Source organism: Apteryx rowi, unplaced genomic scaffold (genome assembly GCF_003343035.1).
Source record: "Apteryx rowi isolate R43461 unplaced genomic scaffold, aptRow1 scaffold_96, whole genome shotgun sequence".
Lineage (NCBI taxonomy): Eukaryota > Metazoa > Chordata > Aves > Apterygiformes > Apterygidae > Apteryx > Apteryx rowi.
In genome coordinates this window covers 1,492,479-1,607,855 of record NW_020451271.1, presented here as the reverse complement: position 1 = coordinate 1,607,855, position 115,377 = coordinate 1,492,479, and the positions used below count along the sequence as shown (strand labels likewise).

Sequence of the window (115,377 nt, the reverse complement as noted above, 5' to 3'; positions counted from 1 at the left end):
GTAACACTGAAGTGATTCTACTCTGTGCTTACCTGTCAAGGAGCTGACAGCATATTTTTCTGTTAGATACAGTTATTGGTTTAGCTATATACATAGTGAGGATATGTAGCAAACTACATTTCCATAAGTGGTATATCATTTTAGGTATTTCTGTTTGTCAACCAGTGTTCCATCCTGAAAAAGTCTTTCAACATTGGAAATGCCAATGGAAGAAATGAATGAAAATGTTTTTTTTAAATGGATAACAATCTTAATTTAAATACTATGTTCTTCAGATTTATTTACAGTAGGCAACTGCCAGATAAGGGCAATATAGTCTCCTATTTGTAAGGTAGTACTTACTAGTCAAGATTAGGAGTTGGACTCCTTCCTGCCTGTACTCCTTCCTTTGTGCTTGCAAGCACAAATTCTATATAAGATTCTGCGATTAAGTAAAGATATACAAGGTATCATATTCACATCTCCGTTAAAACTTTAACTAATTCTAATCCTTTTTGAGATTTACCCTCAAGGATTAGATCTCAGTGACGTTCAGACTGTTTGCACATAACTCCCACTTGAATAAACAGTGGCTGTTACAGGTAGTCACAAAGATTCCCATTTAAGATTGTGTTAAGATTGTTTATCTCTTACTTGTGGTTACAAAATCTTGGACCAGTATTCTTGTGAGAGCACCATTCCAATGGCAGTAGAGGTAAGTGTATTAACAGAGAAAATTGCAAACCAAAGTGTCTCTTCATCAATGCTGCAGTATAGTATGCAATATCTGTCTTTTTTTTTTTTTTCCTCTCTTTAAGCAAGTTCTCTGGGGCAAATCTTTATTTCTATGAGACTTCATGAGCCTAGGGAAGGAAAGGGAGTTGAGTCCTGTTACCAGGAGTGGACATCCTAGTTTTCTGCAATAGGTGCTGATGCTAGGAGAAGGGGAATGGAAGAAACCCCAAAGATAAATGGGCTCAGTTGTCTTATTTGTTCAATGTTTCTGCAAGCTTCTGAGTGTCTGCCTCTTTTACTGACTTCTGTATTTCCCTGCTGGGAACATCCACTGTCTTAAGGACTTGCTCTGTATCATGGAGGCCAGGTTTTGTATCAATAACATACTGCTGTGTAAGAAGCTGATCCTGAATTAGGTTATTCTGTACGAATACTAGCAGGTAAATCCCATATGTGTTAAATGGGATGTGGCAGAATGTCCTTTCTGCTCAGTGTAAGCATAAAATGTTGTGGTAGACAGAGGGAACATTTTGTTACCCCATTCATTAGGGCTGACCATGTCCAATTGAACTCTATCATCACGTCAGTGTCTCACTTAGAAATTCAGTGGGTGTTGTAGAGGCAAGTTAAAAACCATTGTGGTGTCCATCTCATTTTATATATATATAGTTTATGCTACTTCCTTTGACATGCTGGTGCCAACCACTTGCTCTAACTATTGCCAATGTATGACAATTAAATTGAAGACAAAAGGTGTGTACAGCATTTGTAACTGTTTTAGAAATAAAGTCACTGCACATGCAATTTGATAATGGTTTTTCTTTTATTTCTTTAATCTGGTTTCGATTTCAATGAAGAGATGGGACTCCCTTTGCAAGTAGAGCAAACAGAGAAATAACAAACTGATCTTTGGCATTTCAGTTCTTCCGTTCTGTTCTTTCGTATTTCCTTCTAGCAGAAGCTTATACTAAATAATTAATTCTAAGTTTTCCTTTTCCATTTTAACCACAGCCCACATTTGCAATCAGCATACCCCTCTGGCTACACCTTCCACTGACTGCAGGAGAGAAGAGGGTTAAATGGCTCTGCAGAGCTTTCATTTGCAGTTGTGACCTAAATGAAACAATCTGGATTGAACTATTAATCACTGATGAATGTGTCCAATGAAGTCTCCCTACCACCCCTCTACACACACACATGCACACGCACACACACAGCGCTTGCGCACGCACGCACACACACACATCTTACTAACAGGCTGCAGAATTGCCTGTGGAAAAACACATCGTTAAAATTAAATAATTGCATTTCAAATTATGTGTGTCTGCTGCTGACACAGCTCATTACATTTAGCTGACAGTTTTATAAGGGCTTCAAAAGTTAAGAATAATTTTTGCTGGATACTGAAATAAGTGACCCCTATATGCAGTGTGGATGATGCAATCAGAAAGTGTTGTGTTGAATGGCATTATGTTGTCATTGTTTTTTTGGTTTTTGTTTTTAATTAAAAAAGGAAGCACAAATCCTTCCATAAAACTAAAGCACACTGGAGATGCTGTTATTTCTGCCCTCTGAATTACATTAAACTGCTAATTACAGTGCACAGTTTAAATTTGAGATTTTTTTTTAATACATTTAACCTTAGCTTCTGTAAAACTAAGCATCCCTGTTGGAGGTTTCAGGAAAACTTTTACTGACACACCCCGGTTTCTTTAAACAAAAAATGCCGTTCCATCATTTCCGATATTTTAATGCCATAAATCAAAAAAAATGAAGAAACGAATTCTTTGTTTATGGATAGACTTCTGCTTTGTCTTCCTTTGTATCCTGTGTCAATAGAAATTTCTCTGTTTTTGTTCAGCTTTGGCCGCATGGACAGATGACTGATGACAGTTGTTACTTGGTCTAGAAAAATGAAGGAGGACCTGTTTTCAAGCAAGATGTGTGTGTGCCTGTGTGTGCGCCTGTGTGTGCGCAAAGTGTGTCAAGTGCTCTGTGAGTTTCTGGTACTGTGGAAGTCTGTTAATGTAGTTGTGGGTGTTCAGTGAATCGGAACTCAATCCAGAGCCAACAGCGGCTGGGTGTTCTCGTTTTCACCCTGGTCTTCATGTTTCAGCGTGCCGGCTTCCACTACAGACTGAGACCTGAAAGCAAGAACATGCACATGCTCACAAACACTGCTGCAGAAATAGCAACCTTCTTGGAATCCCTTTGCCTTATTTTAAGATCTTTGCTTTTGCCTATTTTCACATTTAAAATAAATGTTTAGGTATTGCATTTTATTTATTTTATTTATTTATATTTCAGATTGTTCCAAAATATTTGGTGCTTAGCTACTATCCATAATACTGAATGTACTCAACAACTTAAAGGCCTGATCCTGAGAGACCATGAGATCTGTCAGTGTTTAATGTCTTCCTTGGGAAAATTGCTTGTGCCTAATGGATTAGTGGCATAAGCAGAGTTATTTGCACAAGTGTTTGTAGGAGTGAGGCTCAGTTCAGGCTTGTAACAAATCTTGAGACTGGCAAATAGATAAATCACAGTTTACTGATGCAGGGGTCTAAGAGGCAGAACTTCCATGAGTGACCCAAGATCAATGAAGAAGCCAGAATTAGTATGACAACTACGGCATTTTGGGTATACAGTCCTGCAATTTATCTCTTTGTCTACGCCCTTGAATTAGAACCTTATTCAGGGATAGTCCATTTAAATTCATTTCTGTCTTCAAGGTGAGAAACATAGTTTATCCTTTGCTGCTAATGGACAAAAACAGCAGAGCAAATGAATAAGTGCTAGAGCAAGGGGAGTGTCAGGATTTCTTGCAGTAACAAAAGCTGAAGGAGTTTAAACTTAAAATTCAAGACAGATTCATTTTCAGAGGTGTACTCTGGTGTCTGCTTAGCAAGCCATAGAAGGAAGAACTGATGCATTTATTGTTACAGAGATTCATTATCCTCCTTTTTAGCCTTTTGGGCTAGGATTTTTCTCCCAGTTTGGAGTGGGCAATGAGTTTTAGGGTAAAATCATTGTTTGTGAATCAGGAACTTTTAAAAGGGGAACTTCAAAAATTAAAAAAAGATAGCAGTAGAATCATCCATCCCAGGCATTTGCATATTGCATAGTACAGTTTTAGAGARGCAATTTTCTCACAGATAGCTTTTAGAATTAGGGTAATTCATTTACCTATATGTGTTTGTAGTTCTCAGTTCTTCATTATGGTAACCTCCATTTAAGCCTTAGCTATTTTGTAAGATTATATATCATTTTTCTTTTGATAAGAATAATTAATAAATTGCATCCTTTGGTACTGCAAAACTTGATCAGGACTCAATACCATGACTGTGAATAACCTTTAGGAGTTTTTTTTTTTCTTCTTCTTATGCCTGAAACTTTCATTGAAAGTGAATAAATGGGAGGGAGTAAAGACAACAGAGCCAAACTCTTCTCATTAGTGTCCAGTCAAAGCACAAAAGGCATTAGGCACTGACGGGTGAGTGAAGAGTTAACAGGACTGAAGTTTGTCAGTTGATATGCAAAAGAACTGATACGCACATCTTGTGTGCAAAGCTGTTGAACAGAGGAGTCAACAGGACTAAAGAAGTCTACCAACCGATATGCGCAAGGATTGATATGTGCAAAGCTGCAGAATGATTAACAAGACTGAAGAAGTCTGCCACCTGGAATCTGCACAGACCCCCGGGAGGGAAGAAGCAATAGGGAGGTGTTGTGGTCTTGCCTCGCTAGCAGGGTCCTCCCGAGCAGACAAACAGACAGTCCTGTGATTGTGAAACTTGCTAAAAGTCAGCAAAAGCAGTGTTTGCCCAGAGCCCCAGCCATATAAAAAGAGACTTGGGAGCTAGGAGAGTTTGAGCAGGGATGGGAACGTGACCTTGATCATCCTCTCTGGCTGGACCGTGAGTATCCCCCTCCCCTTTTCCTGGGACGCTGGGTTAAGGTAACTCCTCGAGGTTGAGAGCCCTCTCACTAAGAGAGTGAATAAGAAAGCTTTCAAGTAGGGATAAGCAGACCTTCCAATTAATAGTGCAGTAATCAACGGTTTCAGGTTATCCTTTCTAAATTAGTAACTGATGGTTTTGTGTTATCCTTTCTAAATTAGTAATCGCATTATTTTAATGGATGTTACTAATCCAAGAACTTGTGTGAGGAAATAAACATCTTTTTTATTATTATTATATTACTGTCTCAGTCGTTGCTATCGAACCTTCATAGCGTGACAGTGCAACAGGCACAAATTGAAATACAGGAAATTCCATTTAAACATAAAAAAAAAAACAAACACATTTTTACTCTAGGGGTGGTCAAAGACTGGGAGAGGTTGCCCAGAGAGGTTGTGGAATCTCTGTCCTTGGAGATATTCAAAACCCAACTGGAGACATGGTCCTGGGCAGCCTGCTCTCGGAGACGCGGCTTGAGCAGGGAGCTGGACCAGACGATCCCCAGAGGTCCCTGCCAACCTCTGCAGTTCTGCAACCAGTCAGGACTCCTGTCTTTCACAGAAATACCAGCTGCTCTGCACTATCCCACTTAGTGTTTCTCTCTCCTGAAGGGGAAAATTATTTTTTTTCCACACTCATTACGCCTGTGGCCTGTCCAGTGTAACTATAATTAAGGTTGCCAACTTTAACAGTGTAGATGAGATTCAGTTGCTACGTGTAGATATTTACTGCCCTTGGGGCACAAGTATCCAGGACATCCTTCCATGGCTGACAGTTACGACCCAGGACTTCACAGAAGGATTAGCAGGCAGAGGTCAAGAGGACATCACAGTGCCTAAAATAACATGAGGTGCCTGTATTTAGGCAACAGAACCTCACCCTGTGCCTTTGTTTCTGCAGGACAAATGTAACTAGTTCACCGTGTTCAAGTCATGTTCAGGTGACCTGGGCCAGAGATGAACTAGTCACCTAAATAGGAAACACTAATTGCATTAGCCTTCTCAGATCACTGTCTGAGGAGACCTCAGTCTCTTGTGTTGCGATTCATCTCACCATCAGACATCGATGGTCACCATATGTTCCCTTTTTAACTGACAGAGAAAAATAAGCATTCTTAGGGTGCCATTCATTTGACTTGTTTTAAATGCCCGCATTAGGTTAGATGGGTCACATCCTACAAGTAACTCTTTCTCTCTTTTGACTATTAAGGGAGCACAGAAAATTAGCTCTCCTGCAGATGTCTAAGTTTGGTCAGAGGAATCCTATCAGGGTGCTGGCTTCCCTTCAAAGTTTACCAAATAGATATTCCTCTAGCCTTATAAACAGTGTTTTTCATCACTATGTTTTGTCATACTGCAATTCACAATTCACTGCGTGAGCTGTAAATCTCAGCTTTGCACTAGCAGCCCAACTCAGAGTTTTGGATCACATACCTTCATCACTGCTCTAGGCTCTAAGGAAAGGCTGAAGATGGAAAGAAAATTCAAGCTGTCTGAGCATTCACATTGAATTGTACAGATGCTTTGCCCTTGCCCTCCCTCAGTAAAGGACTGTACCTATTTTTGAAAGTGTTTCTGGGAAAAATTGGTCAAGATAAGGATGTCCTGACTAACTGTTGTCTTGAACACTTTAATCGTGTTCCCTGCCTCCCGCTGCACCCACACTGGGATGTGGGAATTGTACATTACTTCAAAATCAATACCTGGTAAAACTGACTGGTCCTGCATGCATTTCAGATCATGTTGGTACCTGTTCATGTTATATACATCTAGCATGAGTCAGAGTCAGAAACTTGAACCATGTTCCATGTAAAAATTACCTGAAATTGTTGCTAAACTGAGAAAGAAAGTAAAAGTATGAAGCTGGCCAAAGCAGAACACTGCACCGGGTCCTTACAGTCAACTGATCAAACCAGATTCTCATTCACTCTCAAGCTGAGATCTGCATAGAAACAGGAGCAGTTTATGAAGATCTTTTTTTTTGTTCACAGGGATAAAATCTGCTTTCTCCAAAAGGAGAAAGCATTCTCCATCCCTGGAGACTTTACCTCTCTTAAGGTTAGTCTGTAATGTTCACTGATTGTTCATATAATAGTACAACTTCAGATGCTCTTTGCCCTACTGGTATGGTAAATCATGCATTTTCAGTGTAATACAAAATCAATTTTGGTATCTAATGTATATTTTTTTTCTTAGAATGCCATCAGAAGTATTTATTCTTCTGTCAGAGAATCACACTTGGTGCTGGCTAAAGAGCAGTCTATTTAAGTAAGTTCTTAATAAGTTTTTTTTTTTTTTTCTTCAGTGCTGTATTATCCTATTACATGTCAAGGAAAATGCTACAGGGGCTGCTTTGCTGGAGTCTAACCTGTGACCTTGCACAAGGTCTTTCAGTCTGTGTCTATTTTATTAGGCCAGTGGATACTATATTTTAGACTTAGACAGAAGTTAAGAAGGTATTAAAGATCAGGAGCTGTGTTTTGAACCAGATGGATGGTGTTCGGACTTGTTTTTTGTTTTTTTTTCTAATGGATTTAGATGCAGTGAAAATTGCAGACAGAATTTGCTGGCATTTTTGAAGTGGGTACCTGCAATAAGCCTGTGTACCAGAATATGACAGGTAAAGTCATACAGCAAGTGTCAAGTGTAGCATATAATGAAGTCAGCAGTCAAGTAGTCTACCTGAGATGCCAAACTGGTAATTTAGCAGCTTTATGATTTTTCCATTTGACTCTAAGTGTATCTTTTGAGTAGTACTGCAGTAAAACCAGCTCAAAACTTAAAGACGTTTAAAGCATAGAATCCAGTGACTTACAGCCCTCATATTGTTCATGGGTTACTTATATTCTAGTCCTTGTTCTGATGAATATTTAACTATTAACACCAAGTGGAACATGTTCCACAATTTAAGAGGCAATATTTCCTACATAACGTAGCCACAACTGCCTCACATATATTTTACGTTGCTTACTCACCTGAAATGTGGCACATTCTGCACGTGCCTGAGCTTTGGAATTATTAGTGAATATTCCTGAATTCAGACCTTGTGGCTTTCTCCCTTTATCAACTAAAGCTGCCCAATAGCTGGTTTTGGAAGATGTTTGGGTGTGGGGGAGCTGACTGAGTCAAATTTTAACACAAGTAAACAGTTGCTTGTATCACATGGATAAAGTTACTGTGTAAGGCCTTGCCCTGGCAGACCCTGTATTTGTATTTAACACCATGTGTGCAGGAGACTTAGCTCCTGTAAAAATACGTCATGAGCACTGTGAGCCAGGGTGCTAAGTAAGTAGCAGATAAGTCAATGACTTATCTAAAGCCTAATTTCCCAGGCTAGTTAACCTTGCTTAGGAGAACAAAACCCAAATGGAAAGAGAAATGAATTCTCACTCTCACTCCTGAAGCATGGGTACCATGTGAATGTGCTCCATTTAAAGTATCAATCAAAACCTCCATAGTGGTTTTACTGTTCAGCAAGAATATTTGGAAATCTGGAAAATCAACAAAACACAGCTGTTTCTCTGGTAGGTCAACCATATTTTTCAAATGACAACACTGCATGTTTATGTATGTACATCAATATCTAGGACAGCAGATGGCTTTATGTGTGTGTGGTCATTTCAATGCAACTACCTAAAATTCAGTCAAAAACCATACAAAAAGACAGGATGAAGGCCTTTTAGCTGCACTGATTTCAGAAAGTTCCTGTCAGACTGCAGCTGAAGTGAATCAGCTCACAGGAATTGACATCTGTTGGGTATCACTTTTGTGTCCTATAAAAAACAAAATACTAAAACCCAGCACTGAGCTAACAGTAATTGTCAGTCCATCATGACGTGCTTGCCTTAAAGGCTGACTTGCAGTTCTCTGATCCCTTATTTTATGCTTCTTTTCACTACAGCAATGCTGATGTGCTGTAGCTCACAGGAGCAAAGATATATTACATATGTGCTGGACTTCATTTGAACAGTTTTGTGCAGGAAAGAGAAGGGTAGCATTTTCTTTCCAAGTGCAAGAGGCTTCAAGCCTCTCAAAGTGACACACTGTAACCAATCAATCAGATCACATTGTGTGATTCCGTTCATCTACCTCTCACCTCCCATCTGCTCATTTCCCTCTAATTCCCTTCCCTTTTCACCAGCACCTCAGGGCTGTTCATCTTCCAATCATTCACCCCTTTTACAGAGCATAATAAGTAGAGAAAACATTTTTTTTAAATCAAACCCATGAATTTTTTTATTAACAAAGTCTGAGGGACACTTCTTTCTCCCCCTCCATCAGACTGCATGATAGGGTGCAGCATCCAAGAGTGTGCAGTGCAACACACCTCAAGAGCATGTGCTTATCAGGTGGGAGAAAAAAGTACCTCTCACACCCTGCAATTACAGAATCAGTGAACATGCACAGACTTGAAGTCTTTGTGATAAAAGATACTCTTTTAGCAATGAAAACACTTGAAAATGAAATGCATGGGTAATACATTTTGAAAGATTGGTATGTTCCCACAGGTGGTGCAGACAGATGCAGGCAAGCTCTGCTCAATAGGGCATCAACTTCAGTGCAGAAGCCATGAAGTGTGGCTCTCTGCCCAGGCTAATAAGCCCTGCTGAAATCTCTTGCTAATTCAACCCTGCAGCTTCTCCACTTGTGCTGGCTCATAGCTCTGCATTAACAGTGCAGCATTGTGCCATGGAGACCTGCTGACAGGGACGACTTTGATACACCAACCACAGCATTTCAAAGAGATGAACTAGCCTCAGCCTCTAGGGGTGTAGAGCTGAGCCGGTTAAGTGATCCACCTACACAGGGGATGACACAGGACTAAAACACAGGCCTCATAACTCCCAATCCAGTGCTTTGTCCTACAGGACAACAGTGATGGTGACAAGCTGCTGCGCTTCCCAAACAGGATCTGTTTTTTTAGCCGATGTGACAGCCGTGACCATCTTTCTCCACAGTGGTTAGGACACCTAGGGGTGCACACGTAGGGAGAGGTCTTTGAGTAGTACCTCAGCATGTCAAAACTGGGGGTGGTGATGGCTGCAAAACTATGCTTAGCTGCATGCATGAAGAGGTAACTATGAGTATGTTCTACACCGCTAAAGAGGCGAGTGCCAGAGAGTGTACCCCAGCACAAGATGCCTCATCCTCCAGACTGCTTACCTGCTAGTTCACTCCCTGCTCTCTCCTGACAGCGAGCTCCAGCTACTTCTCCCCATAGCAAACCCTAGGAACAGGTCAATGGGCATTTCACTGCAGGGCCTGCACCCAAAAACCAGTATGAATGACACTACACCACATTTGGCTCTAACCCTGTCCCAGCTGGCTGTGCATCCTTAAGAGTCACCCCCCACACACACTCCAGTCCTCTATCCCACACCGCAGGGAATGCAGTATATATCCTTTGGTGTTTGCTATAAAAACAATTCTCTGGTGGGTTATGACACAGCTCTCAGCTCACTGCAGATGTGTTGAAGCGGAGAAATGCACAAAAGTGCTCAATCATTTGGCATAAGACATACAGTCTTGTGTCTTACAGCCACTGAGGCTCAGAGGAGAAAAAGATCCAGGTGCTATGCAGTGCAAATGCAGACTCCTCCCGTAGAGGTGCTGCCTGAGCAACACAGACAAGAATCGGTCTGTGCCACTGATCTTGGAATAAAGGTTCACTCCCTTGGTTTTTTTCATTTATCAGTACAGATGTGCCTGAAAGACCCTGCTCCCAAGTGCTTTAGAGTTCCTGTGTCAAGGTCTTGCCTTGGTCACATCCTAAGTCCATGGTAGAGAAAAGTGTGGGTGGGTGCTTATTCTCTCCATTTCCTTTTCCTGTAGACTGCCTCCTCCACACTCTCTTTTTCACATAAAGGAAATCAGCACACCTGCTTCAGTCAGGAGCTCCTGGAAGACCCTTAGGCCCCTGGGGTGCAATATGTCATGCATCAAAAGGTAGGCCTATCATGAGGCTGAATAAAGACAACAAAGCAACAGCAGTCAGCACCAATTCACAGCAGATTCAGGAACAGCTGCTAAAAAATACCCAGAGCATGATATCCAAGTAAAGGAAATTCAGGCCAAATACTGAAGACAATTTGCTTCTCCCACTTTATGAATAGTGCTCACACACATGGACACAGACAATTCTCATCACCATTCCCACTTCTACTCATCCCCATTTTTTTGTCCACCAAGTGTACTTTCTAGCCCAGCTGCTTCCAGTCCCTTTGCTCAGTCACTCCAGTCCTTTACTACTGCCTCATCTATCAGTCTGCCTTGTCTGCTCCCATCCCTGTGACCCCAGTTCCCAGTATCCCAGACGGTTCTTCCCTGAATCTTAGTCTCCTCAACATGGCATGCCAAGAGCAGGGAGAATGTAGCCCTGAGAGCCAAGGGGGTCAGTCTTCCTGCTCCCAGGTCCTACATCACAAGTTTCCTTTTCTTAGTGGGAACAGCACCGCAAAAGGAAAGCAACCCTGCAGATGTACTATTTAGGTTGGAAAGTCAAGCACTGAAAGAGCAGGAAAAGCTGAAATGTAGGTTGTTAGAGTAGCATTCACTCAGCCCCCATGTGTGGGGGCGTTATGACCTTTGCATTACGACCCAGTTCCAGGAGCACGTACTATTTTTTCTCAAAGGACTCTTGCCTCTCTCAGTGCTCAGGGTAGACAGTGCTGAGTTAATAAGTGGCTATTTATTTTACTTTCTCTTAGCGGTTCAGTGTGTGGCTCTGTGACACATTTGCTGCATATTATTCAAACCCTGCTCTGAGGATAGCCTTTGTTAATTCCCTCCTGAGCTTTTCTGTGGAGTTCATCAACACAGTACTTGTGTGCCTCTTAAATACTAATTCATTTACCTCCATAGCATTACTGCAAGGATTTTTTATTTCCATTTTGCATGTGGAAAGCTGAGACTCTGAGAGATTAAGGTCCAAATATTCCTCCAATGCAAGGTACCCAATTCCTAGTTCCTAGGGTCTGATTTTGCAGAGAGCTCAGCATTTATATATAATATATACATATATATACATAATATATATGTTTGTGTGTTCAAAGCACATATCCCATTGATTTCAGTTGCAGGTGAGTGCTGAGCATTTCTGGAAATTAGACCCCAGAGTCTATAGCTTGGCAGACTGAAAATAAGCAACACGCAGTCTCACCATCTGGAAGAAGTTGTGTTTAAGTGACTTGCCTGGCCTATGCAGGAGCTTGAGCACAGGGGGAGAACAGGATCCCCAGGGACGCATCCAACAGGCTTAACCAAAATATCATTCCTGGTTTCCGGCAAACCTCCCTTTACTATCCCCATTTCTTCGTCCACCAAGTGTGCTTCCTAGACCAGCTGCTTCTAGTCTTTTACTCCTACCCCATCTTTCAGTCTGCCTTATTGCTCCCATCCCAGTGAACCCCCTTCCCAGTATCCTAGGCGATTCTTCACTGAACTTTAGTTTCCTCAGTTCAGCATGCCAACAACAGGGAGGATGCAGCCCTGAGAGCCAAGGGGGTCAGTCTTCCTGTTCCCAGGTCCCATGTCTTGCCACAGGCTTGTCTGGAGAAGGGTAAAGTTGTGGTTACAAGTAAAAGGTATAGTTATAAAAAAGTCCTCTGCACCTCATGGCCTAGGCAGGAGATGGACATCATGGTCATTGATCCGTGAAGCAGAACTGAAAAAACTTATTCTGGGAGACCAAGCTTAAGTGTGAGGGAATCTCTGGGGACATTAAATGCTAAAATTAAATATGTTTCTAGAGAACATGTGTGAATGGCCTTTTCAAACACTTGTAACATGGACAGATTTAGGTGGATTTTCACAGGGCAGCAAAAGACATGCTTTGCAAAAGCCGTTTGTTTTATTAAGTGTCATGGCTCTAGTCTAAACTACTACACTTCTGGTGAATTTATAGCCAACTAAAGGCATAATTTACAACGCAACGTTTTAGGCAGCCTGAACAGAACCAGTTCTGCCATTCCCACCTCTAGTCTACTGCCTGCGTATGTGCACCTTCGTACTGCCCTGATCACTGGTGCAGGAAACAGATGAAAACCATGTTATCAACACCCTCAGAGAGTGATGGGTTTCCTGCCCTGTCCCAGGGGATTCCCAGCACCAAACTACTCATCTCTTCTGTGCTTGGTTTAGTCGCAGCTCTGAACTCCTTCCTGACTTCTCTCACTTCTGGTTCATCAGAGAGTTCTCATGCAGCTTCCTAGAGACCAGCTAATGTGGCAAATCCTTTTCATTTCTTTCTGATGCATTAGCAGAATTCCAGTCTAAAGCTGTAAAACTGTTCCACAGCTAATAATATATGTTCCTACACAGTGCAGACATTACCATGAAATGCATGTCCCCGGGACACCTGCTTTACTATTAAGACCCGTCTCATTCATAATCTGCATATGGGGAAAGCATTTTCACAGAGTCATTAAGAAATTCTCTGTCATTTGAACTAATTCATAATATAATAATGAATATAATTCTTGCATCTTATGTCTTACATGTTACAAGTAGAGCTACTTTACCTGAATGCCTGCATGCAATATTTCACTTCTCCTCCAGGAGAAGTGGAATAGACCATCCCAGCTATGAGGAGAGCAATCCAGGTGGTGTCCATGGGCAGTGAGAAGTTTTCACACGTTTTCATACTGATTTTTATTTTCTGGCATTTTACTACTTCTGCAGTAAATTGGTGCTGACTGTGAACCAGCGTAAAACATGACCCATAAAAGCAGAAACATATGGCGACAGAATGTTAAGGTCACACCAAGGATAACAACTAGAAAGGTCTGCCTTGCACAGCCCAGCTGGGCATATGGAGGAACCAGTCTGAATAAATAAAAGCCTTTCATAAGTCACACCCACAAATGGTCCCTTTTGAGTCTGAAAATGTTCCAACTGGCATTTGTGTGTACCAGCTGTGGCACCCTCTTTCTGAGAGCAGGATCTTGTTTCTGAAAAACAACAATTAGCAAAAAGTTCATCTGAAAATCAGTCCTTTTGAAAATCCACACATCAGGAAGTAATAGTGGCAAACCTAATATGTATTTTAAAGTCATTTCACTCTAAACTAGGGACATAAAAATCTGCATGCTCTGGTCTCAACAACATCAGGTTAAACCTTCCAACAGTTTTTTAGCTGTATTTTCAAAATGGTTAAGCAGGCCAAATGCCTAATAAGGGGGCTTCTGATGATCCACTAGGCAGGTCACTGTATCTTTAGGGGCTTAAGTTTCTGCTTCATGGAAGGAAAAGCTGATGGTGTCTTGATGCATAAATTGCACATTTTCACAGTTAGTGTGCTTGGTTCTACTCTAAAGGTTTCACCCTAACTCTGATTTTCCTGCATCTCTAAGGAGCATGACTTGGGGATAAGAATGTTCCTGCAATCCATATTTTTCTAAGAATAATTTTAATTCCAACTTTGATTAAAATTATGTTTAATTAAACTTTGATTAAATAGATTTGATTAAACAACACTGGTTGTTTGGCCAGGAATATATATGTAGCTGTTACATAAAATTTTCTTTCCCTGCAGGGAAATTGCAAATTGCACTAGGTTTCCAGACCTGTTTGCACTGGTTGCAAGAGAGCACTGCTTTGATATGTGGGAGAGCAGAGACAGCACAGTCAGCTCAGACTGTGCTTGGTTACTAGAACTGGGAACAAGCAAAGGCAGAGAAGAGTCTTGGTCACTTGGACCAAAGATGAAGTTCAGAGATGAAGAGGCTATTCAGATGCAGCTGCAGAAAAGCAGGGCTTGTAAAGAAAAGAGAGTCACAGGGAAGTAACATGCTGCTGCAAGTTTCTTGCTGCCACTGGACCCAAATGTCAGAGCTGGGTGACGCTTGGGAAAAGGGAAACTCTTCAAAGAACTGAGCTCCTTAACATCTTCCCCGGTCACTAAATCAGTCTTTCCAATTGGGGATGCTCACTCACTGCGCTTTGGTGCCCAAAGGCACACTTTTCACACTGTGGCTGCCCAAAAGGCCATGCCCTATTGGAGCAGTGATTTGATGAGAGCAGGCTCCAACTCTTCAACTGCTAGGCTTAACTGTTTGCTATAACTATCCATTACATCGCATACCCAGATAAAACCTCCAGCTGTTACAAAAAACAGCAGCTCATCAACAAAAGCCAGCATGAACGCCTCAGACAAATGCTTTGCTTTTTGTGTTAGCTCTCTGTTGATTAAACCAACTCAAGGCCCCTTCAGACCGTCAGGGCTCCCAGAAAGTTTGGCCACAGCTACCAGAGGTGATTTTTTTTTGTCTCTGTGCTCTGAATTTTCACACCATTTACACAGCTTTCAAATCCCAAAGCTAGCAAGTGAGAAGCTCCCTGCGTGGATGCAGACTATTCAGAAGAGATGGCCCACAACAGGGTAAGTCTCTCCTCAGAGACATAACAGTGGCTATTGCCTTTGCTGCTTTAATGATTATAAAACCAATGTGACCACGTTTTCGGTTTGAACTGACTGTGCTTTTACTGTATTAATGCTAGTTTGCATGTTTATCACCTTGCCCATTTCAAACTTCACTGAGCTGAATCTTAATAAACAGATATATTCTGAATAGATTTTGTTATTGTTGCTTTTTTTTCTTGACCATTAAGGCTCATTATCTGGAGTCATCAGCTGTTTTGCTTTGTTTTCCATCTGCTCATACAGTAGTAGGATTCTGGGATTTTTTCCCAGGGTGTAAGATAATTTCTGCAGATGGGAGTGCAGTTTCCACTGCTTTGATTTTTTCCCCATGGGGTTTCATGTGGCCACTGGTGGGTCAAAAGAGAATTGCAAACGGCCTTGATTAAAGATATTTCCATATTTCAGAAATTTTTCAAATCTCAAGATTTTCAAGATCATGTTACAAGCTAGAGTCAGTGGTAGTTTTTTTCTAAGAGGATTTTCAATGCTTTCCCCCTTGACAAAGACTCTGTTCTCTGAAGTAAACAAGGAGTCTTGTTCAAGAACAAATCTTGTGCAATTTCAAGTCACAGAGAAAAAACAGCCTTGCCTGTGGTTGGGAAGAAAATAGCATTCTAGTCTCATTGCTGTTAAGAGCTGCAGAAATTGGAACTTAATGAGACTCTGAGGGCCAAGTCTGGTCTCCTGTGACCTCTGGTAACCACCTCATATAAAACCTTTAACTCATGTTTCAGTTAGTTTGTCATACTGAAAAGCTGTTTCAGTAACTCACTCCTCTGATTGCTAGCAAAACTCTGCTAATTTCCAGCCTAAGTATACTTTGGTGAGTTTACTCCCATTTGTTCTCATACCTATGTTGTCCATTTGCTTAAATAGCTCTTCATTCACCCCAGATTTTATTCCCTCCTGTATTTATAGAGAGCAATCATATCCATTTCAGCCTTTGCTCTGTGAGGCTTAACAAACCACTCTCTTGTACAATTTCTTGCTGTAAAAATATGCTATCCATTCTCCTGACCCTGCTCGCAGCTCTCACCTGAACTTGTTTCGATTTATACACGTCTTCCCTGGCTATGTGAGCCAATACACTGCTTTCAGTCCTGAAGCTGAAGCACAAACATGCACCTGTTTCACTTCCATTCCCTGCCACCTTGGTGCAGTATTTTCTCTTGGTCTACATTTTGATAGACTTAGTTTTCAGGTAATAACTTGAGGTTGGTATCACTCAGAACTAGAAAATGCCCTCCTCCTTTTTTTCTTCTATGAACATTTCATTCACTTTTGAATATAAATTAAGTGGCTACAAAATTATTTTGGTCAGTTGTTTTCTGATTCCATTTCCTGGTGTTTTTCCTCTGGATCTGTAATCCTTATATTGATTGCTCAGTATCTCTGATACTAAAATTGCCACAGAAAATGGCTTAATTTTGACATCATCATTGCATTTGGAGTAAGCAGTTTGTGCTCAGGGTGAGCCTCTTTCTCTGGGTGTAGGGTGCACTCTACAGCTTCCTCTCCCAATTTTGCCCATATATATCACCAGGTACCACAGTTAACTACTCTCTGTTTCCAATTTGCTATGATTTGGACTAGATTTCACAGACTCATTTCTCTGTGTTCACAGAGCAAAACTGCAGGCTCTTCTTGAAGTACTGAGGCTCCAGCACTAAGAAAACACCCCAGGCCTTGCTCCAGGGGGATAAAGCTGGATTTACCACCCCTGGGTAAATCCACCTTGGAGAAACGCTGTCGTCTCGTGCAGCCATTACCTGGCTCTTTGGAGAGGTTACTCAGAGGAAACCTCTGCAGCGATAGAAGTTCAACAGGAAAAGACCCGTAATTGTTCAGCAAGGCTTTTCGTCCTTCAAATACAGAAACCTGAGAAGGCTCAATCTTCATTACTTCTCCCTTTCAGAGGAATATATGGGCTAAGGAAAGGGGCAGCCACATTTTTGGTTAAAAGCAACGTCTCAGCATAGAATCATTTCTTGTTTGCCTATGATTTTAAAAGTTTTCATGATGTGTGTGGAGGAGGAGGGGAAAAATTTTTAATGGAAGGGCAAAATTGCTTTAACAAAGGCAAAACTGCTAGGACTRTTAAAAACGAATTATATTTAAGATGAAGACTAATGCTAGGAGATTGCCTATGCCTAGCATGAACCTCCCAGGAGTATCAGGGAACCCCAGTCATGGCCTGAGGCTCTCAGATGCTGTATAAACCTAAAGAACCGGTAGAAAGTGTATATTAAGAAAGTTAATATTGGTAGAAATCTGTAGACCTTTTAATAGGCCTTAGACCTACATAAAGCATGTAATTATGCTTCCTAAGTGTAGTCTTTTACCTTAGTTAGGTTAGGTTGAAAAGTAATTTCAGAGGAGGAAGAATTAAAGGAGATACTCATAGGTGAAAATCTGTAGAAGCAGTGAACTTTTCACCTCTAACAGCTAGAAATGACCACAGGGTAGAAGATCAGATGGTTCACTTAACAGCCGAGTAACAAAATTAGGCTAAAAGTTAGATCTGGTCTGCCAGAGGCAACATGACAAATTAGATTTGTCCATTTGCCATATTGGCATTAATGCACTTTTATATTAGTGAACAGATTACAAAAGAAGACTTTGCCTTGAGGCAGGGTTTTCTGGCACTGAACTCATTTTCAAGCGGAGGTTCTCCCCTGAAGGCACAATGAGACCTCACTTCTTTGCAGCTGAAGACCTGATCCTCTGCTAAGATTTACCACTAACCTGTGAACAGCTCTTAACACTTCAGAACTAAAAAAGATGTAGATTTCTTTCTATGAAGCTGTATAAATTGTACACTCTCTGTATCTTTGCAACAAAGAAATATTTAGTTTACATCCTAAAGCTAAAATCATTCAATGTGCTCCTTGCTAATATTGTCAAAAAAGTTCTTTTAAAGCCAATTCTTTGGAGTGCTTCTTCGGGACAAACTTTGTAAACCCATCCTGGCCCCCAGTCCTGGCTGGGAGTCAGTGGTGAGAACTGCTGAATATGCAGACAGCCACCTCTCTTCATGCTAAGGCCATGTTCCTGGTAGGATCATACACCCACAGTCTCATGGCCCTAATGTTGGTTGTGAGTGCGAGTGTTTTCAGCATGAGACTTTCCTTTGCAGCTGAAACAGCACGGAGTTGCGCTAACCTGGGAGGGAACTGCAACGCAGGAACGTCTTCCTTCTTCCTCGGAAGATGAAAGACTCTTACAATTAATTGCATGACATTACGGCTCATCTGTCTTGTCAGGTTTGATTTTGCTGTGACAAAGTGACGGCGACTCTCTGTCACACCAAGTGACACCGTGTCTCCGAGCGCTGCGGTCCTCAAGTGGCGGCAGCAAGCCGAGGCATAGCTGCGCTCTGCACGGAAAGCAGTTTGGCGGAGTGCAGCGCGGAGGGTGAGGCTCGCAAAGGTGCTGGGTTAGTGCAGGGCAGCCGGCCTGGCCATCGCTCCTTGGCTTTCCCACTGGCTCTGCTGTCAGCTGGCGTTGGCCCTGCTGTGCCTCGCAGAAAGCCACAAACCTCAGAAATCTGCATTGGATGTCATCCCCTCCTCATTCCCTTCCCCACAATTAGTGCAAATTACTGAGGGTTGTATAGAGCCATACAAGAGCTGTAATTTTAAGCATTCAGAGCAGAATGCACAATCACTAAACCAGAGATCTTGCTTGCAAGAGTAGCTTTACTGGGCTCGCAGGAAGAAAGAGGGAGAAAGTGGCTGCAGAAGTACCTGAATGAGACTAATCCATTTCTCCTTTAGAGGGCAGTGGTGTTCGTCGTACAAAAGCTGGATTCACAGCCATTCACATGGTAAAACCATCATCGTTAACAACTGGGGTCAGCAGGCACCAAAGCAAGAGCAGCTAATAGAAAACAGGACTGAAGTGATGCTGCACCACTCTATGTCATACAGAAGAGCATTTCACTGTGATATACTTTATGTAATACTCTGTGCGGGGGCTCATTAATTTCCCTTGTTTTTGTTCACAGTCATCAGTAATCAGACAAGTAATTAGGGCTCCTCAGAGAGGCCTTCCTTTCTCCTGCCACATTGTGATGGCAGTTCGGGTTGAAGCACTCCTTACTAGCAGTGTTTGCCAAATTAGCTACTGCTTCTTTCAGAGCCAGATGAGCCCTTCCTGTTAGATTTATTCCAAACCTGTCAGCAACGCCAAACGAGAGATGATTTCAAAAGCAGAACTCACCTTTTCATGGGCTTGGGTGAGGCCTCCTGCTCCAGGTTGGAGGACGCGTGCTTCACATGCATTGCATTGTAGGAGGTGTGAGTGTATTCATTCTCATCACTGTAGTCGGGTCCAAGTAATGTTCGAGCCCACGTCCCCATGTCATAAGGAGGAAGCGTCCCCCCAAATTCAGAGGGCAGGCATTCAGGGTGTATTAGCTGGTGAAGGCTGTTTAGATTGTTACCATGGAGGAAGATCTTTAAAAAAAATAATAAAAAGAGAGTTCAAAGTCATCATCAGTTCCTTACTTCAGTAAGTACGATAATAATGACGCTAATGATGTGTGCAGTGTCATTAATTGAAACTGCAGTTTCAGGTGGGAAATTCAAAAGCACTTAGCGTGTGTTCAGGCAGGGGAGAGGAGAAGGATTAGCTTTGGTGTGTATAGGTGAAGAATTAGGCTGGCACTCTAAACACTTCTTAAATTCCTGATTCACTTACTTTTGGTGCATGACACTCACTTTCTTAAGTACCAGATCAGGGAATGTGGAAGTCAGGGATAATAACCGATTATCACTACTGTAAGAGGATAGAGACTTGTACAAAGAGTGGCAAGAAGAAAAGGGAGGTAGTGGAGCCTACAGAAAGAAAATGAGAAGAATATGTTCTCAGCTTCTGAGAATGTAGCCCAGCTCGGCACCCAGTGACTGACACTTCCCAGTGGTGTGCCATTCTGCTGAACCACTTCACACTGCTTCGGTTGTCATCTGTCTCTCTAATCCCTCTTTGCTCTCAGACTGGTACTGTCCTTAGCCTGCATGATTTTCATCAGACATACCCCAGTGCAGGTTCTGGGGCCTTCTGAGAAATAATCTTGTGTTTGTTTCATAGACTTGAGAGTACAAATAGATAAGAAGACTGCAGGACAACAAGTCACATGCTTTTTGGTGGGGAAGGCCTACTTCTTCTGCAGTGTGAGCAAAGGGGCTCAAGGCATGGACATTCTTGTGGAAACCAGTGAGTTAGCACTATGTGGTCAAAGTCAACTTGCTGAAGAAGCAAAAAAGGAAATTTCACTCCCACTAAAACAGTTTCCATTGAACAGAAGTTTCACCCTCTGCTGGTGACTTCAGCCATGCTTGGTAATGCCTCCAGTGTGCCAATTTTCTCTACCCATGAGCATTTCCCATTAAATGGATCTTCTGTTGGTGATTGCAGTTCTCCTGTGCCTGGCTCACATTCTGAAAATAACCCACCTCTGCCGAGTTATTGAGTCAACAGACCATTGCAAATTCTAACTAAAGTTTTAGTCATAGCTGCAATTCTCAGAAGCCACTTGAAAAACATCAGAGAGAAAAAGAAGAAAGCAAAGAAAGTAGGCAGTATTCAGTCATTCCGGATCTTAGCATCCTACCCCCCACACCCACCCCACCCCTCTAATTACCCTTTTTCTTGTCTTGTCTTTGAGGAATGGTTTGATTAGTGTGTACAAGGCATGAATGTACCAGGGCTGGTTGACAAAATGGACTCCTCCAAAACGAGCAGGAAAGCTGTCCTACAGGAAGAAAGAAATGGAAGCCAGTTAATAGATGCAGTGTTTTAGTCAGGCAGTCAATAGGATGAAAGTCAGGGGAAGAAGTCTGCCTCTTACCATCTGCAACAGCTAATGAGGACTGGGCTTGGCTGGGAGGGGGCAGGAGGGAGATAGAAAGAGGAAGAAGCCAAGAAATGCTTGCATCGCTTTTTTTCTGTTAGAAGACACAGTCCCTTCTCCCCTCCATGCACTAGCACATCAATTGCTGATGATTTAAAGTAGATTCTCCAGACACTCTGCCTGAACATTTTTTAACTCCATCAGGGCATCTGACTTTGCCAAGATGGGAAGTGAGACAGGGCTGATGAACACGGCTCCCTTGAGGGGAAGCTTTCTAATTTCTCATTGTGTTGCATAACAAAAGTCCCCAGTTCCCACGAACGTTGCTACACACCGCTCACCTTTTCACCCTTCTGCCTCCCTGCCTCCCTCCTGCTAAAATCATCATTACAATGGCTGACCTTTCAGGGTGAGCGAGCAGCATATTATGGGGAGGAGGATGGGTGGGAAATGCTGATAAGTGAAGGTGTTGCGAGAGAGCACCATGACGGCACCATGGAAACTGGCAGAGCTTGCTACGAGGTTTTGTACAAACACCCCCTGCATTAACATTCAGGTAGCGTCGTCCTGGGGAGGTGTATGCAAAAGCATCCTACGCCGCTCAGGCAGCGTGGCACAGTTAATAAAAGAGGAGGTTGCTGGCATGTTTTAAAGGTTACTGTATATTGTGACGGGCATTTTGTACCTACACTCTCATCTAACAAATGTCAGACAGTCAGGGCTGAGCCTAGCATCTTCTCACTTGCATAAATAGTGGGATGGCCACTGTTCCCCTGTGCAAATACACATCCAGAGAGAGGAGAATTGCCTGCCTCTCCCTGACGAAGGGTGATCCTGACCGAGCCTGCATCAGCCTCCGAGTGCTGATAACCCTTGTCACTCACCATTTAAAGAAAGATTATAATCAGATCTCTTCCTTCAGAGCTTTGGCTTCAGGACTCAGGCAGCATTCATTCCCCCCACAAAATTAGCGTAGTGTATTACAGGGCTTTCTTTTGCTKTCCTCTGAAGAATCAGAGATTGAGCATGGCTGGTGAGGATATGGGGTGGATTTGTGAGGTGATATGCAAAATCCCCTTACCCGCCAGCCTGGTATAGCTTCTGCACAGCTTCAAGGTCAAATTATTCCCCAGATTTAGCACCGTGTTTGTGTTAGACCGCCTCTGACGACCATCCTCACCGAAGTGAGATTGGCAGGGCCCTTTACACTCCTTTATAGCACAGGCCATGCATTACCACAGTGGTCATCTCAAAATACACTCAGTGTTTGTGAGGGGCCACAGGCATTAAGTGATACCTTTGACTCTAGCAAGAGTTGTGTAAGGCATTTATACCTGTAACATGTCAACTTAACTGAAGTCATTACAAATATCATTCTTTGATTCTCTGTTGCAAAACTGTGGCTGCTAAGTCAGTATGCAGGAGGCCAGGCTGGATAATATAACAGGTGGTCCCATTTTATATTCCAGAAAACTATAAACTGGGCCTTTTAAGGAAGACACATGCTCTGTTAAGTTGTGTTATTGCTCATTCACTCTAAAGAAAGATGATTATTTTCATTGTTACTGGGATATTAGTCAGAATTTAGGGACATGGCTTTGGCTGATATAAATTACTGTAGTTGCAGTGGCTTCAACAGAACTGTCATGAGAAACACCAGCTAAGAATCTGGCCTTTATTCTAAGTTCACCTAGAAAAATCATTGACAATAAAAAATGTGAGACAAAGCCAAAAGTGACTTCCTACCCTGTGATGACCTAAAACTGGGTTTTAGACCAGACCAGAGCCAAGAATGCCCATTTCATGGGAAATTCATATATATGAGCAGCTGCTTTCCTCCCACATGGGAATGAAAATTAAAGATTTGAAGCTTTTCAGGAAACAGCAGGAAAAAAAAAAAAAACAGAAAGCCAAAAACAAATAACAGAAAAAAAATAATTAGGAGATATCAGAATGTTTCAGCCACTTTATTCTCCATATTTGTCTAAGCAGGTGCCATCCCACAAGCTGTAGGTCTAGGGTTGAAGTTCTGGAACTTTTTGCATTTTGGTTCATTTTTTGCACTGTAACAGTATATGTCAGTGTAGGAGATACAGTCTGTATGTGAAGCAAGACAGGAAAGACATGAGAAATGGGAAGCACAGGAATAACTTGAAGATACAGAGATTTACACAGACCTGAAAAAGAAGAATTGTTTTGCCTTCTCACTGGAAAATACAGATGACATTAATCACAGTCTTCAAAGAGAAATGTCAGTCAGACTTCATTTGCAAGGTGAAACTGTTTGGCTTAGAATATGTTTGCCAGCCTTAATGATACCACCTTACCCAAAATGGACTGAATGACGACAAGCGTAAGGACCAGTCAGAGGTTTAAATTGGCAGACTGCCTCTGGAAAGGGTTTATTAAGGAAAAGTAATTACTTTTTTATACATAAAATGAAATTTGTGTCTATCCAACATAGATTGTTGAGTCCATAAACTAGATTCAGTCTGGTATATCAGTGGATGAAGTGTTACAGGATAACTGTTCATGTAACAATTTTTTTTAAAGGCAACTGCTTTATTTTCATTCTGAAGATACACCTAAAATGCACAAAGAAGCTTGAAAAGGCTGTGTGATGATCAGAAAAAAAACCAAAGAACATCTCTGTGTGTGTAGCTTTCTGCTAATTTTTATTCCTTGCCCTACTAAGCACAATAAGCTCAGTTTGACTTTCATTCTTCAGTCCACCTGCGTTTGTAAGGCTGTCAATTAGAGCAAGGACAAAAGTATAATTTTTTTTTAACTAAATAAATTTGATATGGGAATCATCAAGACACTGTTTGGAACTCCAACATGCCAATTTTGCAGAAGTCCCTAATTAGAGCAGAGTTGCCTTGGAAAGGAAAGCTCTCGTCTGGAGGTATGTGTTGCACAGTTCCAGTAAGATGTATGAGACCTTTCCCACACTCCACTTAGTGTATCTGCTGCTTTCCCTGGGGCAAGGTGAAAGAAACTGAAATTGATTTTCTGCTGGAGAGCTTTTGCTTTTAGGAATTCTCTTTTGATTTCTCATGTCTTGTGATTCCTTGGGAAGGTGTATTTTATAATGAGGTACATTTTTTGGAGCCTATTGTGAAAAGGACCCTGGGATCATGGAGCCTTTTCTTAACCTGATTACTTGTTAAAACTCTACCCAATCATGAGAATGTATTTACATTTCATTCCAATGGCATAAATGAACTAGTGAGGAAACTATGGCAGCCGGGGATTGGTCTAATTATTTGTGAGTACTATTGTCATCTTATCTGAAAATCAAACTGGGCATATTTGTATGTCACTCAGAGATGCAACTGCAGCATGAATAAATACTTCCAAACCAGTGTTAACCTAGCTAACTTGCCGCTGAGCAATAGGAGGGGAGAAACAGCAAAAGGATGCATGATATCTCCTTTGGCGGTTAGCTCACCCCAGAATGGGACCAGGTCTTCTTCACTGGGACCTGAAGCAAACTAAAATAAAGAAAACACCTACCTGTGCTGCAGTTGCACCTTTCCTAAATGGTGTAGCCAAAAGAGAGACAAAATTGTCAAGACACAGGGTGTTGGTTGTTACTATTGATTGACTGAAACTGATGCTAGAGATGGGCCTTTTCTTTTGCCTGATTTGTCTTTTTGACTTGGTATGTGTTTCTTCTACTCTTTTCATTGATTCCCCTCCACAGCATCCCCAAAGAAGAAACAGAAATGAACACTTGAGTGCCATAGTGAAGCTGCCACAGGTCTCAATACATCTGTCATTTCAGATTGTAGAATTTTTTCCAAGCTTGCAGATCAGAAGAAGATATTACGGAGATCATTGATTCCTTCTCCTCCAAAACCTCCTGGTCTATGAACTCTCTGAACTGAAATGAATCTGGGACTCAGAAATCTCCTATACATAAYGTTCCATTAAATAGCTTGGGAGGAAAAGCTATGAGGTGAATGAGAGACAATTTTTCACTATTTCTGCTTCATCCTGCCTCCATGACATCTATTTCTTTTGGCATGAGTATGCATCAGAAACCTTTTACTGTTTTGTTTTTCTGAACTCCTTCATTCTGAAAGCTAAAAATGAAAATGATTTTCCAACACTCAAGATGTACATCTCCTCACACTGAAGTGCAGCAGAAAAATAAAAAAGTCTTTGGAATATGAAAATTAGAAACAAGTCTAGCTTGAGACCACAGCTAATGTTTTCACATCTAATGAACTGGCTTAACAGAGGAATGATCTGAGCTCAAAAACCTAGTTAGAGTATATTTCTAGATTTGGGACATCTGGATTTTGGACACCAACATCTCTAAAATGCTTTCGTAAGTTCTACTCTTTGCAGTCAGGAAAGCAAATACACATCTTGCCATCCAAATGCACTTTAATCTGGATCATACTGCCTGGTTTAATGCAAATCAAAGTAGAATTCCCTTTGAATGAAAATAATTTCCCTTAGATTCTGGAAGATTTCAATCATAAACAAAACTGTTTAAACCGAAAGATCATTTAAACTGAGGATAAAAACAACATCTTCATGCCTCCGAGCTTACATAATCAGTCCCTGTGGTGGATTAAAGCTCCCACAGACAGTATTAATAGCTTAGTAAGATTTTATTAATAGTTCAGTGATAGTTTCTCCACAGAGAATTTCCGAGAGTGGGTGATTTTAACGGATTGGTACAATTAGGGCAGGAGGCTTTCAGCTCTTAATCTCTGGATTCAAATTTGGCCTCTGAAATTTGAAAGTTGTTGTCCTCTGACTGTATGGCTTTGCCAGATTTTGGATAAGTTGTGTCTGTTAAAGACATGTCCCTGAGCACACTGAAACGAAGGCATTTTAACACCCTTGGCGTGGGCAGAGCAGATTATCTTATAATAGGTGTTAAGAGAGAAGGTGAGATGTCACTCCCACCACTATAGTTTCAGTTTCTAATTTTAAAGCAGCTCCTAAGAGATGAATGTTTAATTCGGAAAACCCTGAGGCCAGGAGGCAGCAAGATGCAGCGGCATGACCCAGGAATGGAGGGACCGGAGGCTGGGCTGTTCCCACACCACCCCAAGCAGTCCCCAAGCTCCCATGGCAAGCACTGCCGTTGCTCCCAAGCCTGCTCTGAGATGAGGCACATTGCTCCCAAGCCTGCTCTGAGATGAGGCACGTTCAGATCCCCATCCGGACAAGTTTCTCTTGCTTCTGTTATCTCATTTTGGTCCCCTGTGTTTTTGAAGAGACGGGGATGCAAAATTAATGTTGCCAGTGGCAATAGTAGCAAACTCGTTTGCTTCTATCTTGGAATGCCCTCAGAGTACACAGATCTTGGAAATAGCTGCAGAGTAGGGGGAAAACCTTTCTTAAAAAAAGGCATTAGTGCTAAAAATATGGCAGTCTTGACCTGCTCAAGCTACAACCGTAAAAAGAATTCTTGCAATCAGGAAGAACTCATTAATTTTGCTAAGCTGTGAATGTAACTGTTCACACCAAAATGCTCTCTTTTCTTTGATGTATAGCGTAGCAAAGGACTGGAGCAAAATCAGAAAAATACGAGCGTTTGGTTTATTTTTACACTGCATACCCACATATGTAGATTAGTATGCTCTGAAGTACTGCCGTCAGGAAAACGGAACTGAAAAATGAACACTGGGATGCATTCTCCTAGAATTTTTTCATTATGTTTGTTATCTCTCCTGCTACACTCAATAACTTTTAAAATTCAGTCATTTGCAGTGGGTTTCTCCCAGTCATTATTGCACATTAATGAGGTCCTCCAGAGCATCTGTTCATGGGTGTTGACAGATGGCACCAATAAATCAGGTTATAGAACACAGATTTGTTCAGTAAACTTTGATTTGTCCTGACAGAATCATGCTGTCATATCATCTGGTCTAACAAAATAACTTGTAACCTTGGGGCAGAAGGAGGATTTCTTCACTGCTTCTCTACAAGCAATCCTTTGCTGAACCAGCTTAGAATAATTTAAGAACAGAAAATCTGCCCAAAGCAGTGACTCCTCCAGGTTGACACTGTAGCCCAGTGCTGATTTTGCTTGGCATGTACCTCTGTTGATCTCAAAGTATTTCAAACACTTGAGATACAGACAGAGGCTCCCTCATGAAGAAAGACAAGTCAAGTAATTGCAAAAGGAGCAGCAGGTTCATTTAGGGGCTTGGTTCAGGAGGTACACAGAGAAATGAGGAATTCAAAAGGTGATTCAGAAACAGCTGTAAGGAGGTAATGCTCTGACACACTGATTTGTAAGAAGTAGCACATGCATTTGCGCAAGTAGGGTGCCAGCTGCAGCCACGTGTGCTGCCAGATTCATAACACCTTGCTCTAGATTAGGCCACATAAATAATAAATTTATGTCACACACCAAGCTAAGGACAGGCAGTTTGGGTCACAGAAAGAGGAGGCAGTGTGGAAAGGGACACAGATTCCCCAGAGGCTGTTTTTCAAAGTCAGTTTAGGAACTAGCTATAATTTTAGCAGCCAGCTCTAGCAAACTGGGCTAAATTCTCTCCAACATTGTCCTGATTTTTGGTGTAAACTGCGACTCGGAAACACTTTCATATCCAGCTGTCTTAAATGAGGGTGACTGCAAGCTGAGTTGCTTCTATTCCTGAATCTCACTGAACATGAAAGCCTGAAATTAGTTGTGGGGGAAGGGAAAAGCAGTAGGAAGATCGTCAAAGCTAAAAGTAGTCTAGGGTTTAATTAGAAACTGTAAAATGCACTGGGTACAGTGAAACCCTGTCCTCGAGGCTTGCTAAATAAATGCATGTGCTGCTTCCTGAGGTGTGTAACCACAAGTAGGCTGTAGCATTTCACAACCCCGCCCCCCGCCCCAGGCTATTAAGGCAAGGGATGACTGTGACCGACCAGCCTCAGTTCTGCATTTGAAACCATCAGAATAGCAAAGGCTCCACACAAACGCCAGGTTTCCTAGAGGAGTGATGTTTCTCTGATCCTTTCCCTGATGCCAGGAGTAAAAGTAATGCTGCTTGTGCCTGTGTGAGCCATTGGGCTGGCCCAGGGTTCCTCTGGCAAACCGCTGCTCAAAGGTCAACACTAGCTTTACCCTGACAACATCTTTCACTGAAAACTGTAAATGATTTATTACTTGTTTAAAAGATCTGGTTTTCCTTCCTGAAGACACTCACAGGACTTACACTGCTGCCCAGTACTAGCCAAATACGGAGGCCCTGTTTCATATTAATGTTTCTTTTCTTGTCATCCTATAGTTATTATGATTGCACTCACTTTCCTCTCCCTACTTTCCTAAACCCTGCCCTACCTGACTGCAGCAAAACCTTCTTGACCTGAGACGAATTGCTCGAAGAAGTGCTTTGCTTGTAGCCAGCTTTTGCTACAAGACCTTCCAAAGTAAAATGGCCACAAAAAGAATGAGCATGTCCAGCAGTGAAAGTAAAAGTCCACATTCAAATATCTTTAAGGAAGACTGCCCTAATTTCCTTAAACATGGGGGAAAAAAAAAAAAAAACAACACCCAGAGAGCACTGAGATTAAAAAGGTTGCAATGGAAAACTCAACCTGAAAAATGTTCTGTTTTTAACATGCATTTTTGGAAAAAGAATGACTTAAGGATTATTTTTAATTGGAAGCAATTGTTAAAAGTTAGCTCTAAACAAAATTAATTAGTGCTATTAACGACTGTAGCCAGAATCTGCAATTTTCTCTAGCTGATCTGATTTAAACCTCTCTCTCCCTGGCTATTTCTGTTTCCATAGAAAGGCCTTGCATCCATCCTGAAGGCAATAGATCCATGGGACGCTGTAGTTTGAAGTACAGGGTGTGGAGGATTTAGCACAGAGAAGATGACACAGAGGCAAATCCACCAGGATTTAGAAGACTGATGAAAGGAGAGAGTCAAGTGCATTCAAAAAGCAAGACATAAAAAGGATAAACTACAGCAGCTCATTTCTTGTCCAACAGACAGTGTAGGAGTTTTGAAAGAAAAACCCTCTCTGGAGTCTATCTCTTTAGATATGCATTGTTCTGCTGAGGCGTATTGCTGGAGAATCTGCACCATGTGCATAAAACACTTCTTCTAAATTTTCTTCACATTGTCACTTGCTATATCTGTTTCATCTGTTCTCTGCCAAAAAAAGCCCTGCATCTGAGTGAAGTGGGCAATGAAGGCCAAAATGTCATAGTGAGGACAAATCCCACAGCAATGCCCACAGCATTAGTTAAAGTCAGCCAAAGAAAAGCAATTAAAAAAGGTCTTGTGGCACTTGCCTTTCATCCCAGGAGACCTATTGACTTTGCAGCAAAACTTTCTGTTTTGCCCGTGAAAGTGCCAAGGTATTATATAGAGATCATACAATAGTATTAAACTTGTGCTGTGATAGAAACTTGATGATGGAGGAAAGAAGATTCTGTTATTTATAGTGCTGGGTAGCTTATTTTGAGTTGAGCAGGACTCTGCTGTAACTTGGCTTGAATGAAACCTATAATCTTCCTAAAGCTTTTGTATGTGCATTCATATAGAGAGAGGCATGTAAAGGGAGTATAAACTATTATTGTGAAGAGATTATAAACGAGCACAGGTCATAAAAATTTTGATGAAACAGTTTTTTTGTTGGCATTTTTGGACTGACTGAAATGTAACATTTGGCAGAGATTATTTCCTTTCCAGTAAATTTCTCTCATCTAGCAAGAAGTTACAAAACCCCTTTTTTTGTGTTGACTTCTCTGTACAGCTGCTTGAAGGGATATTCTAGGCTTCTAGCACCCATTTTCTCAAGGTTATTTAATAAACTGAATCGGGATTTACATCTTATTTTATGGAGAATTTCAAAATTTACTTTTTTGTTTCAGATTAGAACCTCATTTTAAAATGGAACATTTTCCTCCACCTAACCTTGCACAAACCCATTTTTAACAATTTCTGTGGTCTCTGTTGTCCTTGATGAATATACCCTTGGTGAAGACATCTTGCAATTCTTTTTTCTCCTTCAACAGGAGTGTGTGTGTATGTCAGGGTGGGTGAGGAAAACTCTACGACCTACTTTTTTTTAAAGGGAGGCACAGTGCTAAATGCCTGTGCAATGCTTGAAACCCAGTGCTGGGGGGATTCAATAAAAGGCAACTAATGCTGCATTAGATAAGCACCTGGCTGCAGCAAGCACCTTTGATTGTGCTTCATGTACAACCTCTTATTCTTCAGAGCAATAGGAGCCTAGGAAAAAATTAAAGATTGGTTTGTATTATTTGCATCATTCAATCTCTATACTTGTTCTAATATGGTAGTAAGATTGCTTTACTTTCTTATCCGTCCATGCTGAAGTGAAATTTGTTTCATGTATTTGTGTTTCACAAAGTCCAAGATAGTCACACGGCTGAACTGACAGGAGCAGACCAATGTCTTGGCTCTGCAATAAAATATAATCTCTTTGTGTCTGCCCTTTTGTGATCTCTCACTCTCTCTCTCTCTTTTTTTTTTTTTTAATAATGCAGCAGTGCTCTGGTAATAAGAAACCTGACTGTAATTGAATGTCCTTGAAATTTGTTTTGAGAACAAAAAAATATATAATTAATACTAAAGATACATAGCTTTCCATTGTGGAAAACATTTTATCTAGGAAAGCTGTTTTTATGTGACAGAGAGCATTTTAAGCTTCATGACATTTTCAACACCCTGCATTTAAGAAACAAGTATGGAAGCCATTTTGCACTGAGGAACCTTGTGCTATACAACACAGAGAGCACTGATACCTTTCCACCATGGTGGATTACTTCATAGTAGTAAGTATTGCTGGGAGCATCATCAACATTTAAGACTGTTTGATGCTCCACTTGCAATTCACTTCATAAGAGTTTTACAATTTGGGCTCAAATGTTTTGACAAGGATCTAGCCAAATTTTTGTGGGAGCAGGGTTTTTTGTGTCAGGGGAAGGAAATTGAATGTTTCTCCAGGGGGGTTGGGGAAAAAGTACTATTTTCTGCACTTCAGTAACATTTCTATGACTACCTTGTGGCGGAGGTTTAATGCCCAAAGTCTTTGGGAAAGAGATAAGGGTTTTGACATGAGGTTTTCCTAGTGCACATGGTTTTGCTGCCCAGTGAGAATTTGCCCAGATTATGAGACTTTCTGTGTGTGCGAATGCCAGAATTCAGACACGGAAGTTCTGAGCTTGAGATGTTTCATAAACTGGACTAGGTATAGTGATACCTTCTTGCCTTAAAAGCTATGATCAATCAAACCCATTAAAGTTTATTGGCTACGTTTGCCCAAGAGACTGTCTGAGCTCAGCATGCCACAGCCCAGACCTACAAGTGATAGGTAAATCTATCCCTACCGTGGTTGCTCCTAGAGGTATTGTAAAACACAGATGGAGTCAAGGTCCCAGTGAAGCTGTACAGGGTACTTTGATATTGGGATTTCTCTTTTTCTGAGAGCTTGACTTTGCCCTTTTAATGTTCTTTTTGTGTTGCATGCACCACATAAAGCTGTGCTAGCAAACAGCTGATGCTGCTCATCACATAATTGCTAAAAAGCTAAGCTTTTATCAGTCTGGCAGCATTGACTGTTACGTAAACTTTGTACTCTTTGCTACGACAACACCTGTTTATACTCTCTGCAACAACTCTCTCATTCCCACAGTACAACTTCCCTTCAGTCCACATTTCTTATTCCTCATTTCCTTGCTTTAGTCCAGCCTTAACTCTAACTTCAAAACAACTTGATAAGATAGCACGAGGAAAATGATTTCTGCTCTCTGGGCAGGTGGAAGGAAAGCAGGGCACAAGCTTCCCAGCCTTTTCATTATCATCAGCCAATATCAGCCATATCAGAGTAGAGGGATAATTCTAGTACAATGTTTTAGCACTTTGGGCTTTTCTATGTTATCACCTTCTCCCACTGCAGTTCCTGAAAAAAAGGAGTCTGAGGAATACTAGTAAGTTTACTGTCTGAGTAGCCTCTGCACTGCCTGTCCAAAGAGGCTATCCTTAGCTGTATTTTTAGGCAGTGCAGTGTCAGTCTGCATGCTAAGAATTCCTCCATTGTACTGTTTTACTCTTAAAAATTTTTCTAAGGACATGAGGAGAAAAATGACTTCTCTGAGTTTTCTAAAACTTATGGCTTATCAGGAAGGTGTGATCTCGTTTCTCATCCACCTCAGATCCAAAAACCACACATCTCCTCCTCCTCCTCTTTCTTTTTATATTGGAGTAAAGTCACACACTAAGCACTGTTTTATGACATCTTAAAAACATTAGGCTTTTTCCACCTGGAGGCTGAGAGTATGCTGTGGCATATCCCTTGAGGTCATTGAGTTTGATAGGTAGATACAGAGCAATCTGTAACTTCTATGAAGGATTCCTATGAAGAACTCTTTCCGCCTGAAGGCATGCAGCACTGTATCCTCCATGTTTAACTCCAAGAATTTTGTTACTGCTCACTGCTTGAGTATTGAGTCATTTTCAAAGCATTGGTTGTCATTTACCTTGACTTTAACAAGGCTTTTGGCATGGTCTCCCATATTGTCCTTGTAGTAAATTAGAGAGATTTCTTTGGAGAGGTAGAATACAGTGTGGGCAAAAAATTGGTTGTACTGCTGAGATCAAAGTGTTAAGATGAGAAGTTCAAGGTCTGTCTTGTGGTCATTTACTAATGCTTTTTCTCTGAGGTTGATCCAGTACATTTTAATGTCTTTATAAATGACCTGGGCAATGGTAGGGAGTCACTAACCTTCAGCAACTTTCAGATGGTATCAGGCTGTGGGGTGCAGCTGATATGCTGGAGGGTAAAGGGACCTTGATGGGCTGGAGAAATGGGTTGCCAGGAACCACATTGACGAATGCAAAGTGTTTCATCTTAAACAAATCACCCCAAACAACAGTACAGGCCAGGCACTGAGTGACTAAAAAGTGGCTTTGCAGAAAAGGATGTAGGGGTCCTGGTGGACAGGTTGAATGTGAGTCAGCAGTGTGGTTGTGTTGCAAAGAAAGCCAGCCATGTCCTGGACTGCATTAACAAGAACATTACCAGGAGTTAGGGAAGTGAGCCTTCCCATTCAGCACTTGTGAGACCTCATCTGGAATGCTGTATCCAGTTTTGGGCTCCCCAATACAAGAAAGACACTGTCATACTGGAGTGAGTCCAGTGGAGGCTACCAAGATGGTCACAGTGCTGGAGCACGCAGTGTGTGAGGAGAGGCTGAGGCAACAGGGCTTGTTCAGCCTGGAGAAGAGAAGACAAAGGCAGGGATCTCACTGCAGCTCACAACTACCTAATGGGCACTTACGGAGGTGAGAGTAACTTCTCAGGTAGAAAGGACAAGAGCTGCAACAGTGGAAAACTGAACTACATTTTAGGAAAAAAATCCATAGTGAGGGTGGTCAGACACTGGAACATGTTTCCCAGAGAGTTTGGGAAGTCCCATCCTTGGAGATATTCATATTTCAACTGGACAAAGCCCTGAACAATCTGATCTAAATTCAAAGCTGGATCAAATTTCAAAGTTAGCCTTGTTTTAAGCCAGGGATGGGACCAGAAGACCTTCAGAGATCCCTTCCAAACTAAATTATTCTATGACCATGTGGTATTTTACATGTGTGAGTACATGCACATCGGAAGTTGTCAGACTGTTCTTGCTATGGAATTCACCTAGTCATGTTCCACACTTAGCATTGATTGATCTCTAGGTACTCAGTGCTTCAAGTTGCAGCCAAGTTTCCATTTAAAGCTGAAGCTTTTATCATCCTTAAAATATGCCACAGAATTTATTATAGACTAATGGCCAGGAAGCTAATGTTTATTTAAGATATGCTTTACCACAAAACCCATATTATGAACATAAATGACAGCAATAAAAAAAGAAGATAATCTGTTCAGGCCAGAGCAAAATCTGTATCACTAATTCTCTCCATCGAACCTTTGTTCCAGGGATGAAGGATTTCTTTGTTATCAACAATGTGCTGGGAGAACATGAGTCATCAGAAAAGCTGCATTCCCTATTAACTGCTACAGTTTTTCACACATGCCCCAATAGAATATCCATCCCACCTATATCCATCAGCTTAATTAAAACCTCTCCATTATTGAAACTGATAACTGGCACAGCAAGGTATCAGAGCTGAGGAAATAATATTCATTTATGCTGTTCACTGGACAGCTTTCCAGTAGTGCTGGGTTATTTCTGGTAGGAGCACAGCCAGCAAGTTGGAAAGCATTTGGAGACAATAACTGAAGCCAACATTTGTCTGCAAGCATTATTGAGAAGTTAATGATACTGCAAAACACCTTGCAGATGCTTGACCTGGGCTACTTTTTTTTCCTTTTGTCGATGATACAGTTTTATATAGGTGTAATAGTTTTTTTGTACGGTATGTCTTTGCACAGAAATTCAAGATAATGGCCACTAATGATGCACTTATGTAAACTCTGGTTTACACTAATATCTTGCTTCCCCACCTCTCCTGGCAGTCTGGCTGGAAAAGTCAGCTCACTGCTTATTGTTGCCATCCTCTCCAAAGTTTTAAGACCAAACATTTAGGAAACTTCCTTCTTTCTTCCCCTTAATTCTCTGTCCTACCACCACATTGTTTCAAGTTTGAGTTAAAACAAGTCTTAGGTTCACTCTATCATTGGGTAATCTAGGATGGACTGCACCATTAAATGGGCTGTGCTATTTGAACTGGTTGAGTTGTGAAGGGGCTTAAGTTACAAAAGCCTGCTCGTACGAAATCCGTCACTGAATGCAGCAAATTCTTTCCTCAAAGTGATTACTGAACCACCAGTCTTCCCAGGAATAAACAGGAAGGAAATATCCTAAACAGTAAATAGTAAAGTCAAAAGCCTTGCCAGAACTGAAATTCTTTCAGACTATGGAAGATAACTGGAATCATTTGCTTAGCACTTCAGTCTGTGTCTACAAGCAAGAAGTGCCACTGGAAAGGTAGCTTTTTTTCTGACAGAGTAGTTCTCAAGCGCCTTGATTGTTAAAAATTTTTTCCTATTAACTTAGGCAGAGAAGGCTAATTATGAAAGATTATTATAGCAATTTGAGTACTACTCTCAAGGTAAAGTGAAATACATTAGTTGTGTGTTTTCAAACACACGTTACAGACATTACAGAAAAGAAGGTAAAAATAAAATGGTGTTTGATAGAAAGTTAAAGAAATAGACTTGTGATTTGGAGAGTCAAATGAAGTTCCAGATAAGATCACAATTAGAGACTGGGAAAAATCATTCAAGGAAACATCTACTGAAATACCTAGAATTATCTTTTGGCAAAGCAATTAGCATTTGCAAGGCGAAGAAGGACTTGCCTGAAGTTTAGGCAGGTTAGATGTTGTTTTGGCACTGTGGATATGATAAGAACCCCACAGTGTTACCCCAAATGACACTGAGGTAGGAAAGCATAAGCAGCCATTGCTGGAGTCCACAAAGCCCAACACACTGAGGAAACTCAGAACGGACAAACAACTCATGAAGGATAAAGCCTATCATTCAGTAAAGGATCACACCACTTCACAGGCATCAGCAGAGCTCTCTAGAGAAAGGAAACAGATTTCTTCTTGGGAGTGATGGACAACAGCACAGCAGAAGATGAAGGGACTGTCTATCTAAAAGCCATTGGAACACGGACTGGTTTTCCATGAGGTTTTAGGTTCACCAGGGACAAAATATCAGCACAAAAAACAAGCCACTGATAGTAGGAGTCAGTGAAGCTCTAAGCAAGTGTTTGGATAAAGAAAAATATGGGAAAGTTAAAATTTATAATAGTACCAGGAGGAAAAAAATACTTATTGCTGGTTTAAAAATATGCTGTATTTCAGATTCATTCACTGGATGGACAAGGAATGGCAGCAATTAAAGAGGAGACTAAGGACATTTTCAGGGAATACAGGAACTCTTCAATGAATTATGGAATAGAGATGAAAGAGGCAAGATGTTCCATGGTTCATCTACCTAGGAAGGTTTCTGTTGCCATGATTCAGGCTAGAATAAGAGAAGGGTAGGCCTTTTGCTCAACAATACAAGTAAGAAGTGGTGAAGGTAGTGCTCTTACTGATCATATAAAGAACAATAAATTTTTTGGAAACATTTTATTTGCATATGAATGATCTAAAAAGGGCATCTTTTGCAATGTCTCTAATTAGAAACTGAGAGGGCAACAGCACTCTGGGAAGTGGCCTCAGGAAACTGGGGCATCCATTTGTGCATGATTATTACATCTTTAGGAAACCATTTTCTCGGAATGGCATTGGATTGTGCTTGTAGCCAGAATTTTTTATGTGAAAATACAACACGTTTGATGGTATAAACAATAATAAGTTGTGCATAAATTATGTTAGATCTGGAGAAAACTGTAGAAAATCCTGTCTGGAGACTTCAACCAGCCCAGAAAGGATAACAAATTCTGGCAGGAACTAAACAAATAAAAATGTAAATTTGACAGAAATACCTAAGAAGAATCCAGAGAACATTACTGAAATACCATCCCCAACATACCCCTAAGATGGGTAAACTGTAAGGAAATTTTCACTGATCAAAGCTTCCTGGATCAGCAGCTTGAAATGGCTACTGAGAAAATACATGCAGGAGACATAAGTCAGAAACATATCTGTTTTAACATTGTGAAATTATAGTGGCACCAGTGACACACGGGAGGTCATATGAACACTGAAAACAAGATGCCTGTGCTTGCCAGACAGCTGTCAGAGTCACTTTGGCCTCACAGTTGTCTTGAGACTGATCGAGCAAAGCAACAAGTTCAGTATGGTTTGTGAAATGATGCTAGGGCTGATAATAGTGGGAAAGAGTCATGCCAATGTGCAGTGGACTCATCCCAGATGCAATGAGAGTGCTGCACCAGATGGACACAAGCAGAGGAGAAGTAGTGATCTCTTCTCCAGTTCCCAGAGGGAAGAAGCATGGAGCTCACTGCTGGAGGCAGCGGATAAACACATTGGCTGAGACAGCTAAGCCCCAGGACAAGATACAGCAGGAGCTAAAGGATTCAGCCCTGACAGACAACAGTAAGATGAATATTGCATCTGAGATCCTAAGGTCCATGTGACAGCACAGGGCAACTCAGCAGTTAATTGAACATCATTAACTACTTGGTCTTTGAGATTCTGAATTGAATTAGAAATCAATGGGTATCTGTCTAGGAAGAAAAGTTATAGGAAAATAGAGAACTTGTAGGAGGACCCTAAAATAGCCCCTTGGCTCTAGGTGATTACTGATCCCTGCCCCACTCCCTTCAATCTAACTATAATCAATTTTGTTACAACCACTGTTGCTGTACCTACAACTTGGAGTAGAAAAATGAAACAGTACTTTCTTTATATCTCCTTTAAAAGTGACAGGAGCAGCCTCTTTTTAATTTCAAGGGTTAGAATAAGGTCTCCTACCCTGCTTAGAGACACCAGATAGGTAAGAAGCAGAAGTGAGGGGAGAAAAGAAAAGAAGGATGAAAGAGAAGATAGAAAATGTATTCTTCTAGTTGGCATTGTCACAACTGGACCATTTCTCTGGCTTCAGATCCCCTGGTCGTAATGGCAAAATATCTGTTCATGGAAGGAGCATCCCTTAAGAAAGGATAGCTGATGTGTTCATCCAATCACATCACAGCCCTCTAGGGTTTCTCTTACTTTTAGTAAAGAGGGTTTTATTTTTAATCCTATTTCTCCACTCTTTAAAAGATATTTTGTTGCCTTTTGTCCAGTTTATGCTGTCTATTCTTCTAAAAAGAATGCATACCAGAGAAATAATCAAGCATCCTATGAAGATATAAACCTAGTAGTGCCAGCAACCGTAGTAACAATAAAGTGCAAGTGCAGTTAAAATACTCTGGAATCAGATTCTCTACAAGACAGTTTAAAGCATCCATACAGTGGTGTCTTCTTTACCATAAGTGTATTGGCCATGTTCAATACCAGTCGCAGCCTGGAATGCTCACAGCCCCAAGAATAGTGGCAGGGGTGCAGAGCTCCACTGCCCTGGGGCAGGTCTGACCCACTCCAGGACAAGCTGTGCACCCACGTTGGGTCAGTCCACGAGGCCAGCTCCACCCTGCGAGGATGAAGGTCAGGGACCAGACACGTCACAGACACATGGACACACACACATACATTTCATACATATCTCTCTGGCCTTCAAGGAGCTAGAGAGCAGGACCTTTGTGAGCTGCTAGTGCAGTGTGGACAAGCGGGAGGCAGAGGTGCAGGTCAGTGGGACACTAATGTCTTATTGATCTGCCTTCTGCTGCCTTTTCCTACTCCTCCAAGAAAATCCTTGCCTAGCAGAAAAGGAATATTGTTTCTGCTATGCTGCAAGGCTTATTGCAAGTTTCAGATTCAGATTGCAAACTGTGATCTGATGCTAACTTTGTTGAAGTGCCTTTTTTCTTTGTTTTAATTATTGTCATTCCTTCACCCCTCCAACCATCCATACTCCTGTCCTGGCTTAGCTAAGTTCTTCAAGAAAAACTCTGGGCAATTGATTTCACAGGGAGTTTTACCTTTCCAATGTATTTTTAGAGCCACAGGTCAAAAGCTTCATTTCTGCTGCTATATGAAATATTTTTTTAAATAAATAATAGATATCACCGAAATATCTGATCATCTTACCAAAACATGAAGTCAGCAGTGCCAGTTGGAAGCTGAAGACAATGACACATGCCTGCATGCAGTAATTCTGTGTATTTCTAAAGACAAATAAGCAAAATGACAAGTCCTGTCTCTGCTGAGATACAGGGAAAAAATTACAAAACACTGAAGGTGACCTGGCTTGGCACTTTCTCCCAAATGGAGCATTTCATGGACATGAGTCAGTTCATGGTCTCAGTGCAAAACCACTTGAAACTCAGTGTTTGGACATTCGGTTGAGTTCCTGCATCTTAGCAAGTTTCTGCCTGTTCCCTGGCCCATAGTCATGGTGTGTGTGATCATATCTACCACAGCTGTGAAGTAAAACGCAACACATGAAAACAGGGGAGCACTTCTGAAACAGCAAGAGAGGTTAGTGTTCCACTACTGCTAAAAATCTCTCCACAGTTGCTGGTTACCACCCCTCATGGTACCTGGCCTTGTGAGGGTCCTTATTCCAATACAAGTAAAACTTTCTAGGATGGTGGAGATGAACTTGCTGTATTTAGCACTGAAACATCAAAGATGTATTCCTGATCCACAGCTGTGAAAATTAAAAGGTGAGAGGAGGATGCTACTATGTTTCTATCACTGGCGTTCGTGAGAGTGTACACTGGGGAGGCATGAGGTGATTTTCCTAAACTAATTTCCACAGAGTTGGGGTGTCATTTTTCATCTCCCCTAAATAAAATATAGTAACTGGTAAAGCCTTTTAACTTATACCCATTCAATCATATTTCTATACTCTAGTTTGTTTTAAAAAATATTTTTATATAGTTTTAAGTTCATTAGAAACCAGAACTCAAAAGATGGAAATTTTTGGACTGTAACTGAAGAAAAGGTTAAAGCTGAGCACATGTACATTTTACATACAGAAGGTATTGGATAATGTTTTCTGTATTAATAAGGGGGCCTGAATATAACACTTCACAGTGCCTGAAGCAGTGAAATTTACTGTGTGTTGTTTCTTTCTGCTTGATGAGCTCCTTGGTTTTATGACAGATTTTAATGTCAGCAGAAACTGTAGCTCCAAAGTACAGTCCCAGCTCCAATGGGGGTCAAGTTACAGAATGGTTTGTCAAAATGACAAACCTCTGAATGACTCTGTCCTCATGGGTCTGACTCCATTGAGGAGAAATAGGAACTTTTCCAACTAATGCACTAAGCTTTGGATCAGCTTGTATTGCATAAGTATATTTTGTAATACAACAAAGAAAGATGTGAGTGTGTTTTCAATGGAACTGATAAAATAACAAGGGGGAAGATTTCAGCCAGGTATTTCTGCTGTGCCATGCAGCACTGTGTGCTTTGATTCCAGACCTGCTGGTATATGCTGTGAGGAAGTAGATGGGTTTGCAATGAAGGGGCAGCTATTACTTTATATTTTAATTGGATTGCAATAGTTGTGTCTGCAATAGCTTCATGTGTAGAGCTTCACCCACACACAGCTGAAGAACCTGCATTTCCTTTTCAGATTTTTTGATATCAGACTTTGAGGAAACAACTATACTCTCATGGCTATATATTTTAAAATCTGCCTACACTGTCATGGACTCGGAATGATGAAATATCTGACATTTAAATGGAAATAATATTGAACACTGATTGTGTGTTATCTTGAAGGTTTGGGTTTATCAGTAGAAGCCCATAAAAGAGAGTTGGCAGTTTACCTTGATGTGAGACCACTGGGGGAAATATTCATCAGACAATATGAAAGGGTATCAAACGTGCCTGACAGCTGAGTCTCATGGTGGCTTGACAGCTTGGACTTTTACAAGAGAATCTGCTCATTCTTTGCACTCTTCCTTTACTTTTCATTGAATAACACTGTACTTAAAAACTCTACCTTTCCATCCTTCTTCATAACCTCATTCCCTCATTATAGACATATGTGCTATGTATATAATGGAGGGCCCCCTTATATACAGTGGTCTCATGTGAGGACATGTTTTGAAAGGTCAAGATACCTTCCTCTCTGAGGTTGCCTACCAGCTTCTTCTTCTCCCCTCATGCTGCCTACTTCCTTCCTCAAAGAAGAAGGATATCCTTCAAAGGATATTTTACCTCTGGAAACTCTTTAAGGTGGACATCCACATCTGATCATTGATCATTTTGCCCTTATGTTTGGTATAGAAATGCTTCCTGGTGTATTTGTTATAAGGGAAAGCAGAAAATGGGAGAGTAGAAAATTCTCTGAGTCCTAGGGCTAGATTTGAACACGGTCTCCTTCTCTCCATCCTTTGGGCTTACTTGTTTGTGTTACCAGCTGCCTATTGGCACCAGTGTGATTTTCTTTGCTGCAGGGTTAATAAGAACAGGACAACTATTCAGGAGCTGAACACTTCCTTGCTCAAATTCCATTCTGGAAAAATACATAAGAAGGATTTCATAAAAGCATAAGAAGGTCCCTACTGGGTTATGTCCAGCTAGCCCAATATTCTTTCTCTGACAGCAGTCAAAGATGGATGGCTAGGATGGAGTATAAAACCAGGATAAAATGTAGCATGTTCTCCGAGTGCTTTCTCAGCCTTGAACCAACTGCTTCCTTTATTTGTGTTTTTCATTAAAGGTTTTTCTGTCTCCAAGTTCATCTCTTCTCTAATGACAATTCATTCATGATTCTTCATCCTGGCAATCTATATATGAAAAAGGATGAACTAGAATGACAGGAATTTTGAAGACTACTGCTGCCTTGGGAGTCCAGCTTGTCTGTCTGGGAATAGATTGTAAGGTTTAGCTTTTTTCTCCTATCAAAACATTCCTGAATAAAACACAATGGAACCTGCTAGCAACAACACTGTCCCTGGAAGACAATGTTTGTCATGAGAAGGGGAAGGGGATATCATGATGATTTCTGTTCTGCTGGTTTTGCCTCTTCAGTAGACTTTAGTATTACCGCCAGTCAACAGCTCATTATTGCTTCACTGAAAGATTCTTTTAGGACTCTCTGGGCCTTGTAAGAGAGTTTTCCCCTGGAAAGTATAATGCGAAACACTTTGGGGGGGAAGGGGGGGAGGGAGAGTGTCGAGCCTATTATTGTCCTGAGAGCGTGAATCAGAGTCCCTAATGTTCCAGTACAATGTGCTTCCAGCTGCTCACCCCATGTCTCCACTCAGGTGCTCTCCTGTGTGTAACTCTGTGTGCACTCCAGCAACACTTCAGTGCTAGCCAGGGAAATTTGACATATGCTCCTGAAATACAAGTGAATCTAGTGAGAGCTGTGCTCTCCTATATAATCTTTTGTTCACACAGGAAAGCAGCAAGGCTTAAAACTTGTAAAAAGGATTGATTTTTGTGATCATGTTGGCTGCATGACTTGACAGAATAGATGATTTTGCAAGTCATCCTTGGAGATGACAGCAGCTGAGCACATTTCACAGTGTGACCACAACCTTGGGCCCCACACAGGAGCAGTTCCCTTGGAGCACTTGGGAACCTGACCTGGCTCAGCACTCAGGTCTTGAACGCTTACAAACATGAACTTGGGATCTTCCAAAAGCCTTGCTTGTTTTTCATCAGATAGACATTTTCTTGGTAACTTCACCTCCAAGCCTGAAGCATGTGGGGGTTTCTGGAGGAAAAGGGGGTTAAATAGAAGGATATCACTGCTTGTAAGAAAACAGTTTGCAAGGGAAGTGAGAGCAGCTGCACTTCACTTCATCCAGAGGCACTTGCCATTTGAGAGCTCAGCGCTTGTCGTTCTGTGACATTCTGCATTGATACTTCTGGGTCTCCTGGTATTACAAAGTATTTAGCAGGACTCAGAGTGGAGTAAAAGGGATAAAAAGGGTATTAAAGGTGTCTCGGTTCACCAAAATATGACGTATATAAGAATCCCTTATAATTTATTATACACAAATATCTAGCTGTTAGGAATGAAACTCTGACTGTGAATAGGTCACTTGGACTACAGGTATAGAAGGTATAGCATGTCCCTTATTCCAGTGCTTTTTATTTCTGTAGTTGTCTTTATTCCTGGTAAGGCAATGAATGGTATTTTCTAAAAACTCCAGAGTGTCAGACTGTAATAAACACTGAGTTACAGTGTTTACAGCTACTCAACATGTTTTTGTGCAGTACTAAAACAGGTGAAAATAGAAACAAGCAGTCATAAAAAAAATCTATTCTTGTAAAACAGAATGTGTCATCCATAAATCACTTTGATTTTAGAAAAAACAACAGCAACAAAAACAACCCCAAACCAATAAAGTCTGATTCAGCCTCTTAGAGAAAGTAATTCACTGCAGCTCTCCAGTCTCTTGGAGAGTTGCAGTATTTGTGTAAGTCTCTGACAAACAAAAATGGTTAACAGCAACAAAGAGGTATAGTCTCATCTTCTTGCATAGGTTATTAGGATTAATCATTCATTAGTGAGACATCCTCTTTTCCATCTAGTGTTGTCTAGCTTTTAACACTACAAGATAATCCAATTAGGTAACCAATTTGCTTCAAGTAGGAAGAACCGAGCCACGACAAAAAATGTACTTCTGTTGGAGAACATCCTCTGGCAACATCGAGCATTTTCTCTATGATCCAGGAAGTTGTTCAGAAAAGCTGTATAGCAACACTGTCATGATGATATGCTCAAGGTAATATATGCACTTGCATTTCAACAGGGTTTCTTAGCTCAGGTGCCTGTCACCAGTGTTGTCATCCAGCTTACAGGCTAGCACTAGCAAGTGGGGTGAGACAACATCTGTCTGCACTCAGCTGTAGAGATAAGGCCCATGTGGCCAAAATTTGTTATGAAATAATTTATTCACTGAAAAAATAGATTGACTAAACCTACTTTTATTCACCTGATGAAGAGTCCTGTCAAAAAGAATTAAAAAAAAATAAAAATCAAGCAAATGCACAATTTGAAATATTTCCACCTTTCATTTTCCACATTTCATTTTAGGATGTAATTTCAATGCAATATGAAAAGGGAGAGAGAAACACTCCAAAATCAAATACAACTTTTTTCCTTTTTTTCAGGTCAAAAGTGAATTGGAGGTTTTCTGGTTTTGTCTGATCCACAAAAACTGCTTTTTCAATATGGGGACAATGACTTAGAAAATCAATTCAATGTCTCTGGTCCTAAGTGGCTAACCAGGCATTCAGTGTGGTTCATGGCTGCATTGAATAAACAAGTTATTCAATGTTATTAGCATTTTCAGCCTGTAAACACTACTCACAAACACTTTGTAACACTACTTATTGTGAAATGCAGGCAAAATGTTATCGGTGTTTCACAAATCAGTCCCAAATGTCCAAATTCTGAAAAATCTTCTGCTTTTACTGAGAATTTTAAATATTTCTGTATGGCAAAATCTTATCAAAGCAGTTCGGACAAAGTGGCCTAATGATCTACATATCTTTTTAGTCAGTAGAGAATTTGTAGAATTTTGCTCCTCATTAAAGCAAAGGGAAAAAGCAGATACATCAGGAGGGGGTGCATGCATGACATTGCCAATGTGTGATTTTGCTGCATTATGTAGATGTCTCCCATATTAAAATGTCAAATGAATGCATTTTATATATACCCATGATATTACAGGCATCTTATTGCCACTTTGAGTATGAATTTTAATTAGACCCACTATAGACTAATACATTAATGATTAAACTCATGAGCATATATTTTGCAGGAAAGAAAAGGTGCAATGTACTGCATAATTATCATTCAATTTCCAGATCATCTTTTCCACAATAGCGCAGCAGCTCCTAGATTGGACCTGTGATCCATCTAGTCTGGTATTCTGCTTCCTCAGTTCGTGATTTTAGTGATGATACAAAAAAATACAACTATTATTTCACAGCTGCATAGCTGATAGATATTCAAAAACTTGCCAAAACCCAGAAACCCTTAGCACTGCTTTGGCATGTTACTTGAATGTATGTCAAAGCATAAGTGCTGTTCCTGCCTTTTAACACAAAGAAGATAAAGGCTGCGAATTCCTTGTGCTAAGCAGACATGCCTAACCAAACACCACTGAAATTGGAAAACAACCCCCCTCTTCCTTTTGTTTTCAGTGTTGTAAAATAAAGCACTAAACTAGAGCTGGACCACAGAAAGTGTGACTAGAACTTGAATAGAAAACACTGCTCTAGTCTGAAAACAAGTCTGGAAACAGATGAAAATGCAGCCTTGCTGTGAATGAGAGAGCAGAGGCAGGATCAGGACTCAGTGATTGACCCAAATCATTTGGCTGAGGCTTGAAAAAAAACAATCTTTCCTAGATATTTCCCAATCCTTAACCTGCCACCATGCTAGCAATACTTCTGTTTCTGGCCTAGTGGCGCAGTTTCTCTCTAGCTTTTCAGAGCAGTTGTAGAGCTTATACAATGACAAGGCTAAAGTCCTTAAAGCCCATTTGTAAACTAGTACTGGAAACCAGATCTGCTTTGCCAATAAGTGGGGCCAGATCCTCCTACCTAAAGAAAATACGTAAAATCTCCTTTATGCTATACATTTAGGCAGAGGCAGACCACTGTGAAATCTGGGAAAACTGCAAGGCTCAAGGCTTGAATCTTGCATTTGTCTTGAGAAATTAGCTTCTAGCCATCAAACCTACTGGAAAACCCACTATCATGCAGGTTCCAAATTACTGGAAGAAAAATTTAGTTTCTACTTCTTTCCCAAAGTGAAAAGCTGTATCTGTACTTCTGTTGGAGAAAAAGTAAAAGTCTTTTTTACCGTTGACCTCTTCAGAGTCAGCATTTCATCCCTAACAGCTAGATATTTATGTATAATAAATTGTAAGGGATTCTTAAGTAAGTCATATTTTGGTGAACTTTTTACAAAGCTGCATATGAAAATATGCATCTCTGAAGCTCAGAAAGGTGTAACTAATACTTGTACTTGATTACCATTTCTTTGTTAGCAAAGAAGACATCAACCATACTGCCTCACCACAAAAGCTTTTGCAAGAAACATAATTATTTCAAAGAACGTAATCTAAAATTACACAAATATGAGGTCAAGAGAACTGACACATTTTTATACAAAAGATGAAGCTTCTGATTAGCTTGTAAGCTAAAGATTCTGCCATTGCTCTTATCTTTCCAGGAAGTTTGCAAAGAGTTTACAAAACTGCTGGAATTCTGAAATTAGAATAGCTTCAGAGTTGCCACCTGCATGCTTCCTTCTGGGAACTATTTGATCACATTGTGTCTTGTAACTTCTATAAGGATACTGGAAGGCTATAAAACCCATCCTTGTATTTGTTCATGGCTGGAAACACAGACATTATAAGACTCAGATGCCACATCCCCTTCTCATTCAGACATGTAATAAAAGTAGCTTCCTTTTCATCAAGTGGTGGGACATATTCAGTCATGTGAGGGGAGAGGAAGAGACATCAGGAACCGGGGAATTAAGACGTCACTGAACAAATTGTCAGAAAATTTTATCCCTGCTTCTCTCATTCATCAGAAAGGGATATGCATGGATTGTTTCGAACTTGGAATTATACTTGCTTGGATTATCCTGCTTGTGGTTTAATATACAGTAGTCCTGTGTGTAGAAGCAGTAAAGCTTTTCCTGTGTTACCTAGACAAAGTAACTTTGAAATGAACTGACATTCCTAAATTGGTTGAGATTTCTAAACTGTATTTTAGAATTGCTTGATTGAATTAACATGAGCAATGTCATAATCTCATTGGCAATAACCTTGATTGGAAATAAATACTGCTACTACTTTAAAGAATCCATAACTCTCTGTTGATACCAAAATTGCCTGCCCAGACATGTGCAGAGATGGGATAAAATTTTGCTTTTGTAACAAGATTATCATAAGACTTTGAATTAATTGAGCTGGTTATTGTCACTTAAAAATTGTACCATCTCCTGTTGCATTCAATTTCTAGCACTGTGAACACATGTTTAAACATCTTCATTTTCCTTACTGCCATGGCTGTTTTGCTTTAAAAAACTGTTTTACTTGGGAGATTTATGAATGTATATTCATAATAATTTTCCAGTCTGTATTTTACTTAAGACATACAGATGAGAAAAATCTAGTAGATGTACCTGGTTAATTGAATTATTTGACTATGCATATTTTACAACTCAGCATTATCCAAGACAGCTCAAGAAGGAAGTTCTTCCTTAAACCTCACTAGGAAAAAATTGACATATGCCTTGAGACAGTACCATATACCTGATATTTAGAAAAATAATCAAACCTGCAAAAGGGAAGGAAATGAGTCAACAAGACAAGTCTAGGGAGATAAAAATCATGCCCATCCCTCACCACAGAGTACATCCCATGACCACACATGACCTAAATTAGTAAGTCCACTCAATGTAATGCAGTGTGGACATGCCATATCACATTTTTTTATTACTAGCTGGGCTCCTTCACAGCTAGCTCAGTTAGCTCCTATTAGTTCTTAAGTTGATTATTTAAGACATCTTGTATCCTTGGACTTGCAATATAGAGAAGCTACACCATGCACCTCCTCTGACTCACTCCTTGATTTAAAATGAATTGTTGGTTGTTCCCAGCATTTTAATTTCCTTTGGCTGTGTCCTGTGCAATGCATGGGAAGACCTCTGGATGAGAGAAGTACTGAGTGCTTTCACTCTGCATTGTCATTTTCTGAACTAGGAGGCATAGTTTGCTATGGGTCAGTTCAGTCACCTTCATGCTAGAATAATAGGGATTTTAATTACATGATGTTAAACCTCTCACTCTGATGTCGCCATGTATTGGAGGGTTCATCATCAATTCAGCAGCTGATTGAGGAAACCTTGGATAATGAGAGTTTATTAACCTAGGTTAATGAGCCTCAGGCAGAAATGAGGGATTTTGTCCGGCTGAAGTGGAGCACTGGACACAAAGGTAGTTACATGAGCAGAATTCAGCCCTCTGAAGAGCTCCACCAAGGGAATGACAGAGCATTTGGTAAAAATGTCTAGAACTGGATGCTGAAAACAGAATATCTGTGTTCTCAGGAGTTACTGCAGTCATGTCCTCCAGACCTCTGTGGACAGGAATAAGGAGGTAAATATCCCAGCAAGTGCACTGGCAAGGGTGAAAAATGGCTGTTGTGCTGGTCTGAAAGGCAGTGGGCATGACATGTGTCTTGGAAGAAGCCACCCAGACCCTTCCCTCGGGGACACTCATCACCTATCACCTCCTGTTAGCCTCCATGGTACTGACAACACCTCTGCCCCCCGCAGAGTGCTGCTGGTCCTCCCCGGACCCCACACCCCATCCTACGTGCAGAGAGCTGCCACAAAGTTGTGGTGCAGCCCACAAGCAACAGACCATCTGCCCCCCCTTGAAGTCAGCCCCCCACTGAGGCACCGGCCCCATCACACAGCTTCACACAGATGCCCGTTGCTGTAGCACGACCGAGCAGGGATGGGAAAAGGGGAAAAAGTCCCATGGCTTCTGACAATTTTTATTTAAACTTCTATTTAAGCCTTTTATTTAAAGTTACTCCACTCCCCCCTTCACTTCAGTGTTGCACACACTTCTCCTCCTCTGTTCTGTCCCACACTGGCAAGGCAAGGCATCAGTAGATAAAGAGGTGAGAATCAGCATGTCATTGCAGTGGAAAGGGCATTTCTTTATTTATTTTATTTGAACTATTACTTCTTAATTCATTTAAAAAAATTGGCTCTGGAATGCTTTGTTCTTGGAAGCTTTTCAGCACCTTTCTGAATAGCTGAAACTGCAGCTAAAATTGTGATAAAAATATTTCAGAAATATTTGCTCATTTGCAGCTAATTCTCATTCACAGCTGTAAAGAAGGACAGGAATTATCCAAAGTGAAAAAACGTATTTTATTTTTTTGTCAGAAGTAAATGAACAAAACTTGAGTGATGTGAAATACTCTTCTTTCCTGTACCAAACACTTTACCCATTGAAATTATAGATGGGTATCTGCAGTCCAAAAATGTGCTAGCAGAAGTCTTCTGGTTTTTCACTTTTGTATCCAATCCCTTATGATTCCAAACTCTGAGAAGAGCAAATAGTTTATGAAGACTCACTAGACTGAAATTCTAGGTTCTGAGGTCAGTGAATGATTTTCCCTTGCTGCCAGTTCTGGGAATTCATATAAGTGGTTTTATTTACTCTTCAGATCTTGCCACTGGCAAAATTTAAACGGACACAAAGTCCTTGAGCTAGCAGATGGGAAAGAAAATGGCCCAAGAGAAAATGACCCTTGATTTCCTGAACTAAAAATAAGATTGTCCTATTTCATATTTGTAAATATTTTGAACATCCTTTACAAAATAGGGTTTATGAATTAAAGTGCCTTCCTTCTTCCCCTGTAAGATGTCTTATCCAAATTCAAAGAAGGAAAAAGGACTACTTAAAATATCAAGTACTATGAAGTATACATAACTTGTGAAATGAAAACAGCTAGGAAATGATTGAATGAATAGAATGAATTGTATATGGCCTGAAGAAAGTTTGGTGCATATAATCCCTAGTTTCAATATATTTAAAAGTGCAAAGCTGTGATTCAATGAAAATAATGCTGAAAATATATTTGAGGCAGGTTTGGGGAAGTTTATTGTAAAGCCTATCATAAAATTTCCAGTGTGCTTCTTCCTCAGAAGGCAGAATCTTGTAGCTATAATCAAAGACCTCTACTAAACACAGCAGACATTTTTTTGAGGTATGTTCTACAGGTTTCAGCCCCATATTAGTAATTTATTGAGCTGAAAAAATAACTTATATGATTAATGACAAACAGAACCTCTGCAGGGCCTTGTCTGCACAGAAGTTCTTATTGTAAAAATTTTTCCATAATGTCTGTGCGAGTATTACTATGCCAAAAACTCACCTGTGTATTGTGAGGCAGTGTCACTTTCAAACCATGGTAGATGTGACAGAGTCATGTGCTCCTGGCAAGCTTAAATTGAGGAGGCTGTCCCATGCCTCCTGGCAGTCACGCAGCAATCCCCGTAATACAGTGCTGATGGCATCGAGGAGGAGGAGGAGGAGGAAACTGAGTAACTCACTCTGGGCTTGCCTGCTGCTGCCTCTAAGGGAACATACCCCCAGAGCCAGCACGCTTGCTGTGATCGAACAGTTGGGACAGGACAGGACAGTGCTGCAGGTCTGAAGCGACCTTCCATAATGGCAAAGTGCAGGATTTGACACATGCATTTGAAGAGGTCTGTGAAGAGCTCGCTGGAGCTGCAGCAGCACATCAATGCTGGAAGACACCCTCAGCAAGCCACAATCACCACATATATACATATATGTATATATATGCATACATATATATGTGTGTGTGTATCTATGTCTATATTTATAAAAATACACACATGTATTTTATTTTATTATTTTATACAATATGTATATAAACAGGCTGGTGCTTGTACCCTAATTACTGTTGTCAGAAAGGTGGCTACTGCTAAAGAGATTGTATTTGTTCATGAGTCATGCAGGAAGGCTTAGAAATGCACAGGAGATTAGTAGTAAATTTGCAGTGTAGGACTCCTGCAGCGAGACCAGGGCTGCAAATGGGGTCTTATTTGTAAACCCTCACACTATTAATCTACAAGATAGAAAATGCAGTTTTTCTCCAGTGTTGCAAGGCATGTTAAAAGCTTCAAAAGTCTGTGGGGTGACCTTTCTACAGGCTGGGGTATGTGTACAGGCAGTAAGATTTTTTTCTAGCTCCCTGTACTAGAACTCTGCAATGAGCACTGCTGGGACGAAGGTAAGGCGACTTTAGAGTTTTGAGTTGGAGGATATGAGGAACAAAATAAATACTGTATTTGTTCATAACCTAAGTAATAATATCTGGATCTGGATTAAAATAGCCACTCAGGGCTTCAGATCTTATGATACATTTTAAGAAATGTACCCACATGTGAGTATTGACAATTCAATTTATAAAATACAAAGGTAGATAAAGAGCTGAAGGTATTGATTAAACTATGAACCAGAATACTGTTTTCATTTTTATTTCTGCAGCTACAATAAACATAGCTCAGATTAAAATGTTAACCTGTTCGTTACTACCATTTGGAGGAGGCTGCAGGTCAGGAGGTGAAGAAAACTATCAGTTTAGGACTAGGGAAGCATATACGGCCAGTTATTGTGGGGTGAGACTTCAGAGGGGGAATCCTTTCAGTCTCTGTAAGAGGAAGGAAAATACAAAGTTATATCAATTCCTTAGTGTCCATGTTTTGTTAAGTGGCTTGTGAAGTTGAGGGCTTTTTAGCTTTAAGAGACTGATTGCCAAAGAGCAGGATACTTCAGCAGAGAGGTAGGACACAATTATTCTCATAACTTGTTCTAGAATTGATAATACTTTCAAGTTCAATTAACTAAATCAGGATAATATCCCAGATACTTTTTTTAAAAGAACTTTTGTATTTGAATACACATGAACTGTACTGAAAAATGACATTTTAACAGAAACACAGACCCGTGACCTTCCAGTACTCTCAGAAGTGAGGATAAGGAAAAAGGCAGGTTCTTTTGCTGAAGGCAATGTGATAGACCTCTCTGTGTACTCCCCATCCCAAACCAGGATCCCGGTTAGAGGGCCCAAGTGATGCCCCATAGCCATCCCCAACCTCTTAAGCTTTCCTCCATCTTTTTTGTCCTGACAGCCTCAGAGTCCCTTGGTCCCCTCGCTGACTGCACCACAGCCCCCAACCCTTCCCACTCTGCTGCAGGCGTCTCACTGCAGAAATACCATTCACTGATATTTCTTGTTCCAAATACTCATCTCAGATCAGAGCTTCCCAAATCTTTCCAGTGCATACCAGACCACCCACCCTTTTGACCCCAAAGAGCTTCTCCTTTTCAGAGCGACGTCCAGCTCAGAGCTTTCTCACTTCTTCCAATTTCCTGCCCCAAAGCTCCTCCTGTCCAAACCCTGCCTGCCTGCTCTTCTGCCCAGGATCTTGGCTGGCACCTCCCACTTGGCCAAGTCCCCCTGACTCTGATCTCCCAGCAGTAACGGCTGCTCTGCTCTCCAGCCCTGGACCCATCACCCTTGCATCCATCGTTGGCTGACTCGCACCACACACTGCTACCACGGCTAGCTGAGCCCACCCTTTCCTCTGCCACATCGCCTCCTCACAGGCTCCCCCCACAGCAGTAAAGACCCAGCTCCTGCCTCTGGTAAGGATTTCTAAAACCCAGGTATGGGCTGCAGTTCCCAGAAATCTGTTTAAATAGGGCTCTAAGGCCAGGAAAAGAAGATCTATCTCAGGAAAAATAGGTTTATTTAGACACTTTATTTCCTTACTCTTACTCTTCTGTTATACCTGGAACTTCCCTTTATATGGGATTTGGAAAATAAAATCTGAGAAAATGCACATATGAATTTCTTTTTTGCTTACCTCTTTTTGGAAAAAAGGTTAACCTCAAAGAGAACATTTCTACCTTTATCTCCCTCCCTCTAGCCCTGCATTTGAAAGGAAGATGGGGGAGGTGAAAGGAGACTAAGATCCAAAGCACTGCATTGGAGATTGCTTGATCTTTGTAAATAATTACAGTACCATTGACTGAGTGTCCTGAAGCCCTGAGTTGTCTGCTGACAGACTGCTGCATAAGCAAACTTTTCTCCTTTTTGCTGAAAGAGTCTTTAAAATCATCATGGGTCGAATATAAGACAGAGCACAAAGCAAACTCACTACCAGTTCCTGATGACATGTAGTCACTTTCCCCGAATCCATACCAAATATTTCCTGTCCCTTCCCACCAAGGGCATTACCTCCATGGTGCTTATCAGTTTGTTCTTTCTAGCTTAGCACAGTGTTAGTTGTTTCACTTTCACTCAAGCATCTTTTTCCTTTGAGATTTCTCATTCAATCAAAGTGAAGAAGTGTATTTCATTAATCACTATAGTCCCATTTTCACCTTTGGAATAGACACTTCATTCTCCTCCATTTATAGTGTATTAATCCTACAAGGCACTGTAAAAAGACAACTATGGGTCAACACTCTTTATTAATCCATTTTTACGATAAAATAGCTGGGTGAAGAGGCACAAGGACAACCTGGATAATAAAATCCTGCTTGGTGCCTCTTTTTGACCTTTCTCTATTCAAAAATTCCTTGTTCTGGTATAGGAATATGTGTGTTTCCTTGTAAACTGCACATGTTAATTTGCCTCCTAGCCTCTCACTGGTGCCAGTGTTAAAAAAGTTGAACAAAAGCCAAGATACAACAGTAAAAGAACATTCTGAGTTTAAAAAAATATTGAGTGGAACCAGGTGAGTAAGAGTCCTTATTTTTCAGCCATGCAAAGGTTTGAAGGACAGAATGAAACAGGGTGGAAATCTAGTTTAAATTCTTGCATAGTGAAACCCACTTGATTTTCATCAAGCGATTCCTGCAAACTGCCCAGTAAATGCAGCTAGGGACAGAGCACATCTTCTAGAAAGCCTTCACTAGCATAGTTCAAATGGTGGAAAATCTAGGTACAACAGCTCTTACATAAGTTGTGGTAGTAGTTGATAACACACATCACTAAGAGTAATGACCTTTCTTCTTGTCTGAATTGGTCTTTCAAAAGCTAGATTAAGGGCCCTTTAATATCACCAGAACAATTTGCTGAATTTGTGGTCTCCAAATCAAACTGTGCCATTTTGCAAGGAACAGGAGGTGCTTTTTTCCAGCTAAAACCTGGAATTGGCAGGAACACCAGGCTCTTTCCTTCTTATTCATCCCCACTTCATGTGAGTTCAAGGATGTACAAGTGGCAGGAAAATCAAGCTTGCCATCTCCTCGCTGGCTTGATTCTGCAATGCTAACAGGAGCAAATAGCACCACAGCACTTTATCCTCAAAGTAGGCCTTGTTACTCCCATTTAAAGAAGAAGAGTTTGATTTCTTAAATATTAAACCTCCACTCTGAGAAAAAAAAAAAAAGAAACTGTGCAAAAGTCTGTAACAAGGGTCTTTTTGCACATCTCGTGCATCACAGAGAACTCTGCTGACAGCATCCAAAGGATAAGGAGAGTGGTTTCTATTAATGATCCATTTTACCTGAAAATAAATGGCATTGCCAGGGGAAACTCTTGAATGTATCCTTGCTGAGGGGGAAGGGTTAGAGCTGCTCACTAAATCTTACACAGGGCAACAGATACTTTGGGTCACTTGGCTGAGAGATGTGGATCTCTCCATCCATCTCTTCTCCACCCAACCTAACCATCCTTTTGCCATCAAAACCATGTCCAAGTGCAGATGTGTCTTCTGTAAGGCCAGAAGCAGCATCCAGGTCACAAGTGGGCCTTGCAAGAGAGCAATGGCATATGTAAGCCATTCCTATTCTGTTCAGATACAGAAGCAACACTGGCAATTGATCTTGTGATTTTCAGAGCTTCCCTAAAAGCCTGAGTTGTTGTTCCTGTGATATTGTATTCAAACCTTGTCTTTCACTAAAGCAACAAAAAAGTTTGTACTTCAGCCTTTATGGCAGCAGACAAAAGCTTGAAAGCATTAACTGAATGCATCTTAGAGTCTCAAAACCTAGAATGCAAATACAAAGGAGGAGATTTAAATTTTCTGTTTGTACTTAAATCTCTTTTTTTCTTTTTAATCAGTATCATGACACTAGGAAGAGAAGAGAGGAGGAATGGTTTGAGGATGTTTTTGGCAGGAGGCTGTAACAGTGCTAGGGAGCAGCTGCCCTGACAGTCTCTTGCCCATCTGGAGCAGGGGACCTGGTATGAGGTTTCCATGCACTCCCTATAGAGACAGTAGGGCAGTATAGGGCAGTATATAGTGTAAGTAGCAGGATTTCGATAAAACTCACTCCCTGTTGAGTCTTGTGATTTGTGCAGAATTCCTGCAAAGAAGCTGAGAAGTACTGGGAAAGGCTGCACAGTTTCCCCCAGGGTACGTATGGGGAATTTGGGGTCTTTTGCTCACCCTGTGCTGTGAGCGCTTGCTGGGACACTGGAGCAATAGTACCACAGTCCAGGCTCCATATCACAGTCATGATCATGGCTTCATCTAGCCCAGGACATGGAGAGATTTGTCCTAGAGGATGGATGAAAGGCACCGTGGTTCCTCACTCTCTGCCCATCTCGTCAGCTGTACAAGCGTCATCCCTCCCCTGCAGGAGTGACAATTAGAGGATAACTAGACCTTCTGCTGAGCCCCCCAGACCTCTCGGCTGGATGAGCAGCCTCCAGGCTTTGCGCTGTCCTCTGCAAAAGGGGCCACCAGTGATGACAGCAGTGCCATTTAGGAGCAGGTGATGATTCAGTAGGAATGAATGAATGCTTTGTGCTTTTGATCCACCAAACTCTGCTTTGGCCATGCATAGATAAATAAATAAACACGGGGAGAAATACAATCAGCTTTCCACTAAACTTCAGAATTTAGTACATTTTTACTAACATATTCTTTGCTTGAATATATTCATTTTTATCCTTCAGGCAAATATTTCTGCCTCATGTGAACCTTTTATGTAAATCAACAGAGGCATTTGGCAAGTCATATCAAAACCACAGCTTTACATATCAGTGAAGCAGAAAATAAATGGAAATAATTACTGATGCCTCCAAGTACAGATTTGTTTCAAAATGAAACATGCAGTTCAGAGAGGATGAGCTGTATATATCTAATGATTTCCTCTTAGATTACACTGCACTGGCTCAGTCAGTTTAATTTCATTCAGGGATGTGTTTTTCACCCTCCTTTGGGGGGAGTCAGGGAGAGGTAATGGTTAGTTGGTTGCTCATTTTGAGCATATTGAACAAAATCAGAACTTAAACTTAACCTACTTAGTAAATCCTGAAGATAATATTTCTAAATCCCTCTCTCATGCTAGAAATGACAAATTAACTGGCTTTTCAAAGAAAACAGCATACACTGTAGCACCAGTGACATCACTAATACATCCACTGACTGAGCAAACTGCAGTTTCTATATGGTGGACTTGATCAATATTCACTGAGGTCAATACTAATCTGTTTTCATGTATTTCAGTATAAACCAATAATGCATGTCATGAAGTCCCTGCATTGCCCTGACAAGAGGCGAGCCGAGTCCTGCGGTGCCAAGGCCTGCTCTGAGCAGTTGCTGGGTTCCACTGTCTTGGCAGTGGTTGCATCCCAGCAGGACATCTAGGAGCACTTCTGCTTAGTGCCTTTGGATTTCTGGAAACAAATATTTTATGACTGTTATCATGACTAGACAGTAGTTGAAGGAGTCACTCAGGACTCAGCAAATTCTACCCTTTTAGAGCATAAGACTGGCTATGCAGGCTAGACCAAAGATCTACCTGGCCCTATATCATCTCTCTAACCAGCTGCTTAGGGAAGAAGAGGAACAGATAAGTCTGTCTTCCCCCAGTATTCTCTCAGCCTTCATTTTTTCTCAACTTTTTGAATCAGATGCTTTTCTTAGTCACCCTCATTGGATTTCTCCTTTATGAACTTGTCCAGTGTCCACCTGAAGTCACGTAAAGTTGTGGTATCCACATATCCTTTGAGACAAGGACTTGCAGGTATAGAGCCCATTGCAGAAGGAATTGTCTCCTTTTGCTTGTTCTGAACCTGACTCTTAGTAGCTTCGTTTGATATCTCCTAATTCTTGAACTGATGACAAGAGAAAACAAGGACTTATTAGTTTGGGTTCATACTCACACACTTCCTTCTGCTTTGGTCCCCTGACAAAGCTTTTTGTTTTGCCTTTAATGTTACTCACCTGGTTTGACTTTGCTAAAGAGAAGATGGGCTGGAATCAGTGAATATAAGCTTATTAGGTGGGTGAAGTGTGTGCAGGGTGTGGGAGGAAGAGCTCATTCATAGCTTGCTTCTGCCCTCTGGAAGGCCCAGTCACTCATTGAGCTCCTGGACACAATCAGTCCAGAGGGAATATCTGTTCTTCCAGGCAGATGGGAAGTCTAGAAACCTGATTTGGCCTGTGCTGTCTTAAAGCCTAGGATCAGGAGCCTATTTCCAAGGAGTCCCTTGCCAGTGCACATCACGTCCCCGTCAAGCCAACTGTGCCCATGCTCTACACTTAAGCATGTGCAGATTTGGGGTGCATGCACAAAACAGCATCATGCAATGCGTTTGCAGCCCCTGCTCCACAGAGAGGCCAAACCAGGCTCACTGTGCTTGCAACAGAGAACTGCTCTGACCATGTGAGGACAGCAATGAATGAGGCCTATGACACCAGTAAGACAGTTACCACACTGGTTCTTTGGTGTCCTGAGTTAGGTAAGGATTTGCTTTGTAAATCGATTTACAGCCATGCCTAGAGGGCAGAGTATCAGCCCTGTGCTCCTTTGGTATTTCAGAGCAATAGTTTCCAGACTTCTGTTATTACTGTCCCTACTGTTAAAGTCAAGCTCATGGGGGGGAGGCTAACACAGTGTTAGCCATGACTTTTGATTGACAGTCTTGCTTCTGCTGGGCCTAAATTTCAAATACATCATAAAATAATGGATTTCTGTGGGGTACACACCCCACTTGGAATTGCTACATTTTCACAAGCCCCACTTTGGTTACTGCTCCCCTGCCTGCAGTTCCTGAATATGTAAATGTATAGACAGTTGTGTTTCAAAGGCCAGCTCTAGTTTTATTTAATTTGCCTCCATTTTTATTTCATCTTTTGCTGCAAGGAAAAAATAGATAGATTTCTTGGAACAACAGCTCTATTACATTGCTAAAGCATTTCTTCAGATACTAATAGTACACAAGTCCTGAAAAAATTATAGTCCGAAGAAATGACCATTCCTTCTACCCCTCCACACATTACAATTCTTTTAAAGCTCTCTACCCTTAAAAATATTAACAGTATTAAATCCCATCTCAAACTTTCTTGATGTAGGTAGAAAAATCTATGAAGAGACAGTACCTTGAAGTTCAGGCAGAAGTTATCTGACAAGGGACAGAACACCAAGAACAAGGAAGATGTGGCAAAAAAAAATCTGTGAAACAGCATGTTTTCTGATGTATTTAGCAAAGCAAACTACTGCAGATTTCCTTTCAGTACTAACTCCTGACAGGAAGCTTATCAATGTTTGATGTGTTGCTGCTAAGCACATTTACATCATTCTGATGCTGAACAAAACAAAACAAAACAAAAAAAGATAAGGCACTAGCTGTTCTGCTTCATAAAACCTTCCTTCATGGCAGTGTAACAATACTTTAGCTTGTCAAGCTCTGCTGTGCATTAGCAAGTAGAGAAATGCAGGGGGAAAGCAAGCTCATGTCTGAAGGGGCAGAAAGGGAGATAAAAAGAAAGAGATAAATCATTTTAAAGTCACTGCTATGTTGCATTTGGCATGCACAAGCAGTATTTTGAAATGTTTAAAGGATGTAAGATCTGCTTCACATGCCAGAACAGTTGAATGGTAGAGAAATTCATCTCAAAACAGAAGGGTTCAAAGTCTTCACTGGTGTCACATCTTTCAAGGCTATCTCTACAGAAGTGGACAGGTTTCTCAAAAGGATGCAGGGTATACACAAATCAACAGATGTTTCATCTTTAGTGAAATGTTCTTGCCAAGAATTATTCCACGGTTTCTTTTAGTGTGCCAACCGGCCCAGATTCAAAGAGCTTTACTTTGAAAATACAGCCTCCAGGTCTGTGGAGGGGGCATGAAGCTGTTCTCTGAGCTCGGACTTGACATCCCAAATATATAAAAGGAGGGAGACACAATTTTTCCTTTGGTCACCACAGTCACATTAGTAGTGCTGGTGCCATTTTTGAGGAGTCACTGTGCTGAAATTCACTTCACCTGCCCCTGTTCATGCCAGTGGCATGGAAATTTCTGGCTTGACCAGGTACAATTTGTGGAGAGCCAGTATCTGAGATACAGATGCTGAGGGAAAACTGCAGCCTGGCAACTAAATATGTGCAAGTACATCCAAATTAGGTATTTATTTTCAACAATGCATATGCCCAACAAAGCATTCTATTATTGTTAAAAGCGATTTTTCTGAGACTCATATTCTCAAATTATTACAGTACTTTTGCTATACAGTATTCCCAAACAACCTAATGAAAAAGAAATCATCAAAGAGGACTAATTTATACAATCTCTGTAAGCAAACAAGCTAATTTCCTAATTTTTTTCTTGTGGTCTAAACCTGGAACCTTCCAGATCTACTTTCTGCATTAGCCTTGAAGAAAAGGGTTATGTCACCACAAAGCTTTTTTTAATCGTTTTTTCCTATATACACACAAAGCTGGGCAATACTTAGAATCAGATACCCAATAAATTTACTTAAGTTAATTGCAACCTCCTTATTTTGTGAGTTCAACAACCATGCCTGAGGGAAATAATTTGCTTAGAATATCTTTGCAAAACACACAAACCCATATTGGTGCAAACAGTCAGAGTAAAATACTTCAAGCATTTGAACGAACTTTATCACAGATGGCAGGAATTTGCTAGTAAGGTTGTTTATTTGTGTCCGGCAATACTGTTGAGGCATAAGTAATGTCTGAGCAGAGACAAATCTAAGTTATTTTATACTTTCTTTTAAGACAGTTCAAAAGGAATTCATTTGCCTTGCTTACTCAGCAAACTGGATAAGAAGCCTAGCTCTTTACATGCTGTTGTTCCAGTTTCAGAGAAGAAAAGCTGTAAAACAGGGGTGCTTCGTTAAAATACCATAGCTGGCACCTCTCAAAGGCACAGGAGAAGAATATTCACGAAGTAACATGTTATAAATTATAATCGAGATTCCATTCTCCCAGGCAGAAGAGAAAGCAACTTGTCATTTGAAGTGTTGTGAGTTTCTGAAAATGGACTAGGAGTTTAGAGGGTATAATGATATCATTAAGAAACGCCCTTGCAAAGCAAGCAAAATTATACTGTGCTGTTTCTTGAAAACCACAGGAACTCTTTATTGTTCTGTCAGTAGCAGTTCAAAGAGCTATGTGACCCCATTAACATTCACTCAGGCATGTATAACAAATTGGAGGGGTGAAATTTCTTGAATAGATAATTATATTTTGTGTATTCGAATACCTAACACTTAGCCATGTGGGCTCAGCTCCACAAAGTGCACACCTTGCACACCTGCTTTTCCTCACAGTTTATTTATTTTTACTATTTAGATGAGGAAGCAATATCAAAAGCAGAGAAAGAACAGGGAGGAAGGGAAGCAGAAGGAGCTAGATAATGGCTAGCTGATATGATGGGCCACGGCTGACCTGATCTAATATTAGCAGCAGTTCTGTTTTGAGCAGAAATTCATACTAGATGAATTTGTTTGATTCCTGTTTTGTTCAGAGAAACAGGACTTTTCTACCACATATATTTTCTTTTAAAGCCTTGTCTATTACAACCTTCCTACCCACCTTTCCATGACAAGAAATGTGTAGGAATATTTGGGGTGATGCCTTATAAGACTTCAGCTAGAATCTTGCAAAGAAACTGAGTTTCTCTCAGTTTCAACAAAAGGCAGCTCTTCAGGCCCAACTACTTAATTAAAGCATGAGCGTCTCCTAGAAAATGTCAGCTTTTCATAGAAAAGCATAATTGCAGAAATTCTGCTGCAGTATCTCATCAGAACAGCAGTTTGGCTGTTTTCAGCTTCCTTAGTCCTTTGGCAGTTCAGCTGTCCGAGCGACTCTTTGACTCGTTCTGCCAAACAGCTACAGACAGTCTCCACACTGCAGAGCTGGTGGACTCAACTTAACTAAAGAGAGAGACCAGCAACAGAAAGTGAGGATTTGAGGTGCTGCCTCGTTGGCTTTGAGTACAAATGTTTTATTTTCAAAGAAAAGTGTTTGGAATTTGTCTGAAAATATGGAAGGGTTTTTTCTTTTTTTAATAGTAAAATGATTAACTTCTTTCAGAGAAAGAGAATGAGGAGGATAGGAGATATTTTGTCCAGTGTTATCAAAAAGCCTACTCACATTAATTAATTAACTCCAAACCATTATCTGTACTAATTCATTAATTTAATTAGAGTACAGACTCAGGAATCCTTATCTCTTTACAACTGTCCCCCCACAGCTTTCCTCACAATTAAACAAGGAGTTTGAGAATTGATCATAGAGGAAAAGATCATCACAAAAAAGTAAATGCTGTCTGTATTATACTGAGATGTTATTGCCAGTGAGACTCTTTAATTCAGGCTCTCTGTGTTTGTTAATGAAGCCAAATAAAGTTAGGATTGTTACTGGGACTATTTATGAAACTTCACTCAGAAGTTACAATGGGCCCTTTGTAGCTGCTGTTTGTGTGTCCATGCACGTGAGTGCTCCCACTAACTCACAAGCAACCATCTCTTCCAGACACTAAGCACATCTACTACTGAGCACACTTTCACCAGTTCAAATCTGCTTCTAATTTCACTTTGAAAATAGCAGAATAAGACATATATTACTCTAGATGAGCTTTAAGCCTAGGCAAGCTTCAATTCTATTTCCATTTTTTTAAAAGTTCTGCTGTTATCCTCTGTAATCCTTAAATGGTGATAAACTATTTTGATCATCTCACATATATTCATGCATCTGCCTTTCTTCTGAAAAACTGTCAATTTGATGGCATCCTCAATGTATCAGTTATTTGAAGAATCTCTGTATTGTAATTGTGCTAGACAGCTATGATTTTTCTCAGCTGTATTTTCAGTGAATGTAAAGTAGAGTTGGTCAGAAAACCTCCCCTTAAATGGAAATGATTTTTATTACACGTTTGCCATGTTTTAAACCGGTTCTAGTGCAGATAGTTTGAAATAGTGGGAGTGTGCTTGGACTGAAAAGCAGAATGCAGATTAAATGATCTAATATGTCTGTAGCAGAAAGGGATGTAAAAGATAATCTGAAAGAATTTCAGGAAAGTTTGAAATACAGGGCAGTACAGCTGGTGAAGGAATTTCCACTGAAATGTTTTTTCCTCAGAAAATGCTAATTTGTCAAAATAAAATTCAGTTGGGCAAGGGGAGAAGAAAGTGTGGAGTCTCATTGAATTTTTCACTCTACATTTTCATCTTTCCTTGGAAGATTTCAACGTCTGAGATGTTTCAGTTTGACATTTTTGAATAAAGGAACCCCTGCTATTCAGAAATGTTTGTTTCAAATGTTAAGCTCTATAAAGTTAAGAAGAAACTTAAAAATATTTGAAAGTGAAGCTGAATGCTTCAAGATCACTAGACAAAATGTTCTAATTGGCATGGAAAATTTCTCAAAAAATGTTTTGGTGTCGAAAGTCTTCTCCCCCAAGCCTAAAAACATCTTGTGGAATGGAAAATCGCTTCCTGCCAAGCTATAATAGGGGTGGAATTGCGGCCTCCATCAAAGCAAAAGTCCCCTTCACATCACTGGAGTTAGGACTTCACCTCAAGCTTATTGAAAACATTGTAGTCCCTTTTGACCATACTGCATAGCCAATATTCAGGACATAAAGTAGGTTGTTTTGTTTAGGAGGAGATACTGATAATAGACAAGGCTTTAAAAGAAAATATATGTGGTAGAAAAGTCCTGTTTCTCTGAACAAAACAGGAATCAAACAACAAAACAGCAAATGCTGCCCCAAATCATTGCCTTTCTGGGCTTAGTAAACAGTTGCAGAAGTTTGAAGCGCTACTGCCTTCAGCTCTTAGCCACCAGCCTTCCACCAGGCTGTGTTGGGGGGGACTAGTCTTACACAGCCGTAGCTGTTCTGCCAGGCGACATGCGTCTCAGTCCTGGAGTATGTGAGGATCCAGGGCGAATCCTCTCCTACAAAGAGCAAAGTCTGTTTATCTGCCTTTGCTTTTGAGGATATTCCACTCCATAGGTCACAGCTTACAGCCGTATTGTCACTGCTCCTCTTGCTCCGGCCTCCTTGCTCCCGCCATCCCCCTGCCCATGCAGACATCTACCATCTTCAGCAGAATAACACCCATTCCGCCTCACTTTTACACTTAATTCTCACTGAAGTGTCATTTCTACACCTCGGTTCTGGCCCAGTCTTGTCTACACAGCCCCTTTATTTTTTTCCAAAAAAAGCAACGTAACTGCTTTATACAATTCTTGTAACAGCAAGATGCTTGCAGTAAACACTGCTTTCAGGAAGCTTTCACTCAGCTTCCATGCTAACAGGCAAAAGCTTTGAGAATTGTAAAAGAAACAAAACAACAGTTGGTATAGATGTATCCCTCCTGAAGTTCTGTGAAATTAATGAGGAGATGGATAAATGTAAGTTAATGTAAGTACATTTGGCTACATTCACATTTTATAAGAGGAAGAAAGGTTCAAGATATTATGTGAGCTGTCTATGCACATGGTGGGAAAGTTCTGGGCATGACTGGTGTCAGCTATAACTGTTTTATTAGCTACCGGTACGAAATAGCTGCTTTCTGTTTAAAGCAGATTTATTGCAATAAACTTTTCTGTCTGTTTGCCACAGATGAAAGGGTATTTGCTTCCTGTCTAATTCTTGTCACTAACTCCATGAGACCTTTCCTAAAATGTAATAACTGTCATTAAAAAAAGGCTATCAGCTTTACATATCCAGCCTCTTCAACTGTCCACATTGTGGTTTATCCCACTTACCCGCAGCCAGAAGCCAAAAAGCCTCCAACTGGAAAATGTGCTGATCAATTCTACTAAGCAGTTAATTCCAATTTTCAAGTAACGAATGTGAGTCTAAAGCCTACTGTGCTTTTTTTTCCCCTTGTTCTAGTCAAATCCCTAGAGATGTTAGGCAAACAATAAGCATAGGCCTTCTCTTGCAGAGAGCAAAGTCTGTTTATCTACCTTTATTTTATATGTAATAAGTCAATCCTTTTTCTTGTCTCCTAAAATTTCAAAGGCATCCTTATTGACAGCCCAGAGAGTACTCACTCTACATATCACAACAGCTGTTCAAGACAGATAGCATGAGCATTTCTGGAATAATTCAAACTGACCTTGTTTCAATGGATACTAAAGCGTTCATCATTAGTTGTGACTTCACGTTTAACAAAGGTCTCTAACATGAAATATATTCTAATATTGAGGAAAAATTTAACTTCAGAAAACATTCTGAAACTTTTAAGACTGCACTTTGCAAAAAAAGTTTGTATGCTTTTTATGTGCATATATTGCAAATGGATTCATCCAAATATCTGTGTAAATATGAAGACCTATATTTTGTACAAATAATGATTTTGAAATCAAAGTTTTTTGTCATAGATGTTTGGGAAGCAGAGTATTCCACTGTATATTACAGCATCAAGTAAATTTTAATCTGTAGCAGTTCTCTAGATGCTGAACATCATTAGATCTTAGAGCGGACTCTTTTCAGAAACAGTTAAATGATTTTGCTGGAAGGAACGTAATTTTCTTTACAGACCAGATTTTTCCCCCTCTGTAGGCAAAACCACGTCTGATACAACTAATCTTGCCTCTGTAAACATAAGCTTGTGTTATTAGTGAGGACTCTGGAGGTGTTTGAGAAGCTACCACATGCATTTTGGACATATAAAAGCACTATGATTAAGATGCAGGAAAACCTTAGTTTTATATTTTGAGGAAATCGCTAGCCTTCTGGTAAGATCTCTGGTAAGACCTCACTAAAGAAACAGTTATTAATCTCTGAGAACTCAGCCTAGAATACTCTGTTTTCTTTAATTTCTCTCACCTGGAAAAGATAACAACCAGGCTTTTGCACAAAATCCAAAATCTAAAGATTTCCTTGATTCTTTACAATTTTTGAAATCCTGAACATAAAAAACAAACATACAAACAAACAGACTGTCTTAACTTAGATGACTTATATCTTTCTGAAGGGGAAGGAGAAAAAGGGCCTTATTTTCAGCTGCCATAAATCAGCATAACTCTGCACAGAGCCCCATCTAGTTTATACCACCTGAAAATCTGGCCTTGTGTATCTGTTGATTTTTGTCTTTCAGATTTTAATCCTGAAAGACTGGCTAGATGCAGAATTAATGAATGAGTCATTTCTGAGTCTGCATTTAGTCCCCCAGAGATAAACAATTTTAAAGTCTAATTTGAGGGGCTTTTTCCACTAGGTGCTAATGTACTTTTTCTTGTCATTGTCCAAGTCAGTGTATACATATATCTACATGTGGTTTTACTTGCCTGTTTTGCCTTATGCAATAAAAGAAAGCTCTGCATCTTTTTTTTAATACAATCTGTTACAAATACCTGATGCAACAACATTATAGGATATTTGTAGCATAGGCAGACCTTTCCTTACACTATAGATTTCCACAGAAAGGCTGAGCTAGAATGAGTCTTTTTTAGATCGCTCTTCAGTTTGTTATGATGTGGATTCTCACATACTTTAAACTTTCAAGTGATAGCAATACTGTGTTCCAAAACTCTGCACAAAGCCTAATTGTATCTCATACCTACTATGCAAGGCTTCTCATAGCCTGTATCTTTCACATGGTTCCCAAGAAGTTCAGCTGAAGTATTAAGTAAGCCAGAGCGCTCGCACCTTTGTTAGGTTTCAGATTAAAATTGTGTTTAAGTGAAGAGAAAAAAGTCAGTTCCTTCCTATAAGGTCTGGGCTGGTGAAGAAAAGACCAAACTTGCAGGGCAGAGGTCTCACACAGATACATGAGCAGCACCTGGGCTCCATTCAGATCCCCCATTTGACTGTAACAAAGATTTAATGCCCGGACCTGTGCTATCCATCAGGTTTGGTCATACCCACCAACCCAGCTGATGCTGATATAAAATACCATTCCAAAATCTCTGCTTGATTTCTGCTTTGAAAAAGCAAGAACTGATAACAAATAGGAAAGAAATCAAGTGCTTCTTACAAGTCATAATGAAATGGAATATTAAATGTTTATCTTTTCCAGATTAAATTTGTTGGAATATTTCAACAAAATAGTTCCATTTTGACAAAATAGCATTTTTCTGGAAAAAAAGGCTTTCACTAGAAAACTTTTTATCAGCTCTAAAAGCTTATACTTTTTGCGAAGATTTTGTTGGGAAAAAAATAGAAAAACAAAATATTATGCCATGATATGGAACTGCACTTCATTCCTGTCAGCTCTATGTTCTAGTCTGCATTTTGATAATATTGTTCTAAAGAGCAACATGAAAAACTTTTGATTGTAGAAGACAGTATAACTATGAAGAGACAAGTTATCTTGCTTCTATAATTTAATTGACATTAACTTTCTCAGTTCCACGTAATGACAGTAGGAGGGAATTTCCAAACAAATTTTTGTAACTTTTTTAAAACTATAGCTTATATTAAAGGTCAAAAAGCTTCAGATAATTTTAAGCAAGCCGAGTTTTCCCTAAACTGGTATCTCATTCCAATTTACAAAGTGAGGTAAGGTCCAATAATGTCCAAACATACCCGTTATCTTGATTATTTGACTTATCTCCACATCAGTGCTATTCTGGATAAATGTACCTAAAACATAGTTTTCTAAGAGAAGCTTACACAAGTTTTCCCTTATTTTAAGAGTTTCTTAATAAGAAATTGATCAGTAACAATATCTGATAAAGGCATTCTTAATTCAAAGATGATTGATTTCCTTATGTTTCCATCTCCTCCTAGAAATGTCAGTATCCAATTTTCACTGCTTTGGATGATGATAAACTAATTTAAAAAATAAAAGAGCTTCGGTGATTTTCAGTTAGCTAATGGAAGTTGTTGGTCATAACTTCCATCAGGCTATTAGCAATGAAAAACTGAGTCCAGATCCTTGTTTGTTGATGCTGGGTTTTCCCTGTTCCCTGTTCATCCTGCTTTTTACTGCAATGATGGTGAAACTGGAATCTAATCACTATCAAACCCTAATGTTCACTCCTGCAGTGATTCTTCATTGTCACAAAATAGGCATAGGACTTTTTTAAGAGTAGCAACCCTTACAAATGTTAATACAAACGCACGTTACAGAATTGTCAGAGAAAAAAATAATATGGTCAGGATATAAACACTCATCTTACTTGTTGTTTCAGTACCTTGAGACAGCTTTAGGGCAGGTCAGCCTTTATGAAAGGCAGTACCAGGGACACTGGAGCACAAAACTGAGCTTCAGGTTATTTTCGGATACAGCCTGCTGATTCGTGCTGTGAGCAACTCAGCAGGGTCTCAGTAGCCCAAGGCCTTCTGGTTTTGTTTTCACCAAAGCAATGATAGCTGAGATCAGAGCGGAATGTTTTCCATGTTTTGGGATATTTCTAGTCGCTGTTGGAGAAGTCTCCGCCTTTCGACTCAGAGGACCAGCTGGATGCATGTATGCATGTATACAAACTGGAGAACATAGCTCTGCTGGTGGGTAAGGCAGAAGGAAGCAGTGTTTCTCTGTACTCACGGGTAGGAGCACTCTAAACTCAAGTCCTGTCTGGAGGTACAGCAACTGCATCCTCCAAGCAAAATGTAGCCAGAGTTAAAAATAAACAAACAAACAAACAAATAAATAAAATCTCTGCTTCACTGCACACCCAGTCTGTACTCACTGCAACACGTAAAGTTCAGGCCTAATTCCCATATTTATTAGTTGTCTTTAAACAACATTCATTATGAAACATAAGGCATGCTAAGAAGGATTGTAGCGACCATGTTTCACATGTTTTACATGCTTCACAATTGCAGCATGGGTTTCTTGGCTTTGCTGTTAGACATTCATGACTCATGCTTCTCAAATGTTATACAAAATGCTGAAAGATCAGTCTCTGGTTAACTGAAGCCACTATTAAATTTTGTCTAAAATCATAGGATAGTTATAAGATCAACATGACACAGAGAGAAATATATCTTCGTGCATGAAGAGAACAGAGGGAAGAAATATGCTGTGATGGGGAAAAGCTGTTCGCATTTAAAAAAAAGAATCAGAAGTCAAAATTCATCAAGTTACTGGCAAAATAAATTGGTTTTCTATACATCTCTTTCCCCACCTTTACATCCATGTGACAAGTTTATCTTTCATGTGTTAAAACTCAAAAGATCAGTAAGGTCAAGAAAAGGGTATGGTATGAGCTCAAAACATACAGTAGCAATTGCCTTGTGATAAAAGAGTAGAGCTCATTAATCAGAGATGGTTTAGGCAGTAAGAACACATTTGTCCTTGCACTGCTGTGGTGTAATTAGAATTGCCATACTGTACAAATAGTTATTTAGCATCTGAACAACAGCTGATTAAAGTAGTGACATTATGCTACTTTTAGGTCATTAATAAGGTAATTGAGAAACAGGGTAGCTGCCCTGTTGAGTTATAATGGACTGGCTTGTGTAATGTAGTGTATACGGAAATCCAAACAGAATAAAAAGTAGTATGGAGCAAAATGTGTTTTCAGACCAAATGGTGACGTAACGAATATTTCATTTGCCTGTGCATTTACAGGCTTCTACAGTGTTCAGAACTGAACATCCTGTATAATAGCTATGTATCAATCTCCACAGGCAAATCTTTTAGATATCACTAGAGGTGGTCCTGCAACATAGAGTGAATTGCCATATGCACTGTGTAATGTATATTCTCTTCACTTAAGGATAATGCTCTGCAGCAGCAATTTGTGGGGGGAAAAAAGGAGTATAAATGCAAATAAATGAATTGACAAGAAGAAATTGCTTTCTTTCACCAGGATGGAGAACATAATGCAACTTGAAAGTAACAAAAAAATTACCAGATGCATAAATTTAGATTATTAAGTACACTACTGTTTATTTCTTACAGGTTCTATATTTCAGAAAAAGATGGTCTGACATATTGGATCGGAACAGAGTTTCACAAAAGTATGGTGAGATTGTCCAGCAATGGCATTAAAATGATCCATTACAGACAGAGAGACTGAAAATTCCAGGTCTAGATCCCAACATGTGAACATATGGGTTCAACTCCACCAGAGAGAATTATTTCCTTCCATCCACATCACTATACTTATGTAGCACTAAATATGGCCCAAAATCTTTTCTCAGAAAGAACAGAGATAGTCATGTAATCTGCCTGTCTGAGCATCCACACAAGCACAGTATTATAGCTGTGAGAAATAACAAGGAGTTAAGACAACCTAGATCTGTTTCAGACATCATAATCTCATGAGAGTAGATGCTGACTGTTTTACTTTTGATGACCTCCAAAGCAACTAATATCATGACTCTTTATTTTACATATGTAGGTCTTAATTGTATTTCGATTACGTTTTAAATAAATTTTATATTAGGTAGCAGCAGCTCTTTTAAAATAATAACAAAACAAAGTCTGACTGAAGCTATTTCAACAGCAACCATGAGAGACAAAAAAAATAAATCCATTGCTTGCTAAATCTGTGTTTTATAACTTGCTTGTCTGCTTGCTTCTAAACCTTGCAAATCAGAGTGCAGCATCCACAACTCTCACCACAAGCCAAACCCTTCAGTGGTTAGCAAAGTCTAGGACGCACTATCCCAATTCGTATTTTTTAGAGAGAAAGTTTTATTTCTGCTTAACATGCAGAAGATGACAATAATGTCACTTTAAATAAGAAAGAAAATACCTGCCCATCACCAGGAAAGGCAGCCTCCTTAAATTGTCCAGCACAGGATGTGAAGTTAATGACATAATCATAAGATCAACCTTGGTACTTCCAGGTTTTTGGTACTTCCAGAAACATATTGTTACCACCAAATGCAAATAATCTGGGGGGGTCTCTCCAGGTAAACTCCCTCTGGGGATAGCAAAGAAGAAGAGGCACAGGAGGAGGAACTGGGTTTTAAAGGAATAGCTTTTTTTCCCCACAGTTCAAAGCTGGAGCTGCCATGAGGTGCACATATCCTCTCATTCCCATGCAGGAGACAGACAACCTGACAGTCCCACGGGATTAAGGCTGTCCCAGCCTCTTACTGGAGAGTTAAGAATTCAAAAAATTGGATGGGGTAGTAGAACTGCTTGTTGGTATTTAATTTCATTGGCTATTTCACTTATCTTTCCCCTCTTTATCACTGGAGGTTTTGGTTTTTGGGTTTTTTTTTGAACTACAGAATGATATTATTCTGTGAAGGAAGGCAGATGAAGTGTGAGTAGCTGCGGCAGAAGGTAAGTTATTGTCCTAGGGACTAATTGCACAGCTTGAGTTTCTAATTTGTTAGAATAGCTGAAAACTCCCCACACAAGGGAATACAGGCTGAAAATTGCTGGCAGATTTTTTTTAACCTCATTTCGGAATAATAAAATAAAGTAGAGACAATTTTGATCTAATTGCAGACAATTTGTTAGCCAAAAAATTAGCTGAACAAATTGTTCTTTCTAGTATATTCATTCAGGTTAAAACACACACACGCGCGCGCACATACACACACACACACACGAACGAAGATTATTCCTAACGTATTTATGAATGCAGGATACCTGAGAAGTACTAAAAACAAAGTGGAAATACAATCACTTATAAAATCTCCCCTTTTAAATATGTAGCCATATGAAATATGTGGGTCCTGAGCAAGGGGGCCCTCATCTAAGGTTAGTCAGCCTTGCTTTTAGCAAGGGGGGTTGGGCTACATGACCTCCGGAGGTCCTTCCAACCTAAATTAATCCTGTGATGCTCTCAAGCATCCAGAATTAGCAAGATTGTATCAGACTACTTCAAGTCTAAAAATAAAAGTCCCAGGTCTAACAGTAGAGATGGGCTTGGAAGGGGTTGAAGTCCTCTGTGAGCACCACAGTCTATGCTCATCCTCAGGTTTCTCCATCAGGCACCAGCTGCCTTGTCCTCATTTTCCACCTAATCCTGTAACAATATGTGGTTTTACTTAGCTCCTATTTATTTGTGAGCAGCAAGTAAATGTGCAGTCCCTGAACAGCCTGAACCGTAATGCAGCAGGATCCTGTGACAAATTGAGGCAGTCAGAATGAGGGCACAACTGGGAGCCTGTCCTGCCTCTTCTTCACTTCCCTCTGACCCAAACGCACCCACACAAACAGCATTACAGCACACCTCCATCTGCCAAGGGAGCTGCCCCTTCTCCTGACACCCACCCTGTGCATACAGACGTGCTTGCACATGGACGGCATGCTCCACAAGGCAAATGTTGCTGGATTTTAATCCCCCTGAGCTCTCTGATGGATTAAACCTCAAATCTCTACCCGTCCTTTTTAATGCTGCAGTAAGTCACAGACATATTGGTTACACTGATTTACAGCTGAAATGAAAGCAAAAGACAGTCAGAAAGAAACATTTGAAAGTCTGCTTCTCAACGGTGTGCAAATGGGTTCTGGATTATTTTCTCCCACTATCCTCTTACCTAGCCCAGTGCCTGCTGAGACATATTTCCCCAGCTGCAGTAACAAAAGATGCAGGCACACACCTCATCAGCCACCTACCTGTAACCCTTCAATGGCCAGTTTGAGGATAGAAGGTGTAAGCTTGGAAGCCTGCTTGAAGGAGAAATTACTCCAGTCTATAATTAGGATGAAGCCGTTTATCTGGAGCTCCTGATCTTCGATGAGAACTTCCAAGGACAACAGGATCGCCCGAAGGATGTCTATGAAGGAGTTCCTAAAGCCAGAACAGAAAAAAAAATCAATTTTTGCAGTTATCTTTACACCTCAAGACATTCAACTTTGCAGTAGATGAGGCATGTACAGGGGATGAGGAATTCATTGTGGTAGAACTCTTTAGAAAAGACAGTTACTTCAGAAGTCTCGCTAAAGCACTCCTGCTCCAAAACTCACTGTCCGCTCTTTGATTTGATAAGTCCTGTCCACTGGTGGATAAAATAGACCCTGAATTAAATCTCTTTGCTTCCTCTGGCATTCTTTACAATAGATTTTAGCTAAGCTACTTTCGGAGAATATTTGTCTATGGTGAAATGAAATGGATCAGGCTATCAGTTTAAAAACCTGCTTCTCTGGATACACTCCACCACTTTTTTTTCTTGTTCCATTATAAAAAGGAAAATTAAAAATGGAAAGAAATCTGTACAATATTAATATAAATGGTATGGTTACAAATAGGTTGCCTTGCCTTCCTGCTTGAGTGCAGGGAATGATTTAAAGTTTTTCTGAAATACAGTTTAGCGTTTGCCTTATTTTTGAGAGTGAAATGCAACATGGAAAATAACTGCATCCACTCAAAATAGGAATTCTGTATTAATTAGCAGCTGCCAGCAGACTGGCTACAAGGCTTCCTTCAACTCAAGTAGAATAATTAAAAATATCCAAGGCCATGAAGGTGGTAGCAAGTGACAGAGAAAAAAATGTTGAAATGTTTCTTTCATGTGAAAGTCTGGACTGAGAAGCCCTTCTCTTCTGCTTTGCTCTCATGTGTTCCATAAAAGCATGAGTTCATCAACGTTAATAAACTTATTCCAGACTTACATCTGAGGGAGCTGAACCAGGACCTATCCTGATTTCACCTTCCCTATAAGGTGATTTACAGACAGATTCTTTTGGTGAGCAACAAGCATGGAAATCTTCAGAAAATATAGTTTACAGTTCTTTAAAATGAAATTGTAACATACTGGTATTGTAGCCCACTTCTGCATTATTCTCATATTTTGATGGGGTCTGAAAAGTTAGCTGCCATGTTTTTTGCAAAGCTGAGACTGCCTGTTACAGGGTCCACACCATCTTCTCCCAGGGTGATTTTCATTTAATCCTTTTCTGCTGTTTTCTTTAATGTAAAATCAGTCATCTGAGCCTACAGGAGCATTTTTTAAAATTGTGTCTGAGAAAAAGTCTACATACAATCAACCTAGAATCTTCTCTACTATCAAGACCCCTGAACAACGACATGTGATAAATTTGTATCATAAGTAAATGCTGATTTTTTTTTCTTATCCTTTCTCTTTTCTTTTGGAAAGTTTTGAATGGAAATGTACACTCCTTCTCTAAAGACACTACCCTTTGAAAAACCTGTTTCTGGTCCGTGCCTTTTTGCATACGTTAGAAACTTCTCCAAAGTATAATTAGAAGCAATTTGCAACATATATGGAACTTAAAGTTTTCACAGTAACAGTCTCAGTCTGGACTGAAACTATATCAGCTTTGTTGTTACTGGGTACCAGACCACCCCTCCCTCCTTTGCAGTAACAGAACAACTTTGAACCTTTTTAAGTTGTATGGAAAAGCTATGCTAGACAGATAAATTTAGCAAGTACTTTCCTTAGCAGTGCAAGGTGGGGGATAACAATCAATCAGATTGGCAACTGCAGTTTCGTTTTTAGTTTAAATTTGTTTCAGAAAAGCCTTAGGTACTTTTACTACCCACTATCCAGCTGAAATGGGTGATGATTTTCAAGCAGCATCTTCTAATTACTAGTATTTCAGTAAGAAAAAAGCAACTGCGCCCCTAGACCTGGATGTAACCCACATTATCCCAATGTATCCCAACGTATCTCACTCCTAGGCATCTACTCAATGTATCCCATGTTCCTCTTTCACAGCATCCCTATCCAGGGGGGCCAGCCTTCCCCAGGAACTGCCATGTAGAAGCTCTCGGAGGTGTGCAGTGGGTCCTCCTCAAAACACATCCCAGTCTGCTCCCCTCTTCTGTTAACATCCACACTGAAAGGTATACTCATTCATGAATGGACTTTCTCGTTAAATTAGGGAAGATGGAATAATCCAGAACTCAGTTTAATCTCACATTTGGAAATCCTGAAATAAACTGAATACTAGTTATCACTGAAAGTGTCAAAATAGGGCCACACTGTAGTCAGAAAAGTTTTCACCCCTCATTTTTGGGGTTTCCTTAATAGAACATTCACACTCACGTCTGGTGTTTTTAAAGGGTGCATAAGGATTTCAGTAATGTTGTGTGGAAATGGTGCATACCAGGCATTTTCTGTAAACGACTTAAACTCCAAATCATAATGAAATATTTCATGTGACTGAGCAAAATCTTCCTCTTGCACTCCTGTGCTTAGGAATCCAGTCTTTTTTCAGGCAGCTACATAAATTACCAGGTTATCCAGCATTTACTCCCCTGTACTTCCCTTCAACTTTGGTGGAAATTATTTGCCTGGGAGGTATGGTACCTAGTTTTCTTAGTGTGTAACTAATCTGCCTGCCCCCTGCCTATGTGCGGAAGGTGTCCTCCACCCCAGGGATCTGCAGATTAATAAAGATGGTATAGGAAATAACTCAAAGACAACATACAGACTTTTTTCAGATCATCTACGAGGAGACATGAAAGCAGCACCCAAGTCCTCCAGGTGGGTTGTTTGCCGGCACACTGTTTTGTAAATGCAGGGTCTGGATAGAAATCAGACAGAGAGCCACTTGAGGCTGAAGCCCTCTGCTCCCTAATCTTGAGGCTTTGAGACAAATCATTCAGCTGTGTGACCGATTTGCATCCAAATCATTTTCTATGCATGAACACAGAGCCACTTTCTATTAGTCCATCTCTTTTGTTCCTTTGCTTAATGTTCCTTTTCCCTCTCCAATCCCCTCCTTCTCTTCAGTTTAACCGCCTCACAAAAAACTGAAATAAATTACTATTACACAAAAGGAAATGTGTAAGGTGCTGTAAGGATTCAGCATGGAGCCTACTGAAGTGAGTCATTAATGAGTTACAAAAGGTTGGCACATGCCCCTGAATGACAAAAGGGAGAAGGGAGGGAAAGAGCCTATTTGCCTTGGCTGAATGGAAAGGTACCACAAAAGAGGCTCTTCAAATATCCTTTGGAAAATGGGAAGTTAGCCCAACAGAAGCTAGTGGTAAAGAACAATAATGTAAAACAAAAATGAGAATGGTTCAGCTGAGGGATTTGATGGAGAGATTAGCCAAAGGCATAACAGAAAAATAAATAAGAAGAAATTACTTAATTATAAGAGGCGTAAGCAGGCTGTGAGAGAATCAAAAGGCTCAGTGGAGTACCAGGTTGCAATGGGAACAATTAAAGGGGATAAAGACATTGCAGGGAAATTAAATGATCTATCTGCCTGTCTCTGCCGCCAGTCATTTTGAGGAGATACCTGGAAAATAAAGCTGAGGGACTGTTGGAGAATAAGGGGTCAAACAAGAGATGCTGCAAGAAAGTGATATGTTTCTGAGGAGATAGCATTAGTAAAGGCTTTTCAGATTACCCTCACAAAATATTTAAGCACAGGCTCTCTTTTAAGCATGTAAGAGAATTTGATTAGATTATTCAGATTGTTAAAAGTAAAAATGTAGAGTATCAGTAGCTGAAGCCATTAAGATTAACTGGTACTAAGCAAAATAAGCAAACTGTCAATAAAAGTCCTGACTGTTCCTCAAGACAGCAGGCTAACAAAATTTGTACCAATATTGTTACCTGAGCATTTACAGGCAACTCAGCTTAATATTTTTGAGTGAATATGCCATAAGAGCTCTCCTGTAATACTGAAAAAGTGGCATAGTTAAAAAGAAATGCAGATAAAAGGCATTTATTTACTTGTTACAGTGGTTTACTGGTTTGGGATACCACTTTGGTGAAATTATCACTTTTTAAACATAACATAAAAGTGAACTTGCTATAATGTCATATTTTGCATAAGCTAACAAAAGAGTAAGTAAAATAAACTGGTTTCATTGAGTCTGTTTGAACACCTAAGGAAGAGAAGGCAGCATAGTAAACCTCACAAAAATGTTATGGCTGAGACTGAATACCATTTAGCATGATGCAAGCAGAGCTTTGGCATAGATAGAAAACAGGTACGAGACCACATCTTGCTTTTTTTCCTCCCTGCACGATAAACCACCAACAAAGAGGAGAAAGGCATGCTCAGCTTCCAGTGTGGGAGAAAGCTGTCAGGATGTGACTTGGAGTATTCCTACTGGGAGTGAAATGGAGAAGAGGAAGCGGAAAGAAGAACAACCGGGAAAACATTTTCAGGTTACTCCAAAGTATTTAAGCTAACCAAAGCTGAAGAAGCTGTAAGGAAAGCCTTAGGGAGACGAATGAACAGCACAGTAGTAAGTGAAGTGCAGTGCTGAGGAGAGAGAACCCAGGAAGGAAAATACTGAATTGCTCCCACACACAGCCAGGTTATGCTACCCATGAAGAAGCCCTTGTAATCCAATGAGTATCAGTTTTTGGAGCAGAGTTCATAAATTATACAAAGTCATTTAACGCAGTAGATTAAGCTCCCTGATCTACTCATGAAGTATCGGTAAGAAAGGTCTAACTTCCCAAATGTATTCTTAGAAAATATCTTTTTTTTTTTAACACATGTATTTATTTTAGAATTTTAAAACTTATCTCTGCTGAAAAGAACTGACCAGGCCAGTCCTTGCAGGTTCATGTCTTGAAGCAAACTCTACATATCACAAATAGCTACACTGCCTCCCTGGTATCAGAGGGAGTCAGTCCAAACACTGCAATTCCCGATCTTCACATTTCAAGTTCTTTTGATGAGGAAAGGCCCTGTGTATGAACTGTGCAGAAGTCAGGGCAGCCCCTGGCTGACTGCAACCTTGAAGAATAACTGCAAAATGAAGGATCTTGAATAAACATGGTGACTCATTTGACTAATCCCACACCAGAAAAGAACAGTCGAACAGAGGAGTTCACAGCTGACTCATGTGCTGAAAAGAGCTTGTTTGTATCATCTGCCTGAGTTCTGAATAGTGTAGATGTGCACAGAAATTAGCAAGACTTGTCTAGGATTCACAAAGAAAATGGGTTGCATTCACAGCAAACGTTCACAACAAATAATTTGACCAGCCGTGAGTAACTTTCTTTGTGGAACAATTCAAAGCTATTTCAAGTCATTATCTGCAGAAATATGAATCCACTAGTACACAAACTGGAGAAATTCTTACACAACAATATGGGATTTTTTTCTTATTTCATGAGGCATCAACTCTTTCTTTGTCCTGCCGTACTAAGTTACATTTTTTTTTCATTTCCATGTAGAACCAGAATATGTGGATATAAAACTTCAGTTGTGTAAAACACAGATTGCATTAAATTAATATGTCCTAGCTCCGAATTATTCTTCTGTCACATCCAGTGTAGCTATCCAAGGCTGTTCCAGTATGTCAGCTTCAGACAAGCAGCTCTTCTGTTTTGTAATGAAAAGATAGCAAGTTTCTCCCCACAGCATCTGTGTGAGGCTATAAATAAAATTCCCAAGTACCTTCAGATCCAAAATAAAAAGACTAGATAGATAAGTGGAGGAAATTTTCTCTTTGGAAATGCCTAGTCTAACAATGCACCGCATACAAAGAGTAGAATTGATTAAGATGAGGCCTGAACTGTATTTAACAACATCACAAATCCACCCCTCTGAATGGAGGCCAGTCACCCACAGATATCTGGCTGGCTTTGAATTCCTCCTTTAGGTGAGCTGGAAGCCTTTGCTGGTGAAGGGAAAATGTACCAGCCTGCAGAAAGGAACTGCATCATTTTATTCTTTATCATGCAAAAATTACCTCTCAGAGGCATTCTTAAAGGTATAAAAATATTCACCATACTATGTTTCTGTCTGAGGTTCTTTTGCTGCCACTTTCTACTTCAGTTGAACTCCATAGCAACCATTAGCCCCTGAATTGCACGCTCTGCTTTCAAGTCTGTGTTACAAATCTCTTCCTGCATACACTCAATTATATTGTGGGCACGCTTACCAAATGATTACTTTGTCCTGACGTTAGTACGACTGCGCAAGATTGCCTTCCCAACACGTACCTTGACTGAGAACCAGGGATCTTTGCAGCCCCTATGTTTGGGGAGGGAGAGCGCAGGCAGCAAATCTTGCCAATCCTTCTGGTGGGGCCAGCTTCCCCAAAGAGACCCACACAGGGAAATGGGGAGGTGGCGTCTGCTCTTCCCATTGCCTCAGTCGAAGGACACATCACACCACCTTGCAGGAAATCAGTCCAAGAGGAAGTATAAAATTGTTATACCTCTGAGAGCTGCAAAAATCTCTCCCTGAACTCTCCAGGACCTTGGTCCCAAATGGAGCAGGCAAGGTTCTTGTGACCCGTCAGAGCACATGCTTAGCATTTGCACACAAGAAGTGCAGCTGCTTGGCCAGGCTGTCGGCAGAGCTCAGGGCTGTGCAGGGTGAAGCTGCTGCTGAGCGGCATGCAGCTCTGCTCCGCAGTCTGCTGCTGAAGGTAAAGGCTGGGATGAATCTTAGCGCAACATGACCATTCCTCCAGGTGTGGATTTGTTCTGTTTCCTAAGAGATAAAGTACTTCTGAACTACACGCTGGCTATTTTTTTGTTTTTTTTAGCACTCAGAGCAATTTTGCATTTGTATACTATGCAAATTTCTCTGTTGAGGAGGAATAAGTGACAGTCACAAACCACGTGTTTATGACTCTGTGGAAGTTCTTAAAAATCCTACATTTATGCCCCTAAATGCAGTCAATCAATCAATGCTACAGAGCCACTGCACTAATTTGACTGGTTGGCCCAAATAAAACATCCCCTGTGAGAAGTCTGAGGAAGACGGACAACGAGTGCGTTCCAGTATTAGCACCTTCAGGGAGTCATTGGTTGTTTGGGGTTAGTAGCCTCTGCCTTTAGGAATTTAGGAGATGATGTGTGGGAATAGACTGATGGTCCTCAGCTCCAGATACTGTTTCCAAGAGGTAGGTTTTAATCTCCTATGATGCTTCTACCAGTGTTGTGAGGATACTGTTCCCTTACAGCACAGCTGTAGTAATAATGAAACAAGAAAAGTGCAGAAGTTTCTTTGCTAATGCTTGTACATGAATGACTTCTTATGGTTAAAAGCATTAGGATTGATGACTTCTGTTGTTTTATCCTATTCCGTGTGATTGCACAGCCCTTTCTTATTCCCTCTTGGCGTTGCAATCCATTCTTGCGTCACGCTAAGCTGTTTGCCTCAATTTCTTGCATCAGTGAGTTCCTCAAGTTAATTTTTCATTATAGAAAGGGAAAAGATTTTCTTCTGAACATTCTAAGTTTACTGTTTAATCACAGAAAGCAATTACACAGCTTCTTTGTTCTGTTATTATAAGAAGGTACAAACAACATCACCCATTCAGTCTGCATACAGGATGTGGCCACATATTAAAACCCAGTATGTTCTGCACTGCACTTAGACTTCATCATGCAATAAATTCTGCTTTTCTAGTTCATTGCAAAGTTTTTCCACAATTTTGCTAATCTTCACTGATCTGCAACGTTTTCCATTTACTCTTTTTCTCATTTCATCATTCATCTCACCTGTGTCTGCCAAAGGATTGTTATTGCTGGGCATTATGGCAGCATGATTTTGCCACTTACAAATCCTATTGTCTGCCTGGAATTTCAGGGCCACTTTTATATGCAAGGCAAAAATTCACTTCTATAGCTATTAGGTTTCCTGAAAAGATTCTTATACAGAACTTCACCAGAATGTTTTTGATTAGCTAACCAAATAACATATTTACATATTTTATCATAGAGAATTCTAACAAAATTACTTTATTATCCTCTTTTTTTGCAATCAGTCACTCCTACAGTAGTGACCTCAGTGAAGGCTAGATCAAATAGCAAAGGTAAAAACTAAAAACAGCTCACTAATGCATATATTCTGAAAATGCTGAATTCAGAACTACAAAGGTCATATTATTGTTGCAGGATATTCAAACAGCACCTAGTTATTCTTAGAGCACTCATTAATCCTGAAACCTCTGCAAAATTTAGCAGAATGCCTGACAGTTAATTTGAAATCATTCTTTTCTTTATCTCTGTTGGAAAGTTTTAGCTGTTCAGCTAAGAAGAAGACTTCTTGTGTGTGTTTGAAGTCATAGTAATGAACTTTTAGCTGGTAATCAAAAACTAATAGTGAACCCAAACACTATGCATGAAATCACCTCTTTTCTTCTAGTATCTAGTCTGAACTCCCTATGTAAGCTCTAAGGTTAGAGGAGAGATCTTTAGATTCACAGGTATTGTACAGTTGGTGTGTTTGACAGAGGAGAGTCAAAACTTGCCAGTGTAAGCTAGGGAACTTAGCTAGCATTTCAAAAAAATCTTCTGCTTCAGCGTCCCTTTCAATATGTAAAGACTTATGAAAGATTCATATGATGCTACAGGCTGAAAAAAATCAGCAGAAATCATAAGAAAGCTGGAAATTAAGTGAGTCCAGATGGTAAGGAGCAGACTGCATCAGGCTCAAGAAATGATATTCTGCTCAGTAGGAAGAGCAAGGCTGTCCTGATCATGGTGAGCAGTTACAGCAAACTGAGAACTGGTTTGGAAAAGAATCCTGTACACAAAATTCCATACACAGCGTGTGGAGGTGACAGTTATGCGGTACTATGTCCCTATAAATGCATAACATGAGGAAGAAGAAAAAAAATACATCCCAACAGGCTTTGTAGAGTGAGTGCAACAATGCAAAATCCTCCTTTGCATGTGTGAAACGATTGCACACATGGAGACAGACAGCTGCAGGCCCTGCCACAGTGGCATGTCCAGAAATACTTCACATGAAGCTGATGGAGAACGGCTTATGGACCTTCACTGGCAAAATCATCTTGTCATAGGAATGTATGTTTCCATGTAAAGATTTTTAAAACAGTTTTGGTATCACTAGATGGTATAATGGAGAACCAGAGGCACCATGTTTTATTCTTCCTTTCGAAAGGAATGAAAGCAAAAAGCAGAGCACATGTGAGCAAAGTTGCCAATAAAAGCAAAGACATGATTTGCAAAGAAATCAGTCAGAAGAATCACGGTCTCCAGACTTACAACATCTCTCCAGTCAGAATGCCATTTGAAATGCAATACGTTATAGAGGTCTATATCATTATATAGAGGATGATATTAAAAAGGTGGATATTAATAAAATAAAAGGCGTGGAGAACCTCAGCAGTACCTACTCCTGTCTAGTGGAGAGCATATTAGGGTTTTGCTAGAACAACATGAAGAACTGATTGATGAAGCTGTGTGGGATGTCATCACCAAAGGAAAACATCCAAAGTTGAACCTCTTCAGAGGTACTGGGCAAGAAGAAATCAACATATGAGAAGAAGATGTGTCAAAAAGTAGATACACAGGTATATCTCAGCAAACAGCTAAAATGGCTAGTAAATCAGGCAAATGAGCATATGTCGATAGGCAAATCTAGGCAGTGAAGGTGGTAGCCAGGAAAAAGATGTACAAAAATGATGCCAATCACAAAAAGGGTTATAGATGATTTTGGTAGGAGCCCTTATGGGCCAATAAAAGACAGACGTGAAAATATTATCATGAGTTCTTACAAACAAATGAAAAGATGTGCCAAGTGTTATATATCAAAGAGTTTTCCCTCTGGAACAATATGCAACTTTGATATAGCAGACAAGATGGAAAAACTTGATATTATTGATGTAGAAATGATCATTGGGGAACTTAAAACAGATGCCATAAAGAATCATAAGACAGCGGTCTAGGAAGAATTAACTGCATGTCTACTCAAACATAGTTATGAAGAGAATTTGCTATAATGCTTCAGCTGAGCAGGGAAGAAGGACAAGAAAATTGGGAAAAAAAGAAGAACCTGCATAGATTTATGGTAGAAAAGACTCATAAGACTGTTAAAAGTGTACAGGATCATGATGCTGCCAGCCACAAAGAAAATGCTTTGCACAGTTATGCTGAAAAGAATATGTAGTGCCATGAAGTTCAAGAAAAATGAGCTGTTTTCATGTGAGCCATTTTTGAATGGATCATATTTCATGGGACATCACTGAAGAAAGTAATGAATAGCAAACACCATTCTCCCTTAACAGAACAGATTTCTTTTTTGTTTTCAGAAATACACTGAAAATATAAACAAAACATATCTGTGGAAGACTCCAGACCTTACAGAATCTTAAGAAAGATATAAAATATGCTGTGATCCCCAGCCAAGAATGAACTGTCTGGTTAAATGTTATCCAGTGGAATTAGACAAGGATATGTCTCCTCATTCACATTCTCCAGGTTTATCACAGATTCACTGGGTATCAGGCCTCCTACATGGAAACCAGCTGGTAGAGGTTGTGTTGGGAGATCTGGATTTCACTGACACAATATGTCAATAAATGAAATGAAATAAAAGACTGATAACCAAATAAACTGTATAACCAGCAAGTAGAAAACACAGATTATGGAAAATATGTCTGAATCATTCCACATTGTAGGAGAAGCCTTGTTGAACTATCGTTGAATTTAATTGCATAGGCACTATGAATGATACGAATGACAACTACTTCTATAATATAATGACTTAGTGAGTGAGGCACTGGCTCCTTTTAAAGGGGGATTACACCAAATGGAAATCAAGAACCATCAGTAACAGCACTATGCTATGAATCATTACTAGCCTTTTACTGAGTATACTTTTGTACCAATGACAATAATGGAAGAAAACAGCTCTGCCCAAAGGAAGATAAAGTTTTTTCTTTGAGTTTTACTACCGCTTATAAAGAATAACGTGGGTAAGTGGAACAAAAAATGTTCAGATGTGTAAAGAGTTACAATTACCCAATATTTTGCAAGTGAGGAAGTGAGCTTTCCTTGGCTGTATGGGAATTCTGACAAAATAGTCCTTTGGAGGGGGACTTTTTTTTGTCTTGAAGTTGTGAAATGAAGTTTTCTCAGGTAATTCCAAGGCAGAGAGGTGAGCCTAGAAAAACTCTTTTCAGCACAGTAAGCAAAGTGGAGCTTTTTCCAAAGCAGCAACTTGAAAAAATTAATGGGACTGGCCTGGTTCATTAGAAATACAGCAGTGTTTAGACTGGCTTTCATGAAATAGGATAAATAATTTTGGAATAAAAATACTTACTAAAATACAGGCTGAAAATTGAAAGTGAAAAATTGCCAGGGTTGCAGTTGTATTCAAAATGCCCCCTTTGCAGGATCAGTGGGAAAAAAATAGGATCTGATCATTTTTCTAAGTATGATTTCACATAATACAATCACAAAGGGAAAAATTAAGCTTGTGATAAAACTCTAAAACCAGTATATCACAATTTTGAGTACTTGATTTTCTGTGAATGTAGTGGCTTGGAACATAATTTCCTCATTTAAAGAAGAAAAGAACAAGAAATCTACCTGGAGCATTTAATCAGTGCTTTACTTGTATTTCATCATGAGGATTTGAAATCTTAAATTTCAGCAATAAACTTTGCCTTTTAACAAACAGGACTAATCCCATGAGCTATCCGCAGAAAGCCTTTATCCTGGGTGGGATGGATCTTTGTGTCGTGTACTGACAGCAGCAATGTAGAGAAACTGTTTAATTTCAGATTCCTGAAAGGACAGAAATGGAATTGTGGAGCCTTGTCCTGAGTATATGGTAGTGACAAAAGGAAGTCCAGCCTGGCTTCTCTAGTTCCCCTGATGCCTCTACAATTTTTTGGTATGTGTCAGGACTTCCCAGTAGGATACAGGTTAGTGCTGCAGGTGCAGTGTGGTCCTGGCCTTGGAATGGTAATGTTCTGTTACTATTTTGGCAGACTGTCAAGTTTTCTCAAAAATTGCCAGTGAAAAACAATCTAAGTGCTTTATAAGCTATTAAAATTCATTTGAGCTGCAACAGAATTCCATGTGAATTGCAATGTTAGGGATTCTCAAGGAAAAGTTTCAATAATTTCTTATTACAGAAGTGATCAACAGCAAACTACTAAATCACTCTAATGTCTCTGTTCAATAGAGTGTACTTATAGGTATGAATGTTTAGTCTTTGTCACCTGGCAAATACTGCTATGAGGTCTGCTGTTTCTGGGAAAAGGGGATGTATTTTATTTTGCTTAAACAATCGGAAACCGTGCATTGATGATGCGATGATTTAGACGCTTCTATTTCTGCTTGTATTGCTTTTTACTGTGAAGCCAATATAATTAAAGCGAAATATTTTTTCACACTTCTAATAAGAACTCCCACATAGTCAATATAGAGAATTAATGGAGAATTTCGCTTAACTGAAGTCACTACTCTATGCCACTCATTTAGTTTTAAATAATAACTCATGCAGTAACATATATAACAGTTAAATACAGAAAATAATGGATAGTCAAAATTTCTATGGTTTTAAACTCAGTGCACAATAACATCCTTTCAGATGTTATTTGTAGGGCCAGCTCTGGAACCAGTTAGCTAGAACAACCATGATCTTTACTCAAAACCCAAGTAGCAGTCATCACTGAAATAAAGGCTCAGACAGCACAGAAGTCCTGTTTTGTAAAAGGTGTGCAAAAAAGAGCAGAAGAAGGATCAGCAGACATTGCCACAGAAATTCTGGTACATGGCATTGAGAAAAAAGCCAGAAGGAGAACTCTGGAGTTAGAGGGAAATGTGGAAGTTTTGAGCAAATAGAACATCCCTTGTTCTTTCCCTTGTTTTCTGGAAAACAGTTTCACACAGTCATTGATACAAGCTTGACACACCTGACATTTTCATCTATGCCTTCCCATAAGAAAGGAAATAGGAAATCAGGTGCAACATAGCTTTTCAAAAAAAAAAGTAAAAAAAGAAAGTAAAAATTAATTTTCCATGGGATCTAACTGGTTTGGTTTTAAGAACTCAGGCAGTGGATGCTACCATTAACATACTATGGCTTAGTGGAATAGCTGCATCTTAAGTCTTTTTTAAAATTAGCAAAGCCTACCTTTAGTGAGATGGCATTGCAGATGTTTGCACCGTAACAGATAAGATTTATTTTATAAAAGCTATAATTTGGTATCATGGGACAGCTTGATGAAATTGCAGGGTTTGACAATACTGTATTGGGTGTCCTTCTTTCTCTGTTATTCTCTCACAGTTTATGCTGTATTGAAAGGGGAAAATTAGACAGGGAGGGGTCATTCCTACTGATCTAAGTACACCTCACAACACATTCGTTACAGAATTCATTTGCTTAAAACAACCATGGTACCTACTTATCTTTACTCTAGCTGATGCTTTGACTACACAAAAAATGTTACTAAAAAGATCTTATGGTGATATCAGAGACAAACTACAGTTGCTCAAATCTCTGCAGAATGGATCTCAATATGCTGCTTTAGTTTCCCTTCACAGAAACACACAGAAAGAAGAAAGTTTCCAGCCTCTCTGGGTTCTTCTCCCTCATCTTTCAGAACTCTTCATCATTCCATTAACTAGCATTCAATTGATTCAGCTTTGGTTAACATTTTGCAATTTTAAGATTAATCAACAGTGCGTAGCAGTCAAGTAAACGCATTAGCTTCATTTTTGCACAAGAAGTATATTAAGCCATAAAGTACTTAAGCAAATAAAGCATATGAATAGTCCCATTGCTGGAATTTGTCTCTGTAGTTGAATTTATTGGGGTTGCCCACATGCCTAAAGTATATACATTGCTGAATCAAGATGTTATTAAAAAGTTCTTTTCTTTGCCTTCTTGGTCTGTGGACATTTATAATACCTTTAACATATATGCTTTTGAAAGAGTCACATGGTCAGGTTCTCTGGCTCTAGCCATGCATTCTTCTAACTCATAGTTTCATAAAAGTTAGAGTCAGAAGACAGACTTTTAGTTCATCTATTCTGACTTCTGCACCATGGGCACTATTTTCATTAAGGGCCCTGCAACATGACTTGAAGGCATGCATTAGGCCATTTCTCAGTCCAGAAAAATGAAACTGAACAACATAGTTCAGCAATGGAAAAACAAGGCACTGTGGGCCCTTGTGTAAGCAGGACATTTATTAGAAACTCCCTCCACTCCGCCTGGCCACAGCACTTCCTTCTGCACTATGCCTCTCCTCTGCTCTCTGCCAGAGCCTCTCCTCAGAGGACAGAGCCAACTGGTGCATAGCTATACAGCAAACCTACTTCGTGATACTGGACACATTTTAAGGAGGGACTACTGTGTGATTCCTTTTATTCACTCAGTTCAGTTGCTTTTGACTGCAGCAAGTTTTGGCTCAGATGTCCCAAACAGAAGAGCAAATAGATTAGGTCTGTGGCCTTATTGCTGCAAGTTTCATCAGGAGCAGCCAGAAAAGGAGTACGCCTGGCCCTGGGTGAGACTGGCATAATCCAGCACCTGTTATCATGGATTTGATCCTGCAGCCTCTAATTAACTTCTAGCGTAACTATTTCCATTTTTCTGATTTGTTCTGTTTTGCTCACATTGAAGGTAGTTCACCATATATAAAAATGAGGCTTGTCCACAGCTTGTGGGCCTTGCCTCATTTACCCTGCTGCTGGGCCTGTTCCTGGCTACCTGACAGAGCAGAAGTTGTGTTGCACCCTCCATCACTGTCCCTATTTCCGCTGCACCTTTGTGTGCTGTTTGGGTAACTTAGTTAATCTGCTCTAATGGTAACTGCTGAGCAAGAGCACTTAGTGTCTTTGAACTGTTCACCCTAGAAACAAAGAATCTGTGAACCTCTGCAACATCAACCTGACAAACATTTGTTTTCGTGACATACCATTAACACAGAAACAATCTCATGTCTCTAGGTACTTCAGGATAACAAAATAATCATTTTTTTATTGAAGACGTATTTGTAGGCATTTATAATGAGCCATATCCTGGGCCAGGCTTAAGTGGCAGTCAAGAAATTTATTTTCCACCACGCCTTTGGGAGATGTGAAGCTTCTTCAAGAGACAAAAAGGTAGGAAAAGGGGATTCATCCTGTCCAACATGGTGTGGCAGCTGGATCTTTTACTGTGAAGAGGAAAGGAGAGAGCTGAACCAGGAATGAATTGTGTTCATGGCTAGGAGAGTGGATTACTTTAGGTTTCCTGCTGAATCTTTCTGGAAACAGGACTAAAGAAATTCTTGTCTTTGAGGCAGTGGTGTGACAGGTAGGAAATATTAAGTAATTTCTTATCTGTGTCACCAACTTATTGACTGACCATGTTCAATCTCTGCAGACCACTCGGTCAGGGCCCAGGGCGAACCCCCACCCCGTAAGTGCAGGCAGCCATGCTGGCTGTGAGGAAGAACCTGGAAGGACCCACAGCGGGGTCCCTCTTCCCTTGGGAGCTGCTTTTAATTTTAGTCTCATGCTCTTGGTCCCAGCTGAGCTATGTTGTAGCTGCATTGCAGCCATGTCTGTTGATCCAGACCCCAACTCACGAGCAATTGCCTGGCCCAGCCTTGGACCGTTCTCGTCCCCATGGCAGTGGCTGACATCCCCCAGGGCTGAGGCTGCCCCAGCTGCCCCCAGGGCCCTGCTTCCTTGGGCCCTGGTGGCAAGACCTGGCCCTGCCCCCTTGGCAGCCCCCAGACACCGGCACCAGGGAGCCCCCAACGCACGCAGCACCCTCGTACTCTGTTCCCCATTTAGGGAAGGAAATTAATGCTTCCTTTCTCTTGTACATTTAGACTGCAAACTTTCTGAAACGGGTTGAGCCTTGCCATGTTTGTTCATGGCTCTTGGTATGATAGGACCCAGTTTAGGAGCATAACCCCAGGATAAATCCACTGAGGTCAGTATTATTACAGTGCCAAACTGATAAAAGCAAGGGAAGCATCTGGCCCAAAGATTTTCCACCCTTTGCCTGACAGCAAAAAAAGAACCAATTCATGTGTAAGATTGCTTTGGCTGCTGGTGAGCACAAACTGGCCAGCACTAATACAGCATTATATACATAGTACAACAAATGCTGTGGTCAACAAGACCACAAAAGTGGTCTGGATTGACTAGGTAAGAGTTTTGATGTAGCTGTATTTGAAGTCTGTACATATAATTGTGTGTATTTTATTACATTTGACAATTGTCTATAGCTTACTGTCCTGCAAAATAATAATCATAACCTTTACTATTCACAGTCTCTCTTTCCCTGGCTCTAGTACTGTTGAATGGGATGCCACAATAAACACTTCAGGATTCAAACCCACTCTACTGAGGCAGTCAGTATTTCTAGCTTGGTAATTCAAGAAGCATATTTAGGGTCTTAGAGGCTGGACACTCAGTTGTACCAGAACCATACGCCAGTGTAGTTCAGAATTAAGATGAAGGTGACTTTACATTAAGTAAATTTCCTTGGATGTAGGGATGGGGCTGCTGACAGGCAAGGCTAGCCAGAGTGCTGAATGCCCTCCCTGTACTGTTCTCCTTGGCAGCAGCTGATGGGACAGGCCACGTGACTCCTACATTGGCTAGAGCAGTCCCACCATGAAGATGTAGCCAAGACTGTGGCTGCATTGTGGCGTTTCACCCAACAACCAGACTCATTATTTCAGAAACACCCACCCATGGAAACATCTGACACCTCTGAAAGACAAACACGGGAAGCCCCATTCTCCCTCACCTCATCTGCATACTCCTCCTTCCATGTTCACTGGTACTTGGCTAATTTATTTGAATTTCTTTTTATTGGGATCATGACCGGCATTTCCAGAGGGGCTACCTACATAAAGATTCAGTAATTTTGCACATCACAGGCACAGCAACCTTTGCACAAAGTTAGGAGACCTGCATTATTTAGTTTCAAACAGGTTCTAATCCAGCAAGATGGATACAAAAGATCTTGGAGACAACTGGGTTTTGCAAGCATTATCCCCCTTAGTGTACAGTGAGTGGGAGGCACGGTTCCAACAAAGGAAACAATGACACTGGAACATTAATAAATACCAGAACTATCTGTTTTCAAGTACAATTGAGGCATAAAATACTCAGCATATATTCAGAATACCAGAAGGGAAAATTGCTTTTACACAGCGTCTTTTATATACAAGATAGTCTGCTGCAGTTTTAGATACAAGACCTTACTGATATAATCTTTATGTTCTTAAACCACAAGATAGCTCAAAGCATCTTCCGAGTTTATCCTCTTCAGAGTCTTTTGCCAAAGTTAATCTAATCCTGGAAATAGGGGGTAGGAAGTGACCTGACAGCATCCCATACATCTCTTGCACTGCATCACCATAATTACTCCTGGTTGTCTCTGACTTCTTCAGTAAAACATCCACCAATGGGCAGTCCACAGAGTGCCTCAGTTACATGTTCAGGTCCCGAACCAGCTTAATCTTTAGAAAATGTTTTCTAATTTTGAGAGATCTAAATTTCCTTTTCTGCAGATTAATTAATTTTCTTTTTGTTCTGTATTCCCATCCTCATGGAAATGGGGAACAACTTGTCATTACTACCTTTTATTAAGACAAACTTTTATATGTATAGGAAGATTCTTATCCCATTTCTTTCAGATTTTCTTATGTAGCCATATTTTCCAGACTTCTTGTTTTGCTGCTCTTATCTGGACTTAGCTTTGATTTGCCTGTTGTAATGTGAGTACCAGCTCATATTACAAGTCAATTAAGGTGAGTAAAGGTGAATAATTATTGCAGGTATCCTGCAGACAACATTCTTGCTAACAGAGCTCAGAAAGAGACATTGCTTCTGCAATGGTGTCACCTTACTGAATCATTCCATTTGCAGCCCACAATTTATCCCCAAATCCTTTTGTGCCAAGTCAATTTTTCTTCATTAATTGACCATGAACACTTTATTTAACAAACCAGGAGGTGAGGAAAGCCCACTGCAACCAAAAGTATCATCCAGGACTAAAGCAGTAATGACAGGTATGTCAGGTGTCTCAAAAGGTTCATTGGCTTTTAACATGGAGTTTCATCTGATATGCTTGTTTTCAAAGTAAATCTCCAAATGATAATGAATTACATCTAAATTAATCATGTAAAATATGCTCTGAAGAAAGCGAGTGTACTTGTACCTGTGTATGTATTTTAGCAGAGAATAATAAGACACTGAGAAAAGGAAAGACATTCATTTGCAGGTAAGGTGTCCACAAATTACCACTTTCCCAGACTTGCAAGAGCTCTTTTATTCAAACAGAATTGAGAGCTTTATCAGAGTGAAACTGAATTTAAATTGCAGCAGCTGACTAAAAGTGGCTGACATGTAAATGAGAACCTAACATATGGAATGATTTCTTACAGTTTCTCCCTAGGTCAGAGTTTATTCCTCCTCCTTTTTTATCATAGTTTTCAAATGTATTTGGAGGTGTATTTGGAAGCAGGGTTTTTCAGCAGTCTTTTTCTCTTTCAAGTATAAACTGCATTTCTCCTTTTGTACTTACACAACAGACAGGTAGGATTATCCCTGGGAAAACAAGACCATGCATTCTCATTCAGAAACCTCGCAAGCTGAGAACAGCTTAGAGGATCACAGGTCCAAGATAATAGGGAGGATGGAGATGCCTTAGGCAGGGTTACTGTGCTCTGGTGTGGAATTTCCAACACATCGAGGTAAGTAATTCTCTGTGCTAAAACATCCCCTAGCACTTTGAAGGGAAACATGCATCACATACGCGCTGTAGGTTGATCTGAGCATATTTAAGGCACATGACTGGAATTATTGGCCCAGCTGACACATGGTCCATGCTGGGTGTCTGAGATCCTTGGTGAAATACACAAAATCTTAGCTATGTTCAGAAAAAGCCTCGGGGGAAAAACTGGGGATACGAATGGGGAAATCCAAGCCCTGCCAGGGTACTGTTCAGTCAGCCTGATCCTTTCTGCCCCATGTTCCTCTGCACTTCCAAATTACCGACTCTTGCTCTGGTGTCTCTCCACTTCCAGCTTAGCCATGCCTCACTTTAGGCACTTGAAGGTTGGATCTACTGTGAAAGGAAGCTGGAAGGGAAAAAAGGGTGAAAGGATTAGCACTGGCTACTGAAGCACGAGTCCCTGGCCATGCCGTAGCAGTGATGTTGTGCTTGCTCACTCTTTTCTTCTCCATTCATATCTGAACATACAGAATGCAGTTCCTCACACTGACACAGGTATAAATCCAAGAGAGCTGTAATCCTGGCTCTGTGGGAGGGAGCACAGGGCTATCTATGGGGAGGAACATGGAAGGCACGGGGAATAGTTTGTGACGTTAATTGCAACTCATTGAAGGAAGCAACGCAGGTTTAAAAAGGCAAAAAAAGGCTTTAGCTGCCACTTTTTACAGGCCATCAACCCTGCCTCTTATAGGGTACATAACAACACGAGTACAGGGTCAGATCAAAGGTCCCTCTGGTCCAAAATCCTCATTGTGACAGAAGCCAGCATGAGATCCCTAACAAGGGGGCTGGTATACTTTGCAGGCTGGCAAGGCTGAAACAGCAAAAGATACCGATTTGCCTCTGAAAGGCAAATACTGTTTCTTTGTATACTGATATGCTAACTTAAAAAAAAAAAAAGGTAGTCATTTCACTTGTCACCATTTCTGCCATGGCATCAAGGGGTTATTTTTCATTGCACCCAAGATTCTTATTTTATAAAATCTAGTTACTGTTAAATTCAGAGGAAAACAATTAAAATAAATGGGATAAATTAGGATGATTTTTTTCTATATAAAGTGACAACTTAGAATTTTACAATTTCAATCAAATCCTGAATTTCAGACCCTCAGAGATGCATTATGGGATAAATAATCCAAATTTGTTTTTCAAATAAATTGTTATTGATCTCTATAGCATCATGATGTTACTTGGCGATGTGATTTATACTGCTTGTATGAAAGATAAATTGCACCATGCTCCATCCACTGTGGGTCTACACTGGAAAAGTGATACCATCTTTCCAGAAGAGAAAGCACCAATGAAGATATTTACATTTTACCTTTCACTTAAAATGAATCTTTGCTGCAGCAAGTTTGCTCAGCATGAGCAGAAAACAGGTAGTTAAAGATAAAATAGTTCCAGTAGGAGACCAATGGGCTGGCTTTGCCCTCTGTCCCCTGCTACAAACAGACCCTCCAGGATTTTTCCAGAGTTGAGATTATAATAGTCTGAGAGCAAGAGATAGTCTTTATTACTGACCCTGTGGTTGCTGCACTTATTAAAAATTGCAGCTGTGAGAGCGCAAGCAGAATTTAAGACAAGAATTTCCCTTTCCTCAAAGACAGATCCCATTTTCTTCTCTTTAGGTATCGAGTCTCTTGTCCTGGCAAATTAATTATGCTCTTCCACTTGTTTTATTGCCTTGCCCGTGTCAAAAGAGGCAAAATGTCTCATACTGAAGAGCTTTAACAATTTTATTTTTGTTAAGATGGTTTACTGGAATGCCTGTACTCCTCCACACTTTATCCCCACCTTCTTCTCTCCCCTATGGGTTAGATTTTTAGGTGCCTGTGGTTGATGGTTTGTCATATCACTTCTTTCCCCTTGTTCTCAAGAGCTTCCCGAGATACATGGTAGGGGTATGCTTTCCAGTGCAGATATGCGAGCTGACACCTTCCTTCTCCTCTTCAGCCTCACCAAAGCAGACAAGCAACCTGAAGCAACATGACTTGGGACTAAGGGAGAATTCACCTTGCTGTGGTGTTCAGCTTTTCATTAAGCTCAGCCTCCCACTACCCACACCATGCTCATCCTGACCAAATTCTTGTTGTCTGTGGTGAAGACCTCTAACTTCACATGGTCGGCTGATGGCAGGAGTTCCCAAGCACCCCGCCCTGGGCTGCTCTGGAGGTGCTAGAAATGGAGAATGCTCCGCACCTGCCAAGGTGTGGTGTAAGACGTGATTATTTTTAAAATGCAATTGATATGGAGAGGCTCAGAGTTCAGAGGAAAGAGTCTAAAATACATCATGGCCTGGGGAAATAATATATCAAAAAATTATTAGAATTTAAAAAATTTCAAGTGTATTTAAGGAGTCCATCTCTGTAGCTTCACTCATCTGTAATGTTTGTTCTATGTATGTAGTCTATTAAATAGCTAGTCAAAGAATTATGTTTTTTTCTCCCCTGACTCTTTGCAGTCTGTTCCTGCTCTAATACATGGTTTTGCCTTAACCCATTTTAATTAGATTGACAAGTTAGAAACTGTCCAGAATATCAGATATTTGCAAAACTTGATTTAGGAAAAGCTCTGACAAAAAATATTCTCGTCTCTTCCTATGAAGTCTCATCTCAGAAGTGCCTATTTATAAGAATATCCATGGTTACCAATTATTCCCAAGGGTCAAAGAGACAAAGAACCAAGTAAGATGTCACATCATTCAGCTTCATGCTATTCTGTTGAAATAATTACGATATAATATTCTTTTGCCGAACCTAGTCTTAAGTTGACATACGCAGCCCATGTAAGAACATGGGTCATTTTCTGCATCTTCCATATCACAATTGTGTACAGTTTCCCTTATCTACTATCCAGACATAAACCCCCACACTGCATTTTGGTCTTTTGAGAGGCTGTGGGAAGAGGTGAGACTGTTTGTGTGTGCATGTGTGTGTGTTGTGCATGTATTTTTGTGTGTACATTCTTTTTAATCATCTGTCCTTTTCTCTGGTTTATAAAACTTGGAGGTTGGATTTGGTTTATTTTCTCCATGGGAGGGAGGTGGCACAGAGCCACTTTCCAGCATGCCTTTCATTTCCCTTTGTCATCCTGCTGGCCAGCTCTGCCAGTCATGTGTCAGTCCCTGGCACTGTCCTTCGCAAGTCTCCAGTCAGTCCAGGTCCCAGCACTGATCATTCCTGTTGGTACCTTCTCTTCCCTCTCAAGATGTATTGGATTTCCCTCCCCATACCCCCATACCTCCCTAGATTTTTCTTCTTTCAATGAGCCTTGTCTTGTTCTTCAACATATGTTTCTGTGAACTTTCATAGCTGTTGTTTTTCCGCCTCTTTTCCAAACTTTTTTCTTTCTCTTCTTTGATTCCCCTCTCAGCCCTATCCCGGACTGTCACTTTTGTATATTATCCTTCTGTCATTCATATGGGCTACAATTGCCCTCCCAAACTTGGTTTCCGCAACAAATGGCAGGAATTGAATTAAGTTGCCTTTTCTAAGCAAATTAAAACATCTCAGGACAGAGCTCCTTTTCCTCTTCTCTGTCCAACATTTAATTTCCACATCTGTCACTCCCTGAAATGAGTATTTTGCTTATGGTACACATCTCCCACCCTGCATTCTGCTAACCTTTCAGACTAGCTCGGTAATGTGATGATGTAACAAGAATTAGTCATTTTTAAAATATTTTTTACTACTAGGCTATTTGTTGGTCACTGTGACATTTGAACCACAACCTCAACCTCCATCCACATTACTGGAAGCATCTCCCAACACAGAAGCAATACCTCCTAGCCAAACACAAAGACTTGCTTTGTAAAAATTACTCTAGTGGTAGGACTCATCGTATTTCAGCAGTAATCTCTCATAATAAACCAYTGTGAGGCTGAGTTATTGCCACAGTTTGCTTGACTCTAAATCAGTCTCAACAGATGTTTATTCCTTGGTATTCTATTAAGCAACTGAGATTATGCTTGAAATATATTAGAATAATCAACATCTGAGACATATTCATTCATACCAACAGGATCTGCTGATGATAATATACTTGTAATTACATCACTATAAACATTCTCAGCAAGGATGTAATTTTTTCTATCATGATCCTTTAAAATATTTACAGCTGTTGGTTTACTGCTATGTCAGAGTAATTCCTTGCCCTTTAGCCTATCTCTGTACGCTTTCCTACAGAATGGTAAGTGTCTGGCATTTAAGACTCCTCRGTAATAAAAGAGAATTTACGGGTAGCAGGTGGTTTGGAAATATATGTAGCAAATAAAGAAGTAATTTTTCCCTCTGACTTCCTTACAGAATTTCTGGAGCTATGTGACAGCTTCTGAGGCATAACGGTCCAACTATGAAGAAAGAAATTAATTATCATTTTGCTGCAAAAGATAGTTGACAAGTTTGTGTCTCTCTGCCCCAAGGTTCTATTTGCAGAGGGTCAATATGCAGCCTATGTGTTATGAATGGAGATAGTCCTTGTGCTGGCTCTCTATACAGAAATAAATTTTACTCTGGCTAAACAAACTTAAAGGAAGTATCTTTACTTGGAGGATTAATGAACATCTGCTGCTGAATCACTCGTTCACCCAAAACTCCCATCTCCCAGGTGTACGAGCAGGATATATTAGAAGGCAGTGGCAGACCTAGGAACAGCTGCAGTAGTTAGTAAAGAGTTTTCTCAATCTAACAGCTAAAAAGGTCCTTCTACTTGACTTCCTTAAAAAGTTCAGTTTTACTCTGTATGCATTGGTGAAGTGAGGGCTCAGGTTTGGTGCAGCTGAGGAAGTAAGAAAGTGTGAGGAAGAATATTTGTAATCTAGCACATACGGAACATTTATGGTTATGGGAAATCCTGGTTCAGGTCTCATTGAAACTGTATCCAGGTATATATTTATTTGTTTTACAAACTGTGATTTTCCTGATGCAAATTATTTCCTCAAAACAATTCCCGATAAGATCAGTTTGGCATTCTTACTTTTCTTTAATACTTCAGGATTTCCATTTACAAACAATTTGCTCTGTAAGCAGTAGTATACACAAAGCCTGTGTGGCTTTTGAGTGAGTCCTCATCTCATATCATGCCCTGCACCTCCTAGGACTGAGCTCTGATCAAAGTGTATGATGGCATTCCCCTGAGTGGATTCTGTACTGTATGCTAATATAACTCAACAGTTTTTCCTCTCCCTCAATGTGGAACTAATCTGAGTTTTCTCTTTTCCCTCCATCCTTCCATACTCACTTATTTAATATCTCCGGTATCTTCCATTCTATATCATATTTTATTAACATTGACTAATAGATATAAAAGCTACTAAATGGGACTTAAACCTAGAGAGAAAGTGATCACATCTTCTTTAAGAAACCTGTCTAAAAAATAGATACAAAAGCAAATCAGTGAAGAACATGCTAAATGAATGAAGGACTGGCACAATGATAGATCTCAGCTAGTGATTCTGAGATAGGTACTACCAATCCTTATGGTTTTGGGTTGTTTTTTTTTTTGCTAGTGATGGAGGAGGTTTGGGTCAAAACAATAATCTCTATATTTTTCAACAATGTGAAAGCAAAAATAAAATCTTGCCAGTGAACTTTGCATATGCACAAAAACCATGCGGCGATAATTGATGATGAGGACAGGTTCAGCTCTGCAGAGCTGCGTGAATCGCATGCTAGACTGTGCCCACATTATAGATGAGAATGTATGACACATTTACCAGTGGTGTTTATATTTTGGGAAACAGTGATCTGGGAGCAGTTTAGAGCTGAAATGAGCTCAAAGTGTAAGAGAGCAGCTAAGAAAACAGTGGCAATCCTTATAGGTATAAGGCGGGAACCACTGAACAGAAAAGTGTAAAATTCTGTTACCGCCATGGTGGTTTATTAGTGAAAAGCGGTATTCACTTCCCCTTGCCTGCACATTGACAACAATGCTAAAACAATAGGAAAGGTCCAGAATACAGTGATGCAGAGCACTAGCAGCCTGGAAAATCTTCCTAATTCTGAGAGTAAAAAAGTTCATTCTGTTTAAGCTTTGGCAGCACAAAGATATTGCTACATACTAAACTAGTGTGTTACTTTGCAGAACTTTACCTTCTCTATGCTGACTGCCCACAAGTATGTTCTTACCTTGTGGAAAATACAAGGTTATTTTGCCCTCAGGGTAAACGGGGCTAGGTAACATTCACCATAGTTAAAAGTGAACCCAAGGAGCTTTGCTGTAGAGTAGCTAATGTACCATCTTCTTGTTGTCTGACAGTAACTTTTCTTACAGTGTTTCATCCTCAGTGAATTCAAAAGTAGGTTAAAAGATGACATGTTCAGGACACAAAAGTACACACATGGGAAGATTCCATATTTCCATGGTTCTTTTTAATTAACACAATCCAGCAGCTGAAAGCTGAAGCTGGAAACATTCAGGCTGGAAATGAAAAGCTATTTTTTTAGGATGGAATGCCTGGCACAACTTCTCTAGCGATGTAATTGATCTGTCAATTACACTCATTGCACTATAATTAAAAATTCTTCTAAAAGCTCACATACAGGTTATAACCTTGATACAGGGACCCCTTAAAATATGTTGGATCTGATGCATCCAAGCAGTCACATTGCACAAAAATAACATTTCCTTTTAAAAGCAATATATTTCTAAGACCAGAAGGTTTTGGAGCTGCTTCCGCCTCCTTGACATGTGATCCATACACACACCATATTCCCAGGAATATAAATGGAAAGAATGCCTGAGCTGAAAATTAGTTTACAGATTGTAGAAGTGCTGTTTTTAAAGCATCCTTACTTTATAAATTATGATTTAATGATAAAGAAAAAGAAGCCACAGCCAACTGTAAATGAAAAGTCATGCTGAAGGTCGAGCTCTTACTTTTACATGTCAGCATCACACCAGTGTTTTTGTATAATGCTATAATTTCAGATGAGTTGATTGCATTAGCTTAAGCTTGTAAGATTGTGCCATCACTGAAGACATATCTGTGGAAGTGTTCCCCAAGATACATGTTCACAAGATATGCACAATGTATCGAGTTTTTCTTGTGTATGCATATAAATTTCTTCTGGTTGGTGATCTGCTTCCCTGCAGCTCAATAGGGTGTTATACTCATTGTTTTCTGTTCCTGAACAGCTTTTGCTCTTGTAAATGCTGCTGGACTGTCTGTTGCATTGAGCACTTTTAGACAGTAAAAAAGAGGAGATGATACCTCTACGTACGGGCCAATGTATGGGCCAAATCCTGTCCCTAACTCATAATCAGAATACTCCTGTCCCAAACCTGTGAGTAGCAATGCTAAAAAAGCCTACTGAAATGGCACTTCTTGTCACTTGAAACCAGAGAGGAGTTGAGATTCACTGGCTGAAGAGAGGTAGAATTTGCACATGACTTTTAGGTCTACTGAGGAGTTCTGCTTAGGAAAGTGTATCCTAACCTTTTAGCCCAAGCTTTTCTTATTTGAGGGTTAAAATTACATTTTCAGAAACGAGTTATCTTGAATGTAGGAACACTGTGTTTTTGTCTACATGCACACACACACACATACATGGATAGATATTAAAGGACTTTCAGAAAACTCAAGCCAAAATCTGTCAAGAATCAATTTTCTGTCAAAATCTCAGTGTGGAAACCTTAGACAACAGCATTTGCAGCTCTCCCAGAGCAGGATCGTATGAATGAGGTTAATCATAAGGATTCATTTTGTTAAAGGATCAGAAACCCAAGGCTGGCTCTATATAATACCTAAATCCTTTAAGTCAACCAGCAGAGTCACAATGCTTCTGGCCTCTAAAGCTCATACTTAGTATTAATTCAAGATATGTGTTCATTCATCTGTCTTTCCAGCCTGGTTGCTAAAGGAGGGGGTTTCTGGTTGGAAGAAGGGAAAGCTCACAGTTCAGTAAGAGTACTAAGCCCCATGTTAAATCACAGGAGATAAACTGCTGGCCCCATTGCAGTCAATAGTACTTTTATCACTGGCTTCAGTTGGGTGAGAATTTCACCCAGAGCATACCAAATACTTTTGTATATGCAAAATTACATTTCTGTGCATTTATTTACCAAGTCTGTAAATGCAAAAGAAAATTACAAACACTTCTGAACTCAGTGTTCACAGGATGATCAAAAGTTTTCCCAGAAAAACAACAAACATTAAACATTGCAAGCACGCATGTAGTGTTCCTTAATAATTTCTATAATGTAAATTCAAAGTCCCAATCTAATCACTTTAGACTGTGTCAAGGCAAAATCCTACATGGAACTCATCAGAATTTATGGTGTTCAAAACCTGAATCTGGATTTTGTTCTTTTGTCTGATTTTTATCAAAAATCAGCAGAACACATGGTAATCCTACAGCTGGTTGCATTTCTCAGTCTCACCATGAAGGCAGGGAAATTGTAATGGAATGAATTCTGACAAAGAGGACAATGTGAACATGGTATTCCTGGAATATCCCCCTTTGTCTGTATATATATATATCACTTCAAATAGGTAGTGAAAGCTGACTAATCACATTAACATTAAGAACATCATTTTATACTAATGGCTGGAAGATATCTTTGTTCATACTATCCTGTAAAGAAATGACCTGAACAGAAAATACACATCTCCCATTTACCAGAGTAACCAGCATACATTGACCAGAGTTTGTAGAAATTATGATACAGTTCCTGGAAATCTCATAGCAGAAGCTGTAATTCCTGAAACAGTTAAAACCAAAAAATCATCTGTTAAGAAGTCTGGAAATAGGATAAATATGGTCAATTTCTTCTGAACTGGAAGAGTAATGAAAACCACCACATATTTTGAGACATTTGCTTCCTGTCAACCTGTTTAGCTAATCTATGACATTACTGATGTAATTATACAATAGATATCAATGTATTTACAGCAAACAGACATTATCTGGCTTAAAACCAGAAGTATTTACAAAGAAGTCTATGAGCTACTTATTTGAAACACTGATGTACCATTAGTCTGTGGGGTGTTATGTCTGAAGAATGGGAGGTGATTAGGTCAGACAAAAGTTTCAGTGAAATGGACTCATGGTTACAAAATGTTTTACTGACCTTGGTGCTTCAAGTATGGTCATGAATATTCAGTTGAGAGTTGAGTGTATGTATGTAAAAATATAAGGACACTATCTACATTTACCTACTCTGATCCCAGTTGGCTGCAAAAAGCAGAAGAATCTTCCTGCCACAGTGATCGCGATTTTCCAGTACTCCTGGGAATCCATCTGTGAGAGCCCGTTTGATTCCTGGATCATCAGCCTTGAAGTTTTTGAACATATCCAGATTTAACTGGCGGTACTGGAAGTACTGAGCCAGCAGTCTGAAGGCCTCAGTTTGGTGAAACTTTCTGGCTCGGAGAAATCTCAAGATGAAGGCATCATCTGTACGTAAAAACCCAATGTCAGGCCTCGTGATGATCATGTCCCTGACTTGCTGGATATCCTGATGCAAAATGTCTGGGTTTTCATTCAGTTCCAGACGGGCTTTCTCTATAGTCTCTGGACTAAGTCCAGCTTGTAAATGGGTCATCTCTGCGAAAACCTCTTTTCCAAATTTTTCACTTCAGATATTTTACAAGGTGAAATGCTGATCCCATTTAACTAATGGTTTGCTGTGAGTGTGAGCCATTCAGAAGCTTTTTGCTATCAAGCTGATATTTAACAAATGAAAGTGGAAGGTTTTTTCTTATTCTTGCAGAAAGAGCAACATGCAGTTCATATGTAGTATAATCCATCAAAAGGAAAGTGTTGTTTAATCCATCACTTACTGAAAGAAAAAGCAAATATATAAAAGAAAGATTAAATGCATATATAAAGCTTACAGAAATGCATTTCCAAACTTTATACAGCAATAAAATTGTTTTGTGTGCTTCATATGTAAGAGGATTGTTGTCAAATAATTTCAGAATAGGTGCAGTTAAGATAAAACAGCCACTGACATCTAGAATGTATATATTCAAGTTTTCAGAAATGCAATCTAATGAACTGATAAAGATATGCTGTATCAGTTTAATATTAGAGTATGCTTTAAAAAGTTATCATATAAAAGTGTGGGAATCCCAGCATTCCCTAACTTCAATCCCTGGATGACAAAAGTAAAAATAGTAGTCATTTTTTCCACCCCTAACAGGAAAATTTTGACCTCCTAAATATGCAGATTTACACTTATCACAATAAGTATAACAACCGTTAAGCATGGTTTTATGACCTGTAATATCAGTTTGTAGTTTTCTTTGAATTAGTCCCCAAGTTGTTCATGAAACTATGATAAAACCCAAAAACTCCACCAGCACCAGAGGTATTTTCTACTTGGTAAAACCTCATGGGAATATTTCCCATTGAGTTTTTATGCATCTTTTAGACAGTGAAGACAAACTACTGTGTTGCTGATATGAAATACAGTGTTACCTCAAAAGTAATGAAGAAGAATGCCTAAGAGAAGTATAAAGAGAATTATGAAGGATAATCAATATTTATTAGCCTATCTCTTGTACTGGAGACAAAACTCAGGCTTATCATGAAGCAGGATGCCTGTTGTGATGGTCACAACAGACAAAAAATATAGTATTGTCCTGGCCAACCTATTTTTTCTGGAAAGATTACAGATACTTTGTCTCCACTGAAATTTTACAGCTGTAGTTCTAATGGATACCTGGATATCTTGCTCAATACAAACAAATAAAATCCACCTTTTTGACATTGAAGACATAGGATCTTTTCCTTCCAAATAAAAAGTATCTGTAAGGTCTTTTAACGCTTAGGAAAATAGTTCATTCAAACTACTCATATTCCTCCATTATTTCTCCATCATGATTCTTGGTGAACTCATGACAATTCTTAATTTCTAGGTCACCTCTCATGTTATTTTTAAAAGTTTGGGGTCTTGTGGGGGGTGCAGTTACATAAAGGTGCTTCTATGAAGAAGGAATATTGTATCCATTTTGCTTAGAAGTTGAAAACTCAAGAAAACTTCCCATGAATAAAGCATTTGATGAATCTAACCCAACAGGATTTGTGTTTTAGTTGAAAATAGATACAGTTTATTCCAAATTCTTATTTTCAGTATTGTGTAGCTTTCCTGAATTTCATGTTCATTCTTGTACTTTGCCTAGAATTTTTTACAAGTGTTAGAATAAAAACTGCTTATGCTGTTATGTATGAGCAAAATGGTACAGTGAATCTCTTACATTTCAATGACATAATTAGCAAGATGCCGTCAGTGAAGTCTGTGTAGTTACACTTGTGTGAAATAAGATCAAAGAAGTCTGTTCCACTGGGAAATGTATGTGAAGAAAGATCAAGATCCATCCAATTTTTCAGCCGTTGCAAAAACAAACGAATGAACAAAACCCCACCACCACTTAACTGGTCTAGCTCTCTCTCTAACTTGAGGAGAAGAAAAATTGATTTTAAAAATTAAAAGGGAATCCCTCAGTGAAAGACATACTTATTATATTTGGAGGAAGCTGTTTGGAAAATTATGAATTATTGATAGCAAAAGCACTGTTTCACTCAGCTGCTCCCCTGGGCTCAGTGTTCTCATATCAACAAAGGGGACAGCAGCCACCAGAGTAATTCTTAGTCCAGAGGCTGTTTGGAGTTACGTTACTTGGCCTGGAAGTTAATCAGTGCAAGGAATACTTGAGTTTCCTATTTTGAGAGCTCGAATGTCATCAATACAAACTACCTTTTGGACTCCACAGCTGCAGCCCCAGGATGAGATCTCTAAATTTGAATACAGAGAGATTCTGTGAATTTTCTTAAAGGACATTTGTGGGGGGAAGGAGGGAGGACCTCCCAAAGCTTTTCATTCAGCAGGAGTGTGCATTAGACATGTCTGTGGGTGATACAAAAGGGAATTTGTTAAGCAGCCTTTTTCTGTATTCACTGTGGAGCTAGAGTTATGTAGAGATACCTGCAGGGCAGAGTATCTGATGATTCATCAGCCTGGGAAAACATGAAAAAGAAAGGCAGAGACAGGAAGGAAAGAAGATTGGCTGCCTTTGACAAGTCATTACAGTGTGTAAATGACTCCGGAAAAACATGCCTTGAAGTTTTGTGCAGGTTATCCATAGGTGTAAGTTATTCTATTCTTATAGAAAGATGGGTTGTCTTAAAGGTGGATTGCACACATAAAAATACAGTATTTATTTTCCTTTTGTCTTTATTAGACCAAATTAGAATAACACTGTTGGTGTCAACTGAACTACGCTGCTGTAAAGCTGATGTAGGCCATAGGAGAATCACACTCATATTTCGTGCTTAAAAGTTCAAATTAACTGTGGCATTAGCATAGTTTTCTTGCATTAATCATGTGTTTAATCACAGCTGACTCCACAGAGCTAGTCAGGGGATCTCAATGTATTTAAATGTGCACTGTCATTGGGAGAGTGCAGTGTCAGGGGCAGTTCTTTCACCAGTTTTAACAGCAGCTCATATCCAAAAGAGGCTGGCTCTGCCTGACAGTGTTCAGCAGAGGAGGGGTAGAAGCATGGGCATGGTTCAGGATCTACCTCAGCTTTGGCTCAGGACTCAGTATGAATTTGAACATCCTTGGAGCTATTGTGACTTGTGGCAGGTAACTGACCTCAGCAGGTTCACCCACTTCCTGAGAGTTTAAGGGAGTAAAATTGCACCTTGCTCTGCTCCTTTTCTAACTCACACCTTCTCCACCAAGACCCATCTTTGGAAATGAGCAAATTACTGGTGGGTCAACTACAGCCTGTTCCAGAAGGAAATGGGGTATGACCTCACAAAGAAAGTCTGGCCCTTTAGGTTTGCTTGTAGGATTCCCATGCAGCTGGTGTCAAAAGTAATACTATTTGTTATCATTATGGTTTGCTACTGTTGCTACCCTCGTTAAGTGGATTAGCAACCTTTATACTTAGGATGGTCCCAAGGAGAGACAGAGAAATGCCTCTCCAGTCATAATTTGTTGTCAAACTTACAAATATTCAGTCTAACAAAAAATAATATATTTTAAAATGCATATCAGAGTTTTCTGATACTGAGCTGAGTTATAGCCATGGTTTGCAGCTTACACAAGAGATTCTACAGATTATTCTGATTATCAGCCTGAACAAACTTTGCTCTAAAATACTTCATTGGCATAATGTGGTATATTGCAAAATAATCCATAAATGTGTCAACAACGCTGTCACTGTCTAAATCACACCACAAATCATGGGGCTAGTTGTAATCCACCCTAGCACCATTGACTTCAAAAAGTTTATTTGATTTATATTGGTTTATGATTTGGTCCTCCCACTGTTTACCTAGGCAATATATTTACTGCCCCAGTGCTACCCAGCTTAATTATAATTGTGTTTTCTCAAATTGTACTGATTTATCCTGATTCCCAAAGGTATAACCTTCTCGTTTTCACCCCATCCATATAGCAGTTTTTCCTTCTCAACTGGTGTTGTGTGCAGGTCTGATCCATCTCCTAGTGTTTAAGACATTTATATCTTTGTTTTGCATTTTTGTTTTTCCAAAAGAAGATGCTGGCCTTTTCTTCCTATCTTGAATATTGTTGCTATGTGTTGGCACACTAGACTCTTTGTTATAGTCTCAACAGCTGTTTTTCTGTGTTCTGACTCTTTGTTCCCAAAGGACTGTTTGCTCTCCTGATGTCTTTTCACAGCCACTTACAATAAATCATCCCTCCAAAGGAACAAAACCCAATTTTAAACAAGGAAAAATAATTAAACAGAAGTTTGAAACATAACATATTAATATATGGGGGGGGAAAGGAATTCACCAAAACTCTGATGTCATGTACCATTTTAGCTTATTTATTTTCAGTCACAACAAGAGAATGACAAGAAACAGAGAGCGACTTTATAAATAAAGTAAAATACTGAAAATGGGATATGGTCTTCTGACCAACAGCTTATAATTTTGTCTGACCCTCAAAAATAAGATCTAGTTAATAATAAAATTTATATTAATAATTCATAATTAACTAAAATGAAGATAATATTTTAAGCATGCATATAACACATTTCATCCAAAGGTCTTAATGATGTGCTTTACTGCTTTTTCTGCCATGATAGCTTCCAGATCAGCTTTCAACAGCTATTTCCCCTACATCACTGTAAAATTGGCTAACCCTGCTCTCATTGGTGATGACAATTGTCTGGATCATCTTGTTCCTAGACACTTAGCTGTTGCTGCAACATCATCTGCCTCTTGAAGCACTGTCATGTCCATTTGGCCTTTTCCCATCTACTTCAGTTCCAGCAAGATTTTTGTTGCCTCTGTCTAATGAGTGTTTTAGATTCAGTCCAACACTATATGCCATCTGAAAGTTCATTACCACAGTTTTCAAATGGGAAAGGCACTAGGGTTTGATCCTCACCTAGTATGAATAGTCATTGCTCTGTTATGATTTGTCCTACTATATAATTCCTAACTCCTAGCATTCATACAGGTATTAGCTGCTAAAATCATGCCAGAAACAAAAGGAGTGGGCAGGGAGGGAGGGAAAATGGTAATCAAGAATGATTTCATTTTAGAGTGTGGGTGTCATCTCATTAAATTGCTTTTTTAAAAATATTTTGATGTTAACTGTGGAAAACATCTTGGGGCTAGGTTCTGCTTAGCAGGGACTACTCCATAAGGGCAAGGAAAGATGAAGCCATTGCTGTACTTATAGTATAGGAATGGCTCCTATGGCACTTTGTGGGCTTTTAGTAGGAGCCCACACTGGGGATGGTGTACTCAGACATAAAGTCGTATACTGGCCCCAAAACTAAGCCCAAAAGAGTGATGAGAAAATCTGATTGTCCTTGGCTGTCAGATCCTTGCATCGTCCAAAGTCAATGGGGAGAAGTGCAGCCTTGAGTGATTTGCCTGAGGTCACAGAGGACATGTTTCATGGAGCTGAGACCAGAACATAAGTTTCCTGAGTTACAAGCCTTCACACTAACATCTGGACAATCTCTCTACACTATTCATAATAGCCACGATTGCTCTGCATCAAGGGAAAAACATGAAGCCATTTTGTATCCTGGGAAACTGGGAGGTATACTGCAAATTCTCCCTATATACCTAGTGTAAAGGTAGGCTTCAATAGCACAATCAGGGCACCAGCAGTTTATCATTTCTTTATTTTTTTTCCCAATAGGACACCCCCCCACACACATCCCTGCTCTGAGTCCACCTTGCATCAAAACTGAGCAGCCTGACTGCTACTAAAATCATAACAGCACCTGCTTCCCTGTGTCCCTTCCCTAAGGGACTAGATCTTCCCAGTGAACCTATATGAGGAAAATATTTCAATCCTTTCTCCTTCAAGGCCTGGTGCCCTTGTAAACCTTCACTAGGGAATTGTTGCTTCTTTTCAATATGAAAATAGGAAATACTTGTGACTGTAACAGCAGCATGGGGAATCTGATGGTTTTTCACACTTTCTTGGGACTTGATCTCCTTGCTCAGGTACAAATACTAACATTTTCTTCAGCTCAGTAAAAAACAATACATCACAAATTCCTACTGCCCTCCTATTACAGTCTTCTTGTCAGCTTTAGCCAGTTACAGGTTACCCTGGAGCCACATTTATCCATCCAGCAGTGGTAATTTAGCCATGGTACAGTACAAAGCATGGCAGCAACTGGACCGATATTTACAACTCTGTGTGCAGTAAGCAGGGCAGTCAAGTCTGCAACACTAACCTGCAGTTGTTCCTGTTGTTACTACAAGTTTTCAGGAATGAGGAGAGACTGATGTGACAAGGCTTTATGATAGACATGAAATAAAGATTTTTACCTCATTATCTTTTGACCTGAAATTTGCAAACTTATTATCTACCTGGATATTAAGGAAAGGGGACCATGTTCTGAGGAGGGGACACCAAACAACTTGTAAATAAACAAGTTAGACAAAAAAACCTGTGAACTTAATGATTTTACTTAATGATTTTACTTCAATCTTTCTTTAAATCATAGCTTAAAGTTTCAGTATTCATCAGCCACAGACGAACTACGAATACCTACGGGAATGTCTTGTCTGAGCATGGATGTACAGCATATAGCATACCAAAGAAGCAGCAGTCTACGTGAGACAGGTCAGTCATGAAATACTCCAAGTGTCACCATGCAAGCCTGCAAAAAGTCTCCTGGCCAGAGGTCACTTAGTCCAATAGTATAGAAACATCTTGTAGAATAAATTCTCAGAAATATGTAAAACAAAAATTCTGACCCGCAAACATGATAATTAACCTATGTGTAGAAATTTGATAGTACAGGATTGTAACACTGGTACCTGATAGTCCCTAAATGCAATGAACTGGTTGTCTCCTGACATCTGCACAAAAGTAGGCAGAAGATGGAACGAAACAAGATATTTAGTTGTACACCTTTAATAACATGATGCTTACCTAATTTTACAGTTCTTTTACAGTTCTCCACATTTAAAAACTTAACTTCCTTTAAAAATATTAGACATAGTGGTTGTGAGTTATGGTCCTATTACTGACAGTCTTCTTTCTGCTTTGTATGTAATTGCCAGAAAAATGAATAAAAACAATTTTTTAGGGGGTGGGGGAAGAAAGTAAGGACAGGAAGGAGGAAGGTAGGGGTGGGGAGGGAAGGTCATAAGGAAGGCAGACAGGAGGGAAGAAGGACAGAAGGGAGGGAAGGAAGGGAGGGAGGAAGGAAGGAAGGAAGGAAGGAAGGAAGGAAGATTTCTGCACCAATAAATTTCCTGTATTTTTTTTTCTTTAACTCCTATTCAAGTCTGAGCAAAAATACAAAGATCTGCACACAGGCATCTCTCCCGAAATTGCAGAAAAGAAGGATAATATCATTTGGTAATACCTTGTACATTTGTTTTCTCAGTTGAGGAACATATTTTCCTATTAAGGAAAAGAAAGTCCTGTTTGGAAATTCTCAAACAAAATCTCAAGAGCAACATTAGTATCAAAAGGGAAAAGACTTATAACTCATCTACCAGAAACCATGTGAACTTCTGCTCACTGAACATCCCACTCCATAAAAGGCTGATGTTGCCTCTTTTTGTTAGTAGTAGAATCTGATTGTCACATCTTGTCTGTGCATGCGCCAGACACCACAGCAACGGGCTGTGAGAGAAAAATAATACTCACTTGCCAAACAATAGCACAAATGCTTCAGTAACTGCACACTTAAATTAAGAATTGCTGTAGCTTATCGTCCCAGTTTGAAGGAAATTTTCTGAATTCGTTTATGAAGCTGATCATTTGTAATTTAACTGGCATGGTTCTCTTTTGGAATATGAGGAGACTACTGTTACAAATTTCAATGAAACATCCTCTGTGTTCAAAGCACATGGCATTTAAGAAATTATGACTCAGTGCAATGGGGAGAATTCTGCAATCCCTCCATTGCTGAACTCAATTGCATTGCTTATACTACTACTCAATAGCGCTCAGTGTTACTCACTATCAAAGTATCTGATATCTGCACCAGATTTTAAGTCAAAAATGATGAAATAAAAAAGTAAGAATGACAAGGTTCTTAGAATAGGTTGTAATATCTTCCCTTGTTTCACATATGCCTTACAAGAGTCTATTTTTTAGAAAATATTCAATAGTTTTCAAAGCTGGGATGAGTCAACAGAATTCTTAAGATAATCAGCAACATTTTATAACAGATAAATAACAGAATTCATTTTGCTCAAAACCCAAGATAACCCTGTTAACTTCAAGCTGGGATGCAGACTGCAAACTGGGGAGATCTGTAAGGTTATCTATCTGACTTACCATTATACAAAAAGAAAACCCTTACCTTTGCTGTGCAGTGCATGGCATAATAATGTTACATAAGATGTCATTTAGATGCTGGCACTGCATTAACTTTTATTACTGGAGAAAATCTGTGTTATCATCTGATTACTCAGAAAGCACATGAAAGCTGCCTTTCTATAATTTAATTTTTCCTTCCAAATATGATCCAGTCACTGTTTAGTGATGGACCACAACAAGCCATCTGCTCCTTAACTTCATTATTACTGAAGCTTGTTTAAATATGGAAATCAACATTTTGAAAAGGGAAAGCTCCCTTCTTCCTGTGACCTCCTCCCCATACCAGGATCAAACCATCGTGAACAGAATTAAAATCAGGCCAATAGCAGGCAAGGGATTTCTCTAGCAGTTACTTGCTCTATGTTTATTTTCTATATGAAGCCTTCCCTGAACATGCTGAGTGTTTGCAGAGACCACAACTTAATTCTTGACTTCCTGCAGCAAAGGATCCACAGGGTAGGCATGGTTCACCCTACATCTTCCCTGCACACATCATTCATCACTATTTCCCACTGGGAAAGTAGAACATTTGTCTGACCCTGTTTGGTTCCCCCTCCCGTTGCTCTCTCCTCCCCCCCAGGTTTAATACGCCTGGTCAAAACAGGCATCAATTTGCTGTGGAGCAAATGGCTACCTGCTGGTATTTGGCAAGCTGCTATCTGTCTGCATTTGGCTGGGGTCATTCCTTGGTCCTCAACTCCCAGTATCAACCCTTCTCCCTTCATCTGACCTCTCACTCACTCTGAAATTGCATCTGAACTTTCCCTTCCAACTAGTGCCCTTTCTACTGCTTGCCCAGCTCCTGGGGAATTGATCTGATTTTTCCAGCCCCCTTTCCTTCTTCCAGGAAGGATGGAGGCTGGTGAGAAAGAAGGGGAAGGAGGAGAAGAAGGGGCAGAAAAGAGGAGCAGGGGGAAACAGGAGAAGGGAGAAAAGCAGGCAGAGGAAGCAGGGGGGCAGGGAGCTGGATGTGTGAGGCAGGGGAGGCAGGGCAAGGAGGAAAGGAGGCAGAGGAAGCAGAGGATGCAAGGCAGGCAGAGGAGGCAAGGGATGCAAGGAGGCAGAAGGCGGAGAGCAGGGAGGCAGAGGAAGCAGGGACGCAGGGCAGGTGGGGCAGGCAGGAAGCAAGGCAGGGAGGAGAGGAAGAGAGCAGGGAGGCAGGTCAAATAGAGAGCAGGGAGACAGGAGGGCAGGAAGACAGCACAGGTAGGGAGCAGGGAGGCCAGGCAGGCAGGAAGGGCAGGTAGGAGAGGCAGGCAGAGAGGCAGAGAGGGAGGCAGGCAGGCAGGGAACAGGGAGGCAGGGAGGCACAGCAAGCTAGGAGTCAAGGAGGTTGGGCAGAAAGGGCACTCACACAGTCAGGGAGGCAGAGCACACAGAACAGGCAGAGCAGCAGGGAACAGGCAGAGCAGCAGGGAACAGGGAGGCCAGGCTGGCAGGCAAGCAGAGCAGGCCAGCAGGGAGGCAGAGAAGCCAGGCAGGGAGGCAGAGCAGGCAGGAGTGCAGGGAGCAGGAAGCCAGGCAGGCAGGCAGGGAGACAGGAAGGTGGGCAGGCAGGCAGAGCAGGGAGAGGTGCAGGGAGCAGGAGGTCAGGCAGGCAGAGCAGGCAGGGGTGCAGAGCGGGCAAGCGGGCAGGAAACAGGAGGCCAGGCAGGAGAACAGGCAGGGGTGCAGAGTGGGCAGGCAGGCAGGGAGCAGAAGGCCGGGCAGGCAGGCAGGGGTGCAGAGCAGGCAGGTGGGCAGGAAACAGGAGGCTGGGCAGGCAGGCAGGGCAGGCAGGGGTGCAGACCAGGCAGGTGGGCAGAGCGGGCAGGCGGGCAGGGAGCAGGAGGCCGGGCGTGGAGCGGCCCCTGCCCGCGGCGCGGCGGGGCTGCGGCCGGGAGCTGTCCGCCCGGCGGTGCTGAAACGCCGCAGCCCGGGCACGGCGGCGCGGGGACAGGGACGGGGGAGCGCGGAGAGCCGCCCTGCTGCAAACGGAGAAAAGACAAATGCAAATACCTGCATAGAGCCAGGCAGCTTTGCCTTGGGGTGGCGGGGGGCTGCGTGGGATGAATATTTTCCCCCCCCTGTAGGTGTCCTTGCTGTTGAGCTGGGTGGGTGAGAAAGATCTCCCGGCTACCAGGTTCAGGCTCAGATCTCTCTAGAAAACTGTGAATGAGAGAGCGCCAGCTCCACGGGGCTATGAATTTTTTTGGTAGGAGGCGTGTGCACCAAAGCCTGGGTTCTTCCACATGGCGGCTGCCGTCCCCCTGGGTCCTAAGCCCTCCTGCCGCCCTCCTGGCTGACTCCCGGCAAGCGGAGAGCGGGAGTGATCCCAGGCTGCGGGCTCAGGGCACCACAGCCACCTCGGAAATCAGGAAAATGGAGCCTCGGAGCTGCTGACAGCCAAGAAAGCAGCTGTACAGCTAGTCACTGCAAGTATGCAATGCAGGCTTTCACCTGGTGGCATGGTCTTCACTATCTTTATTTCTCTCATCACTCTTTCCCCATCAAAACTTGAGGACAGTGTGGCAACAGTGGAAGTCTAGTGAAAAATATAAAAGCAGGACAAACATGTTCAATATTTTCCCCTTGCATACTTCCAGCCCCTCTCCCAAGCATTTTCAGTTCAGGGGCTTCCTCAGCAGATGTGGTGCCTGTGTTTTTAGGATGATTTTCTCCTCCTTGAACTTTCCCAGTCTCTTATGGGACACCTATATGTTTCTATAACATCCTTCCATAACATGCTTGGACAAAGAGCTCCACAGGCCATCTGCCTACTGCACAAACAATCACCTCTCTTTTGTTATGGGAATCTACAAACACTATTGTGGCATTGTAGAAAGGTCAGGAGAGGGAACTTTTCTCATTTTATTAGCATCTGAAAATCTCTTTCTGTATGAGCCTCAGAAAACCTAATCTGTGCTAGGAAACTGTACTTAAAATACTTTGGCTGGCCTACTGGCCCTGGCAAATCAAGTTCACATTCAGCTGCTCATGTCAAGACAGTAAGCCCAACCAAATGCACCAGTGAAAAACATTTCTTCTTCTGCGACCCCTGCATATTGTGGAGTATAACTCTTGGGAAGAGGTGGATTAAGGTCAGCTGGCTATATTTGTTTCTTTTCCTTGAACAGCTCTCCTGTGTGAGTTACTGAAGGGACTCATAATACTGACAAACAAGATGATAAAACAACAATAATGATAAAGAGATGGAACAACTTCTGCATAAGAAATGACTCAACAGAGTAGGATTCTTCAGCATAAAGAAATGAGTGAGTGTGGACATAATAATGGTCTGTTTTGTTTTGTTTTTCATCTTTTAATAATAATGAACAGGATTAGGAAGATAAATTGGAATGATTTCTCACTATCATTTCCAGTTCAAGAACAAGCAGAAATGATAGCCACTAGGGGCTAGCTTTGAAACAAACAAAAGGACATACTCCTTCACAAAATACTCAGTGAAGCTGTAGAACTCATTTCCTTTGGAAATCAGGTTTCAGAAAAGTGTTGTACAAATCCAAGGAAGAAAAATCCATTACGGTCTGTTAAACATGAAGCCATGACCTCTGGATCATGACTTGCTAGATCAGGAAGTCACTGATCCACATACTGCTGAAGGATGGGGTAGTACATGGCAAAGAATGACTATATCATTGCCCTGTTCTTATAATTCACCTTACCCATCCACTGGTGATCACTGCTGGAGGTAGTCATTGGTCTAGGGGGATCACTGACCTGACCCAGTACTGGCTGCTCTTATGTTCTTATATACAAAGTGGACTTTCAGGCTGTGAATGTGGCAGGAACAATTTCAGCTTTGCTTTCCCTTGAAAGGGGGAAAGCTCATGATTTTGTCCTATTTGAAAGAATGTGCATTCAGCCAGAATCTTTTGCTTTTTAGAGGAAACTCTACAACAACTTTCAAGAGTAAAGGTAAAAGGAATCCTTGGAGCAAGATCCCTTGTGCTTTCAGAATGACTTGAGTATGCAGCCATTAATTTAACCTGTGTCATGTTTAAAATTGGCATATGAGGTATTTGCATCCTCTGACCCAATCACATTGACTGGAAGAGGTGAAGCAGCAGCTCAAAGACAATGAGCTCAAAGCTCTCAAAAGAGCATTTGTTACAGCATTTGATAGGAGAGCATTTCTAGCCCCAGGGAAGTTAGTAGTAGTTTCAGTAGAATAAGTAGTCTAATTAGAATACAATTTCCTGTATAGAGATCAGTTTGGAAATAAACCAATATGTACTCTGTTTTCATAATCCTGTTGCAAGCTTCCACTCTTGCACATATGATAGAGATGAATGTACTAGCTACTGTAACTATGCAGTACTTTCCTGGGAATTGTTAATAATACTAAGTGGAATGAACATGACTCTCTAAACTAACTGCCTTAGGCAGCCAAGTGTGTTGGTTCTTAAGCATCAAATTTGATGCATGCTTAACATTTTGGGGCTTCACGTTTTTATTTGGTTTGTTACTTGAGGGTTTGGTTTTTTTCCCCTACTACTGCTGTGAGGTGACCAATGCCTGCTGATCTGCTGGCTGACCGACATGTAGCACAGTGCTATACTAGAAGTGAGTCTCTAAATGCTTTACTGCAGGGTCTCATATTGATTCCACTGAAAATATTCTCAGTTTTCTTTCTCATCACCATTTCTACAATCTACTCAGTACTCTGAGAACATGCTTCAGGTCCTCTCATCTTTTGCATTRTCCCCATCATTACACTCCAAATCAAGTTACATCCTCAGGAACATCTATGTTTAAGGTATGAAACCTTCAGTTTCATAGAGGTATGCTTGGAACATAAGAAATTCCCTTTCTGACAGGATGGAGCTGAATCCTGTTCTCATTTGCAGGGCTGAATATGCAGAGCTAAGGAGAGTAAAATGTGCCAGTAATCACAGTTTGTCACTGAAGTCATTAGACCTGACTGAACACATAGAAAGAGCAGATCAGTTTAGAAGGGGGAGGATATTTTATCTATCTTCTTCTCACAGTAAAATAGTGCTTTGATATTAAGTTTATTCTAATCTGGCCTTCCCTGTCATCACATATATTGATTCTCTTTTTTAATGAAAAACAGTCAAATAACCAACTTGGAAAGCAAATATATGTTTTCACCACTACTGAAAAGGATCCACATATGTGAACTAAAAAGGAAACCATGGAAGGGCAGAGTGGTCGGTTACTCTGTGGTCCATGTAAGATAAATAATTTCTATTGGATCCATTCTGTTTGCCACAAAATATTTTGTCTTCATTCAGTGACATTAGACACAAAGTCTCCTGCTGTCTCTTTTGACTCCCAAGAAGTGCCATGAAGCTAGAGGCTAGTTTCCAATATGTGCAGATCTGATATTACACTCTCATTCTTGCAATGAAGAAAGCCTTTGAAAGATCTTAATCCATCACAGTAAGGAATGGATTTTTTTAGTCCTGAAAAAAATCCAAAGAACCAGAAGACCACTCTCACTCTGCTCTCGTACTGAACCATGGATATTTGTCTGCATTAAATGAAAATGTATGATATTCAGAATCTTATAGGGTTAGTGTTTCTGAATGGTCAACATATGAAAATGGGCACAGATCTCTGAAATAATTAAGTATATATCTAGCGTCATTTACTTTTTCAGTATGATTTCTTTAATATTTAAAATGTACTTTTCAGCTTATGAATGGGGAATTTGAAATATCCCTGTATCTTTAAATTTTCTTTCATGAACAATTTGCTGCAAGTTTCTAAAATTAACAGTCAATTTTAATAATTAATTGGGAGCTCATTCTTTTTCCCTAATGTACAATTACCCTCTGGTTTTATTTCCTTTCAAAGTAACTGCATTGAAATCCCCAGTAGATTAAAAAATAATAATATTAAAACTGCTCAGACCCTATAAATCGTTACTCTTAAGGGAGAGGTAACTCTTATATCACAGTTCAGAGGAACACGTTATAAATCCTCTCAGGTTTCCTGAACCTTTAAAATATATAAAAAAGTCATACCAAAGAACACAGAACATATGCAAATGGATTGTTGGTGTGATCTATTTAACAAGAAGGGCCCTGTTTCTGCCATTTTTACTCTTGATGGAGAAAATTTCACTCTTTTGCTGAGTTCACATGCAATTCCCACTTGTGCCACTCTCAAAATAATACAAAAGTGGACATGAGCAGGGTTTAGGCCTTGAGCATGTCGTCTCTGCAGGGGTGAAGTTGAACTGTACCTCACTTCATGGAAAATCAATGAGCTGGTGGCTAGCTCCAATACAGAACTAAAGGCCAACAGCAGAAGTCAGGTAGAATTTGTGCTCTCAGAACTGAGATCCCCAGTTCCCCCACTCAGCTATTGCCTAACTCTGTGAGGATCTAAGTGCCATCTCAGATTTATTTTTGGACTGTGAAGTTCCTTCATCTTCTATAGAAGGTCTAGGCTGAGTAACTTGTTACCAAAGATCAGTCAACAACCAAAAAACTACAGATTTCTCTGCCTAACTGTCTCTCTGAAGACCTGATCGTTTGGGTGTTGAAATCACTGACTTAAGGCAAAGATGTGCTATATAAGTCATGTATGGATTTAGTCTCATGTGTTTAGTTGGTTTAACTTGGCGGCACTGTGCTGACTTTAGTGAGTTGTGACTTAAATCACCTGGGGACCTGCTCATAGTTGAGTTTGTTTACTCACAAAGTCAGTGCTACTCTGTATACACAATAATGATACTGTCTTGCTGAACCATTAAGTGTCCTTTTACAGAAGAAAATAAATTATGAGATGAAGTATTTTGCATGGCTAGAACCTAAATGATACAATATAACCTTTAAATAATTGCATGGTAAAATATAGCCTTATCGCTAAGAAAATGAAGATCAGAGCTAATGTTCTTCCTGATCTGGAAGTAAGACAACCAAAAAGTAATCAGACATGATAAGAAAGCTTATAGGGAGTAGGGTGATCCAGGAGGTAGATGAGTTTAGCAAGAAGGTTTAAGATGTTTTTTATAGAAAATTTAGAAAAAGCTTCTTGTGAAAAACCTGGCTGATTTCTGGTGCTTAACTGTTTGCACATAAACAATACTAAAGTTTGAACTCTAAGGTTCTGATCTTACATATGATTTGTTAAATGCTTGAAATGTGCATGCTGTTTACTGAGGCCACTTCTTTAATTCTCCTACATGTAAATTTAGGGCTTCTTAATTTCACAAGGTCTGTTGTATGTTTTCCTTAAATTGCAACCTGCTCCTACACATCTGTCCAAAATAGCTTTAACAGTTGAGCTCAGGGGGCAAGATTATATCTTCTGAAGTTATGAAAGTTGGTAGTTTGACAGGAATAGTTAGAGATGAGGGGAATATCAGGGTACTATCATCTGATGGCTTAGTTTGTTGTATGATTTATACATGTATGATTATTTATCTTTCAAATATTTTAAAATGAATGATGTACATAAATGCCTGCAGCTTTGGATAAGAATAACATAAATCAACAACAGCAATAATGACTGTGAGCTCTTGTATGTGTAAACAAGCATATGTGYAATATAAATTCAATTATCTGAATGTCACTGAGGATATAGAATAATTTCACATGTTTGTAGTTCTGAATAACTGCAGAGATTTTTGTTGGAAATAAAAACAGATGGAGGATACGACCTTGTTCTGGATAGCTAAAGTCTGTCTGTTGGAAATTGAAGTATATGAATGTATATGCATATATATACAAAAATAGAGACAAGCATTATGCCTGCAATTCTCAGCAGATATAAATCAATGTAACTTCTCTGACTTTGATGGAAGTTTACTAATTTACACCAGCCATCACTGGGGTATGTGTGCGTATGTAAAACAACTATTACACCCACAGTTGGGGAGAACCTGTCAGCAATCTAACATTTTACATTACCACTTTATATAGGAAAGTAAAGGATGCAACAATCTGCTGAAAACACTCCATAATACAGTTTTATCTCTCCTGGGATGCAGCACTGGAATCAGGGCCTAAACAGCATCAATATCATCTTGCAAACCCTGGGTATGCTTTAATGTCATCGGGGAGCCCCAGCACGATCCATCT

At 40.2% G+C, this 115,377-nt stretch overlaps 1 protein-coding gene across 1 annotated transcript; it reads right to left on the bottom strand.

The window, feature by feature from the left end:
• Nucleotides 1–2,770: 2,770 nt before the first annotated feature.
• On the bottom strand, nucleotides 2,771–99,067 carry CLVS1 (clavesin 1). Its single transcript, XM_026054709.1, has 5 exons — nucleotides 98,679–99,067; nucleotides 70,730–70,904; nucleotides 20,737–20,847; nucleotides 19,314–19,549; nucleotides 2,771–2,858 (listed from the first exon to the last, which is right to left on the bottom strand). The coding sequence occupies exons 1-5, from the start codon at nucleotides 99,065–99,067 to the stop codon at nucleotides 2,771–2,773; spliced, it is 999 nt and encodes a 332-aa protein (XP_025910494.1).
• Nucleotides 99,068–115,377: the final 16,310 nt, after the last annotated feature.

Coding starts and splice junctions, on each gene's coding strand:
- CLVS1 (XM_026054709.1), bottom strand. CDS start 99,067: ATGACCCATTTACAAGCTGGACTTAGTCCAGAGACTATAGAGAAAGCC. Junction 70,905..98,678: donor GCCAACTGGGATCAGAGTAG/GTAAATGTAGAT, acceptor TTCTGGCTTTAG/GAACTCCTTCATAGACATCC. Junction 2,859..19,313: donor TCACCCAAGCCCATGAAAAG/GTGAGTTCTGCT, acceptor TCTTGCTTTCAG/GTCTCAGTCTGTAGTGGAAG.